Source organism: Megalobrama amblycephala, linkage group LG4 (genome assembly GCF_018812025.1).
Source record: "Megalobrama amblycephala isolate DHTTF-2021 linkage group LG4, ASM1881202v1, whole genome shotgun sequence".
NCBI lineage: Eukaryota > Metazoa > Chordata > Actinopteri > Cypriniformes > Xenocyprididae > Megalobrama > Megalobrama amblycephala.
The window spans coordinates 51,649,011-51,782,734 of NC_063047.1; the positions used below are offsets into that span (position 1 = coordinate 51,649,011).

General features: G+C 36.7%; 3 protein-coding genes and 1 long non-coding RNA gene across 10 annotated transcripts; 2 read left to right on the forward strand and 2 right to left on the reverse strand.

Annotated features, from left to right (window-relative positions):
- The first annotated feature begins 19,982 nt into the window (after positions 1-19,982).
- Positions 19,983-58,006, forward strand: gpsm1b (G protein signaling modulator 1b). The gene is given in 16 exon segments (XM_048189904.1): positions 19,983-20,185; positions 35,671-35,892; positions 36,010-36,145; positions 37,859-38,001; positions 40,711-40,834; positions 40,982-41,097; positions 41,564-41,719; positions 43,382-43,490; positions 43,571-43,685; positions 44,595-44,665; positions 44,914-45,078; positions 51,779-51,814; positions 51,816-51,899; positions 51,901-51,937; positions 52,423-52,628; positions 53,953-58,006. Coding segments are annotated over 16 exon segments (2,082 nt in total). The 5' UTR covers positions 19,983-20,021; the 3' UTR covers positions 54,151-58,006.
- Positions 58,007-64,168: 6,162 nt separating this feature from the next.
- LOC125267874 (sterile alpha motif domain-containing protein 3-like) lies at positions 64,169-110,200 on the reverse strand. Of its 7 annotated transcripts, XR_007184727.1 has the most exons (9): positions 110,063-110,200; positions 100,060-100,156; positions 85,769-85,960; positions 76,692-76,775; positions 74,209-76,139; positions 70,414-73,121; positions 68,531-69,544; positions 67,671-67,829; positions 64,169-64,951 (listed from the first exon to the last, which is right to left on the reverse strand). XR_007184727.1 is itself a non-coding variant. In XM_048189906.1 (5 exons), exons 3-5 carry the CDS (start codon positions 69,503-69,505, stop codon positions 64,944-64,946), a joined length of 1,137 nt encoding a protein of 378 aa, XP_048045863.1. In that variant the 5' UTR covers positions 69,506-69,544; positions 70,414-73,121; positions 74,209-75,332; the 3' UTR covers positions 64,169-64,943. The 7 variants fall into 6 exon arrangements, 2 of the variants coding, with proteins under 2 accessions (XP_048045863.1, XP_048045862.1); XR_007184726.1 differs by lacking the exons at positions 76,692-76,775; positions 85,769-85,960; positions 100,060-100,156; positions 110,063-110,200 and having other exon boundaries at positions 74,209-75,332; XM_048189906.1 differs by lacking the exons at positions 76,692-76,775; positions 85,769-85,960; positions 100,060-100,156; positions 110,063-110,200 and having other exon boundaries at positions 64,169-64,946; positions 74,209-75,332.
- A 5,801-nt stretch (positions 110,201-116,001) lies between these two features.
- LOC125267876 lies at positions 116,002-116,443 on the forward strand. The gene is made up of 2 exons (XR_007184728.1): positions 116,002-116,214; positions 116,346-116,443. It is a non-coding gene; the product is annotated as an uncharacterized LOC125267876 (long non-coding RNA).
- Positions 116,444-127,853: 11,410 nt separating this feature from the next.
- Positions 127,854-130,681, reverse strand: LOC125266190 (midasin-like). The gene has a single exon (XM_048186640.1). It carries the CDS (start codon positions 130,629-130,631, stop codon positions 127,854-127,856), a length of 2,778 nt encoding a protein of 925 aa, XP_048042597.1. The 5' UTR covers positions 130,632-130,681.
- Positions 130,682-133,724: the final 3,043 nt, after the last annotated feature.

A 133,724-nucleotide genomic window follows, 5' to 3' on the forward strand; every position in this document is an offset into this window, starting at 1 on the left:
AAACAAGTGCTTCAAGAGTTCATCGGGTATTGTATTGAGAGCAGTGCCTGCTTTGGCATTTCAAAATGTTTTAACGTCACTGGATTTATTTCCCCTGACATTTGAAAGACAAAACAAAAGAAAGAAGATTGTCCTATTAGAGGCGTTTGCCAACCCAGCTATCAGGGAACGTTCTGGCGAGTTATGAATGGACATTCTTCCAGTGATGTTCATAGAGTGTTTGTTTAAAGTTATCTGTAATAATCTTTAATAATGTTCTCAAAACGTGAGCATATAAAAATAGATTGACTGCAGAAAATGTTCCCCGTTTTTTGTTTCAGAAATTGGCACCTTGCTTTGCTAACAGTTGAGAAACCTGACTGGACAAAGGAGGAGCTGGGGATGGGGGAGGGTAATTAGCTCTTGAGCAATGCGATAAAGCTGCTGATAATACTAAATGGACCTTATATATATACGGATGCAGTGATAGGTGTCGTATTCCTATAGGTTAATGTGAATCAGCTGATGCGAGCTTGACCAATGTGGCCTGCCAGAACTAATGCTATACACGTGATTTGACTCATATGCATACACAGGCGTTCCACGCATGTGCAGTTCTAACCCAACACTTTGTATTCTGTCATGCTAGAGTTGTACAAATGAGGGTACTTTCTAACCTCTTCACACAATCTCTCATCTGGATAGGCCTCCCTCGTCGCTGTAGTTTGCATGCGTTCCAGTCTGTTCTGTTTATGACGTTTTTCTTTGACTACCTTGCGAATCGACACCCCAGGGCGCTGTTGCCACCTTGTGGTTAAACCAATTACTGCAAAAAAATTAAATGCGCGTGTGCGACCTGCAAGGTTACAGAAATCTGGCGGTGCGTGTACTGATGACGAAATTCGTGCACTGTACGCTGATGCTCGCATACACTAAAAACTGAAGTATACTTTGGGCTTTACAGTCAGTGTTTGTATACAGATAATTGGAAGCGAATGACACCGGAAGCACATTTAAGTTACAAATGGTGGCACTGCTCTTACCTGAAAAATAAGGTTGGAAACATGCTATAAAAAAGCACTAAAGCAGCCTACTTGTGTTTGTGCATGTTTAGATGTAAATCAGACCCACCTGACAAAACAGATCAGTGGTTCAGATGGACAGTTTGGAAATGTATTGCCTAAAAAAAAAAAAAAAAAAAAAAAAAAAATATATATATATATATATATATATATATATATATATATATATATATATATATATATATATATATATATATATGTGACTTGTTTATCTTGCAAGCATGTAACTTTAATCGCTCTAAATATTGGACTCACTGTCTGGAGGAATGAACCAGGGTCTCCACATGTATCCCAAAACACAATATTACTAGAAATATGATCCAAAGAAACACAACAACAAGAGATAAGCATTAAAAGAAAAGTAACAAGGACAGATGGTTCTGTTTTTTACTGGACAGTAAAAAAAAATGAAATAAAAAACTCAGTTGGCCATTTTAAACCTCCAAGCAGCTTACTGAAATCTCATTTTGTCTTGGGTTTTTCTTCTTGCTCTGTACAGTAATAAGCTGTGCCATCGTGATGTGACACAATACACAAGCCGTGGATTAACAGATACGACTGATGGGAAAACAGCCTGTTTTTCTTTTCTTTCTAGACATTGTGACAGAAAACAAACCCAGAACGCAAGTCAGGAATTCTTATCTAAAGGAAAATAAGGACATTTTCTGTGTGACAAATAGTTATAATATAAACGCATGGAGACACACACACACACATATATAATATAATATAATATAATATAATATAATATAATATAATATAATATAATCATTATAATATAACTGTTATAATTATACATATACACATACACACACACACACACACATACATATATATATATATATATATATATATATATATATATATATATATATATATATATATATATATATATATATATATATATATATATATATATATATATATATATATATATATATATATATATAATACAGAATTGGTTCAAAGTCAGAGTTGGAAACGTCACAAATTTTGTATGTTTGCAAATATAATATCCAAGGTACACATTTCTAGTAATTGTGTTCATTACTCAGTTAATTCTCATTGTATTTTCACAAAAAAGTTTTGGAATATCTTTCCTCTCACCAAATTTATCACAATAATAACACAATAAATAATTTAATAAGAAGGGGTAAATTGACATTGACATTGATGATTTTGTAAGTAATCCATAACAATTACAGTTTTAACAATATTTCAAGTGTAATTTATGAGATTTGTTGTATTTTGAATCCAATCTTTCTTTGTAAAAGGCATAAAGTTTATCATACTGATTTCAAAGTGAAGGATTCATTAGTTTGAATTGAACCAAACACTATAATAACATCTCAGTTGATCATTCAATATACTTTATTTTTGACAAAAACTACACATTTTCGGTAGTGACAGTAATGTGTTGGTAGTGACCACATCACGTTACACAATTTAAATTTCATACTAAAACATATTAAAATTGTAATGATTTGCATAACTGTACTAAAATTTTGTTTGTTTCCCCCAAATAAACCATTATGTGTTCCTTTTTTCACTACCGAAACAATGATGTTGTTTCGGTTGTGATTGTTTCGGTAGTGACAATTTTAGATTCTTTTGAGCCGCTCAAAGATGTTAATCAGCACATGGTTATCTAGCACAGTTCTGAACAGTTGTACATAAAAACTACATTTTATGGAATAACACCCAAAAAAGTTTGCTTAATTGCAGAAAAACGGTGTTTGGTAGTGACGTTCCTTAAGGTTACACACAGATTTTCAGACTTTTGAAGACATTTAACTCAAAATTATGGATCTATCTACTCTGAAAGAGAGGCTATGAGAGGGAGGAACACAGGAATATTGTTAAATAATGTTAAAATCAGTCTCAGCCAATGGACTCAAACACACACTGTTTCGGTAGTGACATGACACGGCAGGACACATTTTTTTTACATAAAGATTCATAATTTAAAAATAAAATATAAAAGAAAAATTTAATAACACCAAAAAAAAAAATATATATGTATTGAAAATGTTTTTGCAATTTTTTCCATTGTTGTTTAAAAAAAAAAAAAAAAAAAAAAAAAAAAATATATATATATATATATATATATATATATATTTTTTTTTTTTTTTTTTTATTTATTTTTTTTTTAAACAACAATGGAAAAAATTGCAAAAACATTTTCAATATCATTTTCACAAGTTGAAATTTAGGGGTTATGGTTCAGGACAGCCACCTCCCAATTGAAAATACCCAATAAATGATGATTTTATATATATATTAAGCTTACTGATATTTTAAATATTATTGTGGGAATGCAGTGTGCACCAATCATTGCCACTATGTATAAAGCACTATTGAAGATTTAAATTAAATGAAGGCATTATTTCTTGATAATGATCATCATTAAAAAAAACATATTACAAATCTCTGTGGGTCTGACAGCTCTTATAACTTGTGTTAAAAGTGTCAATAACACATCTTTATAGTGTCTGTGACATTCAATATAGAGTACAGATAATACATATTGTGGATATTTAAATACATTAAGCAGATATGTTACATTTCACTATGTCTGACATGTTTTTGTTGTTTCTCTTTGTAGGACAATAATATAAAAATCATCAAGGCATCAAATTTATGACATTTTCAATAATGTTAAAACTGCAGCATTAAACTAAACTCTAATCTTAAAGAGATTACTTCCTCAGCTTGTTTGTAACAGCGCAGATTAGATCAGTGTTTTTGTGTGAACGTGCGCAGAAGTTTCCAAAAGCAACTTTTCTTGAATGCGCAGATGTGGGAGGATGAGGAAATCTGTGAAGGGTTCACTTAAATTATTATCTATTTGAACTCAGTGCAGAAAGTTCAATGAAAATCCCTCAAAACATACTGTTCTGGTCTTTATTAGATGACAAAAGTCCAGGAAGACCTGCATTTTCACAGGCTCATTAAATAATGATCCCTTAAGCTCAAGCTGCTCACATATGCATGTTTGCCCTGCATTCGCAGCCTCGATTTTCTTAAATGCAGGGTATTAAAAGAACAAGTCTCTCCAAAATCCTGCTGTGCTAAAAGAACAGATGATTTGATTCCTCTTAAGATTCATTAAATAAAGAGACCTTTAAACCCCTGCTATCCTGTCGGCCACTCTGACTGATAGGCTACGAGAGCAGATTATCGTCAAACATATACAATAATTATTTCCTTATGATGGGGGGAGAGAGGGTGATTTGGGGTCGAGAGGTCAGTGTCACAAGATGCTGCGCGCTGAAACAATAGGACTGCCGGCACGCCACGCGCCACAACAGATTGAACCCTACTAGCGGGACCATGTTATTTCTCAGAGTGAAAGACAATCTCCTTACTAACACCCCCCCCCCCCACATCTCTCCAGAACATGAAGTGTGTCATTGTTGAGGCTCATGCGGACATAAACTGCATATGATGACTAATCTGTGTGTGTGTGAGAGAGAGGGACAGACTCCAGCCACAGAGAGATGACAAACAGACTCCAGCAACACATCCATTCAGGACACGAGAGAGGAACCAGTGAAGATGAAGAATGAAAACAGACTGAGAAATCAGAAAGCAGTAACGTCTGTCCACAGACACATGCTTTAAACACACACTAAATCACTGCATCGTCTGTGTTTAGTGTCTGAATCTGAAGTTTACAGATGTAACGTGACAGACGGTGAATGTGATTCACCATGTGTTGAGATTTACTGAAGAAAACCAGTAACCCAGTGTTACACTGTTACGCTGCTACATTCAAGAGACATTTTCATCTGATCCTTAAAAGTTACTTTCACTAGAGAAACATCAGTCATTTGTACAAATGAAAATTGTACAGTTTTTTTTACGATTGCTTACACACTAAAATTAAAAACAACACACAGTTACTGAAGCCTTACACTCAAGGAGCAAAACCTCAGCCCAGATCTGCACAACTATAAGCTCATTCTCAGCCTCACACTTTTTGCAAAACACTAAACACACTTCTCTACATCAGACACAGAAATCTAACATAATGTCACTTCTTTGCCTTTTCAAGACACTGCTGTCTAAAATACCACCCCTATAAACCAATTGATCAAACACTTAGGTGCTTACAGTTTTTTTCAGTCGCTAACAAGCATTGTTCAATACCGAAACCACATTTTCAAAACTCTTCACATAGTCAGTGAAACAGAAGTCAATGCAGACCAAACTGTGAACCATTTTTCATTGCTTTCAGACAAAATGCATTCAGTGAGCACACTTTTCAAAATTCAGGAACTCTTTTCCCATTCGTACTTCACAACATGCAAAATACTATGTATTTTCTGCACATTTTTCTAATGCTAACACACTGCATTCAAAATGATTCAAAACACATTCAAAACAGAATGATGGCAAATTCCAAGCATTTATGCAGTAATTATTTTAAAATATTCTCAATTTTATAGCCAAAAATTAAAAAACTAATCATATTTTTGATTACTGATTTGATGTTGATGAGAACTTGTGGCCAAAAGCAGGAGAGAGAGCAGACTAGAACCATCACTGTAATTCACTATAATGAACAACTACACATGTTGTTACAGTAATGTGTAGGATGTATTTTATTTATTCTTTTTTTATTATCATTGCAGCAATGGAGTTTTTTCCCTCTTTTTTCACCTTTTGGTTATAATTTTCAAGTACTATATTCATATAAAAAAGTGAAATTTTGATTACAGTTTTTTACAATCGCTAGGACACATTTCTTAATACTTAGGCCACTTTTTCAAAACTCTTCACACAGTTCTCCTAACCAACTTTCATCTTGGCACAGCAGTTACAGTTTTTTATGATTGCTTAAGCACAATTTTAAAAACAAGGCTCATTTTGTCACAACACTACACACAATTCACAGATTCACACACACAAGTAGCAGAAATCTTCAGATCTTTTGCAAAATGAAAAACGTCATTCAAAACATTACATTAATTTAACAAAACCCAACTTTGACACCGTATGGAGCACACGTGTTTCATACATTCTGATTCTGTTTGATTCATTTACACACTGCTGTGCTCAATCTTAAACACTTGTAACTTTTATACTTTTCTAATAATATAGTCTATGTTTGATTTTTTCAGAGATATTGTTACAGTGCACATGAATATATTAACAAAAAAACAAAAAACAAAAAAAAACACACAAGATCAGTACTGCATATTGATGAAAATATTTATTTATCACCACATTGTAAAACCATTCAATACATCAATGCCTTTCCAAAGGTTATATTTTGCACTGAAAATTAGAACATATTCTAAATATAATATATTACACGAACAAAAATATTTGTGGAGACAAAACACCTAAGCATCATCTCTTGGCCTAGATGGATCTGGCCATAGCGCTTCATCCACATCTCAGGCGATGTCCTTTCACGCAAGACAGCGAGGGAAGAATCTTCTTGAAAGGTGAATCCATTCTTGCACAGATCCTGCATCAGTTCGGTCAGATCTTCTCCATGGCTTGAATGAGGCATATCCTGACACAGGGCTGGAGATTGTAAACCTTCCATGCCAAAAAACAACAACAAAGAAACAAAAAACTCTTCAATGGGTTTGAAGGAAGGGACCGTATGGTGGGATGTATTGGAGTGAAAATTGTGGATGCTAATGAAACCAGTTTTTTGACCAGGGCAGATAGGTGGAAATTTACATTGTCCCATATGACAATGTATCTCATCTGCTCTGCATCCATTTGGTCTTCTGCTGTGACGATTTTGTGCAGTCTGTCTAAAATGTGAATATGTGGGCCGTGTTGTAAGAGCCTAAGTTGGCATGCAGGTGGAGGACCCCATTCTGCGTGATTGCAACATACATTGGGATGTTACCACCGCGTTGGCCCGGGACATTCAAAATGATTCAAAATTATGTTTCTCCCTCTCCCTCTTACTGCAACATTGCCTTTCATTTTGTTGAAGACTCATAAACTCACATTTTGCCTTTTTATAGTACTATAGCACCTGATTGTTGAGTTTACAGTTAAGCAGACCTGACGGCTATGTTTGATCAATTGGTTTATAGGGGTGATATTTTAGACAGCAGTGTCTTGAAATGGCAAAGAAGTGACATTATGTTAGATTTCTGTGTCTAATGTAGAGAAGTGTGTTTAGTGTTGTGCAAAACAATGTGTGTAGTGTTTTGCAAAAAGTGTGAGGCTGAGAATGTGCTTATAGTTGTGCAGATCTGGGCTAATGTTTTGCTCCTTGAGTGTAAGGTTTTAGTAACTGTGTGTTATTTTTAATTTTAGTGTGTAAGCAATCGTAAAAAACTGTAATTTCACTTTCAAAATGCACAAAATCTACCAAAACACTTCATTCAGGTCTCAAATCAACTCATTCTTCCAGAACACTAACATCAGGTATCATTATACAATGTTTTCTTTTGTAAAATTTCTTAACAAAACAAGAATAACACTGTCTATTGTTTATAATTCACTGCAGTTTGTTACATGAACCTTGTTTACATAACAGTACAAAATGATTCCTCTTTGAATGGATGATAATGAAACTGAAAAACGAATGCTTGTGTTGGTGTTCAGTTTCATCCAATTGCTTTGATAGTATTTGATTTTTTAGATTCAGCATATATTTCATTACAATATTACTGTAGAAATGTAGCAAATTGCTGTCTTATTCAGTTTTGTATTATGTTGTTGTTTTGAACATAAGTTTAACAGTTTTGAAAACAGTATGTAAGCATGTGCAAACTGGCCTGTACGTACAGAGAGTTTTGGCAGTTGTTGTGTCTGAGTGAGAAAAGAATTCATGAAATTTGAGAGATGTGGTCACTGAATGCATTTTGTGCCAAAGCAATGATAATTGATCCTCAGTTTAGCCCAAATAGACGTCTGTTGTGCTCACTGTGTGAAGAGTTTTGCAAAAGTGACCTAACTATTGAGAAATGTGTCCTCATTGGCCACAGAGCTATTGTGAACGTGGTAATGTAACATCACAATATATGTTGCAATCACACAGAACCGGCATCCACCAGCATGCCAACTTAGGCCCTTACAACACGGCCCACATATTCACATTTTAAACAGACTGCACAAAATCATCACAGCAGAAGACCAAATGGATATACTGTCCCTTCCTTAAACCCATTGAGGAGTTTTTTTTTTTTTTGGCATGGAAGGTTTACAATCTCCAGCCCTATGTGCTTCATTCAAGCCATGGAGAAAGCCTGACCTAATTGATGCAGGGCCTGAGCAAATATGGATTAGCCATTCAAGAAGATTCTTCCCTCGCTGTCTTGCGAGAGAGGACAACGTCTGTGATGTGGATGAAGCGCTATGGCCAGATCCAGCTAGGCCAGAGATGATGCTCAGGTGTTTTTTTTTATTTTTATTTTTTTTAATTTAAAATAATGCTTTTGTTTTGTCTCCGCAAATGTTTTTGTTCATGTAATATATTGTATTTAGAATATGTTCTGATTTTCAGTGCAAAATGTAACCTTTGGAAAGGCATGGGTGCATTGAATGGTTTTACAATGTGGTGAGAAATAAATATTTTCATCAATGTACAGTACTGATCTTGTGTGTTTTTGTTTGTTTGTTTGTTTGTTTGTGTTTGTATATATATATATATATATATATATGTGCATTACTCTAACAATATCTCTGAAAAAAATCAAACCCAGACTATATCATTAGAAAAGTATAAAAGTTGCAAGTGTTTAAGATTGAGCACAGCTGTGTGTAAATGAATCAAACAGAATCAGAATGTTTGAACCACGTGTGCTCCATACGGTGTCAAAGTTGGGTTTTGTTAAGTTACTGTAAAGTTTTGAATGAAGTGTTTCATTTTGCAAAAGAGCTGATGTGTTCTGCTATTGTGTGTGTGGATCTGTGAATTGTGTGTAGTGTTTTGACAAAATGAGCCTTGTTTTTAAAATTGTGCTTAAGCGATCGTAAAAAACTGTAAACATATCTTGACTCAAATAAAACCACATTGTAGGCTACCAGACAAATCCAAAATACAGGGAAAAATAAATATAAGGAATGTAAACATATAAATATAAAATGTAACGTGTCAAGATAGCAACAAATCAAAACCAAACATATGAATTGCTTAGAATTGTTTTTAGCTAGCATCATTTTTGCAAAGACAATAGTGTTAAACAGAGTGAGCCAAAAAATTACAACAAAATTTTTTTCTAAGAAGTTAGAAAATACCCTCATTTCTACAACTTCTGCATGAAAGACTACAAATATGTTTACATGGGTTGATTGCTCAAGAATGCACATGTGTTCATGCCTGTGTTCGCGTATGAGTCAAATTAAGTATACTTTGGGTTTAAGTCTGAATGAATAAAATGATGGTGTTAATGGGAAGACTAACTAAAAGTAAGTAAACAACGCATCCATTTAGGTACCCTTTATGTCACGTCAAAATCAATCTTGAAAAGATCTGTGGGTTTTTTAAATGAGCAATCAGCTCAGTGAAATTAAAGATCTTTGTCTGTGACAGTGTTTACCAAGCATGACTGATGATCCGAAAACAAGTTGATTATTAAAAAGAACAGCTGAACATCAATACACAAATAAAAAATATTAAAATTATTTTGGAATAAATGTAAAACTACTTAAAACACTAACTTGATGAAACTGTTTTGGGTTTTAGAAAACAATTGTTAATGTAAAATTACAAAATACAATTTTTGATGTAATGCAAAGTAATGTTCATTTAACCAGGAAAATGTGTAGGCATTATACTTTGTTTATTGTTTTTATATACATTAACACAATCAAGGTTAGTCTTGGGAGAAAAATAATGGTTTGTACAGATCCATTGCGCCCTCTAGTGGATAATACACACACACACACACACACACACACACACACACACACACACACACACACACACACACACACACACACACACACACACACACACACACACACAGGCCAGAACATAAACAGCCACACATTCAGCCGCACTGTCCAAACGTTCATAACGTACACAAAGATGTGTGTTGTTCTCCTGAATTCCTGCAGGAAAATCCCTGATCCGTGACAATTCAAAGAAAAAAGCCCACAGCCTCTGAACACCACAGACATTCTTCTGTCTGAAGCCAACATTATAAAGGGAATACATGTCAAATTCAAGCCCTGACAACAGCATACTGCATATGACATTAAAAAGCCTAGAAATCACAGCTGAGATACTGTAAATACAGTGAGATGATCTGCTGGACTCAATACCTGATACAACATCACAGTAATCTAGAAGTTAAGGTAATGTTTTATTGTAAAAAAGTTTTCATGTTTTATGGGGAATCTCCATAGACATAATGTTTTTTTAGACTGTTTTTTTAGAACTGTATATACTAACCATACACCTAAACCTACAGAAAAATGTCTGCATTTTTATATTTTCAAAACACTTTATTTAGTATGATTTACTCAGGAAGTGTCCTCATAAACCAAGTTTACTCTGTAATACCCATGTAATTATACACATTTGTGTCCTCATAAACCATATATACAAGAACACACACACACACACACACACACACACACACACACTGCATGATTTTTAAGCTTGTTTCCTAATGGGGACCTCAATTTATGGTTCTCTACAAACTGCCAACTGAACAGTTTTATCTTACAGTTTTTTTCAATTGCTAACAAGCGTTTAGCAATACTTAAAGTACTTTTTCTAAACTCTTAACACAGCAACACACCTTCATCACACAATTAGCCAAATAGTTAATTTTCTGCCCAAAACCACATTTTGTTATATAAACACAAACTCCACATTTCAAAACGCTAAAAACCTTTTTCAACACATACTATCTCTATCAAAACACAGCAAACCTGATTCAAAATCGAGTCATTCTGTCAAAACATAGCACTAGTTTTCTATTCAACATGAACATATAGTCAATCAAAGCGCAATGACTGTCAAAATATAACAGTTGATGGCATTACAAAAACTGCATTTACTTGTCATGTTTCAGTTCAAACTGGAGAAAATATGAAATCCATTGTTTTTATAATTCAGTTTCCTTTTACTACAGTAATAGTATAATGCATGCAAGCCATTCTACATTTTTGGTTGAGTGTTGAATGTGTGCATTCTTGGCAACAGAAGTGAGTCATTATTTTATAGAATGTGCGGTAGAAAAAGAGAAGAAGAAGAAAGTAACAGAATTGCTCAGGGCAGCTACTGGTCAGATGTGTCCCCTATGCAGGACTTCAGTTGGCCCCTTGGTTGAAATCTCTTTTTGGGGTTGGGTGTGTGGTGTTGATGTTGCCCTCATAGAGGGTGGGATGGTGTCCCATTGGTAGTTAGTGCCCTACGCAGACCACATATTCTGCATACATGGAACAGTGGTAGTGGAATCGTTGTAGTAAAAGCTTTACATGAAGCATTTACTGAAATTAAAACATGAAATTGCTGCCATTGATCAACAACAAATCCAACATACATGGCCTTTGGTTACTGTTGAAGCTTTTTTCCACCACAGAATAAAAAAGTATAAAAGGTAATTGTGACTTTTTATCTCACAATTCTATTTTTTTATTTATTTTTTTTATTTGCAATTGTGAATATACATCTGACTTTTTCCCCTCAGAATTGTGATATATATAAATTATAGAAATTGAGTTTAAAAAGTCAGAATTGTGAGATAAAAAGACATAATTAGGCCTACCTTTTTTATTTTCTATTCATGGCAGAAATAAGCTTTCATAGGTTCCACATGTAAGTGAAAAAAAACAGAGATGCACAGTCCAGCATTCTTCCTCCTCTCCCATTCCTCTTCTTCTCCCTTGTCCTGATCCAACTTCTCCTTTCCTCCTTCATCTATTATTCTCCCTTACCCAGATATTATTTTCTCTCTGCTCCTCTGTGTTGTTCTTCATCCACACTGAACAAATCCGATTCAAAGAGTCCTATTTTACTGTGTGTCCATGTAATGAAAATAACTTCAACACATGACTATGCTTCCAACTGAGATTGGAATCTGCTATTTCTCAATATTTCAATGATCTGCTAATTAAAAATGCTTATCAATTGTTTCAGTATTTGTCTTGTATATTTTTTTCAATACTTTTGAGCTGCTGTTGTTGCAGAATTAGAGGTTTTATCCTATATTTAAAGATTGGAACATTGGGTCTTCATTTCTGACTTGCTGTGTTTAAGCATTTGCAAATAAGATGAGAAAGATCCATGATTTTGGTATGAGGTAAGCTTATATGAAAAGAAAATTTAAGCATTTAAGAAATGTGTTAATTGATTGCATTTTGTGTGAAAACGACATGAATTGTGTTAATGGTATGGCCACAACAGACGGATGTTCTGCTAAATGTGTTTAAAGTTTTGAAAATGTGACTACAGATTGGACAAAAGTATGTTAGCAATTGAAAAAAACTGTAATCCAAATGAATTTTCACTTGTTCACACTAGAGGGCGCTTCATGATCAACTCTGTTCTAGTCAGATTATTTTAAATATAATTTTATTTATTTATTTAAAGTCCCCCTGTGGTGAAAAATCAAGTTTTTAATGTTGTTTATATATCAATGTGGTGTTTTTAATATGCTTTAAGACAAATCATGTGCAAATTCATGTCAGCACCACTGCTGAGTATTTTCTCCTTGAAACTGTAGTGATCTAGAGACATGCTGTGTCCCAATTCACCTACTTATACTACGTCCTAAAAGATGCATTTAAAAGTTTATGGCCAAATGGATCTTTATAAAAGTTCACATTGTTATTGCAGAAGAAATATAACACGGATAACATTAAATAAATATTTTTTTATCAGGTTAAACTGATTATTAGTCACTCAAACCTTTATCTAAATTCTAAACCATCACCGTCGGTCGCGAATATCCGCCATGTTTTGTAGTTTTTTAAACACTTTTTACTCATGTTTGTAGTTCTGAACTGAATCCTCCTCCAAAGCAATGGGTTGTGTGCAATATTAGCCTTTATAGTGTGCACGGATCCACACCTCGAAAAACTACCAGAAATAGTAGACCATTCAGGGACTTACTCTTTTCAACATACTATGCTTTGGGAAACATACTTTTTAGGATGGATAGCATGGACATTGGGACGCAGGGATAGTTTCAAAAACGTTAAATGAAATCGCTGGTGTTTCTTACCTCACAAACTACCTTGTGATCAAACATGTCAACGTGGCGGTGGACTTTAGCATATCCTTACCTATAACCGCTCTGAAGGGACTCGTGAAACATTAGCATCACATTATTAGCTGTTTGATAACGTAGTCAAGCAAAAGGCTAATCATATTAATTACCGTTATGTGTCCGATGTTGTAAAAAGCGATAGCACTGTGCAGCGTTTACCTCAGTAAGTTGACCGAGTGGATCTCTGAGCTTGTGCGAGTGAGTGGAGGCGTGGCTAATTTGCATATTCATGGTTCCATGTATATTAAATGAGGCAAAGGTGTAGAGTTACATTCAAGCTATTTTAAGGCATGAAGACATTTTTTTCACAGGATTTTCTTTTTTAAATATGTCAATTATTGATTACAGGGGGACTTTAAATACAATATCATTGATGTACTATTATTGTTTTCAATAATATTTTTAATTCGTTTTTATTTTTATATTTTAAATTTTTAGTTTGATTTTTGTTAGCCAATTTGCATGTTCACATTCATCATCCCAATTTCATTTCAATAGGCTTTATAGAATTAAACACTGCAAAAAAATGCTGTTCTTTTTTTTTTTTTTGTCTTGTTTCCAGTCCAAATATCTAAAAATTCTTAGATCAAGAAGCATTTTCTTGACAAGTAAAAATTATTTTCTTGTTTTTAGGAAAAATAAGTTAAAATTAAGCGAGTTTTTCCTTAAAACAAGCAAAATAATCTGCCAATGGGGTAAGCAAAATAATCTTAATCCAAACTGAATACAAGATTATATAGCTAATTTTTGGTTTGAAATAAGATTATTTTTGACTTATTTTTACTGAAAACAAGAAAATAATTTTTACTTGTCAAGAAAATGCTTCTTGATTTAAGAATTTTAAGATATTTTGACCAGAAACAAGACAAAAACTGCATTTTTTGGAGTGAAGGTGCCTTCAGTTGTTTGGTGCTAAATAAAAAAAAAAAGTTTTAACATTAAGAACTAAATTGTGATTTTGTATTTTTCACTCACATGAGATGAAGATGCGCTCATAGTAGTTTTCTATTCAAATGTTTTGATTGGGTGCAGGTCTCCCCTCTTAGTATTTTCGTTCTGTTGAAATTATATGTTGAAATTTTTTTTTTTTACTGGCGCAATCACGGTTTCTCAGCGGAAATAACGGAGGAATCAGTACCTGTACAGCAGAAAGAGCAGAAAATAAAGCCAGAAGGAAGACAAAGACAAATAATGTGACGACAGAGTAGTGATGACCAAGTTACTTCTTTCTCGTTGGACAGGTAAGGGAACTGATTATAGTGTAAACAACTCTCCAAAACTCACTAATATCAGTATATATACACACACACACCCAAAAAAATGTACCCCCCTGAAGGCCATTGTGTAATTCACACCCTGACTATAACTATATCTTTATCGTTATAGTTATCGTTATAGTTATCGTTCTTGGTGTGAACAGGCCTTTAGGGTTTAGCTGTTTTATGGTTAGTAGCAATAAATAAGGTACTTTGCAAGGCTGTAAGCAGAGTTTAAGAATCTGTTCAGGATTTTCAGGCACAAGCACCAAGTTTCCTTTCATTTTAAAACACAAATCAGCTCAAGGTCACATTAGCGCCTGTGGATCAGACATGAGGGCTTCCATGAATATGTGCTTCAGACATCAAAGAGCTAGTGTCCTCTCTCCATCTCATTTATCTGTTGACAGACCAAACGTTTGATGATTTATTTTTTTGATGAGGGTTGGAGGAAAGTGTCATGAATGAGGGTTTGTCAGTGTGTACACTAAACACAACAGATCTGCGTGACAATATCAGAGGCTGAGATCTCTTTTAGATCTCAGTTGGCTTTCCAAGATAGCGATGTCAAAAGTCAGCGATCTCAGTATGAACTCGATTAGATTTTTCTCAAATTCTCCCAAGTTTAAACGATCAGAGCAACTCTTTAAATTAGTGTCATATGAGAGCTATAATAGCTATCGACTCATTTTATGAGACATCTGATGCTTAAAAACACAAGAATAAATGTTCTCATTTACGTTCAGGTTGTTCTGAACATCTCATTATTTCTGTGGCATGCAAAATAAGAACTTTTGTAGAATCTTCAGCTCGTTTTACATTCAATAACTAGCTTGAGCTCAAAAACACCATTAAAATATCATAACATTAATGTGCATTATAGTCCAGGAGTTCTGAAGTCATATGCTCTGTCCAATCTCTATCTATCTCATTCCACATATTTGAATGCAAGAACCAGGTGCAGTCAAAGTTGGTGCAACACATTGACACACTATTTTATGAGATTTGACAGATGCACTGGATGTGAGGCTGATTATTAGTAAACAGTGACACCAGTTTGATTTGAGCAACAAAGTGTTCCTCTGGATGTGAGTAACAATCTGAGATTCCACTATGTACTAACATTTAAATGAATCATTTGATTCAATGCACTTATTGTGTACACTGTTGACCTTCCCTTATACCTTAACCCAGCCTTAAACCACCAAACCTGTCCTAACCATACCCATATCTATCTAAACAGCAGCACAAGTGTTTTGCAATACAACATCAACACAGTATGTAAATCGGGGGAATATTTTTCACACGGATGTGATAGAAGAACCATTTAAGAACATTTTGATAATCTAAAGAACCCTGGAAAGGTTCCATGGATTTTAAAGGTTCTTCATGGACCATCAATACCAATAAAGAACCTTTATTTGTAAGAGTGTAACAATTCAATTTCATTGATGTAAATACATAACACATAGAGGTCACTACAATGGACAGTTATTCCTCCAAACCAAGATGGTCAATGGCCAGTCAGAAATGCCAAGTTTCTCTGGAACATCCATCCATTCCTTCTATCCTAGGAGACTCTTGCAGGCAAAAAAAAAAAAAAAAAAAAAAAAAAAATGTTGTAGCATTAATCAATATCTAATAAGTCATATCACAGGTAAATTTTCCAAGTATTGATTTTAGATTGGGAGAAAATTCAGATTAAACATCATGCATCAATAATTTGCATTAACATCAAAAAGTAATCTGATTACGTAATGCACATTACTTGTTAGACCAAAAAGTAATTTGGATACGTAATGCATGTTACTTGTAATGCGTTACTTTACCTGTAACATCAAAAAGTAATCTTATTACATAATGCACATCACTTTTAATGCATTACTTTACTTGTTAAACCAAAAAGTTATTTGATTATGTAATGCACGTTGCTTGTAATGCATTACTTTACTCGTTAGATCAAAAAGTAATCTGATTACATAATCATGTTATTTGCAACGCATTACCTGTAACATCAAAAAGTAATCTGATTACGTTATGTACATTACTTGTAATGCACTACTTGTTAGACCAAAAAGTAATTTGGATACGTAATGCATGTTACTTGTAATGCATTACTTTACCTGTAACATCAAAAAGTAATCTAATTGCGTTATGCATGTTACTTGTAATGCATTGCTTTACTTGTAACGTCAAAAAGCAAACTAATTGCGTTATGCATGTTACTTGTAATGCATTACTTGTTAGACCAAAAAGTAATTTGAATACGTAATGCATGTTACTTGTAATGCGTTACTTTACCTGTAACATCAAAAAGTAATCTGATTATGTTATGTACATTACTTGTAATGCACTACTTGTTAGACCAAAACGTAATTTGGATACGTAATGCATGTTACTTGTAATGCGTTACTTTACCTGTAACATCAAAAAGTAATCTAATTGCGTTATGCATGTTACTTGTAATGCATTGCTTTACTTGTAACGTCAAAAAGTAAACTAATTGCGTTATGCATGTTACTTGTAATGCATTACTTGTTAGACCAAAAAGTAATTTGAATACGTAATGCATGTTACTTGTAATGCGTTACTTTACCTGTAACATCAAAAAGTAATCTGATTATGTTATGTACATTACTTGTAATGCACTACTTGTTAGACCAAAACGTAATTTGGATACGTAATGCATGTTACTTGTAATGCGTTACTTTACCTGTAACATCAAAAAGTAATCTGATTACATAATGCACATCACTTTTAATGCATTACTTTACTTGTTAAACCAAAAAGTTATTTGATTATGTAATGCACGTTGCTTGTAATGCATTACTTTACTCGTTAGATCAAAAAGTAATCTGATTACGTTATGTACATTACTTGTAATGCACTACTTGTTAGACCAAAAAGTAATTTGGATACATAATGCATGTTACTTGTAATGCATTACTTTACCTGTAACATCAAAAAGTAATCTGATTACATAATGCACATCACTTTTAATGCATTGCTTTACTTGTAACGTCAAAAAGTAAACTAATTGCGTTATGCATGTTACTTGTAATGCAGTACTTGTTAGACCAAAAAGTATTTTGAATACGTAATGCATGTTACTTGTAATGCGTTACTTTACCTGTAACATCAAAAAGTAATCTGATTATGTTATGTACATTACTTGTAATGCACTACTTGTTAGACCAAAACGTAATTTGGATACGTAATGCATGTTACTTGTAATGCGTTACTTTACCTGTAACATCAAAAAGTAATCTAATTGCGTTATGCATGTTACTTGTAATGCATTGCTTTACTCGTAACGTCAAAAAGCAAACTAATTGCGTTATGCATGTTACTTGTAATGCATTACTTGTTAGACCAAAAAGTAATTTGAATACGTAATGCATGTTACTTGTAATGTGTTACTTTACCTGTAACATCAAAAAGTAATCTGATTATGTTATGCACATTACTTTTAATGCATTACTTTACTCGTAACGCCAAAAAGTAATCTGATTACGTAATGCATGTTATGTTACTTGTAATGCGTTACCCCCAACACTGCTCATTTAGATGAGATTGAAAACACCTGATCGTGAGGTTTTCTCAGAGGAGAGCTATGTTAGAAATGTGTCCATCTTGAACATAATGAATGATCAGCTAATAAGGGTAAATCAACATACTCTGGTACTCTGGAGGGAGCATCTGAATTGGGTTTCCACAATTTTACCTCAACAGGTTGTAGAGATCTCTGATATCAGAACATCGGGACGTGATTCCATCAAAGATACACAAAAAGTTCAATTGCGTTTGCAATATTTCACATTTATATTTTTTAATGCAGTACTTGTTAGACCAAAAAATTATTTTGAATATGTAATGCATGTTACTTGTAATGCGTTACTTTACCTGTAACATCAAAAAGTAATCTGATTATGTTATGTACATTACTTGTAATGCACTACTTGTTAGACCAAAACGTAATTTGGATACGTAATGCATGTTACTTGTAATGCGTTACTTTACCTGTAACATCAAAAAGTAATCTAATTGCGTTATGCATGTTACTTGTAATACATTGCTTTACTCGTAACGTCAAAAAGCAAACTAATTGCGTTATGCATGTTACTTGTAATGCAGTACTTGTTAGACCAAAAAGTATTTTGAATACGTAATGCATGTTACTTGTAATGCGTTACTTTACCTGTAACATCAAAAAGTAATCTAATTGCGTTATGCATGTTACTTGTAATGCATTGCTTTACTTGTAACGTCAAAAAGTAAACTAATTGCGTTATGCATGTTACTTGTAATGCATTACTTGTTAGACCAAAAAGTAATTTGAATACGTAATGCATGTTACTTGTAATGCGTTACTTTACCTGTAACATCAAAAAGTAATCTGATTATGTTATGTACATTACTTGTAATGCACTACTTGTTAGACCAAAACATAATTTGGATACGTAATGCATGTTACTTGAAATGCGTTACTTTACCTGTAATATCAAAAAGTAATCTAATTGCGTTATGCATGTTACTTGTAATGCATTACTTTACTCGTAACATCAAAAAGTAATCTGATTATGTAATGCACATTACTTTTAATGCATTACTTTACTCGTAACGCCAAAAAGTAATCTGATTACATAATGCATGTTATGTTACTTGTAATGCGTTACCCCCAACACTGCTCATTTAGATGAGATTGAAAACACCTGATCGTGAGGTTTTCTCAGAGGAGAGCTATGTTAGAAATGTGTCCATCTTGAACATAATGAATGATCAGCTAATAAGGGTAAATCAACATACTCTGGTACTCTGGAGGGAGCATCTGAATTGGGTTTCCACAATTTTACCTCAACAGGTTGTAGAGATCTCTGATATCAGAACATGGGGACGTGATTCCATCAAAGATACGCGAAGTTCAACTTGTATAAAGTTCAATTGCGTTTGCAATATTTCACATTTATATATTTTTTTGTATATTTTATAGTTTTCACATGATTTTATGTAATTGCATTGATTAGTTTGTTAAATACACAGAATATTGCTGTGTTATTACTGTGCTATATTTAACACAGTGTCTCTTCAGTTTAAACCATAAACACATGCTGTCCACTGTAGAAGACATCTGGAAATCTTTTTGAAAAATATGTGTAAAAAAAATTACATTTCAATTCTTGTTTTTCATGCCCTGAGAGAGAAATAAAAACACGAATAAAAAAGAAAATCCTGACTGAGGTTATCATAACTCATACATGAAAGGTTTAAAGACACTGTTGCATGTACAAATATATAATTATGCAGGGGAATGTGAATGAGAAAAGATGGTAGGACATGTTTGCATGCAGTGTGTATGTAGCAATGAGGCACGTTCACATTCACACACATTCAGCTTCCTGCTCACCAGCGTCACTGAGAGGAGGGACTTGCCTTTTATGGTCTATTTGCACAATACCTCACTTCCTCGGCAGCTGCCATTGCTGTACACACACACACACATGCACACACACACACAGAGGACTGAAGTGCGTCTGCTCAGAGCCTCAGAGGAAGAGGGAAGCAGTGAGCAGCTGGAGTTTCTCTTCGGCTCCTACAGCTCACCAATGGCTCAATCGGCGGGCAGCGCGGACTCCGATCTGGCCAGCAAGAGGCTCCACTCGAGGTAGGAGCTGAGCACTGGGGGGACGGGGGTCTGGACTGCAGCAGACAGACAGAAAGAGCTGGTCTTAATGGGGGGAGGTGGAAGAAAATGATCAGCGGGAGGAGGAGAGGGTCTGCCGGCGAGTGAGGGAGGGAGGGAGGGCCTGTCTTGAGCTTGTAGACGTGGGCATGATTATCTTGGAGACGGTGCTGTCAGATCGGCTCTACTGGGAGTGAGAGGACACAGATTGAGAAGGCAAAGCCACCGTTTTGGCTCGCTGTGTGTTGTTGCACCTTCACAAACCACACACTTCAATGCACTGAGAAGTAAAAATGATTGTTCACTCAGAAATTGTTAGTAATTTCACAAATGATTACAAAGAAATGGCAAATAACGCATTGAATTAAACATGAAAATTTGAAGTAGAGAGACTGCAATTTTATTTTTGGTATCTATACATATTAAAAAATGATGTATTTACTGTGTTTATGATGTTTTGCAAACACTTGTGCTGCTGTTGAGGTGGATATGGGTACGGTTAGGACAGGTTTGGTGGGTTAAGGGGGTCAAAAGTGTAATTATAGATGTAATTACAGAAATTAATTACAGCTGTAATTGCATGCAGGTATTTTTAAATACAAGTACAATGTAAAACATGTATGTACACAATAAGTGCACCATATCAATTGATTAATATAAATGTTAGTACATAGTACTTTAAGACACTTAAAGTGCCCCTATTATGCTTTTTGGGATATTCCCTTTCTTGTAGTGTGTAATATAGCTTTTTGTGAATCTAAATGCAGATCAATGGAGTTTTTGTCTCTCAAAAGAAAGAAGCGATTCTGAACTGAAACGAGTCGTCAGTAATTCGAGTCTCACTTCCTGCTGAACCTATGTAGGATTGTAACACATTTGCATAATACCAGCCTATGGTCTTCAATGGCTGAAGAACGTCTGCTTTGCTCGACCCAATCACACCAAGACTGGGTCATCTGACCAATCAGAGCAGAGCAGGCTCTCAGAAAGGCGGGGTTTAGAGAAACCGAATCTTTCATCAAACCGTTTCAGACACTGTGAGAAAAGAGCTGATGCTACAATGATTATTATGAGAAAATGAAAGTGTTTTTTGACCTTGGATGCATGTAAGCCTGTCGTAGGAGACCTTCATAACCTTTAAAATAGCATAATAGGGGCACTTTAATATAAAGTGGGTCCAAAGTTTACATTCTGTGTCATAGATTAGACACACTCACGGCAGGAGAGCAATATTCAACTCACCGAGATATTTGCATGTTCAGCAGTTCAGTTTGCACCTCTGCCCTGATCTTTGCATACAGTTACGCGGCTCTGTGTTATGAAAGTCAAGAAAACATGAATGAACCACGGTTGTTTTTTTTCCCAAACAATGTTCTTAAACAGCTGACTTTGAACGATTTCAGCTCTGTTCAGCAATAATGCACTGGAGTTATGCAAGCCTTGATCATTCTCTCTCAAATGTTCTTGATTGGCATTGATGGTCCATGAAGAACCTTTAACATCCATGGAATCCTTCCATTGCTCTTTAGATTATTAAAGGGATAGTTCACCCAAAAATGAAAGTTTGATATTTATCTGCTTACCCCCAGCTCATCCAAGATGTAGGTGACTTTGTTTCTTCAGTAGAACACAAATGATGATTTTTAACTCCAACCGTTGCTGTCTGTCAGTCGAATAATGCGAGTGGATGGGAACTTCTGCTATAAGAGTAAATAAAACTTGCACAGACAAGTCAAATTAAAACCTGCGGCTCGTGACGACACATTGATGTCCTAAGACACGAAACGAATCGGTTTGTGCGAGAAACCGAACAGTATTTATATGATTTTTTACCTCTAAAACACCACTATGTCCAACTGTGTTCAGCACTCAGTTAGTAAGTTCTGATCGCGCTCTGACAACGACAGTGATGTCTTGCGCATATACTTCAATGAGAGCGAGACATTACTGTCGTTGGCAGCGGTTGGAGTTAAAAATCATAATTTGTGTTCTACTGAAGAAACAAAGTCACCTACATCTTGGATGCGCTGGGGGTAAGCAGATAAACATCAAATTTTCATTTTTGGGTGAACTATCCCTTTAAAATGTACTTCACACTAAGAAAGATTGAGTATTTTAAGAACTGCTCACTGAAAGATTCTTTGGGAAACCAAAAATGGTTCTTCGCTGGAAAAAACCCTTTTGGAACCTTTATTTTTAAAAGCATTCTATTTTGAAATCCATGAGTTCGGAAAAAGAAACATGTCACTGTTTCTGTTCCTGTCAGTGTTCAGGAAACTTTCTGATGAATATATTATGATGTTAATTGCTGACATGCATTAACAATATTGCATCATCATAAGGAATAAGAATCACTAATACCTTGAAGACGTCACACCGTGCGTTTGCAGATCATGAACGCCGGTTCAGAGTGACGCTGGATGTGTGTACGTCACATCTCATAGTGACTATAGACATCTCTCTCTCTCTCGGCGCAGAGCAGTGAGTCATCACTCAAGTTTGCTGGCTGAGCTTCATTCATTCATTACAGATGTCTGAGTATCACAGGAAACAGTCTCGGCAGCATGCACAGAATCCAGAATTCATAATGTGAAAGGAACTGACGTTTGGATTGACCTTCAACACTGAAACCTTTTATAAGCTAATACATTTTGACGTTTTTGTAATAAACTTGCTCGGAAGCTCACCTGGTACATCATCGTACTCACATTTGCTTTTGTAACACCATTGCTGCATTATTTTCAAACTCGATGACCCACAGGTGTAATTTTAGCTTTTCTATAATATCTCTCTCTGTATCTGCTTTAAAACTGAGTTTGAATCATTCACACTGACAGAAAGAAATGGCCTGCTTGAATTTGAGGTACAAAGCAATATTTATATCCACAGAGCTCAATGAGCGGAGCTGGAATCACTTCATTATGCAGTAATGATTTCTGAGTTCAGAACTCTGAATGGTTCAGTCCATGACAGGTTCAGCCACAGGAATGAATCTGTGGCTTTCTGTATTCTGTCCATCTAGAGAAAGAAATGTATTAGTGTTTCGAGTTGAGTTGATTTATGTGTTATAGTTCTTTTGATATCTAAACTGACTGACATAAAGACTGTCATTATTGTTTTTTTTAATCATTATTAAGAATCAGAAATGGAAAATTACAATACTTTGCTTACAACTATTGCATTTTTTTGGCAGATATAGCAGATATCATGAGTGGGCATTTTGTGGGGGTAATACACTAGATAGATAGATAGATAGATAGATAGATAGATAGATAGATAGATAGATAGATAATCACCATTTTGTATATTTCAACGAAGAAAAATCTAAGATAACGTCAGTAAATTATGGAGTGCCGCAAGGATCTGTGTTAGGCCCGCTGTTGTTTTCAATATCTAGGATGGATGGATGTTCTTAAATGATCAAGGTTTTCTAGCGTATTTCAACCGCTCATTTTAGTGGCGGTTAGAGCTAGATAAATGTATATTCATATTTACAAGTATTCATGAAGATACATTAAACTCCCTTTAATTCACACCTTGATAGCACTGAAATATTTCTGCCCGTTTTGACTGAAGCCGCCTCGTAAGTGTATAACACGCCATTACTTTCAGCCAATAAAAGAAAAATACTTCAATTTTCTGGTGTTTCTGAACACACAGCCCATCTCAGATTAATCTCAAAAAACAGATTAACACACTCTCTGTGCCTAAATTCTGATTGGGAGAGCAAGGCAAACATTTGCCCATGCCTAAATCCTGGTGTGCTGTGGTCCTTTTTGACCAGACATACCCCATAAATTTACTGTGAACAAAGTTTAAAATCTTTCCTTTAGCACTAAATGTGACGCAAACTTAAACTGCAGACTTATGACTACCATGTGGAAACTAGAAGTCTAAATCAGAATTTATTTTTATTTTCTTTAGTCCATTTTTTTTCCTGCGAGCTGGCCGACATGGCTTTGGGGAGGTATTTTACTTGGCCGGTATACTAGAGTTTGAATCCTTGGCTTTGTCCTTACTCTTTTTAACTCTTTTGCAGCTGAATGGAACAGGGTTAGTAGCACAGTGAGCATGAACCAATAGAGCGTCCCACTGATGAGCATGTGACACACTGTGATGATGTCATTGCTGACATGTGACGTCATTAGTCTGTGCTCAACAAACTCTCTTTTAACGATACATTCTTCCTCGTCTGTCAACGCTGTGTGTTCTTTTGTATACTGCACATTTTGGCATTTTGTATTCAATGCACGCTGAAATTTTGCACAGCAAACATACTTGTGCTTTTATATTCCATAGTAAACAACAGCTCAGGGTTGCTGGTTGGTGACTGTGTCAGTGAGTGCATAACCTTATTTCATTCAGGAGGTGAATGTGATCATGTCAGAGCACTCAGCTAATTACTAAATGCTCTACTTTAATCCTAGTTGTTCCAAATCTCATTAGCTGTAATTCTGGATTAACCAGCGAATAATCCACAAGACCATTAGAAAGAGCAGCTGCATAGAACAGTGTCTGATTAATCAAAGAAAGCAACCAAAGCAAATTTATCCCACACCTGTAGAATTCATCAAATATTTACATTCACAATATAGCCTGCTAAATCTTCCAACAACACTACATAAGCTCTGATATCTTCCAGTTTTCCCCCCCTGTAAGTGTGATGAAGGCTCACGTTTGATGTTGTTCGTACTGAGGTGTGGAGCGTTAAATATTCATGCAGGATCTCGGCCTTTAACTTAATTGAGAGACTGAGGTTGTGACACACTAGACGAATGTCTCACACACGCTTACGCTGCTGAGATCAAACGTGTGCATGTCAGGGAAATGATGGCATTTCCCTGACATGCACTGCATGACCTGCTTAGTGTGTGTGCCATACACCCAATATAAAGACTTCAAAGTCTGCAGGTGCTAATAAAGCAATATAATATCTTGCTCACATCATGAGTTCGAGCGCTGCTGTCTGTAGGCACCAAAGCTGCAAGGTAATCACAGACAGACAAAACCTGCTCGTTCAATAAACAAGCTAATTTCAAGGTACTTACATTTACATGTAAGTAAGTAAGACTCAGTGACTCATTTATGCATCTTATCTCATGAATCAGTGTTTTGAAACTAATCGGTTGAGCGAATGATTCAATGACTCATGCATGCAGCTTGTCTCATTCCTTAATGAATCCGTGTTTGAAACAAATCAGTTGAGCGAATGATTCAATGACTCATGCAAGCAGCTTGTCTCATTCTTTAATGAATCAGTGTTGTGAAACTAATCGGTTGAGCGAATGATTCAATGACTCATGAATGCAGCTTGTCTCATTCTTTAATGAATCAGTGTTTGAAACAAATTGGTTGAGTGAATGATTCGATGACTCATAAATGCAGCTTGTCTCATTCCTTAATGAATCCGTGTTTGAAACAAATCGGTTGAGCGAATGATTCAATGACTCATGAATGCAGCTTGTCTCATTCTTTAATGAATCAGTGTTGTGAAACTAATCGGTTGAGCGAATGATTCAATGACTCATGAATGCAGCTTGTCTCATTCTTTAATGAATCAGTGTTTGAAACAAATTGGTTGAGTGAATGATTCGATGACTCATAAATGCAGCTTGTCTCATTCCTTAATGAATCCGTGTTTGAAACAAATCGGTTGAGCGAATGATTCAATGACTCATGAATGCAGCTTGTCTCATTCTTTAATGAATCCGTGTTTGAAACAAATCGGTTGAGCGAATGATTCAATGACTCATGAATGCACTTGTCTCATTATTTAATGAATCAGTGTTGTGAAACTAATTGGTTGAGCGAATGATTCAATGACTCATGCAATGCAGCTTGTCTCATTCCTTAATGAATCCGTGTTTGAAACAAATCGTTTGAGTGAATGATTCAATGACTCATGCATGCAGCTTGTCTCATTCCTTAATGAATCCGTGTTTGAAACAAATTGGTTGAGCGAATGATTCAATGACTCGTGCATGCAGCTTGTCTCATTCTTTAATGAATCAGTGTTTGAAACAAATTGGTTGAGTGAATGATTCGATGACTCATGAACGCAGCTTGTCTCATTCCTTAATGAATCCGTGTTTGAAACAAATTGGTTGAGCGAATGATTCAATGACTCGTGCATGCAGCTTGTCTCATTCTTTAATGAATCAGTGTTTGAAACAAATTGGTTGAGTGAATGATTCGATGACTCATGAACGCAGCTTGTCTCATTCCTTAATGAATCCGTGTTTGAAACAAATCGGTTGAGCGAATGATTCAATGACTCATGAATGCAGCTTGTCTCATTCTTTAATGAATCAGTGTTGTGAAACTAATCGGTTGAGTGAATGATTCAATGACTCATGCATGCAGCTCGTCTCATTCTTTAATGAATCAGTGTTGTGAAACTAATTGGTTGAGCGAATGATTCAATGACTCATGAATGCAGCTTGTCTCATTCTTTAATGAATCAGTGTTGTGAAACTAATCGGTTGAGTGAATGATTCAATGACTCATGCATGCAGCTTGTCTCATTCTTTAATGAATCAGTGTTGTGAAACTAATCGGTTGAGTGAATGATTCGATGACTCATGCATGCAGCTCGTTTCTTTCCTTAATGAATCAGTGGGTCTCATTCTCTAAGCATGCATACACACAAATTTGTGTGTGAAATCTGTGTATGAACGTTTTAACGAACAAATCATGATCCATCAATACCTCTAAGTTTAACTCCTTGGACAACAAGACATAGTAAAACATCCTTTTCTGTCAGTTTTACAGCAGCAAAAGGAATACTGTTGTGTTTAATTGCTACTCATGAAATCCTGTCACTGCCACTGTAACGATGGACAAAACATGATGATAACTTGCAGCTCGGCAATTGAAAGCGGCTCATACTAGGGGTTGCACCGACTAATCGACTTTAATGCTCTGCCATCTGCCGACTGTATCTGATTTAGGATGAGCAGAAATCTGTGAGAAATATAACAACCTGATAAAAATAAACTTATGTAGGAGCAATAGGCTTGTGGGTAGCGCTGTCATATGCCATTGCTGTGCACAAGACAAAACAAGACAGTCTCAGTTCGAGGTCATTCACACAACACATTTTTGCTTTCAAAAATGTTAAACGCGGGCAGTGGAATAGGTTGGAAAACGTTGAACTGATCTCAACTTGAGCGGCGTGTTTTTAGAACACTGTGTCGCGCACGAGACCCTGCAAAAGATGCACGATGTGTCAGTCATATAGAGGTCTGTCTAGCGCATATTTACATAGAAAAACAATGGAAAAGTAGTGCATGGAAAAACGTGTTCTGTGTGAACGGCCCCTTATTTGTTCATTAAAGACATCATCAACGACTAGTCGACGTCGACTCGACTTTAATCACATAAATGTCGACTTTAAAAAATCTGTCTTTCTGCAGCAAACGCACACAATACAACCAAGAACATGGGAAACACATGGGTTCAAATGCACAGGGGCAAACAAGCATAACAAGATAACAAGTAACAAGACAAACCTGGGGAAGACTAATCAACAGGAAAAACTACAAAACTACAAACATGGCCACAAGAAAAGGACACTGAAATGAACACAGAAACAAGAGGAACATAAGAACACTACAACATAAAAGTCCATACAAAACCGGGATCATGACAACTGGATTATCTGTTGGCCAATAATCAGTATCAGCCGATAAAAGCAAATTTTCACACTATCGTCTATTGGCTGATAGACGATATATCTTGTCAATCAAAAGAGGGCAGGAAAATGCACTGAATTTGTGATTTGTGTAAAGAAAATGCTAAGAAACCAGTTTGATGTTCAATATTAATAGTAATTATATGAATTAATAACATTCAGAAAGTTAAGAAATATTAATTTAATAGTAATTCAGAATTTAGTTAATGTGTGTTAATATTAATTTGAGTAATGTGTTTGAAACAAGTAGATGAAATGTAGAGAATAAAGTTTTTATTTGCATTTCTTTCTAAATATAATAATTAAATAAATAAAAAGGCAAAACCTCCAAATTATTGGTATCGGTATCAGCAGATATCACCCTGAATAATCGGTATCAGTGGAGAAACTTAGTATCGGTGCATCTCTAGTACAAACAGTTCTGTTTGAATGATGTTCGACCAATCAGATTCAAGGACCGGAACTAACTGTTGTTTATATGTTTGATCTGTACTGAATTTGTATACCAGAGAGGAATGTGATGGATCATTTCTACTTTATCATCGGTTATTAGAGATATCCTGGTGATTTTGTATGCAGAGCTTTATGTTTGTGACATGTGAATTGGCTTTCAGAATAAAGCACAAGGTCAGAAATAATTCATAGACATCTATAATCAACATCAGATCAGTTTTATTCACCTAAAAAAACGAATAAAAACTTTATTAATTATACTATGTCATATATTGGTGCACTGACTGTGCATTTGTAGAGGTTTGAGCTCTTTGGGTCAGCAGGAACAGGATTAGCTGGCCGTGTCCTGCGCTCTAGGTGTCCTTCAGGAGAATTAGGGCAGCTTCCAACTCTCACGGGAGCAGTCAGTGTCTCGGCGTGTTCATGCTGGGTGCATTTCTTTGATCCTAATGGATATGTGGAGTTGAGAAGGAGTTGAAATTGGGAGTTTCAGAGAATCTTGTTGGTGCTTTTGGAGAGTCTAGTGTTCATGATGCTCAGTGGATTCAACTGAAGAAGACTGAGGACTCTCTGCTTGGTTATTAACCTGAGATTTAATTTGAAAGATGATGCTCTGGTCACAGAAAAAAACGCATGGAATGTGGTCAGTCCAGTTTTAATCAACAAAACCTTCATCACTGTGACTTTTAGGAGTTGTGGTTATCTGTTTTGTCAGGACTGTGAGTTTTGCAAATTGTGGATCATGTCGACTGAAGCGTTTCCTCTGAGCGGGGCTCAGATAGCCATGTGTCGCCTGGTTCATCGTGGCCCCAGACCACAGGCTACACTGAGACCCCTGAAACTGGAACTCGGGCTCTATGTTGAGAAGACGCGCACCAAACCAAAATGCAGGTACGCGTGGAAGCTTTCCCAGCTAACAGGGAACGTTCTCAGAACTTTCTAGCAAAGTTCTCTGAGTTATGAGCAAACGTCAGTTACTTTAATAGAACATTCGTTCAAAGTTATCTGGTCTATAATGTTCTCAAAACGTTACAAAAACATTATTTATACACCGTTTATGGAGCATTTTCAGTTGGACGTTCCTCTTAACATTTTTAAATGTTACTACTTGTTTCAGAACTTTCAAAAGTAACGTTCACATAATGTTTGCAGAATGATAAAATAGAATGTTCCATTAACGTTTACATAAAGACAAAAAGTTTTAAAACAAACAAACAGAAAAAAATGATATTTTGTAGACAACATTTAGAAATAATGTTTTCATAACTTAATGTAAACATAAAAAATATATATTTTTAGCTGGGTTTACAGATGTTCTTTTTATAATCCAGTTCAGACTAATGAGTTTATCAATCTGCACAAACTCTATAGAGATGTATATTATAATATATTATTAGTGTTCTTTGCTCTGTTTTGATATATCCTTTAGTGGGGTTTAAAAGACAACTAATATTCAGTAATATTTAAATACAATGAGACTATTGGTAGAAAACAAAATTTAAACTGAATTAGGCTGACTTTGCAACATTATCACTGTTATTGAACTGATTTGAAACAACACTGAACTAAATTAGGCTGAATAATGACACTATTAGATCTACTTTACAGCTGAGATTGAATTTGTTAAAGGAGACCTATTATGTCCCCTTTCACAAGATGTAATATAAGTCTCTGGTGTCTCCAGAATGTGTCAGTGAAGTTTCTGCTCAAAATACCCCACAGATCATTTATTATAGCTTGTCAAATTTGCCCCTATTTGGGTGTGAGCAAAAACACGCCATTTTTGTGTGTGTCCCTTTAAATGCAAATGAGCTGCTGCTCCGGCCCCCTTTCCAGAAGAGGGCGGAGCTTTAACAGCTCAACAACAACAAAGCTGGAGAATCTCTCGCAGCCAAAATGAGGATTGTCAGTAACGGTGTTCAGCCTTACATTGTTCAAACCGGAGTCGACACTGATGGAGAGACTCAGGAAGAAGTTACAACTTTTAGACATTTCTGAATGGTTAGTGGATAAATTGATGTAGTTGCTGTGGAGTTGATTCAACTCATCCACTAGCATGTGCCGTCATGTTCATCTTTTGTGCAAAACCCGTATGGACGCCCACTAGAGTACCTGTTTGCCAAACAGAATCATACACACCAGGATAACGTTTATGATTGCTATCAAATGCTGTGAATGGTCTAATATTGTTTTCCAAAATATCGTTCAGACAGAAACGCTCCTTTTTTAGCAATCGATCTTGTCAGGGTCAACTTTAGGCCATCCAAGTTAACGAGACTCTAAATAGTGTTCAGTGATCGTCCGTGCAGCCAACGACAGAACAGTTAGCATGCTTTGCTCAAACTTTTACCATGGCGTTAGAACTAGTACACCGTTTTCACTTATGAAAACAAAATGGTGGCGCCGTGGGTGAGTGAAATCTGAGCGTCTCGTTTTTTCACATGCTTGCAGAGAAAGGCTTGGTAGATGCACCAGGGACCCGATTATAGCACTTAAACACAGAAAAAGTCAGATTTTCAGAATATAATATAATAATTGATTAATTTTATGACATTAATATTGTTATTTTCCTGTTTATTACTGTGAAGCTGCTTTGAAACTATTTGTATGCTATAGGTGACTTGACTTGTCTATTACTGATGCTCAGAGATGTGAAGTATTAATGGCATGTCCTTGACAGGAGAGTTGTGCTGCTAATTTACTAAGATCAGATGCGGCACATCTAGAGACCAGAAGATCGCTGAAATGCGAGGGTGCAGAAATCTTTTCATGCCAGACAGCAAGAAACCATCTAGAAACCACTCATGTCATTTCAGAAAATGTAAAAATCTTGTGGTGTTTCTTGCCTCGAAACGTCTCCCAGTATAAAACAAAGCAGAGGTGGATGTGGGTCCATCTACGGTTCGGGCCAACATTCTTTCCAGGCCGCAGAACTGAATAAATCTCTCTCGGTCTAGAGCAGCCAAACCAACAGCATGACTGTTTCAGACATTAATGGAAAAGAAGCAAAACGAGGGAGCTGTTGTCAAAGCATGGCTAGATATAATTGCTTTCAGACCATCGAAGCTCCGAGAGCGTGATGGAAATATGTTTTACATTTAACTGTAATGAGAATGCAAGACTGATCGAAACAAAGCTGAATATCACAACATGTGCTCGGCCTGAATGTTCTGAAACTTGTATAGTGTGAGAGAATGCAGAACCAACCAAACAAAAAGGAAAACTGCCAAGGCCAACATATTCGAAAATTCAACTCATCGATATCCATGACTCAAACACATTTCAGACCACCAGATATAAATGTGTCTTAGGGGATTTACCACAGACATGACACCACCACCAGCAAAAGGAATTAACTGTGTTTGCTTTAAAACACATGCTCATTACAACCCGTTTAACAGATGCATCATTTTATGCAAAACAGCCTGAACTGTAACCGATTATCTAGCCCTCTAAATATGAAAAAATAAAAATAAAAATGTAAACCTTTAGCCTAGCTGCATTTTTCGAGGGGCAGGAAGTGTGTGCGTCAAATGTGCCAATCAAAATGTGACTTTACGAAACTGTCCTTAACTAAAATGTTGCTAAATCATTAGTCTGTGTGGATTAAACTCTGGATCATTTATCTTTGCTTTGGCACAAAATGCACTCATTGACGACATCTTTCAAATGACTTGAATTCTTTTCTCTGCAGCCAAAACTCTATGAACCTACAGGCCAATTTGCACATGGTTACATAAATTTAAATCCTAACATAATACAAAAATGAATAACTAAACCTAAAAATTGAAAGACTATAAAAATAATTAGATGCTGAACATCTGAAGCACAAGTCTTTCAGTTTCATCACCATCTATACACAAGCAGAAACTATCTCCCATGTGATATGTCATATGTTTTTTTCATGCAGTTAGTCAGTCTATAAACTGAACGGAAACCAGCCGGCATCATTAAAGTATGTGAATCTCACCCTTTGACCATCTGAAGTCCTGCAGAGATATTTTTAGTTCTTCCTGCTTGTACAACAACAGCTCCGTTCACTTCTGGCTGAACATATAATGCGTAATAAATAACCTGTTTATCAGAATTACTAAACATCACCTACTAAGCGCAAAGTCAGGCATTATGCCACTCCATTGTTCAGAATGCTCAGATTACAGACTGTTCTTAAGGTGTGTAAATCAAGCAGGTTCATTTGCTCTCTGAGGATGATCTACACCAGCTAAGCTCTTAATGAGACTGATACCCATAACTTTCACTAATGTTTTTTGAAGGTTATGAAAATGTTAGGACAAAACATTCTTAAAATAATGTTTATGGAATGTTGGAATGGAATGTTTGAAATACATTCTCGTCATGTTGAGAGAAAACATTCTTAAAATCTAAAAAACATGGGTGTTTTAAATGTTGAGAGAACATTCAAATGTAACATTCTCTTAAAGTTTTCAAAATGCTAGAATGCAATGCTGCTCTAAAGTTCACGTAATCAAGAAGAAACATCGTTAAAATAGAATCATGGGTGTTTTATATGTTGAGAGAACATTCAAATGTAACATTCTCTTAAAGTTTTCAAAATGCTAGAATGCAATGCTGCTCTAAAGTTCACGTAATCAAGAAGAAACATCGTTAAAATAGAATCATGGGTGTTTTATATGTTGAAAGAACAATTAAATGTGACATTCTCATAACATTTTCAAAAGTACAGTCTTGAAGCATTAAAAAGCATTCAGAAAATATAGCTGTGAGCAGCAATTATCAGGGTTCAAGTGCCTTTAAGTATGTGTGTAAAAAGGTATTATATTTTATTTAGCAAGCATGTAACCATCTCGATAGATGGAAAAGACCATTTACAGCCAATACAGGCAATTTACTAAGGAAAACATGGTTTTTAAAGCTAAAAAACAGTTATAGCACCACCTATGATCAGATCTCCATAAAAATTTGCATGCTTGTTTAGAATCTTCTGTCACATGTGCAATCACCTATTTTCATGAAGTTCTGAGTTTTCGTTTAGGCTTTCATATAGGCTTTCAAGTATATTTTGCCATGCCCATTTTCAGCAATTATCAGGGTTCAAGTGCTTTAAGGCCTTTAAGTACGAGCATAAAAAGGTATTATATTTTATTTAGCAAGCATGTAACCATCTCGATAGATGGAAAAGACTATTTACAGCCAATACAGGCAATTTACATGTTTTTTTAGCTTTAAAGTTTCTGAGTTTTCGTTTAGGCTTTCATATAGGCTTTTGAGTATATTTTGCCATGTCCATTTTCTAAAAGACCCTGTTATAGCTACACAAAGGCCAAAGTTCAACATTTTTTTGATAACTATTGACCTTGAGAGTCCCGCGAATTGTGCAGGAGTGGTTTTATCGAGTTTGAACCAAAAACCTTGGACTAGTTTACTAAAGTTAGTTTTTATAATAATCTCCAATATTTAACGAACAACTAAGGCAAAGTTGCTCAGAATGAGGAGTTCTACCATGTGGTACGAATGTCGTGGGCGTGTGCGAAAAATCACATGATACACAGTCTTTTACGCACGTGAAAAATGCGTAGGCGCCCCCCGGTGGCTGATTTCCTTTTGAATTTCTCATACAGACCCAGCAAGTTTTGTTCCGATCAGCCTCCGTTAACCTTGTCTGATAGCTGCTCAAACTTCAGTGGCCGATGGCGGATATGTTTTTCGAGATATGTCAATGTCATAGACAATCATGGTACCTTGTACAAAGACAATGCCAATTTTCAAGTCAATTGGACTAACGTTGAAGTAGTTATGGCCGTTTTCATGTTTTTTTTTGCTGTTATAGCACCACCAAGTGGCCAGTCGCCGCGTCCTTTTCATTCAGTTTACGGGTTATAGCCATTTTAGTAAAAGTGGCTCCACCCACTTCTAATGTTTTGGCGGGCGGCCCTTAGGGACCGTGAATTGAAATTGAAATTTTTTTTTTTTTTTTGATATTCATTGACAACCTGACTCCAGAGAATCTCACTGCACTGGTTTGGTTCTGATTGGGTCAAAAACCTAGGACTATTTTGCAAAAGTAGTTAAAAAAAAAAAAAAAAAAAAAAAAATTCTCCAAAACGAAAAGCAGGAGTTACAAGCCATTTCATACTTTTGAGCGCTGTAGCGCCCCCATCAGGCCGATTGGGGCGAGCCTTGGTGACATTGTAGATGGTGTGAGTACTAATAATTATAATGAACTACCTTGAATTGCACAGGAGTGGTTTTATCGCGGTTGAACCGAAAACCTAGGACTAGTTCACCAAAGTTAGTTTTTGAAATAATCTCCAATATTTAAGTTGCTTAGAATAAGAAGTTCTACCATGTGGTACAAATGTCGTGGGCGTGTGCGAAAAATCACATGATACACGATCTTTTACGCACGTGAAAAATGCATAGGCCCCCCCGGTGGCTTATTTCTTTCGAATTTCTCATACAGGTCGAGCAAGTCATTCATTGGTCAATGGCGGACATGTTTTTCGAGATACGTCAATATCCAGACAATCATTGTACCTCGGACAAAGACACTGCAAGCCAATTTTCAAGTCAATCAGACTAACGGTGAAGCAGTTATGGCCGTTTTCATGGTTTTTTTTGCTGTTATAGCGCCACCAAGTGGCCAGACACCATGTAATTTTTCATGCGACCACAGAATGAGCTCATGAGTTCACAGCATGTGTGCTGAGTTTGGTGAAAATATCTCATTCCGTTCACGAGTTATAGCCATTTTAGTAAAAGTGGCTCCACCCATTTCAAACGTTTTGGCAGACCTTAGGGATCGTGAATCGAAATTTCAACTTTTTTTTGATAATTATTGACAATCAGACTCCAGAGAATCTCACTGCACTGGTTTGGTTCTGATTGGGTCAAAAACGTAGGACTAGTTCGCTAAAGTAGGTTTTTCAAAAAGAGTTACAAGCCATTTCGTACTTTTGAGCGCTGTAGCGCCCCCGTCAGGCCGATCGGGGCGAGCCTTGGTGACATTGTAGATGGTGTGAGTACTACCAGCCCTCAAAGTTTCAAGTCTCGATGACTTACGGTTTGGTCTGTCTGATCACTTTTAGGGGAGAATGCTGATCCTTGGAAATTTTAACAATTACAATAGGGTTCCAGCGCTACACTCTTGACCCCATAATAACGTTTTTCATGACTAGTGAGAATGCTAGTAAAACATTTTTAGAACATATATGTTAGCTGGCTAGTCCAGTCCTATTATTGTGCAACATCTCAAACAATTCAATGTTCAGCTTGACTATATTATGCCATTTTTCCTGAGAAAGCCCATCAGTTTCATTAATCACACAAATGTGTTTTCCAGAATGGAAGCCTCTTGTCTGGAGCTGGCGCTGGAGGGGGAGAGACTGTGTAAAGCGGGAGATTTTAAAGGTGGCACAGCGTTCTTCGAAGCTGCTGTTCAGGTGGGAACAGAAGATCTCAAGACCCTCAGTGCCATCTACAGCCAGCTGGGCAACGGCTACTTCTACCTGAAGGAGTACGGCAAAGCGCTGGAGTACCATCGGCACGACCTCACTCTCGCTCGGTGAGGACTAACAGCTCACTGCCGCAGATTGATTGCAGTCAATTATCCTTTCAAATGTGAGTTCAGTTTCATGCAAATCTGTCTAAAGAAAACAAACTGAGTTGCATTTTAATCTAGGACGATCGGGGACCGGATCGGAGAAGGGAAAGCCAGTGGGAATCTGGGAAACACTCTGAAGGTTTTGGGCCGCTATGATGAAGCAGCTGTGTGCTGTCAGAGACACCTGGACATTTCTCAAGAACAAGGAGACAAGGTGAGAAAAACACCATCATTACATCTGACTCGAGATTGAGGAAGTGACTTCCAGTTTTGTGATTTTATTCATCAGACAGTTAATGCACAGACAGTCTGAGATTATGGAGAATGAAAACAGGGTTATTTCACTTTACTTTTATTTTATTTTTTTATTTATATGTTTTTACACTTGCTAAATTGAGAGACACATTGGATTTGATAATCAAATAACCTTCAAATATATATTTTGGAGGTTTATACTGTACTTGCTTTGGACCAAAGCAAACCAAGCAGATCTCGCTCCCATTGACTACCATAGTATTTTTTTGCAGCATTTGCAAGCCATTTTACCTCTTTAATATGATGCATCTCAAGAGAAATTGTTGACTTTAAAGTGTCTACAAACTTATAACAAAAGGTTCTATATGGAAACTTAAGGTGTTGCATCAGGTGCATCATATATAGAACCTTTCAGAGCTTCCAACATGGGATCATTTTATGGATTTAGTTTCAATTAATTCATTTTGTTTTAATTCATTTTTATTGTGATTTAAATTTTGAGAATTAAACAGCTAAACTTAATTTATCACTAAGAAAAAATTAAAGTATTATGCAATCATTTAAGATATTTCTCCTTAGAACCTTTTTGGCATAAAGCGTTCTTCTAGAACCACAGTTAATGTTTTTTTCCTAGGAGTGTCTCTTGGTTTCAGAGTCAGTGTGAAATTTCTTGTAAACACTGTCAGAAAGGTTGGTCTGTTGAATTAAAAAGGATGTGACAATTGTAACTGGTCTTCTTTGTTTGGTCACACCTGGCTCCTTCGTGGTAAAAAGTGACTGAAGGCTTAACATGTAATTTCTTTGTTTTTCAGGGAAACCAATTTAATATATTTGTGTTCAATAATATTTTTTTGATTATTATTTAACAGTTTGAAGGGATTTTAGGATACTATGCAATATTTATACAATTTTTATTAGCTATTTTTCTCCATTGAAAATAACACGTTTTTCTAATAACAAATAACACAAATTGTTTTCTAATATATTTTTGAGCTATTTTTCAATTACAGCAATATTTAATGTTAAAATAGAGACAAGGCATTTAAAATCCAATTTTTTAAGGTAGATTAGTGCCATCTGGTGGGAGTAAAAAAAGAAAAACTAATGTAATGCCATGGTGTAACCACTAGATGCCAATATACTTCTATGTAAAGTGGTTTTTAGATATAAATACTTATAAGTTGTGGATTTTAGACGTTCTCAAAGACTACGTTTTGTGAAGGTTTAGATTTTTGTTGTTGTTGTTTTTGAAATGTTGACTTGAAGTGTCAGTTTTTGCATTCATTTTACTAATCAAACCTGAACACAGATGATGGCATTTTATTACACACAACATCAAAATTCGATAAATGTTCAAATGTAACAAAAATTGTTAAATTATGAAATCTGATCTGATTTCAACCTCTTATTTTGAGTCTTTTGGCTCAGTTTTACCATATTGTTAAACCAGTTCATTATGCTCTCTCTGTATGTCTGTGTGTGTGTGTGTGTGTGTGAGTGTCTGTCTGTTTTTGTACTCTTGTGTAACCTCTTCCTTGCTGTTTGTTTGTTTTTTTACTGCTCTGTGGCTGAATTATTGATTTTATTTCACACATTTGCATCGTGAAGGAGATAAGTGGATTAAATTTTGACACTTGTACAAACGGCTGATGTCCTGAATGTGTTTCTGCAGGTTGGAGAGGCCAGGGCTCTGTATAACATCGGGAACGTGTTTCATGCCAAAGGGAAGCAGCAGCTGTGGGGCAGCGCTCAAGATCCCGGAGACCTTCCCTCCGACGTCAGAGACACGCTGCAGCGCGCCACGGCCTTCTACGAGTGAGTCCAACACTCAGATTGTTTACTGATGTATCCCAGCATCATTAAACCCAGCCCACAGAGACCCGTTTGCTCGACTGCTCATTATTAACAGCCACATTTAGCAGATCCAGAAGGTTAAACGGAACATAAATGAGACGCCGAGAGACCAGAGGTGTCAGACGGAGGAAAAACGACCTCAAACAGTCTCTCATTTACTCAGAAAACACGCAGAACAGGGAAATCTGTGCTTCTGAGCTCACAAATAATTAAGCCTAAATTTATTTGAGTTTCATATAAAAACATCTGTGTTTGGATCACACGATTTTAACATAAACTAATAAACGTCATGTGATGCATATTCTTCAGTCATGCATAAATGAAACAGGGCGGATTTCTGCTCTCAGAGAAATCACATCACATTTTATTGATTAAATAATCATGTTTTTTAAATGCTTTTATTCAAATCAGCATAAACCTGCAAAAATAATTACATTTTAGTTAAAAAGTATGAACTGATCTAAATGCAGCAAACTACTTTAATAAACCATATCAAATGATAAATATATAAAAAAATGTTTATTATGTAAAATGCATTCAGATTATTAGTCAAATCTGACCTGTTTCATTAATGCATGACTGACAAATATGCATCACTTAAAGTTCACTGTGTAATCCAAATGCATGGACATTTTATATGCAATTCAAATCTTTAAATATAAGCTTAAATATTTCTTTCAGCCGCCATGTCTGGAAATTTTTTTTTCCGTTTGTTTTTAAAAAGTTCTTGAATAAACTTCCTTGAATCAAAGTGACCAGCTACGAGATGAATCACAACATTCGGTACAAAACCATACGTCACGTTTTGAGTTTGTTTTTGTTCTGTTTTCATGCTTTTTCCCTGTCTTCAGTTTCTTAGTCAGTTTTCTAGTTTGTAAATTGTTTCAGTTCTCCTCATGTGCCAGTCTGTTTGTTGTTTGGTTACAGATTAATTAGTGTCCTCAGTTCAGGTGTGTCTTGTTAATTTAGTCTCGTTAACCCCTTGTTTGCTGTGTATTTAAGCCTCCAGTTTCAGTCCAATCTTTGTCCTGTATTGATTATGTTATGTGGTATGATTTCCTGGTGATTTGTCCTGTTCATAGTACTCCATTAAATGTTACTGAAGATATCTCCTTCGTCGTGCATTGAATACTACAACACCCACCGTGTCACCATATTTATATAAAATAATATTTATTGAGCAACAAAATTCAAAGGTACAAAAGCAGTGCTTTACAGGATGTGTTAAATATATCGCCTTAATATTAAATTATTAAATTTAACATAGCTCAATTTGATTTGCTCAACAAGTAATAGATTAATAAGACCAAAGATTGCCTGTTTTATGTACCAAAAATAAATTAGATCTCATGTTTAACCACTGTAAGAGACAGCGGCAAATACCCGAAGCACTGGCCGAGATGAATCTGTTCTCAGCGGGTACTCGAGCATTGAACGACCGCTGACGTCCTGGAGCTCACATCTCCGAAAACGTCTAAACAAATTGTAAAATAGGTGCTATGATTAAATATGAGTCGCATATTTCAGGTCTAAACAACTACATTCTCACCTTAAAAACTCTTAATACAGTTCGTGGCACAAAAAGTGTAGTATTTGTAAAAAATACAGTGGAATTGCTCGACCATGACAGTCGCTTATATATATACAGTACAGTCCAAAAGTTTGGAACCACTAAGATTTTTAATGTTTTTAAAAGAAGTTTCGTCTGCTCACCAAGGCTACATTTATTTAATTAAAAATACAGTAAAAAAACAGTAATATTGTGAAATATTATTACAATTTAAAATAACTGTTTTCTATTTGAATATATTTCACAAAGTAATTTATTCCTGTGATGCAAAGCTGAATTTTCAGCATCATTACTCCAGTCTTCAGTGTCACATGATCCTTCAGAAATCATTCTAATATGCTGATTTGCTGCTCAAGAAACATTTAATGTGTACAATTGTACAAAATATTTGTGTACAATATTTTTTTTCAGGATTATTTGATGAATAGAAAGTTCAAAAGAACAGTGTTTATCTGAAATCTAATCTTTTGTAACATTATAAATGTCTTTACTGCCACTTTTGATTGATTTAATGCATCCTTGCTGAATAAAAATATTCATTTCTTTAATTTCTTTTCAAAGAAATAAAAATAAAAATTCTTACTGACCCCAAACTTTTGAACGGTAGTGTATAATGCTACAGAAGCTTTGTATTTCAGATAAATGCTGTTCTTTTGAACTTTCTATTCATCAAGGAATCCTGAAAAAAAAAGTACACAACTGTTTTCAACATTGAAAATAATCATAAATGTTTCTTGAGCAGCAAATCAGCATATTAGAATGATTTCTGAAGGATCATGTGACACTGAAGACTGGAGTAACGATGCTGAAAATTCAGCTTTGCATCACAGGAATAAATTACTTTGTCAAATATATTTAAAAAGTACACAGTTATTTTAAATTGTAATAATATTTCACAATATTACTGTTTTTTACTGTATTTTTAATTAAATAAATGTAGCCTTGGTGAGCAGACGAAACTTCTTTTAAAAACATTAAAAATCTTAGTGGTTCCAAACTTTTGGACTGTACTGTACATGTCACAAAGATGTTATTGATAATAATAAATACTAACAAACTGCTAATTATTGATTGTTTCTGTCCTCCTAACTCTTTTTTAGGATGAATCTCTCTCTGGTGAAGGAGTTGGGAGACCGAGCTGCCCAGGGAAGAGCCTTCGGTAACCTTGGCAACACTCATTACCTGCTGGGTAATTTTGTTGAGGCCATTAAGTTCCACAGAGAGGTAAAACCCTCATGTCAACAAACAACTCGTTTCGCTTAAACTGTGCGATCTCATACGCTTGATTTGATTTCATCTGCATTTCTGCTTTGGAATTTCACAGGGATTTGCATTTCAAAGTAACACACAATCCGTCCTTGTTGTTTCCAGCGTCTTTCCATTGCAAAGGAATTTGGCGACAAGGCAGCCGAGCGGAGAGCATACAGTAACCTAGGCAACGCTCTCATTTTCCTGGGCCAGTTCAATGCAGCAACAGAGTATTACAGGTAATCATGACTACAGCGCCATCTAGAGGATGCAGGACGCCTGTGGGTGTTTTTTTTTTTAATTAAAGAAACAGAAATGATGCTGTACAAACATCTAGAGAAGATTTCACATGTAACAGGCAAGAGGAAAAACACTGATAATAATCATAAATGTTTCTTGAGCAGCAAATCATCATATTAGAATGATTTCTGAAGGATCATGTGACACTGAAGACTGGAGTAATGATGCTGAAAATTCACCTTTGATCACAGGAATAAATTACATTTTACTATATTTTCACATAGAAAATTGTTATTTTACATTGTAAAAATATTTCACATTTTTTTTCTGCAAATAAATGCAGCCTTGGTGAGCAGAAGAGACTCTTATGTCCCCAAACTTTTTATTCATATTCTTACATGGAACCCAATCCATATCTAGAGAGCAGAATATCAGCAACTAGCCTCGATTTTCTCTGCTCTCCAGGAAAACTCTTCAGCTCTCTCGACAACTGAAGGATCAGGTGATGGAAGCTCAAGCGTGTTACAGTCTGGGAAACACGTACACGCTGCTGCAGGAGTATGAGCGTGCCATCGACTATCACCTCAAACACCTGCTCATCGCTCAAGAGCTCAACGACAGGTGTGAACGCACACAAAACCACTCTCGTATCCGCTTTTCTACTGCGTACAACGTTCAGACATGACTGTCTGCATTTGCCCTCTAGTGGCCGTCGTTGTGAACTTTCATTATGATCACATGATCGATGTCTCTGTGTATCTAGCCTAGTATTTCCATGCAGTTGTATTATTCTACATTTTATAGTATCATTAAAGGGATAATTCACCCAAAAATGATTTGGGTGATTTACTCTCCGCCAAGCCGTCCTAGGTGTATATGACTGTCTTCTTTCAGACGAACACAATCCTGGCAATACCAAGATTTATAATGGTAGTAAAGGGGGACGTGTTTTGAAGCCTCTTTGAACTCAATATTGCCTCTTTGAACAAAAAAAATGATTTTTAAAGGTGCAATATGTAAGAATTTTGCAGTAAAATATCCAAAAACCACTAGGCCAGTGTTATATATTTTGTTCACTTGAGTACTTACAATATCCCAAATGTTTGCAACTATTTGTAAATCTTGAGAAAATTGCAATTTTACCCAAGGCTCCGGGACGTGTGAGGAGTCGCCTGTCATTGGCGTCATACCCGCGTTACCCTCGGTTTCCGCTTTTATTTTGTAGAAACCATGGAAACACCAAAGACGCTTTAATATTTACATGTTTTAATAGACAAGAGAACAACTGTTTTGATATATTTATAGACAGAAAACTAATTATTGTTATATAGCTCAACACGTTTAGTATTATTGTTTAAATCTAATTTTCTTAATTTTTTTTGCGAGTACCATGCTTTACCATGCCTCAGAGAAAAACACTATTTTGTGAAGTAGCTAACATAGCATAATCAGATGCAGCTTTATTTTTAGTAACAGTAATACTGCATTTTCTCCATCATACAATATGTTTTAAAATTAATTGCATGCCATTTATCAACACAATCATCCAGCATTTAATCTGATATTGTAAAATCGATCTATCTTACTGCAGTGTGTAACAGTGTCTCACAGCAGCCGCCGAGCGAACGCACAGAGTAACGTTATAACATCATTTTCAACACAGTCAAATGTATCTAATATGATAAACAGAGCTGCGTTACCTCATACTCATGACCGGAAAAGCAGAAGCAGCGCCGGCGACTGTGTCATAATAAAAGTCCCGCTGCTCGTGAGGCGTGTGTTGATCAATCGCTCCAGCTCCTCGTTCAGCTCCACAACACTCGCTCCTGCTCTGCTTCACACTACAGTAACATTAATGAACGCATTCCATGAACATGATTTCTTCCCGAGTCCTATCCCTATTCTTTTCCACCGTTTGTTGAGGTGAAAACCACATATCCCAAGATTCCGCTCACAAACTTTCCGTCATCAAGCTACGCCTTTGTTTTGAATAGACCTCCAGCGACCTCTAGCGGACAGAATTCTTACATACTGCACCTTTAATTTTCACCTCGCACACACTGATTTGATTGGAGTGCACTGGAATATGTCACATCCGGTCGGTGTGTCACATACAGTGTAGTCGCTTAATAAACGCATCCAAAGTGCAAATCGCATCCGCACCCCACACAGCCCCTGTGTGGCTCTCCACAAGAAACGAATGACTTCCGTTCCATCGGCCACCATTTTTCATGTGCAGTGGAAAGTCGGCTTGATCACTAACATGCTGTCTGTCTTCGGTAGGGTCGGGGAGGGCCGGGCCTGTTGGAGTCTGGGTAACGCTTACGTATCATTGGGAAACCACCGTCAAGCTCTGCACTACGCCCGGAGACACCTGGACATCTCCAGAGAGGTGAAGCCAGACTCTGACGTCCAGCAGCTTCTCTTGCTTCGCTCATGTGTAACTCAGACATTTGCTCTGCTTGCTCTCAGATCGGGGACAGAAACGGAGAGCTGACGGCCAGGATGAATGTGGAAGAGCTGATGGAGGCTCTCGGGGTGAAGGAGGGTGATCTCTCTCCATCTGAGTCGGAGTTTAAAGTCCAGGGTAAACACATCACTTATTCCACTACATGGTCTTTGTGCAATGGGAATCTGCTCATTGATTTTAAAAGAATACTTTAGTTTGAAATATACTAAAAAAGAGACACCTTCCACAACATATATGTGATTAAAATGCAATATAGTTTATGCAACAACTAGCCCGGCCTCCCCTATACGTTAAAAATTTCACCAGACTTGTCTAACTTAGTTCATGAAGTAGAAGTCTTTATTTAAGGTGGATTTGTAGTGTTAATGAGGTTGAGGTATGAGTTTATGTTAAGCCTCAATTTGTGAACCTTTTTTCCCTTGAAGATTAGTCTGGTGACATTGTCCATTGTACTGCGTCCTCCACATATTAACTTAATAAAGCCTGAACCTTGTCGGCGGTCCATCGGTTGTATTACTCCATTGTTGATTTGAATATCAAACAACTCTAGCCCCGTTTCCACTGCAGGAACTTTCCCCAGGAATGAAGTTCAGGGTAAAAATTTCCCTCTCAGAAAGTCCCTGCTCACGAGGTTGCACTTTTTCAAAGTTCAGGAACTGTCGGGGGTGGGACTTTCGGGCGCTGAACATGCTAATTAGTTGAGTTCACGCAGCCATTTTGATTGGTTGACTGCACGCAGGGACCAATTTTTACCCGAAACTTCATTTAGACCCTGGTTCCTGCAGGATAAAACACACTGAGTACCACCCCAAAGTCCCTAGTTCCTGGGGAAAGTTCCTGCGCTGGAAACGTGGCTTTAGTTTTCATTAGTCTGTAGCTGTATATATATACAAATAATCTCTTCTTTGTTTTTTGTGTCCTTTCCTAACAATGTTTGACAGCAAATCTGTGCTGAAGTAAATGTCTGTGATCTGTAAATTGATGTTTCATGATTAATAATAAACTTGTACTTGTTTTCTCCAACAGGAGCCAGACCCAAATTCAGCAAGAAGAACAGTATGGAGAGTGTCGACCTCTGGAAGTACAACTCTGAAAAGGTCACATGCTCAACATCTGATTGGGTGACCAAGACTTTGCCATGCAGGACATGTATAATATGAGTCAAAATCTTTTGTTAGTCTTTGAACAAAATGCCTGTCAAACAAACCCTAACCCTAGAATTTACATCAAAAATGTTGGAGCCACATCCATGTCCTACTCGGCAGAATCATGGTCACCCAGTTCAGAAACACACACGTGTTGTTTTGCCGTGACTGTACGTGCTCATGTGTGCTGTTGGCTGCAGAACGGAGATGCTCAGGATGTTGATGATGTTTCGAGGAGGTCAAGGAACCTGCTGTCTCAGACCAACAGAAGCAAAAGTTACGCAGACAGTCAGTCGTCAGATGAGAGACAGTGGCTCGACTCGCCTGTGGACACTGATGACATCACTGTTCATGTCACACCTCCAGTGAGTGATTATCCAGCCGTCCGTCCATTCGTCTATTTATCTGTCTGTCTGTTAGGGTTTGGTCCATCTATCTATAAGTTTGTCTGTTCTTCCGTCTATCAATCTATCATAGATATTGAAAACAACAGAGGACCTAACACAGATCCTTGTGGCACTCCATAATTTATCTTAGATTTTTATATATTATATATCGTTAAAGGATTAGTTCACTTTCAAATTAAATTTTCCTGATAATTTACTCACCCCCATGTCATCCAAGATGTTCACATCTTTCTTTCTTTAGTTGAAAAGAAATGAAGGTTTTTGATGAAAACATTCCAGGATTTTTCTCCTTATAGTGGACTTCACTGGAGCCCAAACGGTCAAAATTACAGTTTCAGTGCAGCTTTAAACGATACCAGACGAGGAATAAGAGTCTTATCTAGAGAAACCATTGCTCATTTTTGGGAAAAAAAAAAAAAAATATATATATATATATATATATATATATATATATATATATATATATATATATATATATATATATATATATATATATATATATATACGTTTTAACCATAAATGCTCATCTTGAACTAGCTCTCTTCTTCTTCTTCTTCTTCTTCTCTATTAGAATTCCAGCAGTGTAGATGCTGCTAAGTGTATTACTGCCCTCCACAGGTCAAAGTTTGAACTAAATTGTCATATACAATATGCTAGTGCAAATATATAACAATTAAAGATTAAAGGTGCCCTAGAATTAAAAATTGAATTTATCTTGGCATAGTTGAATAACAAGAGTTTAGTACATGGAAATGACATACAGTGAGTCTCAAACTCCATTGTTTCCTCCTCCTTATATAAATCTCATTTGTTTAAAAGACCTCCGAAGAACAGGCGAATCTCAACATAACACCGACTGTTACGTAACAGTCTGGATCATTATTATGTACGCCCCCAATATTTGCATATGCCAGCTCATGTTCAAGGCATTAGACAAGCCAGTATTAACGTCTGGATCTGTGCACAGCTGAATCATCAGACTAGGTAAGCAAGCAAAGACAACAGCGAAAAATGGCAGATGGAGCAATAATAACTGACATGATCCATGATATCATGATATTTTTAGTGATATTTGTAAATTGTCTTTCTAAATGTTTCGTTAGCATGTTGCTAATGTACTGTTAAATGTGGGTAAAATTACCATCGTTTATTACTATATTCATGGAGACAAGACTGTCGTTATTTTCACAACTTCATTCTTTATAAATCTCTCCAACAGTGTGTAATGTTAGCTTTAGCCACGGAGCACTATCAAACTCATTCAGCATCAAATGTAAACATCCAAATAAATACTGTACTTACGTGATTAGACATACTGCATGACGAACACTTAGATCCATTTTGAGGGTTATATTAGCTGTGTGAACTTTGTTTATGCTGGTTAAGGCAAGCGCGAGCTCCGGGGGGCGGGGAGCGCAATAATTTAAAGGGGACATGCACTGAATCAGCGCATTTATAATGATGCCCCAAAATAGGCAATTAAAAAAATGAATAAAAAAAAAAATCTATGGGGTATTTTGAGCTGAAACTTCACAGACACATTCAGGGGACACCTTAGACTTATATTACATCTTTTAAAAAGACGTTCTACGGCACCTTTAAAATATAACAGTTCAAACTTTGACCTGTGTAGGGCAGTAATACACTTAGCAGTGTCTACACTGCTGGAATTCAAATAGAGAAGAAGAAGAAGAAGAGAGCTAGTTCAACCATTTATGGTTAAAACGTATACAATTTTTATTTTTTTTTAGAAAATGACCGATGGTTTCTCTAGATAAGACTCTTATTCCTCGTCTGGTATCATTTAAAGCTCTTTGAAGCTGCACTGAAACTGTAATTTTGACCTTCAACCGTCTGGAGTCCACTGAAGTCCACTATAAGGAGAAAAATCCTGGAATGTTTTCATCAAAAACCTTAATTTCTTTTCAACTGAAGAAAGAAGGACATGAACATCTTGAATGACATGGGGGTGTGTAAATTATCAGGAAATTTTAATTTGAAAGTGAACTAATCCTTTAACTTTATCTATCTATCTATCTATCTATCTATCTATCTATCTATCTATCTATCTATCTATCTATCTATGTGTCTGTCTGTCTATCTGTCTAAGGTGCTTTGAAAGTTTCTTGCGTATCAGTGTTTCAATGAGACAAATACATTTTTGCTGACGGTCACAGTACAGAGTAAGTGTGCAGATGTGTCTGTCTACAGGGCTTTAATCGAATCTGTGTTTTAAAGTGCTTCACTAAAGGTTTCACTTGATAGCCGCGGCTCTCTGTGTTCCTCTGTCAATCAATACAGACCAGCTGCGCTGCTGCTAATGCATCTGTGTGCATGTGACTTCCCCAGAGGACGAAGAATATATGGAAATATGACCGTGTGCATCGCACTGAACGCTGCTGATACTTGTTTAGGACTATCAAGTTATATTGCATTGTGACATTATTTTCCCAAACTCCTGTTGCTGTAATGCAAAAAGTATTTATACATTACAAGAGCACTTGCTGTGTTGACAACAATAGATTTAGACTACTATTGAGATCTAATTAATTCAACCATTTACTGATTGATCCTTACTACAGCTTGCTCATATATTAATGCAATTTCTTTTCATCTCTCAACAACACAAAAGCAGTATTTGTGCAGAGGTTTCATGTCATTGATATATTCCTGCAGCTTTATCTCACGTCATTTAGCTAATTTCAGGGTCATTTGTGTGACATGCAGGTGTGCGAAAATAAACCCCAGTCCTTGACCTTCGACACCTGTGACACAGTTGGCGAGTGTTTTAGGGTTTATGCACGTGACCAAAGGCCATAACACTGGGGTCAGGGGTTTCTATGGAAACCGTGATAATGTTATTTGGACAAAGACCTTTCACGGTCCATTCACTCTCTCTCTCTCTCCGTATCTCACCCTCAGTGTAACTGAATTATTGAACTAAATGCATGAGCAGCTGAACAGAGACAGACTCGCAGTGAAGGGAAAGGTGTAGGAGAGACCGGACACTGAAGGATATCCTGGTGGAGAGAAGGATGACAAACATTCAGGCTGAAGAATGTGAGACTTTACTGTGCATGACTTTGTATTTGAATCTATTTGAATGCTTTTGTGTGTTTGAAGTGTATTTGAGGGTGTGTTAAAATAGGTTGTGTAATGACCCTAAATCCACCTCCTCCCCCCGACCGTCCCCATAATCACAGCCAAATTAATGAGTTGTTTTCCCACAGTGAGACACAAAGATGGACAGAAAGAGACAGATAAAGCTGTGATTTGGCTGTGGATTAATGTATCGCTACATAAGTATTCATAATTGTCTGTTATTTAGTATCACTCTCATAGTGATCGGCTGGATTTATATTGCGTTGTGCTTTCAGGACACAGTTTGATTTGCTTGACGAGTTTGTTAATCTTTATCATTATAGGCGAATGTCTGAAAATGCTTGACTGATATGGATACTGATACAGGAGTTGCTGTCATGTTGAAATGCTGTTGTTGAACAGGGGTGGGTCGCTCTTTTTACACCGTTATCGACTGTGTCTGTCCTCTAATAGATCTCTGATCACTGAAACGGGACATTAGCGTTTGTGCCACTTGTTTTTAAGGTGATACTCTAATGAAGAGGACTGAGATGTGTGTCGAAACGCAAAGGCTTCTGATCAGTATCGGATATATTGATTTGGTTTTGTGGGCATTACAGTTGTTTGGTTTCTGATTCTCCTGCTATGGAGTGTGTGTGTGTGTGTGTGTGTGTGTGTAGTTGGCCACTGAAAGGTCATTGTGATATACAGAGCCGTCGAGACTGAGATAAGAGCTCACATGAGCGTTCAGTAACGTCAGGACAGATTACAGCAGCACATGACCAGACCAAGACTCCAGGAACCCGCGGTTCATCCAGCTCTTATAATACGCCATTGTTACAATATTCTACAAATATGTTTGGGTGGTGAATCTCTCAAAATATGTCAAGAACATGTCATATTTCAGGCCTAAATAAATGTAAAAGATTAGGATCGTAAAGATTTTTTTACATATTTGTGACAAAAAATGTCACAATGCAAATCCCCTCATTACTGTTATGTGAAAAAATAAATGTATGTATGCACAGTACAGTCCAAAAGTTTGGAACCACTAAGATTTTTAATGTTTTTAAAAGAAGTTTCGTCTGCTCACCAAGGCTACATTTATTTAATTAAAAATACAGTAAAAAAACAGTAATATTGTGAAATATTATTACAATTTAAAATAACTGTTTTCTATTTGAATATATTTGACAAAGTAATTTATTCTGTGATGCAAAGCTGAATTTTCAGCATCATTACTCCAGTCTTCAGTGTCACATGATCCTTCAGAAATCATTCTAATATGCTGATCTGCTGCTCAAGAAACATTTATGATTATTTTCAATGTTGAAAACAGTTGTGTACTTTGTTTTTCAGGATTCCTTGATGAGTAGAAAGTTCAAAAGAACAGCATTTATCTGAAATACAAAGCTTCTGTAGCATTATACACTACCGTTCAAAAGTTTGGGGTCAGTAAGAATTTTTATTTTTATTTTTTTGAAAAGAAATTAAAGAAATTAATACTTTTATTCAGCAAGGATGCATTAAATCAATCAAAAGTGGCAGTAAAGACATTTATAATGTTACAAAAGATTAGATTTCAGATAAACACTGTTCTTTTGAACTTTCTACTCATCAAATAATCCTGAAAAAAAATATTGTACACAAATATTTTGTATAATTGTACACATTAAATGTTTCTTGAGCAGCAAATCATCATATTAGAATGATTTCTGAAGGATCATGTGACACTGAAGACTGGAGTAATGATGCTGAAAATTCAGCTTTGCATCACAGGAATAAATTACTTTGTGAAATATATTCAAATAGAAAACAGTTATTTTAAATTGTAATAATATTTCACAATATTACTGTTTTTTACTGTATTTTTAATTAAATAAATGTAGCCTTGGTGAGCAGACGAAACTTCTTTTAAAAACATTAAAAATCTTAGTGGTTCCAAACTTTTGGACTGTACTGTATATACCTGGAGAGGATTTTCCTGCACCTGAAAATGCTAGTTAATGTTATTGCATTTAACTAATATTTACTGAGTCTAAAAACTTCCTACATTTTTTTAAATACTTTTTGTAACACTTGTGATGTTCCCAGTTAAAAAATGACCGGTCCACAAAAAATTGCGTATAAATCTCTCGTTATGATACAGTACATCATCACCAAATATTGGATTCAATCTTTTTGTCAACTTGTTTTCTTTCAATTAGGACAGGTTTTGTATTTCTTTTTTGGAAATGATCGATCGTAGGCTTTATTTACCTGAGCTTATGTAACTCAGTTTTTAAGTGAAAAAAGTGTTATTTGTGGACATTTTTGTCAATTTTACATAAAATATGAAAAAATAAAATAAATAAAATGCACTATTTATCACACTAGTGTGCATTAATGTTTAACCAGGACTTTTGTTTTGAAATGCTTGTATTTTCTACAAAAGTCATACTTGTGGTGTTCAGTGTCAAAAATGACCGGTCTACAATTTTTTATTTTTTTAAATTTATTTATTTGTTTTTTTTTGCAGGACTGGGAACACCATAAGTGTTATAGGGGATACATGTATGTTATTATTTATCATACATGATAGTAACTTGAAATGTATATACAAATTTGAATTGTATTGTATTACATTAATCTTACAGTATACATTTTAAAAAAAAAGGACTAAGAATTTAAACATCTAAAATCTAAACACATTAAACTAGACGTTTGGTTTAAATATAATTAACTGTCATGAAAAGAATGTCACAATGCAAAAAGAAAAAAAAAGTTATAGCTAAAACAACTGCAAGTTTAATTCATTTTTTCTTTTTTTTTGTTTCTTTTTTTGGTGAGGGAGTGTGAAATATGTTTTTCCCTTATTTCCCCCACCTTTTACAAAAACATGAGGTTCACTCACATGCTACATTTGTATTGTAAGAGCACTGATAATAAAATGTTACATTATCTTTTAATAATGTAACAAAAAAAAAAAAAAAATAGGACTGTAAAGATTTGTTGCATTAAATAATAGTAAAATATTTACATAATGGGATTATTTATCATAGATGATAGTATCTTGACATTTATGGCAATTTAGAAAAAAAAAATGTATTACAGTAATTTTATAATATGCAGTAAAAATATTTAGTTACAACAAGTTAAACAGAAGTGAAATTAAAGAGACTTTTGGGGGTCTGAATATAATTAACTCTCATGAAAAAATATCGCAATGCAAAAAAAAATAAAAAATAAAAAAATAAATCTAAAACCTTTACTTTTTGCAAAATATAATTAAATTGTTTCTGTCTTTTAATTTTTTTGGGTGTAATATATTTATTGTTGTGTGCATGTGTTTTTTATTTTTTAATATCCATATGCTGTGTTTGGCTTGTACTAAAACGTGATTTAGGCTCTTTCCATTCATGTTGTAAAAGCGATGGATGAATGTAAAATAATAATTGTCACTTACTCTTTGTAATTGTGCACACCATGATTGTCCTCATATGTCTGATTAGTCAAGTATATGAGTAGCATCAGATGGTTTTGTAATCATAAGCGATCAGTTGTTTTACTCATGATGTTTTGACGTGTGTTTCTGCAGAAGCTGGGCCGTGACGCGTCAGATGAAGACTGCTTCTTTTGACCTGTTGAGTAAGTTTCAGAGCAGCCGTATGGATGACCAGCGCTGTCAGATGGACGAGCCGCCCAATGGAGAGGATGCAGGGAGGAGCGGACGAAAACACCCTGAACGACATGATCGGTCAGTCTCACCAGCTCTCTGACGCTCAAGATTGCCCCTATTTTGCTATTTTAAAGTTTCCAGTTTTTTGTTAAAGTTCTCCTACATTCATCCAAAGTCAAAAGCACTTTAATTTTCTCATAATATCCACTGCAGCATCAGCTCTTTTTTCACCGTGTCTGAAACGCTTCGATCAAGGATTCGGTCTCTCTAAACCCCGCCTTTCTGAGAGCTGCTCTGCTGTGATTGGTCAGAAACCAAAAGCTCATTATCATATCTGAATCTCAGCTCTTGATTCACAGTGATACGAACAGTAACGATGGTGTCGGTTTTACCGTATCAATCTCATCAAAGTGGATTTGCTTTGGCAGCAGAAAACATCTTCTCGACATGAACAACACGAACCAAACAGTGTTTGAGGGGCAAAGCAAATACATATTTTGCATCAGAATATTTTGATAATCAGTGTAAGATGATTTATCACGGGTTCTCTCTGTCGTTCTCAGACGCCAGTCTCCTCTCGTCTCCTCAAACTGAAGAGCTCTTCGATCTGATCGCCAGCTCTCAGAGTCGCCGTCTGGACGATCAGAGGGTGAGCGTCAGTAACCTGCCCGGACTCAGAATTACCCACAATAACCTGGGGCACCTGTGTGGAGAGGGCGACCCCGCGGAGCCCAGCGACGACTTCTTCAACATGCTCATCAAGTGCCAGGTGAGAGCCGAGCCGACTGAACGCGTCTGGTGTGACTTTAGTTTGGCTCTGAACCCACAGTGAACAGTGACATTATCACTGTAACTAAAACTAATTGTTAAAATAAAGCTGAAACCAAATATATATATTTGATTAAAAAAAAAAAAAAAAAATAGAAATGTTGCCTTGGCAAATAACTGACATAGAATAAGTTTAAACTGAAGTTGAAATAATAAAATTACTCAAACTAAAACTGGAGGAAAAAAATGAAAAGAAAAAAAAAGCTGAACAGAAATACTTAATACAAAACTTAATAAAAAATTACAAATGCACAAAACAAAATTATTGAATCTTAAACTAAAATTGCAATGAAAACTGAATATGTTAAATAAAAATATGAATGAATACTATAATAGTATATAATAAATAAAACAATAAAACACAAATATTATAACTAAAACTGAAAGAAAATAAAGCTAAACAGAAATACTTAAAAAAAAAAAAAACCCAATAAAAAAATACAAATGCTCAAAACAAAACGAGTAAAACTTAAACTGAAATTACAATAAAAATTGAAAATATCACAAAAAAAAAAAAATCACAAAAGGATTCAAATGTAAAAATAAAGCCAATTAAAAATATTAATAAATGCTACAATAATAATATACAAAATATAAAAATGACAAAAGTACATGACAAAATGACTAAAACTTAAATTAATTTGAAAACTTAAAATAGTATATAAATACTACAATATAACAATGACAAAAGCACATAACAAAACGACCACACCTTAAAATAATAGTAAAATGAAAATTGAAAAAGTAACTGAAATAAAATCGAACTACTAAAATGACTAAAACTGAAATAAAAATGAAGATAATTGAAATAAAAACACAAAAACTAATAAAAAAAGGCAAAATCACATTAAAAAATGGACTAAAACTAAAATGAAAATATAAAAAATCCAATTAAAAATATTAATAAATAATATATTATATAAATACAAAAAAGACAAAGCAAAATTACTTAAACCTAAATTAGAAATGCTGACTTGAAGTACTAAAATGACTAAAACAGAAATAAAACTAAACAGACATTTAAAAAAAGAAAAGAAAAATAAAATCACAAAAATTAAGTTGAAAACTAGCTTTTTTCATATTTTCATTTAAAAATATTAACACTAAAAATACAGACATCCTTTAGAAGAAAATCTAGGCAAAACAAAGTTCGTTTCGGTGATTCAAAACAGCACTGGAAAACTACGATGGTAAGTTAATGGCATCAGCGCTGGTCATTTTCTCTCCAGCTCTTTTATGCACCGTCTGTTTCTGTGTGTGTTCAGTCCTCCAGGATAGACGACCAGCGCTGCTCTCCTCCTGAAGGGGGTCCGCGCGCCCCCACCGTCCCCGACGAGGACTTCTTCAGCCTCATACAGAGGGTTCAGGCCAAACGGATGGACGAGCAGCGCGTGCATCTCCCGTCCGACGAACAGGATCCGGACGAGGCCGAGGGAGAGCCGGGAGACGCGGACTCTGGGTGAATGACCGGAGAAACGGACTCTTTCAGGAGATGAGAAGAAATGTGCACAAAGAGACGCATGAATAACACAAGTGCCATCTCAGTATACGGTGCAGGTTTACGCCTCCTGTGCTTTACAGCCAATGATCCATGATGAGAGAAACTGGGCGAATTCACTAAGAATCGGCTGCGTCTACTGATGCCGTCGTTTAGTTAGCACTCGATTAACAGAAGGAATTAACCCTTGAGATTTATTGAAAATCTAAACTCAAAAATCACCAGCCTAAATCTCTCCTCCTTGTGCTTTATCATCGAATTCATCTTGTTTTCTTTCAGTTATCACAGATTTTTGATTTCTTTTTGGAACTGATTGATCTTAGGCCTCATTAGCATTATCAAAAGTTGTGAATTTAACTTTGCAGAACTGGAATACGGCATAAAACATTTGCGAATAAAGCAGCATTTCCATCCCATGTGTTCAAGAGAACAAAATCATTACTTAAATATAAAATATCAGTACAGTAATCAATCTGGCTCTTTTTTCCTCCATCATAAATGAGACACAATAAACACTGTCATGTTCTCCAGTGTTCAGATGCTGGTGTTTGTGAGACGCTTCTGGAGGGAATTAAACCAAATCATTGTTGTGCATTGAGGGATTTATTCGGAAAATATGTCTCTAACATAGTTTATGCACGTCTTCTCATCGCCTAAAACAATGATCCGCCTCAATCGAGCGCATAGGTATTTTATGTGCATTTTTAGAATTTAGGTGCATCTCATCCAGTATTTGTTTGTTTTTTTAAAAATGCAAAATCCCAAAATTTGCATACAAAATAGGTATATGGAACTGAGCGGATGCACCTCAGTGTTTGAGATGAAAAAAGTTCACTTACTCTGATTCATGAAGCCTACGATCAGTCAGTTCCAAAAGGAAATACAAAACCTGTGCTTATTTACAGAAAACAAGTTGACAAAAAGATTGAATCCAGTATTTGGCAATAAAAGAGTATAATAATGAGAGGCCGCTCATTTTTGACCAAAGGGGGGAAAAACAACCCCCAGAAAGTACAAAAACAATTGTGGAAAGTTTGCCCACAAGAGCAAAGTCAGTAAGTTTTAGTCCAACACAATAATATTAACTAGTATTTTCATGGAAAATGAAATCCTCTCGGGGTTAAAATGACCGGATAAACAAATGCAACAAATGAACACAGTTTACACACCGCAGCTCTCGAAGTGCTAAAAAACTCTGAAACCGTCTCCATCTGATCATCAACAAACATCACACTAGTTACATATTAAACTCTACTTACCGTCTGCTTTCTGCAGCTAACAGGGAACGTTCTGGCAAGGTTCTCTCAAAACAAACGTTGAACAAACGTTCTTCCAGTAACATTAATAGAACATTCGTTCAAAGTTATCTAATATTCTCAAAACATTAACATTATTTACGCATTGTTCACGGAGTGTTTTTCCTGAAATGTTCTAGTTGGACATTCATCTAATGATTTTTAAATGTTGCTACTTGTTCGGAATGTTCAGCGAACATTCAAAAGTAACATTCACAAAATGTTTGAAGAATGATAAAATGGAATGTTCATGTTCATTTGGATGAAGGAAAGTTCCCGTAACGTTCACATAATAAAGAAAACTTACTTTTTGGAAATAATGTCATAACTTACGTTAGCAAAATGTTCTTTGAATATATATTTTGTTGGGAATTGCACAGTATTAAGCCCTGAATATACTGCTATATGCTCACAGTCGAACGCACAGCCTTACAAAGTATACTTCATTTGACACCTAAACATACACAGGCGTTTGACGCATACGCAGTTTTGAGCAATCTCTCGCCACAAGTTACATCCCATGCTGACATCTTTGTATTCTTTAATGCTAGAGTTGTACAAATTAGGGTTTCTAACCTCTTCCCACAATCGTTGTCGCTGTAGCTTGCATGTGTTCCCGTCTGTTCTGTTTATGCAGGCTTTCTTTGATTACCTTGTGAATCGACGCAACCTTGTGCATAAAGTAATTACTGCAAAAAAAATAAATAAATAAAATTAAATGCACATGTGCAACCGGTTACAAAAATCCTGTGTCATGAGAAATGGAGTCCCCCCAGAAATCAGGTCTCCTTTAGGACCCAGGCGGTAATGCCTGATCAAAAGTTGTTATCATGATGTCCTGATTAATTATAACCTATTTTAACAATGGGATCACTCGGGGTCCTAAAGGGTACTCTGATGACGAAATTTGCGTCTGTACGCTGACCCTTGCATACCCGTAAAAAGTGAAGTATGCTTTGGGCTTTAATTGTGACATGCTTTGTGAATCTGGTTGATTGTATATTAATCCTCATATTAGTGTATAAACAGACGGCGGGACAGCAGATAATGCCGTGATCCTTCAGTGAATTCGCCCTGTTGTTTCAGACCTCCAGAACAACCTCCTCATTGTCACGTGTTTCTCGTCCACTGCCTTAATTCGACCTGCAGACTCTGATTGTATTCTTTGATATTGTGTTTCCGCAGCACTCGAGCAGTATTGTTCTGGTTTGGTGTGTGTTATTGACAGTATTCCCAGTCTCTTTGACCTTCTTAATCGCAAGTGCATTTCGGTTCGGCTTTAAATGGCGTTTTCATTGAGCTGCTGACTGACATTAGGGCTGCTTACCTTCTTACCATCTCTCTCTTTGTCTCTTTTGAATTCGAGGATATTGTAACTCCACAGATGTATTTATTGAAAGTGTTGAGAAATAACTGTAAAAAAATGTGAAAAGAGTTTTTAAGTATTGTTAATTGTGGGAAAATTAAAGTATGTGAATGTTCATGTGCACAAAAGCTAATTTAAGGTCCCACTTTCGCGCTTCACTGTGGTTTGATTGAATCGACTGAAGCTGCTTTTACTTCCAAAACCAAACGAGTGATTAGTGAGTTTTCCGTAATTGGCTCAGAGTCTCTGAATTGACTTTAGTCGGTCAATATTTTAGCCATTTGCGGCAGATGATCAGCAGACTAATGTTTTAGAAGCACTAAAAGTCATTTTGAAGTATAAATCTACAGTATTTTGGAAGTAGAGCAATTTGAGCAAGTTTAATAGTTTTTTTTTTTCATGTCTTGTTTTGGAGGGAATTAAAATACTTCAAGTCAATTCACTGCCATCTTGTGGCAGGAATAAGCAAATGCCATAAAAATGTTAGATTTTTTTTTTTTTTTTACTGGAGAAAGTGTTATTCATTATGTATAATTTTTAAATATTTATGAAGTTTTAAGAATCTAAACAGCTGATTCATATTGATTAATATGTTTCTACAGATGTATGATGCTTGTAACTAAAACTAGCCCTCATTTCTAATACTCAAATGACTTGATCTTATGTGAGCAAATCAGTCAAATATTGGAAGTATGTACTAGATTCATAATGATCTGATGATGACATGATGATGTTAAATACAGAATAGTAAATTATTAAAAATATATATTTAATTTGTCATGGCTTAACAGAATATTTCCTAGTCCTGAATTATCGGTAGCACTTTATTTCACAGTCCTGCTATACATACTATGTACTTATTATTGCAATAACTGGGTAATAACTAGGTACTAACCCTGAACCTAACCTTAACCCATGTAGTTACCTTAGATTACTCAGTGCTTTCTTAGGTAAATACACTGTAAGTACACGTACTGTAAGATAAAGTGCATCCGAATGATTCCCTCCCTGTGTTATGATTTGCCTTCCATGTGCTGTAATGATGTGTGAATGGGTGTGAAAGCCACTGCCCCAATGTACATAACTGTTTTATATTTATTTTCTGTTCAATGGACATGGGAATGAATCCCTTGCTTTTAATAAAATGTTGATGAATTATATTAAGCACTCGTCTTTTTCAACTGAGAAATGTTGGTGTGGAAATACAGGACACGAGGCACTTCTCTCCTAAACACATTTTAAAAACCATCTTTAGTGTGATTACAATCCAAAGGTGAACATGCAAATGCCACAGGGAATAAAGGAACAATCATTAGTGTGTACCTAGTAGTCTAAGTGTATTTTAATATAAATACATATAGTTGTTAATACATATTATAATAACATGTCTAACACAGTAATTTGGGGACATCACTAACAATGTAAGAGAGTTCTGTAAGATATTTAATGTTTCTAAAAGAGTCTCTTCTGCTCATCAATGCTGCATTTATTTGATAAAAAATACTGTAAAAACAGTGAAATATTATTACAATTTAAAACAGGTGTTTTCTATGTGAATATATAGCAAACTGTAATTTATTCCTGTGATCAAAGCTGAATTTTCAGCATCATTACTCCAGTCTTCAGTGTCACATGATCCTTCAGAAATCATTCTGATATGATCCTACTTTTACATATAGCCTGCCTCTTTAGCACTTTTTTTAACACTCACCTTTGTGTCGTTCCAAACCCGTAAGATCATTCTGAACACAAATGAAGTTTTTTTTAATGAAATCCGAGAGGTTTCTGTACCTCTATAGAGATTCAACGCAACTGCCACTTTCAAGGTCCAGAAAAGTAGGAAAGACATCATTAAAGTACTCCATGTGACTCCAGTGGTTTAACCTCTGTTATTATTTTATGAAGTGTGCTTTGTTTGCGCAAAAAAAGAACATAATTTACCACTTTATTTACAAAAAATATTGATCTACAACGTGCATTCACAAGAGCATCGTGACACACGGGTTCTGTGTTCATGCGAGAGCTGACATTGCTGCGTGAACATGCTTTGGATAATATTATTTTGTAAATAAAGTGGTAAATTAAGTTTTTTTTGCGCAAACAAAACACACTTCATAAGGTTAAACCACTGGAGTCACATGGATTACTTTAATGATGTCTTTACTACCTTTTGGGGCTTGAAAGTGGTAGTTGCATTGAATCTCAGATTTCATTAAAAATATCTTCATTTGATTTCTGTAAATGAATGAAGGTCTTACAGGTTTGGAACGACAAATGAGTGAGCAATTAATGACAGAAATTTAATTTCTGGGTTAACTAACCATTTAAGACATTGTTGTGCCTTCTTGAGCATTACCATGCAGATTCTGCAAAGTGTACATTAGGTAAACTTATGACTGCAACTGTACATTGCAATTGTTTTGGTTAAAATATTAATTTAAGAGCTCAGTATTGAGTTTACAATTGACCTTTCACCGGAGTTTGATTGACAGGCGAACTGACCAGTCACAATGCAGATATCCTCCATTTTGCCTGACAAACCAAACCAGTTAACAGATTAATGTCAGTTTGTGCAGTTCTGATGTTCATTCATGTTAAATTCGTGCTATAACTAGAAGAGATGATCAGTTCACGTGCTGCTTGAACTGAGATGCTACACATTAAATTGCCACAAAACAGCATTTATTGTTTGAATTTCTTAAAAATGTGAAATTTGAAAGCTAAGAATATTTCATATCAAAAGTAACCTGCTCTGTCTTGTCTGTTGGTGCGTTGTCAGCAGAGATGTATAGTAACGAAATAGAACTACTTCATTACTGTACTTAAGTACTAAAAGGCGGTATCTGTACTTTACTAGAGTATTTTTTTTTCTCCTACTTCCACTTTTACTTCAGTGCATATTTTCGATGAGTTTAATACTTTTACTCCGATATTTTTTTATGTGCTGCATCGTTACTCGTTACAATTATAAAAATGTTGATGAAGCTGACGCATCAATGAGCGAATCAAGTGATTAAGAAGCTGCGCGTGCTCCCGTTCTGCCTTTTGATCAGCTAAAAAGATCAACCAAAGACGAACCAAAAAAACACTACCTTCCACCCCTTCAACTTCAAGTGATCGTGGCTGTGAGAGTGAGGAAGGAGACCAACCCTTGTCAGGGCGCATATACGAGCAGCGAGAGAGGGAGAGCGCGAGCGAGCGAGTCCCGGCCGCGCGCGCGCGCGCGCGCATTCACCGTCTTAAAACAACACGAGCGCTGTCTTGCTCTCAAATTGCTCTCCAAGTCTGGGTCTCTAGTACTTTATACATCTCTGGTTGTCAGTGTCCTCTTTGCTTTACAATGTATTTTTCACTGCTTGAGAACATGAAGTGTGGCACGAGAGCGGCATGGCTTGTCAGATGTAGCAAAAGTAACTAAGAGGGGAGGGTTTTTGCAAAAGGTCAATTGCAATTTCAAATAATTTTGGACTCGGCCGGACTCGACTCAGACTCGGATGTTAAGGACTCAGACTCAAATCCGACTCGGCCCTTTTTGGACTTGGACTTGGACTCAGACTTGATTAGTTAAGGACTTGGACTCGACTCGGACTCGACAAAGGTAGACTCGGACCCAACACTGACACAAAAGAGAGGGCACAGGCCTACAGAAAGAAATCATTTTCATTGTTATCAGATCTAGCCAGCATAGATGATTTTGTTCAGCATTTTTTAGGTGCATCCTAATATGAAAGCAGCGTGCTTCAAAGTGCCCTAAAGGGACGGGGCATTTGAAGTGTAGGACGGTTTAACCGAACATCTGAAGTAGATGTATATGTTATATCCTATTGCTTTTACTGTAAGTGGCAATAGTGCTTAATAATTATACGTTTATTTCATGTTTGATATATAGGCTGTCTTACATTAGTGTTGAAGTACAACTAATTAAACATGTTTTGAACATTTAAAGGCATTCTTTTTTACTTGAACAAATATAGCCTAGCCCTAAGAGCCCATGCACATTTTCTTTCTTCCTTGTTTTCTCGTGATCTCGCCTTATTTTTCTTCAGGCCTAAGCCATTCAACATTTTCTTCAACTTTAAATGACATGCAGAACAAGTAATTCTGAGCAAAAATGCTTACTTTCATGTATAGTTGATCTATTTAGACAAATAAGAGGTTACAAAAATTAACAATAAAAAGGTGATGGTAGAAATACTCAGGAGGAGAACAGCAAGTTCTCAACAGGGTTTGTCAGATCTGGTCCTCAAGGTCCATTTTCTGCAGAGTTTACTCCAGCCCTAATCAGTTGAGAACTCTTGGTGTAGAATTCACTGTTCTCCTCCTGAGCATCAGAAATTCATACATCTATTATAATTGTATTTTTGGTATTATAACCACTGCTCTAAACCATCAGCCATATAAACTGAAAGATGAAGGCTGTGATATTAATGTTGCCCACTAGAGGGAGCCAGGAATTAGGATTCCTAATAGGATTAGGAATCGTTTAAGTTATTAATTTCATTTCTTTCCCTTTGAATGGAAATAAATGCATTAATTGATCTAATTCATTTGTGTAACTATTGTGTACTGACAGTATAGTTTTATATAATTAATTTACTAAATTTGTGAAATACTAATCGCTATTATTTGATTGTGGAAAAATATTGACCTCATTGTTTGTGGTTCAGCTGCAGATTGGGAATCAGGCCAGAGCAGACTGCAGGTGAAATATCCAAGATTATTTTTAAAACATCAAATAATCTTTAATAATCATAATATTTTATTTCTGCATTTAAAACAACTGTTGTTGCTAGCTGTTAAGATTTTGAGATGTGTTATCTGTGAATCATTTATTTATCCTTATTTTTGTAAATTTTTTAAGTTTATTTTTATTAATGAATTGTTAATTTCGTAATGATTTATTTAACAGGCAGTGATTTCAGTTAATCTGAGAGTAGGCTATTGCTTTGAAAATAACAATAAAATAAAATCAATGGTGTGTTTTGGTGAGTTTTGACTCAACTCATTTAAGAGACACATTTCTATTGTGTTCAATGTCATGATATGTAGTATGATTTTTACTTTGCTTATTTTGAGTTTGATGAAATTGTTCTCTTACCTGTGAAAAAAAGATAACTCAGTGAAAATAGCAAATCCTAAATAATAAATTAATTAGGCTATACCTTTTATTAATGGCATTGCTATTATGTTGTGGGAAGTGGTTTATACTGAAGCTTCTGGTTCTGGAGTGAGGGAAGAAATATAAAACTAGACTGAAGACCAGATCTTAGATCGCCTACAAAAATCCAGCGCTTTACCAGAAGACCAACAACACACAGAACAGTTCTTCAGGTGAAGGAAAATCTTGCAAATGACAAAAGGAAAGTAATAAAAGTCAATTAATCTTTCCTATTTCTTTTTGTAATTAGAGAAATGTAAGTAGTGTAGTGGATCCACTTGAGTTTGATAGTCTATTATGATCACACTGTTTTCCTAAACCCAAGACATCAAAAGCTCAGAATGACACAATCCAGAATATTGCTTATAGATTATAATTACTGAATTTATTGGTCAGCTTGTTAATAATTGTGAAAATGAAATAAAATTGCAACTCTTGCACTAATCCTTAATCTTCAGGAGAAAGTGAATAAATTTTTTATTTTATTTTTTTATTATGCTTGTAAACAGTAGATGACATTAATGACATACAACTTTATATACAATACTCAATATGTATCAACAATATCTTCTATATTATCAGAACACATACTATAGCAAAGTAAAATAAAAAAGTTAACAATGATTGATAAGAAAGTTAAAGGAAAGGTAAGAAAAGTTATAAAAAACATGAGGGTAAGATATTAATTTATTGTGGCGGTGACTTACTTCGACGATGGTCTCACTGTGATTCGACATACCCCTTCTCTCATGTAAAAGTACTGTCTCCTTAGAAAAGACTCTCCTTTAGCATATTTTTTTCTTAAAATTTACATAATTTCAAATAACAAACAGGCATTAACATATTATCAATGATAGACATTAGCAATAAGATCAAGCAGCATACTGTAAAGCGATAATAATAACAAAAAACACAAACAAACAAGAAAAGTAAATTATAGATTTCATATTGCCAGTAATTTAGAGAGCTCTAAGGCACTTTAGTTGTTTTATAGGATTTAAATAAAATTTTAAAGTCATTTTTGAATGCCTCAAAACATGGAGAAACTCAACATCAACATTTGTGTAGGTAAAATTTGGCAACAATCAACACGTTATTACACAAAAAATTTATGTCTTTGTTGTCCAAAAAACACCAAATTTAACAATATGATAGTCAAAGGCAGGTATTACATTTTTGTCTCCAACCACTCATACAATCTGTCCCAAAAGGACTTAATCATACAATTATAAAAAAAGATGTTCCTGAGATTGTACACACAATCTCAAAATGTACACACATTTCTATTCAAATTACACCTTACTCTTAGAAATTTGTTACATGGATCAATGTGGTTAATTGTTTTGAAATGTGCTTCTTTCATTTTAGGTAACAAAGGAAAAGACAAGTATCTGGTTCTAACTTTGATAGTGTCAACTTTGGAAAACCTTGGAGATAGATTTTTTCTTTTATCAGGAAGAGTATAGCAGAAAAAAAAATGTTAATTAGATTTCTTAAAGCTACAGAAATAGCTTTGACAACTAAAGAATATTGTCTATATAAACAATCCATCCATCATCTTAACATATTACCATCTTCATTCATTATGTGGGAATCTATCTATCCATTAATCAGGCACACAACTGAAGTGCTTTCAATTCACTAATAGTCTCTGAAATTTGTTCCAGCAATATTTTGTTCCTTGATTGTCCATTATAACCATAAACTTTCAGAACAATCAGTGGAGTTCCTTCAATGGTCCGGGGCAGTTGTTTAAACAAAGACCTATGGCAACGCCACACTGTAAAAAATGATTTGTTGACACAACTTGACTTAGTCAAGTCATCTTGTTGCATTGACTTAGTTAAGTTTAGCCAACATTAGGTGTTAAGTTCACTCAACTTATATGTAGTTGTTGCAATAACTTGCAGTAAATTGAGCCAACATACTGTATCAATTAATGAGCACTTAGAATTTTTAGTTAAGTCAACTGAAAAACATATTGGTTGAACTTAATTTCTCATGTTTTCACAACCATGAACCAAGTCTAATTGACATAAAATAGTAATTTTTACTCAACATCATAACTTAACTATTTAAGTTTACTGGACTTCATTGCTTTGACAAGAAGTTCTAGATATCTATCTGGAACCAGATTTTTTATGAAATCAACACAACTGCAAAATCAAATCTCAGCATTTATTTTTAAACCGAGACATTGCATCAAAAACAGACAAAGAATTATCTTGCATAGATATAAAACACAAGAAAAACCCTCACACACAGCTCACACAAACATGTGCAAACTTCTATGCACAGACCCATCTTAGAGCCAAAATAGTACAAATAACTCTCCGTGTCATTATGAGACATTTTCATTGAACAAGTGTACATGAACAATTCACAATAAGCTGTGTAAAAAACTTCACATTAAACTGTTCAAAAACACTGTCTTCAATTCCCAATTGTAGAAACATGACAAGGAAATAGGAAGCAGGACAAGGTAACAACAGTCAGTTTGAAAAATTTCAAGAATACCAATGTTATACTTAAAACAAGAAGATCTAAAACAACAATGCTCTTAAACTTTAAAACAGTACAATGATTAAACAGTAAGAAGGAAGAAGGAAAAAAAGATTGTTTGTTTTCTGTCTTATCGCAGCAACTTGCTCTTCAAAGAGTGAACTCTTGCGGTGCAAGAATCTGACCCAACTCCAATAAACAGGCGCTGTATCACTTCAAAAGTGAATTTTAATTCCCTTGGGTAGTCAAGGTTCAACGCGTACACCAGGCCCATCAGGTTCAGAAAAGCATTCGGTATGTCACTCAGGTGACGCATTACCACTTCTTCTTCAATCACCAAGGCAACGTCATTGTAGAACGCTGGGAGAGGTTCCATCACATTTTCTACAACCACTAGGATTCCAATCACCACACCCTTGATCAGATCCTCTTCACGGTCACTGGGCTTTATAGAATGTAAACAAAACAAGGTACTATTACTTAAAAGCAATTACACAAATATAGTCCCCAGACCCTTGCAAATTAAAGGGTTGGTTCACTCAAAATTTCTGTCATTAATTATTCACCCTCATGTCGTTCCACACCTGTAAGACCTTCATTCATCTTTGAAACACAAATTAAGATATTTTTGATAAAATCCAATGGCTCAGTGAGGCCTGCACAGACAGCAAGACAATTAACACTTTCAAAAGACATTTACAACAGTTCATGTGAGTACATGTTCAACCTTAATTCGCAACAAGAATACTTTTTGTGCGCCAAAAAAAACAAAAACTTTATTCAACAACATCTAGCGATGGGCCTTTCAAAACACTGCTTCATGAAGCTTTGAGCTTTACGAATGTTTTGTTTTGAATCAGTGGTTCCGACCGTGTGTCAAACTGCCAAAGTCACATGAACTATTGAAATTTCGAAACGTTTCAAAACACTTATGACGTAATGACACCTCGTTTACTGAAATCACGTGACTTAGGCAGTTTGATACGCACTCTAAACCACTGATTTGAAACAAAACATTCGTAAAGCTTCGAAGCTTCATGAAGCAGTGTTGAAATCGCCCATACTAATATTGTTGAATAAAGTCATTATTTTTGGTTTTTTTTGACAAAAAAGTATTCAAGTTTTCGTCGCTTCATAACATTAAGGTTGAACCACTGTAGTCACTGAACTTTTTAAATATGTCTTTAGTATCTTTCTGGGCATCTGCACTGCAGAAAAAGCTTTTCTTACTGGTTTCTTTGTCTTGTTTCCATCCAAATTCTAAAAATTCTTAAATCAAGAAGCATTTTCTAGCAAGTAAAAACTTTTCTTGTTTTTAGAAAAAAAAAATAAATTAAGTGAGTTTTTCTTTAAAACAAGCAAAATAATCTTGATTTTCATTTGAAATAAATTTTTTTCTTAGCATTGGCATTTTTTGCTTGTTTTCAGGAAAAACCCTTATTTAATCTTGACTATTTTTTCCTGAAAACAAGACAATTTTTACTTGTCTAGAACAGTGTTTGCCAACCACGTTCCTGAAGGCATCACCTGCACATTTTGCATGTCTCCTCAATTAAACACACCTGATTAGGGTTATAAGATCATTAGTAGTGATTCAAATATCTAAAACGGGTGTGTCAGACAAAGGAGACATGCAAAATGTGCAGTTTTGGTGTGCCTCCAGGAATGTGGTTGGGAAACACTGGTCTAGAAAATACTTCTTGATTTAAGAATTTTTAGATATTTGGACTGGAAACAAGAAAAAAAATCAAGTAAGAAAAGCATTTTTTTTTTTTTTTTTTTTGCAGTGTGAAAGTGTTAATTGTGTTGCTGGCAATGCAGGCGTCACTGAGTCATCGGATTTTACAAAAAAAAAAATCATTTTGTGTTCTTAAATCAGGGGTCAACATGAGGGTGAGTAATTGATGACAGAATTTTTCTTTTTTGGGTGAATAACCTTTAAGAGATCTAATGTTCAATGTTCCCTTGTTTTGCCTTACATGTTTCAGCTTACCTCACATATCTTCATGAATTTTGAAGGAGTCCTCGCATGTACCATGGCAGGCCCAGCAATGCTGCTGTCCTCATCCGTTGGTTTGTTGTCTGTAAAATTGGATGGTTAAAGTACAACTTTTTTTGTTTATCCTTTCTCCCCCTCCCTCTGTTTTGATGCTTTTTAAAAAAATAAAAACACAAAAACATCATTTTAAATTTGCAATTTACACTTGTATAATTTTGTTAAATAAATCACCAGTGATGTGGTGCACACAGTTGTTTGTTACTTTTTGCCAGCACCAAAATAATAACATGCTCATACCACTTAAATCAGGGGTGTCTAATCCTGTCCCGGCGGGCCAATTATATTGCAGAGTCAACTCCAACTTGTTCAACACACCTCCTGGAAGTGTCGTAATCATGACACCTTGATTAGCTGGTTTAGGTGTGTTTAATTGGGGTTGAAGCAAAACTCTGCAGGATCTTGGCTCCCCAGAAGCAGGATTGGGCACCCCTGCCTTAAATTCATTGGGGTTGTAACAACACTTTAAAGGATTTAAGAGGATAAGTTACCAATGATAACTGTCATTTACTCACGATCATGCCACTCCAACACATGCAAAAATATTAATATTTTCATTCCATACAATGAAAATGAACAGTGGCTAGGCTGTTAAGCTCTATAAAGGATAAGTCAACACTATAAAAAATGCAGTAAAAGTAGTGGGTGAGTCATGTTGCCTATTTTAAAAGTTTTTTGAAGATAACTTTGTGTAATGAACTGATAATATCAGTTTTGATGTTACTATGGCATAATACAACAAAAACATCAACCTTCATTAGTTCTTATATCATGACATTTGATCAAAAGACTTACAAGAACCAATGAGTTTTGATATTTATATAGTAGCTAATACAATCAAACATTATTGTAAAGACTGAATTTTTTGTTTTGTTTTGTTTTGATCATACAAAGAGATTGTATGATTTCACAGACTTGGAATATGACACAAATTGTATAGGCCACTTTTCTGAAGTCATTGTATGAAAATATGTCACTATCACTAGTTTTATGATCCATAGAAGAAAAAAAAAAAGGTCATAGAGGTTTAGACAAACATGAAAGTGAGTAAATATTCACAATTGTCATTTGGGGGATATAAAGACTGCTTTAAAACAAATTGACTCACATCCTTATCAAGGCTCTCCAGTATTGAAGTCATTTCTGGAATGTCCTCATAACGCTTTGACCTGAATAACTGTATCAGCTTTGAGAGATGACCATCTAGGCCTTCAAAAAAGGACTTGCTCAGGTCCTTTGACACAAGCCTGGTGAATTCTTTGCTGATCTATAAAAACAAATACATTTAAAAATTTAACAAAGACAGAAGGGTCTCAGTGACAGTCTTTAACAGTACTAAATTAAAACAATGCAGGAAGTTAAAACATTTTCATTTCACTCAACTTGACTGAACTGGTCATATCATCTGAGGATATTAAAGGGTTAGTTCACCCAAAAATGAAAATTCTGTCATTAATTACTCACCCTCATGTCGTTCCACACCCGTAAGACCTTCGTTCATCTTCAGAACGCAAAATAAGATATTTTTGTTGAAATCCAATGGCTCCATGAGGCCTCCATAGCCAGCAATGACATTTCCTCTCTCAATATCTATTAATGTACAAAAAACATATTTAAATCAGTTCATGTGAGTACAGTGGATCAATATTAATATTATAAAGCGACAAGAATATTCTTGTGGCTTTATAATATTAATATTGAACCACTGTACTCACATGAACTGATTTAAATATGTTTTTTGTACATTAATGGATCAACAAAAATATCTCAATTTGCGTTTCAAAGATTAACGAAGGTCTTACAGGTGTAGAACGACATGAGGGTGAGTAATAAATGACATTATTTTCATTTTTGGGTGAACTAACCCTTTAAGTTTGCCCATACCTTCTAAAAGAACAGCACATCTTTAATAGCCCAAGATTTTCTGATCAATTTCAAAGCACACAGAAACAAATCAACACAGTTTACCTGTCTCTCCGTAAAAAGTGCAGGCCATCGGACTTTCATTTGTGACACTGGTGGCTCCTCCTCAACGACTTCTTGTCTTCTCAAAGAATATGTGCTACTCATAGCAGCATCAACAAAGGTGATGTCTGGAGTCCTCTTCTTCATCTCATCAGCTATTTGCTCTCTTTCTTTATCTAAATTTTCCTTGTCTTTGCCCTGAGGTAGATCTGGAAGAAAATTTGTTTCACAACGTCTAGGTTTCTTCACTTTGTTTCGCTTTCCTCTCGTCTCCCCAAGACCTCTCTTTTCAGAATTCACTTTCAATTCCTGACAACCTGCATCTCTCAGCTTTTGTCTGTAGTTTCCCATCTTAAACTTTAAACTAATTTTCCACCCATACCATCCAGATGTGGAGCTTGGCTCTTTAAGACAGGGGTGTTTTTCAATTAAGGCGGCCGCTACACTGTCAATCTCTTCATTCCCAGGGTAGGCTTTGTATGAGTATATGGTTTCTGCAAGTTTCTCAAGGATCTCAATCTTCATGTCCCTGGGAATTGACAGAAGTGTTCCATCCTTTCGAAATGCCTCATTACCATGTCTTAGCCTCAGCTCCACATCATATGTAAAAACTGGGATGGGAAAGGCAGTTGGCCATGGCTGCAAACGGGTGGCAGATGGCTCTGAATGGATGCTGGGTGAAGAAGTTGATGGAGATGATGATTCACTTAAAATTACAGTGTCTAAACTGGAGTCTGAGAGTGTATCTGGAAAGGTGGTGAAAAGGACCTTCAGTGTCACCTTGTCTTTGGGCAGATCAGCTAAATGTGTAAGGTTACAGAAATCATGGAAATCTTCATCTTCATATTGAAGGTCAAAAGGGTCTTTCAGCTGGAGCATGCTTTTAAGTTCAAGCTTGAGGCCATCAACAGAATCTGGAACAGGATCAAGTCTAACTTTTTGAATGTTCTGTGGGGAGATGATCACGCGAAACAGCATTTTGTTATAAGAATAGGAAATTCCAGGGTTTCTCTTCAACTGGGGAAAGAGTAAAAAGATGTGACTATATTGATTGATGATTACATTCTTTAAAGGTTTAGTTCACCCAAAAATGAAATTTCTGTCATTAATTATTCACTCTCGTTGTTCCACACCCGTAAGACCTTTGTTCATCTTCGGAACACAAATTAAGATATTTTTGATGAAATCCGAGGGTATCTGATCCACACATAGGCAGCAACGTCATTGCACCATTTGACATCCAGAAAGGTAGTTAAAAACATGGTTAAAATAGTTTGACTGCAGTGGTTCAACCTTAATGTTATGAAGCAACGAGAATACTTTTTGTGTGCAAAAACAAAACAAAAATAGCATACGTAGCGAACTCAATGCAGGCCTCCTTGTTTATGTCCAAACACCAACTCAGTAGCAGATGCTGAACATGTGAGCAGCACAACACATGCATGTGATGCTGACACAGGACCCAGCCAAGAATGAGCCGGCATTCGGTCATAAGCAAGGAAGCCTGCACTGAGTTCACTACATATGACAATGGTTCAAATTGTTGAATGAAATCTTTATTTTTGTTTTGTTTTTGCACACAAAAAGTATTCACGTTGCTTCATAACATTAAGGTTGAACCACTGCAGTCACACTGACTATTTTAACCATGTTTTTAACTACCTTTCTGGATGTCAAAAGGTGCAATGACGTTGCTGCCTATGTGTGGATCAGATACCTTCAAGTTTGATCAAAAATATCTTAATTTGTGTTCAGAAGACGAACCAAAGTCTTACGGGTGGGGATCAACATGAGGGTGAGTAATTAATGACAGAAATTTCATTTTTGGGTGAACTAACCCTTAAATGTGAACACCTAGAAAATCATGTGCATTTCAACAAACGTACCTTAGTGAAGCAAGAAGGTTTTTGGTGTGATGTATAGCTTTCCAGCTCTTACATATGGATAAAGTGGATGGTATCCATTAAGCTCCTGGGGTTCCACAACCTGCAGTTCAGAAGTGCAATTACTCGTCAGCTCATAACTTCGCAAATGCTCTATGTACCAGGCTTTGAAAGGTTTGAGGATGAATGACACTTTGTTGTTAACAATTATCATTTTAACAATCTCGCCAAAGTCAGGCAGTCCACTGGTGTGCCCTACAGACAAAAACATTCCCTCCGAGTACTTGGTACCATTAATGCATGCATGGGTTGAAAGAAATACAGTGTTTGTGTTTCCATATTTATGCTCAATGGCCTGCCTCACTGAACGTTCAAGTGTGTCAGGTGAAACGACAGCAACATGTCCTACTTCTAGATCAGGTTTGAAAACACTTGGCAAATCAAGGTAGTAAGCCAAAGCAAGCTGGTGCTTTTTGGCCTGAGTGAGCAAGACATTCTTGAAGTTTTTACCATCATGTACAACTCTCTTAAAGAAGTTGTGTTTCGCCTCAAAGCGAATAGTCCAAAAATCAGTCAGAGGCCCAAATCGACTAATCATTTCAGGATAATGTTCTAAAAAATGATGCTTCGGGAGAATGTGGAAATCTGGAAAACACTCTTTCAGCAAGCACCTGTGCTCTGAGATTTTGGACTCCAAGTAGCACAGTGTCTCATCAGTGAATTGTCCAGTAGCTAGGAGCTCAACAATATCTTTCAGATCTAGTATGATTTGCCAAATTTTGTCTCCTTCTGGTACTCTGTGACCCATCATCAATGGCAGTAGCCTTAACAGAGTCCAGTTTTCATGGCAGTTTCCACCAATTGAATGTTTTGACACAAATGTCTTTGAAATTTGTTGTGGTTTGTTAGTTTTATCAGTAAACTTGAAAGGAAAAGACTTGATGATGTCATTAAGGTCATCTAATGTGAAGTACCTTTTGGAAATAAGGGACTTTATGCAAAGACTTAACTCTGTTGGTACTATACCTTCAAACAGGTCATGCATAAAATCTGGAGGAAACCCTTGCACTGTCTGGAAATAATTAAGTTTATCAAGAACACAGTCTCTCTTTACTCCATCCAGAGAAACCAGTGAATTCGTCTTCAATTCCTCAAGGGTCTGTTTGTGAGTTTCAATCGTCCTGAGTGGAAACACCCCCTCTCTGACTTCATGCAAGTCAATATCCTTGCGACTAGCTAGGCAAAATCTGCAGAATTTATCAACATTGAAACTTTCTTGAAAGCCAGCTAGTGAGTGGGCCCCCAAGTTGTCCGCTGACACATACAACACAGAACCCTTGACACTTGTTCCCAATTTTTGAACATACAATCCGTCCTCTTCAAGGACTTGAATGTCCCTAATCAGTGGTTGAAAAATGGCATCATAGCCATAATTCTTTACATCATTGCTATTACACAGACAAGCCAGAAAAATTGACTGTACTGAAGACCTATACTGTGCTGGCAAGTTTGATATCACCCAATACACTGCACAGACCTTATGCTTTTTTTTTGATGTTCCCAGTGGGTTACATACCTCATAGTCATCTATATACATCCCAAGTGCAATGCTTAAACTCTCTGAGGAGAGCAAAGGATTGCCTTTGCAGTACAGTCCATCTCTGTATGTCTTAATCTGACCGGACTGGTCAGCAGTTTCCTGCAGGACTTTATCCAAAATGTCATCACGGTTCAACAACTCGGTCAAAACTTTCAAAATTGGAATATAAACAAACTTTTTTTGAGAGGACGATTCTAAAAAATATTCAACTGGCTCAATTACTTTGAAGTTGTCCTTGTAATAAGTGGTTCTTTTGTATTCGGTTGCAAACGGGCCACTCTTTGAAAGGGAAGTTAGGGGATTTGTTTTTTCGACTATCTCAGCTAAGGCAGCAGTCACTTCATTGGTTAATACACAATTGTGCTTAACCAATACACTTTCAATTATTCTTGGAGTGAACTCTTGCACAATTGAATAAACACTGCAAAGCTCATTTACAATTTCCTGTGTGGTGGCTTTTGAGACATGTAGAGTTGTTTGCATGCGAAGTAACAGTGATGCTACTTTGTGTTTAACCAAATCCTGTAGGTCTTGGACATCTATGTCACTATCTACTGTTGAGCAATCTAGGCTGAATGAATGGATTTGAGAGTCTGTACTGTCAGGGTTTGAATCATCAGGAATGCAAGTTTGATACAAGTCTGTTCGAAAATCTTTCAAAGTGCTGTGGTGATGTTTCTTACTTTTATGAGCATGGAAAGTGCTGTACACACTGGTCTGGAAACTACAGTCTTGAAAGGGGCACCTCACTGACTCTTTCTTTTTAATGTGTGTTTTAAGATGTGCAAAATACTGTGAAACACTGCAAGCCTCTGAATAATTACACAGGTCACAGCTCACATTTGAGGTTGCTTTAAGAAATTTTGAGGAGGCTTGAACACACTGACTATGGTCGCGAGTTAAATGCTTCTTCAGAGACAGTTCACTCCTAAATGTGCATACACAATCTTTATAGATGCATGGGAGTGGACAGTGACTTGCCTGATGGCAGTGTTTCAGCTTATAGTGTGTGATTAGGGTACGCTGGTTGGGCGAGGAAAATCTACAAATCTTGCAACACCACCTCATCGATATAGAGTTGTGCTTCCACTGTGCTTGCACTGTACTGATCCTGCAAATAAAAAAAAAAAATTCCAGCCAAGTACACATACACATTTTACACACAGAAATATTCACTGAACATCTACATCCCAAATACAATGAGCAAAAAAATATCAACACTTTATTTTTATGGCTGAGTGATACATTTAACATTATAGTGATGATGTTGCTGGCAATTTAAAATTGAGCAATGCTGTAAATTTAGCTTTTATTAGGTGAAATTTTTCTCTATAAATAACGTAATACTGAATTTCATGATTCTCTCTAACACAAAAGATATAACAGTTTAATCATGTGATTATTAAACTAAAAAAAGTTTCTGTTTTGACATTGCATTAATACAAGATCAGCACACAAGTTAGCTATACAGAAGACCGTTTGCACGTGCTCAAAAACATTTAGACTGTAACGTTAGGTAATTTGAAAGAATAACAACTGAGCATTTAAGAAACAGCACTTTTATAATATAACAACAAAGTAGAAGTAAATGTTGTTGCAAGCATGTATAATAAAAATGCATATTTCTCATACTAAACACAAATATGGACTGGCGGCGCTGCTTCAGATATTACTGGTCATTCGGTGTTTCTATATCCGTGTCCCAATTCAGTGGCTGCGTCATCCTGAGGTCGCATTTGAAGGCTGCATACGTCGTCCAGTCGGTCTCATTTAACGTTAGATTTAAAAGAAATAAAAAAAATTAAGTATTTTATACTTCACGAGGAACAACAGTCAATTTTATTACGGTTATTTTTCTTAAATGACTAGATGACGAATGCAGCCCTAAATGCGACCTCCGGAGGGCGCAGCCTCTGAAATGGGACACAATTTATGATAAAAGCTAACGATATTGAGATCCGATTAAGAACACACTAAAATGTCACTTATATGTACACTGATTTATCTATTTGTCAATATTAACTTAGCCTACAATAGTCATAGACAACTTCTCGTTCTGTTCATGTCTCGACAGCTCGGTATATAAAATTGTCTTAGTTCACAAAATGTGATTGCCTTAAATCAAAACGCGGACGGTGAGCGCTAACGAAACGAACCTAAATTAACATTAAATAAAGCAGAAATCAGTGTATACTTACTCATTTCAATATTTGCAGTCCATAAACTCCATCTGTACTCGTTCAAAAGCGGGCTCCTTCTTCATCTTTTCTTGCATGTTCAGCAACGTCTCGTGCAGAAAATGGCGGATGGCGCGTCTGTCTCAGATTCGGTAAAATAGTACGTCATCATGACGTTAAGATTCTGGCACATGCGCATTTGAAAGGACATTGACAGAACTTATGTTTTGTTGTTATATGAACACGTTATTTAAAGTTTTAAATTTCCCTTCAAGTTGAGGTTGGTATAACTCATCCTTTTGTGTAGTGAGACACTGCAAGTTGACATGACATGATTTTATTTGTCCACCTGACTAAAACCCAGAATCATTTTTTACAGTGCAGCAGATCTATTTGTTCCATGGCTAAACAAAATGGTATCCCCCCATTGGTTTCTCCAAAAAATTGAGTCTTCTGTACTGGAATGAGTCTCTTGCAAGAAAATGTACTGTGCCTGTTGCCTTTTGCAAAATACAAATATAGCCTTTCTCTTAATACTGTCTCTAAGCCCCCTGGTATTTAACGAAATAAAAGAAAACTTAGAACAAAATGTAAACATAGTAGCAGCAGTAGTATACTACAATTAGCTAGAACAAGCAAACACACCACAATAAATGTGTGACAATGGTCACAATGGTCCCTTGAAACATAACTTCACGTGTCTCATTCGTTCACATTAATGAAACTCATCGAATACTTCCAAAGCATTTTGCATTCTTATGGGAAAATATGTACATTTTCTATGAACCCAAAAGGCCCACGAAAATATTCCCTCTTCTTCTGATCTCTTGCCTTGCCTCTTGCCACAAACTTTTGACAACGTTTCATTTAAGAGCACAGAGAGATTCGTGATTACACACTACACAGAGCGCGATATCTGAGTGACTTGTAAATCACTTGTATTATGAATGTTCTCTCGCATTACAATAATGTGCTCTCGACTTTAGTAATTAAAATATGTCACAGAAACCTGCAGGTATGATCAATTTTATATCAAATTTTAGGTGTACTTAGTAACAGAATATGATTTTACAAGTAGCGAAGTAGATTACCTTCATTTGTACTTAATTACCAAAAAAACTACTTAATTACAGTAAAATGAGTAGCTGTAATTCGTTACATCCACCTCTGTTTACAGCTAAAATATACTACTGCTACAACTGATAATAATAATAATAATAATAATAATAAAGCTAAGGACATATTTTTTCCAATATTTTCCGACTTCTGTCTCTCCTCTTCCTTTCTCTGCCTCTTCAGAGCTTCCGTGAACATATTTTTTTCTTCCAACCTCTGCTTCTCATCTTCCTTGCTCTGCCTCTCCTGAACTTCCTTGTACATCTCATTTGTATAATGTTCTCCTCCATTCTCCATAACCATTGTTTCTATCTTATCCAGCAGTTCAATAACCTGTGATGGATTTTTATCTTTGTTATTGAAAACATGATACCTGTATTTACACTGTTTAACAAGCTCTTTAACCTCCCCGTTTTCAGCCAGAAACTCCTCTATAGGTATATCTAGCTGATCTCCTCTAGTGAACAGAATGATGGAGTAATTAGCAGCTTTTTCTCCAAAGTTCTCCTGAATCCATTTCATTGTTTTTTTCTCCTCGTCTGTGAATCTAATGTCCAGTCTGATGACCAGCAGAAATGCATGAGGACCAGGAACAGACATGTCGACACATTTCTCAATCTCATCCTTCAGCTGTTTTTCACTGATTTTTGTATCAAACATTCCTGGAGTGTCAATCACTGAGATGCTTCTACCTTCCACCTTCTTCTGATGTTTCTGGGATTTATTAGTCACAGATTCAAAAGACATTTTTTCTACAAACACCCTTTCTCTCAGGATGGTGTTTCCTGATGCACTCTTTCCAGCTCCAGTTTTACCAACCACTATTATCCTGAGATCTGACAAAATAAAAAGAGAATTTTTTTTGTTATTAACGTGTGTTTCAAATGCATGACCTTTGACTGCTTGAGTTCAGATTTCTTTGATACTTTCTTCTCTTATTTCATTACACCCTGTCACTTTCATTTACTGCCTTCGACTTTACAAGTAATGATTCAGTTTTTAAAGATATTTATACTGCGATTTTACAACTAATATCAAAGATATCTACAATAAAATATTGTCAAGTAATTTCTATGAATTTACATTAGAAAAAGATTGTGTACTAAATGTAATTGTAATTCAAGAATCTCTGATTAACTTTTTCTTGGTGAAATTGTAATATATGATATCTCTAAATGAATTCCAAGTGAAAAAAAATATATATATATATGATTTGAGATATCACTGCTTTACACAATTAGTTAGGACTATCATGTTGAGGGAGTAAGATTTGATGACTTCATCAGTTTTCCATAATTGATGCCACTTGTCTTTTTCAGTCATTAGATCAGTGAAATTGTCCTGTAAGCTGTTGATTATTTGATTGATCTCTTCAAATATGTTCTTACCCTTTAACTCTCTCTGTCCTGTGATGGTGCTGAGTAGCAGTATGATGATGACCGGCAGAACACACCAGCAGAACACGAGACACACTGTCAAGCAAAAAGACACAAAAACAAGCATTTGTGGTTAAAAAGTATATATAAAATATACATTTTTTTTAGAAAATGACCAATCGTTTCTTTAGATAAGACTCTTATTCCTCATCTGGGATCGCATAGAGCCCTTTGAAGCTGCACTGAAACTGAATTGTGTCCACTATATGGTGAAGAAACCTCTGCTCTCATCCAGAAACAATCTCCAGTATATTCAGTTGTCAGACAAGACTGGAACTTAAAACGGGACTGGCTTCTATTGTAAGATGAAACTAAAAAAAAAAGAGCTTTTTGGCAGCAAACCCACCAGATGGATTTGGTGCACACATGGATAAAAAGTGCTCCATCCCCACGGTTAAATATACTGCTGGATCTTTAATGTTGTGGGCCTATTTTTCTGCTGGAGGTCCTGGACATCTTGTTCAGATACATGGTATCATGGATTCTATCAAATACTAACAGATAAAAAATCAAAACCTGACTGCTTCTGCTAGAAATCCAATATCCAATGGGCCGTGGTTGGATCTTCCATCAAGACAATGATCCAAAACAAACATAAAAACCAACAGAAAAATGTGTCTCTGAGCACAAAATGAAGCTTCTGCCATGGCCGTCCCAGTGCCCTGACCTGAACCCTAAAGAGAATGAGTGGAGTGAACTGAAGAGAAGAAGCACCAACATGGAGCTGGAATCTGAAGGATCTGGAGAGATTCTGCTTGAAGGAATGATCTCTGATCTCTTGTCAGGTGTTCTCCAAACTCATCAGTGTAATATGTAACGATGTAGTGGTTATTAATCAATTTATGGGTAGATATATGAATATGATAGATCATAAATCTTTATGAGTTATGATGATACATATACCGACCCAAGGGGGAATTAAACATATATTGCGAATCAATTACAACGAATTGTAATTGATTACATATATGATTAGTTCAGGTTCAATAATTATTTAGAGAAACTACCAGCTCGTCCAGCAAACCGTTGCTTCTCATAGAATATTATGAACAGAGTTATTCTCTGGCCATGAGAACAACTTGCTATTATAGCATCAAAGCATAAAACGATCGAAAAACGTTAAAGTGACTTGGTCTTCAGTTGAAAGAACAAACAGAACAATCGAGCGTGAATAACGTTTTAATATATGTAAACTACGAATACAGAGGTTATACGTCTAAATATATATACAAGAATATACACACATATGTACAAGAGTGGAAGTAGAGAAGGAAAGAGAGAAGGCAAGTAGCAAACTTACAAACAGTCCTTGAAGCCAGCACGGAAATCAGTTTCATCATCTAAGATTGAGAAACGGCAGTATACTTGCATTGGTTGTGCGTGTCGAATTTCAGTTTAGCGCTGGTGCAGTTCATTGGCTTCTTCCATTCCGCGGGAAGGTTTGAACTGAGGACTTGAGAGTGAGTTTCGCTGGAAGATGGCGGTCCCGAAGATGAGCGCGATGGCAGCGCGTGGTCACCGGAGATGTCCGGGAGAGACGTGCACGAGGTGCTCGTGAGACAATCGGGAGAACGAAGGAGAAGGTGTGTGTTGTTGTTTTTATGGAAACCCAAGCTAACACACCTCCTGAATTGTAGCGGCCAATAGATGCGCAGCACTATTTGGCGGGCAAAGTTCCTTTGTTTGGTCTCCTAGCTGAATTTGCCTACTTAATGGCTATCAGATCGGATTTCGAGATGGAGTACGTTCTTCACAGTATCATTAAACACATAGAAAAATGCATTCGTCAGCTATGTGACATATCTCAGTGAATAGCTCGAGTCCGGAGCTTTACGGAGAGATCAAACTCGATACATCAGAAATGCATATAAAAGAAGTTATGGTTTACAGACAAAATTCTATCATTAAAATGCACACTAGCACAAATACACTCATTTAAACACTAGGAAACATGCATACGCTTCAAAATACAGGATGGGTATATGTTGGCATAGTTGTATTTTACATATACAGTCAAAAATATATGTTTGTGTGTTTCTGTATGTGTCTGTGTGTGTGTTTTTGTGTGTGTGGGTGTTGGAATGTGGATCTGGCCCGTAGTCCACATGAGGGGCCCCTTTGATGTCCTAAGAGCAAGGAAATTGGGCCTCCTGTGTTACCTCGGAGGGCAACAAAGGTGTCAAGTGGGCTCATCTTTGGCAGACTGTTCGGAGCCGAGATGAGGTTTTACAACCCAGTCCAGCATGCTAAAAGCGTTCTGAACATTCCAAAGTTTATTGATTATCCTGATACGTGTGCATATGCTACATCAGGCATTATAGGTGAAGACTCAGAGCTGTTATCTTGGCAAAAGGAGGTTGCAAAAAGTGTTGAATAAAAGGGTGCCAATAATTCTGAGCACAACTGTACATGTTTTTTTTGTATACTTCAGCGGCTGAGGAGAGTGTTGTGCTGTTTGATGATGCTTTGTCTTTTGCATCCTCAATATGTGTGGATTGGTTCAAGTTTTTGACACTTAATCACACACATTACTTGTGCATTGTTTGTTTGATGGAAGTGGAGTGGAGTAACTCCCCTTGACTGCAAGGATTTTAAGTGCTATGCTGAGTCCTGCTTCCCAGGATGCCTGTCTTTACGGTCCGGTCTGAGTTCTTTCTGGATGCCCCCTATGGAGACAAGTGCATTAGAAACTCGGTTTAGATAACAGACAGCTTGCCGGCCAGACTAGATTACTGAGGTAGGACCAGGTTGGCCTCCCTAGTGGCATTAGGGGCAGACTATGCTCCCCTGAGAAGTGACTGGCCGGGGCTCCCTTTGGCTCCCTGGCCACATTCCCTTAAAGGGACCCCTTCTGTTTGAAGTTGTTGGTTCCAAACCTTTGAGCGGCCTTGGTAGGGCTCTGGATATTTCTGGGGGCCTCTTTGAGGCTTATGGCTTGGGTGTTGGCCATAGGGAATGCTGTCACTGCCAGCCTAGCCTATTAGACCCGTAGGATGAGTGATTTTGACATTTCTGTTGAAATTGTCCATGTGTTTTTTGTCAGCCATTCTTTGGAATGTACTCCCCTCAGCATGGTGACATTGGTATTTCGTTCCCCATATGCGGTAAGACACAGTGCGAGTTCCCTTTCGAAAGGGAACGTCTCAGGTTACGCATGTTGTGTTGTGGTAAAAATGACAACAGGGTAGTGTCAGTAGCTCACTGAGTGCAGCCATTTGACGTCATCGACGTAGAATGCATTGTGCATCTAAACAAAATGGCGCCCCCATTGTCCAAATATGTCATGGATTTTTTAAATAATGTAAATCTTTAATGGGTTTTCTAGTACATATTTCAATAAGAGACATCATCATTTACAAATAAAAATTTCCTGATAATTATGAGTTCACCTACAGGACAACCGGCAGATTACACCTTTATTCAAGTGCAATGTGTATAACATAGGCTCCTGTCTGCTCGATTGCTCCTGTCTGCCTTGCTGCTCAGAGTGGTTTGCATCTGTAACTTCGTATATCTTTGTTTTGAATCTCTTACTTTTATTCATTGTTGCTTATATTATTATTACTTTATATATAATATTGCCTACCACATTAATCTGACGTCGCTAGCTTGTAATCTTTGAATCTAAATCGCTGTTACAATGCGTTTGCATCTCGCTAGCTTGTTAACTTGTCATCAGTCTCTTGCGCGCTCCTTTTTCAACGTGTTCATCAAACAGCTGTGGTAACTCGGATCAGTCTACAAACACGGTGAGTCATGTCATCCTCTCCCAGCATTGTCTCATGTTCCATTTGCCACATGTTCAGCATAGCTCTCTCTGTCAGCGACGAGGGATTTACATGTCATAAATGTAGGGAAATAGTCAGGCTGACAGAGAGAATCTCAGAATTAGAGACACGTATCCAAACTTTAATTGAGGATAGTAAGAATGCAAGTGCTTCAGATACTGATCTGGATGCGACTAGCTTAGTGAACTCTGTACATTGTTCGGTTCCGGCTGTAGAGCCCACGCAGCAGGGCACTTGGGTAACGGTGAGGCGGCCTAGCTGCGGAAAACACCACTTTTCCGTTCCAGTAAGAACATCAAACAGGTTCTTCCCACTCAGTGATGCCCCCACTGAGAATCCTGTTGAAAGTGCCCTAGTTATTGGTGATTCTATTACATGGAACGTGAAAATAGAGACACCAGCCACCATAGTCACATGTTTGCCGGGAGCCAGAGCACCTGACATCAAAGCAAATTTAAAAGTGCTGGCTAATGCTAATTGTAAATACTCTAAAATTATTATTCATGTCGGCACTAATGATGTTCAACTTCGCCAGTCGGAGATCACTAAAATTAACATTAAAGAGGTGTGTGAACTCGCAAGTACAATGTCAGGAGAAGTAATTTGCTCTGGTCCCCTTCCTGTTTGTCAGAGTGATGAGATAGTTAGCAGATTATCATCACTCAATGGCTGGCTGTCTAAGTGGTGTCCACAGAATAATATAGGTTTCATAGACAATTGGAAAAGTTTTTGGGGCAGACCTGACCTGTTGAAAAGAGATGGTATTCATCCCTCCCGGGATGGTGCTGCTCTTCTCTCTAGTAATATGGTACATAGTCTTAGAGCTGAAACATGACAAACTGGGGCCTAGGTCAGGAAAAAGCAGCAGACAGACTGGCTAAACTGACCGTCTGCTAGCTGCCTCTCGTTACAGAAGTCAGATAATTCCCAACACATAGAAACTCTTACATCTAGATATTATCACATAGAGACTGTGTCTGTACCCCGAATTAGTAAAAACAAAAAACTTCCAAACCCATTTAATGGTAAAAATTTAATTGATGTTCAAAAATAAAAAAAATAGAGATAATAATGATAAACAAATGATAAAGCTTGGGTTGTTAAATATTAGATCCCTTTCTTCAAAAGCACTTATTGTAAATGACATTATCACAGACAATAATCTAGATGTGCTGTGTTTGACAGAAACTTGGCTAAAACCGTACGATTACATTACTTTTAATGAGTCTAGTCCTCAAGGTTATGATTATCGTGATTGTGTTGCTGTAATTTATAGTAATATTTAAAGTATCAGCCAGAAGTCTTTCATATATAATTCCTTTGAAGTGATGGTGCTTTACGTAACATTATGTAAGTTGACATTTGTGCTGGCTACTGTATACAGGCCACCAGGACACCATACAGACTTTATCAAAGAATTTGCTGATTTTCTATCTGAGTTAGTACTGGCTGCAGATAAAGACCTTGTTGTTGGTGATTTTAATATCCATGTAGATAATAAAAAAGACACATTGGGATTGGCATTTACAGACATTCTAAACTCTATTGGAGTTAGACAACACGTGTCAGGACCCACTGATTGTCGTAATCATAATTTAGATCTAATATTGTCACATGGAATCAATATTGATGCCGTTGAAATTCTGCAGCAGAGTGACGACATCTCAGATCATTATCTAGTCTCATGTATACTACATTTAATCAAGGCGGCTAAACTGCCTCCCTGCCATAAATATGGTAGAACCATCACTTCTACCACTAAAGATCGCTTTATAAATAATCTTCCTGATCAGTTTCATCGCCTTAGCATACCAGACAGCTTAGAAGACCTCGATGTTGCAACAGAAACTATTGCCTCTGTCTTTTCCAGCACATTAGACTCAGTTGCTCCTTTGCGTTTAAAAAAGATTAAGGAAATGAATCCAATGCCATGGTACAACGAGCCCACTCAGGCCCTAAAGGTAGCAGCCAGAAAAATGGAGCGCAGCTGGAAGAAAACAAAACTAGAAGTATTTCGCATTTCGTGGAGAGAGAGAATGATTGAGTACAGAAAGGCCTTAAAAATTGCTAGATCTGCCTATTTTTCAAATCTTTTAGAAGAAAATAAACACAACCCTAGGTATTTATTTGATACAGTTGCTAAATTAACAAGAAATAAAGCTTCAACTTCTGATGTTTCCAAAGAGCACAGCAGTAATGACTTTATGAACTTCTTTACTTGCAAGATTGATAATATTAGAGAAAAAATTATAACCATGCAACCGTATACTACAGTATTGCGTCAGACAGTGCATTGTACTGTCCCTGAGGAAAAATTCATTTCATTTACTGCTTTAAGAGAGGAAGAATTGTCTAAACTTTTTAAATCATCAAAATCAACAGCATGTATGTTAGACCCCATACCAACTAAGCTATTGAAAGAGATGCTTCCAGAGATCATAGATCCTGTTCTTAATATCATTAATTCATCTTTATCACTAGGATACGTACCAAAAACTTTTAAGCTGGCTATTATTAAATAATAAATAACGTGTGTTCTGCACAACCTTTGTGTATGGCAAGGTTGCCTTCTGTCACCCACACTCTTCAACATATACTTAGAGCGCATCATGAGTGAGGCCCTAGAGAATCACTATGGCACAGTCAGCATTGGAGGAAGAATCATCACCAATCTCCGATTTGCAGACGACACTGATGGACTAGCTGGTAGTGAAGCTGAGCTGGCCATCTTAGTGAAGAACCTGGATGAAACATCTGCTAGGTTTGGCATGGAGATAAGTGCTGAAAAAAACAAAGCTGATGACAAATAGTGACAAGCAGATCACTACCAAGATCAAAGTTAGAGGAGAAGAACTGGAAACTGTGAGTCATTTCAAATATTTGGACTCTACCATCAGTGAAGAGGGGTCAAAACCAGAAGTTTTAGTGTGGACAGCGCAAACAACAGCAGCTATGTCAAAGCTGAAACCTGTATGGAGAGACAAAAATGTCTCTCTAAAAACAAAAATTAGTCTGCTGCGTGCACTTGTCTTCTTATATGCATGTAAGTCCTGGAACCTTACAGCAGAGTTGCAACGAAGAATCCAGTCACTTGAAATGAGATGCTATAGAACCATCCTTGGCATCTCTTACAAGGACCACATCACAAATGTAATAGTGAGAAACGTCATCAGGCGTAAAGCAGGCCAGTATGAGGACCTCCTTACTATAGTTAGGAAGAAAAAGCTGAAATGGTACGGACATGTTGTCAGAACCAATAACCTGTCCACAACAATCCTCCAAGGTAGTGTCCCAGGTGGCAGAAGACGAGGTAGGTAGACAGAGAAAGAAGTGGGCGGACAACATTACAGAATGGACCATGAAAAGCTTTGCAGAGACACAGGCACTAGCACATGACCAAGACAAATAGAGGGACCTGAACAGATGTTCAACAGCGCAGCGACCCAACGACCACACCAGGTCATGGGACTGATGATGATGATGATTATTAAACCTCTTATTAAAAAAACACAACTTGATCCTAGAGAATTAGTCAATTACAGGCCAATCTCAAATCTCACTTTTCTGTCAAAAATACTAGAAAAGGCAGTTTCATCACAGCTATGTTCCTTTTTAGAAAGAAATAGTATCTGTGAGGATTTCCAGTCAGGATTTAGACCATACCATAGTACTGAGACTGCTCTCGTTAGAGTTACTAATGATTTGCTCTTATCATCAGATCGTGGTTGTATCTCTCTATTAGTGTTACTGGATCTTAGTGCTGCATTTGACACTATCGATCACAATATTCTTTTAAATAGACTCGAAAATTATGTTGGCATTTGTGGAATTGCATTGTCATGGTTCAAATCATACTTATCTGACCGTTATCAGTTTGTAGTAGTAAACAAAGAGATGTCATATCAATCACAAGTTCAATATGGAGTACCGCAAGGCTCAGTACTAGGACAGTTGCTTTTCACTCTGTACATGCTACCCTTGGGAGATATCATTAGGAAGCATGGCGTTAGTTTTCACTGTTACTCTGATGATACTCAGTTCTATATTTCTTCGCACCCTGATGAAACTTACCAATTCACAAAATTAACGGAATGCATAGCTGATATAAAAAATTGGATGACCAGTAATTTCCTTCTCCTAAATTCAGAAAAAACAGAGATTCTAATTTTTGGACCAAAAACTTCTTCACGTAATAACCTAGAATACTGTCTAACACTTGATGGCTGCTTTAAGTCTTCGTCGTCAGCTAGGAACCTGGGTGTGCTCTTTGATACCAATCTTTCATTTGAAGGCCATGTTACTAGCATCTGTAAAATTGCATTCTTCCATCTTAAAAATATATCTAAACTATGACATATGCTCTCAATGAAGAATGCAGAACAGTTCGTTCATGCGTTCATGACCTCGAGGCTAGACTACTGTAACGCTCTACTGGGTGGTTGTTCTGCTCGCTTGATAAATAATGTACTCTTTACATCAGAAGAAGAATGGCATCTACGTTAATATTAGTCTTTCTGTTTATCCTGAGGTTTACCATAGTCAACCAGATCCGGGCCGTATCCAGGTGAAACCGAGGACCGGCACCTTGACAGGACTACAACGCACCCCTTAAGTATCAGCAGAGATCGAGTCAACTAGATCATCCACTGTGAAGGCCTCATCAACACGACAGCCAGTGCCACATTTCCTCAACAAACCGTCCATACCGGCGTGATGAATATGATCCTCAACTGGATGGAACCGAAATAAATACTTTCAATGTTGCAATCCTATCGGACTTATGATAGCAACCTGAATCGTAACAAAGCACTGTTTGCCAGAGGAGAACTGGCCCCCCGACTAAGCCTGGTTTCTCCCAAGTTTTTTTAAAAAATATATATACATTTGATGTCATAAACAGAATAGTGCTCATAAAGTCTGTACTAAACATTTTGTCTGTGCACCTGTAGAAATTGGCTAGATGAAGTACATAATTTGTGCTATTGTCACCCTTAATATATACCCTTTATATAGACTTATTAATATCTAAACTTGCATGTTAATTTTATTTTTTATTTTTTATTATTTTAGCATTTATTATTCACAGCAGTATGATGTTGCAGAGTTTTATAGGTTTGAATTTTATAGAGAAAAAAAAAAGAAGCCTGTAGCACAACTGTTCACTATTGACTATTGTGTTTTTAGGAAGGTGTCATGACAAAAAAAAAAAAAAAAAAAATGCGTTTTATTAAAAGTTCTTACCTGCTTTAGTTTTAGATTTGTCTGCTGTTGTCTGTTGTTTCTTCTGGCTCATTTCCCCACTTTCATCCTGTTTTTGTTCCTCCTGGCTCGTTTTCTTTCTTTGACGGACATTTTCTGATTCAAACACAGCATATGCTGCTTCTTTTTCCTGCAATGCTTGCTCTTGTTTCTCTTTCTCTTTCTCATTCTCACCTGTCAAGCAGTCCATATCATTAGCTGCAGCTCTTCATGATCATGATAAACAGCTAACAGTTAACATTTTCATAACTTTGGCTAACCTTCTATCAAGGTTCTCTCAATGTTATGAACAAACATTCTTCCAGTAACATTAATACAATGTTTGTTCAACGTTATCTGGTCTTTAATAATGTTTTCAAACACAAAAGCATCAAGCGGTTAGCACAAAAGCGTAATTTATTAAAGCAATAGCCATGGTTTACAGTGAATTTATAACAGCTAGGGGGCGTTGTTAGGCACGATACAGAGCCTTACAGTGCTTATAAATTCACTGTAAACCATGACTTCATGGGGTTATTGCTTTTATAAAATGGTTACCACACAATACAAATTAAAGCCAAAAAATATGTATAAATGCAACTTTTATGCAGTAAAATCACTAAAAGCCTTACTTCCACTTGAAAATCAACAGAAGTTACATTTATTATGCCATGAAATGGCGGCAAAGATTAGTTGCATCCCAAATTACACACTTACACTATATAGTATATACTTATGCACTATATACCCATTCATTTAGTGTATACATTTTATAAGGTTATTTTGTCATTAAACATCGGAGTCTGATCCCCCTCCCTCTCCGCAATGTAATTAAACCTGTGACAGTTGAGTGCATGAAGAGTCCAACATTCCACACTTTGTTTTTCACATTAATTTAGTGCATCATCCAGGTATTTAAAGGGGTGGTTCATTGCAATTTCACTTTTTTTAACTTTAGTTAGTGTGTAATGTTGCTGCTTGAGCATAAACAGTATCTGCAAAGTTACAGCACTGAAAGTTCAATGCAAATGGAGATATTGTCTTTTAAAGTTAAGGCAGTTTAATGGCTACAAAAATTACCGGCTTGGACTACAACAAGCTTCTTCCCGGGTTGGTGACATCACAAACCCTGCAATTAACATAAACACTGCCCACAAGAACATGAAACAAAGTGGGCAAGGCCATGTCGTGCAGCATGTGGAAGTGGTAGAGTTGTGTACACCGGACACGAGCGACGGGATGCATCAAAAGATAATAGAACCCATTATAATCTGTGATATTGTCTACACTGGATGCGGCACTGAAGACAGCTTCCAGAATCTACACTCAATGCTGGATTTGCACAAAGGCTTTTACTGAAAGAAGCAGTTCCCACTTTAAAAGCAGAAGCTGCTGTTTATGGGCTTCGAACTGTAAGTACGTTTTATTGTTTGTACATGTCTTTTAAATATATAATTCTGTTGCTATTTTTTGGTTGCATCAGTGACATAAACAAAGACCTAAGCATTTTTGCTTTGCTAGCCAGTTAGCTAAATTCTGTTGCATAATTCTCCAACAAACATCTATATTCATAGACAAACAGTTGTTCATGCTATAAATTAAACAATACCTTTACAAAAATGCTACTACTCAGTCATGTATTCAGCTACAGTAATCAGGATAAAACTGTATATTGAAAGCAAACAAACAGTGACAGAATATCTAAACACTTTGACACAAATACAAAATTAAATACCATTCATAAACATCCTTTAAAAGCTGCGATTGCAGAGTTTCTGCTTGACCCTCTCCATCTGGGTCTGATTCAGCTCAATTTGATACAGCAATATAGATGCCATTATTTACATTTCCACTGAAGCAACAAATGGTAAGGGGCGTGGCGTTTCCGGACGCTTCAGCGAATCACAATACACTGGGCCAGCTACCAACCTGCTAACCAATCTGAGCACATTGTGTATTTCGGAGCCGTTCAAATGACAGTGGAAACAGAGGTGGAGAATAAAGGTAAAATATATGAAAAATACAGCATTTTTAAAAAAAAACAAAGTATTAAGACATGTTAAACTGCGTCCCAAAAACACAATCAAGCCTAGAAAAAAAGACTAAACCACCCCTTTAAAGTGCTCTTTATCTGTGTGAATGCACTACTCGCACTATTTATACTTAAAAACGTCATAGAATAGTGCACAAGTATGTGAATTTGGACGCACATATTGTCTTTATAAGCAAGTCACACAGACTTTTATATTGAAACTTGTGAACATGGAACAGATGCAAATGACAAATGCCTTGACTATAGTGTTGTCAGTAGCTACGTTTCCATTACAGATTTGGGCAAAACTTTTGTGATCTTTTCTAAATATTGATAAAAAACTATTACGATATGACGGCGTTTCATTTTTCTCTCGTGATAAGTCATTTTCTAAAAGATACTTATTTCTGAGAGCTTTATTTGAGCATAATATTTGCCATGGCTTCTGTAAGCCCTTCTCCCTCAGTGGCGTCATTTCACCAAAAAGCCAGAGTATGGCAGACCCTGATGACGTCATCCAATCTTACTCCCTTGACGTGACAGTCCCACTTTCTTCACACAACTTTTTCCAGCACTTCAAAAGTCTGCTTATTATCCAATTTAAGTGTTATTTTAATATGGTTAACAAAAATCCTACAAACATTGTCCTTATTTGTAAAACTATAAGTAAATCAATCAAAAACCACAGCCAATCAGAACACAGTGTGGGCGGACTCTCACAGCATTTGCACGGCACCAGAGATCGCACTTGCAAGAAAATGGAAAAGTAGCCTACATAATCAAATTTACAAATTACACCATTTAAACATTACTAAAAAAAAAACATACTGAGCTACTATCTTTGTCATAGAATACACTTGTTTGTTCACAATTTGAACATTCTTGCATCTATTTGTTAATTTCAATATCTGAGGTGAATTATCCATTGTTGCTTTTACTATGGCTACAAAGCTGGGAGCACTAAATGATATTCAAACTCACATTACACGCATTTAACATTAAATAAAGCACATAAACATTACCTGAGATTATCATTGCCATACATTGTGTCGTTGTTCCAGCCGTGACTTTGCATAAAATAGAAACCGTTTTTAAATTAGAATCGTTGCGTGTCACCGTTGCGGCTGGTTAGGACAACCAGTAACTTAAACACCTCTGATTGGTCATTATTTTCAACAGAAATCCCTGTGTTTGGCTACAATACTCAACGCTGCAAAATCATATTGTGAATAGACACATTGGCAGCACCGCTGATCTTGCGTGACACAAATATTACAACAAAATCGCTTTAATTTGGGCCTACTTACTTTTCTGTTTTATTGTAAAAAATGTTACACATAGTAATATAACTCCGTTAATCTTACATGCAATGTTTCAAATGATATAAGTTGCATTGACTTCACCAGGCAGCCAGTGGAGCCAACCCTGCCATACCCAATTGACACCCCTGTTCTCCCTCTTATATGCTTCCCTGGGTGCTTCTCAATACTCCAATGGATGCTTTCTTATTTCTTCACTGCTCCAGCCTGTGACCTGGAAACCTTTTTTCTTTCTTTTTTTTTTTAAATTCCATAAATGCACCACCAGAAGGTGAGGAAGGAGGAGTTTATATTCACAGTTTATTAGGAGTTGATATTTGCGAAATTCATGTTCCATTAAGTGTAATTTAAATTCGCAATTACAATTTGCACAACTTAAAGGGTAATGGAAATGCGGCTAGTGTCAGCAGGGCATGGGAAAACCCATTGAATGTTAGGACAGGATTTCAGCGGACATTCAAACTGATTTTTTATTATGAACGTAGGACTGACCTGAAGGAAAATGCTAAATCTGAATGCAGGTGACAAACTTAGTCACTCGATCTCTCTCTCACTATACTTTTCTACATAATACAGTAAGCTTCAAAGAACAATATCAATTGAGAACAAACAGTTTACATTGCTAAGGGTGTTGTGCAGTGAAACACAGAACCTTTGGGTGAAGCGGTCATAGCCGTGTTTTATCAAAGATTGTCTTTATTATACAGGGTATGCATTGACGTCACTTTCCCACCGTAACACGCCTCCTCAGCTGGACTGACTGGCAAAAGAGCTGCTGTGTGACTGGATATAATTGGGGAAACCGTGAAAACGCGAGTAAGACAAACGATTAAACTAAAGGTTGGGCTAGTGGGACATACATGATTTTGACAACTTCTTTAAGTTAGGTTTGTAGAAAGCCTTTCTTTAAAGTACATTTTGTTTTGTATAAATTGTATCTTAATTTTAATCAACGTTTCATCAACCAATCTTACTCATGCCGTTCACTTTTCATAATCAACATAGGTGAAATTAAAAAATTATATTTTACATTAATATATAGAAATACATAGAATAATAGAACGCCGGCACGTTCTGATGGATTCTTTCCTTATGACATTGGAAACAACTTAAAGGATTAGTTCACTTTTAAATAAACTTTTCCTGATAATTTACTCACCCCCATGTTATCCAAGATGTTCATGTCTTTCTTTCGTCAGTCGAAAAGAAATTAAGGTTTTTGATGATAACATTCCAGGATTTTTGTCCTTATAGTGGACTTCAATGGCCTCCAAACGGTTGAAGGTCAAAATTACAGTTTCAGTGCAGCTTCAAAGAGCTTTAAACGATCCCAGACGAGGAATAAGAGTCTTATCTAGAGAAACGATCAGTCATTTTCGGAAAAAAACAAAAAAAACAAAACATCTGTATATGCTTTATAAACACAAATGATCGCCTTGAACGTACTTACGTTTATGCTGTATGTCCTACCCTTCCCTATTCAACTTACGGAAAAAAAACTAAACTGGCACCAAGTTCGTTCTGTAAGTAGAATAGGAAAGGTTTTTCTTTACAAAAAAAGGTTACATGTCACTGCTCTGCTTTATTAATTAATCCAGTGTGAAACCCGAACACCGCCACACAAATGTGGCTCTTTGTTAATAACTGTCCTACTCTAGGATTTAACACAGAGTAACAACTCAATACCAGTTACAAAAGACACTTTAACAGTCTGTCACAGGCAATTCAAGTTGCATTTTTTAATTAATTTCTTAAAGGGGTTGTTCAGTGTTTTTTTTCTAGGCTTGATTGTGTTTTTGGGGCACAGTTTAACATGTCTTAATGCTTTGTTTTTTGAAAACGCTGTATTTTTCATATATTTTACCTTTATTCTAGACCTCTGCTCAAATTGAGCCCGAATCAGACCCAGATGAAGAGGGTCAAGCAGAACCTCTGCAATCGCGGCTTTTAAAGGACATTTATGAATGGTATTTTTTTTTTTTTATTTGTGTCAAAGTGTTTAGATGCTGTCACTGCTGTTTGTTAGCTTTCAATATCCAGTTTTATCCTGATTAAAGCTTTACTGTAGCTGAATACATGACTGAGTAGTAGCATTTTTGTAAAGGTACCATTTAATTTATAGCAGAAAAAGTTTGTTGGTGTTTGTTGGAGAATTATGCAACAGAATTTAGCTAACTGGCTAGCGAAGCAAAAACGCGTTGGTCTTTGTTTTACGTCATTGATGCAACCAAAAATAGCAACAAAACTATACGTTTAAAAGACATGTACAAACAATAAAACGTACTTACAGTTCAAAGCCCATAAACAGCAGCTTCTGCTTTTAAAGTGGGAACTGCTTCATCTTTCAGTAAAAGCCTTTGTGCAAATCCAGCATTGAACTCTTGTAGATTCTGGAAGCTGTCTTCTGCGCCACATCCAGTGTAGAAAATATCACAGATTATTATGGGTTCTATATCTTTTGACGCATCGCGTCAGTCGTGTCCGGTGTACATAACTCTTCCGCTTCCATTATGCTGTGCCACATGGCCTCGCCCACTTTGTTGCTTGTTCCTGGGGGCAGGGTTTATGATGTCACCAACCTGGGAAGAAGCTCGTTGTAGTCCAAACTGGTCGTTTTTGTAGGCATTAACCTGCCTTAACTTTACAAGACAATATCACCATTTGCATTGAACTTTGAGCGTCGTAATTTTGCAGATACTGTTTATGCTCAAGCAGCAACATTACATGCTAACTAAAGTTAAAAAAGTGAAATCGCAATAAACCACCCCTTTAAATTATCCTTTGACTATGTTCTGGCCCGCCATCTAGTGGTGATTTTTTTTGGCCCAATGCCAAACTTACTTGCTGACCCCTGACCTAGAGCTTCTAATATGAATCTATCTGTTTTATAAGTTATTAATTTGTATGTGCCAACATACAGTTTATATATTTTTTTATTCATTAGCTATATTTGAAACTTGCAACCTTTAGTTTCAATCACAGTCTATGTTTATGTTATCAAATGCTTTAATGATAGGTGTAATGGATTTAATTTTTTTGTAACTGTAACACATTGTCAAAAATAAAGATTGAAGACCATTATTGGTATTTTTATTTTAATACTATAATAACACTGCATATTTTTAACTAAGACGGTCATTTTTTATCATAAACAGTGGTAAAATATCGAAGCATCCTAAATTCTTCTAATGAATTGCAGTTTGACCATTTAAGATTGATTAAATCCCTAATCCACTACACAGTAGAAGGAAAATCCATAGAAAATGAAAAAATTTAGACTATACTGGTCATTTTCTGCCAGGAATTTCCTTCACTCCTAAAACACAACACAAATGAAATGCCTAATTCACTGTCATCAGCACGCATGGTATCTTCCTCTGTTTTTCATTGGGTTCAGCTGGCTTTGCAGTCGGTTGACGTTTTAAAAAACAACGAATATACATTTTTGGGGAGCCATTTAGCATAGGCTATATAGTAAATTTAATTTGCGAACTGCCAAAACGCAGATTCATAATGCGACAACTTAGTAACTTAGGGGTTAGTGTTTAATTGGATTTATTATAGGAACAAAGTAATGTTTTAAAATGTTAAAGAATAACATGTAATAAACTAACATGTATATCTATTTTGGGGTTGAGAATATACTTTACTTTTTAAAAATCTTTAGTAACATCTTTTAGCCGATAGTTAGGGTTAGGCAAACTTCACCCATGGTTAAAATGTACAGTTCCCTTTCGAAAGGGAACTTCTACTCTGCGTTTGCAAAACGCTTTGGGGAATGTCACGTGACTCGGTGTCTGAAAGCCAACTATCCAATAACTCCAATGCTCATTGGCCGGTGACAGCCTATGACGTCATACGGCGTGACCCGGAAGGGCGCGCCTGGGGAAGCAGTCATTATCTCATCGTCTTTCGGGACTGTCTGTGTCTTGCCACTGTTGTTATTTACTTCGAGTTTTCTGTAAGTACAATCTCTAATATGTCTGAGGACAAGGAGAAACGCTCTAGGAAGTGTGTAGATCCATGCCCGAGATTCTTGACTCCGGAAGATCTGCACACCCTATGCGTGCACTGTCTGGGGGAAGAACACGCACAGGCAGTGCTTGAGGGCGCTGCCTGTGAGAGTTGTGAGCGTTTTCCTATGAGAACGCTCCGTTCCCGCCTGGCCCTCTTCTCAAGGGAAGAGGCGTCAACATCTGTGCCTGGTGGGTCCGGCCCTGCTCGTGCCAAGGCAGAGCGGCAGCTGCACTCATGGGGCTCGCAGATGGAGCTCGCCGCGAAGATTGAGAAGGGTGTTACAGTCTCTCGACCTCAGGCGGCGGCTGGCGGGGATGAGCTCCTGGATGATGATGATGATAATGTCTTATCACTGACATCATCGGATCCGGGAGCGAGTGTTCTTCTGGTTGCTAGCCCCCGTGAGCAGGAGATGGCAGTGGAGGAGGAAGAAGTTGCGACTTCTTCTTTCTCCAAGCCTCCCTGCCCAGCATATGCTGAGTTACTGGAGGTTGTGGAATGCGCCGCCGGCAGGCTGCAGCTGCCCTTTCACGGCAGGTGAGACGAACGGTTTCTTTCTGACCATAACCCGGTAACCCCAGTGAGCCTTCCATTCCATCCAGATCTTCACGTGGAGATCAAGAAGGCATGGAAGAACCCATACTCGGCCAGGATTCATCCACATCAGCGGGGGAGTTTCGCTGATGTGGAGGGATTGGGCCAGTATGTGTCGCTGCCGCCTATTGACGAGACGTTTGCTAACTATCTTGTCACAGGCAGTGCACCGACACTGAGAGCTCCGGTTTTGCCGTCCAGACCCCTTAAGATTACATCTCGTCTGAACGACAGAGCATATGCTGCTGCAGGTCAGGCTGGCGGGGCTTTGCACACTATGGCGGTGTTGCAAGCCTACCAGGCTAATTTGCTGAAGGACCTGGATCAGGGGCAGGGTTTGTCCCCAGATGCGGTGGCTGAGCTGTGCCACCACAGATCTCGCTCTCCAGGCCACCAAGCAGACGATTGGGAGATCGATGGCGGCCATGGTGGCCACAGAGAGGCATCTGTGGCTGAACATGGCGGACATCGGGGAGAAGGGCTCTCTCCTCGATGCCCTGGTTTCACCAACTGAACTTTTCGGTGGCTCCGTTGAAACAGTTGTCGGAAAGTTCAGGGAGGCAAAGGCGCGCTCAGCAGCATATAAGAACTGCATACCGCTCAGGTCCGATCCTGGGCCCAGACAGCCAGGAGGCCCTGAGAGTGATATAATTAATCTGGTGCAACTTCACAACCAACAAGGTGCATGGAATGGTAAATATGTAATATAGGAAAGAAAACCAGCAGCACTTGTGGCACGGGGGGTCAAAAATATAAACCAAAAAACTGTGAAGCTGGAGCTAAGTATCAACTTTATTTTGCCAGGAGGCCCTGGCACATCTCGAATCGAGGTTCAGAGGCAGGGCCAGAGATCTAGTGTCACCGCTCGAGCGCCTCCTCCACCTTGGAGTAGGTCGCAGAAGCGGCGAGACACAAGGAAAAGGAAGGTGGATTTAAGGGAAGTGATCGATCACCGGCGCCAGCAACGCCGCTGATCGATCCCCTCTCTTGGCGAAGGTAATTTTACATCTGCCTTCGCCCTTTTTCCTTGGCCTCCCAGGCATTTTTAATCACTGTGCATGTTCAGGATGACACCTTTGAGCAGTCAGGCTGACAGCCGGGCTTCTGGCTTGATAGTGAAAGGGTTCTTTGGGCTTTTAGAGCCATGGATTTCATCCTTCCCATTCAAACACGTGAAGGAGGAGTCTTTGGTTTTCGAGCCACGGGAAGGTAAGACGAGGTCTGATTTAATTTTTTAAATGTTTGACCTTGTTTTATTCCTGTATAATTTTCCTGAACATGTAACAGTAAAATGTAAACTAGAAGGGGTTCTTGAGTATTGAGATTGACTGAGCAGGCCACAAAATGGCTGCCGCTTAGTTTTTTCTCTATATATGAGTAGCTTCTCAGCTATTTTTCAGTGTAGTCTGAGTTGGCACTCATTACTTCAGTTTATGTGTCTACGGCGATCCTAACCGGCCGCCTGACATTTATCTTTGAGCTTCGCTTTATTTCTCTCATCATGAGATTTGGAAGTGAAGATCAGGCTTTGTTATGGTGCCTGTTGTAGTAAATAGGCCTATAGCTTACACTGTGTTCCAAATTATTATGCAAGTGACATATCAGTAAGATTTCAGTACAATAAACATTCAGATTTTAGTTTTTCTAAGAAAATGTTAGTTTGTTTATTTATCCATGTCTTTTTAGATAACTGGTATCAATCTCAGACAAAATAATTTGCCAGATCTATGAAAACCCTACTTAGAGGTTGTTCCACATTATTAAGTCACAGTTCTCATGCAATATGGGGAGGAAGAAAGATCTTTCTGAAGATGAAAAGCATGAAATGGTCCAATGTTGTGCAAAAGGCATGAAAACAACCAACATTGTGTGAAACTGAATGGAGATTATCGAATTATCATAAGATTTGTGAGTGATATAGAGCACAGCAGAACTCGGTCAGATAAAGGTTGATAAAGGTTTATTAAGGAAAGTTCCTGTCAAAAAAAAAAGAACTGTATTAAAAGGGCAGCTATAAAAAAGCCAGTGTTGAGCAGCAAAAAGGTATTTGAAGCTGCTGGTGTCTCTGGAGTCTCAAGAAGCTCTCCATGCAGGCTGGCAGTTGTGCGTAAAGATGCATTTCAGCCACTCCAAACCAAACCTCACAAAGAGAAACATTTACAGTGGGTGTAGAAATACATTTTCAAACAGTTTTATTGCTGTGGTGTTTTTTGCAGCATAGGATAGTGCATAGTGCATTGTATTTCAGAAGGCACTATCCTCCTTTTTATACCATAGCTGAAAATGGCCAGTTATGAACTCCACATATCTTGAAAAAGTCATTTTAATGCCCTCAGAGACCCTAAAGGGACCTTACATCTCACTTCCCAATAATCCAGCCCAAATCATCACCCACCAGCTCCTTGCTGACGTCGCAGTCTTGTTGGAACGTGGTGGATTCACCAACCATCCAGAAATCCATCTGTTTAGACCATCCATTGAAGTACAGCATTAGCCAGTGAATAAAATTATTTAAAAATTAGTCTTCATGTATTTCTAAACCCACTGTAAACATTTCTCTTTGTGAGCTTTGGTTTAGAGTGGCTAAAATATATCTTTATGCACAACTGCCAGCCTGCATGGAGAGCTTCTTGAGACTCCAGAGACACCAGAAGCTTCAAATACCTGTTTGCTGCTCAATACTGGCTTTTTTTTTATAGCTGCCCTTTTAATACAATTAATTTTTTTGACAAGAACTTTAATCAATAAGCCTTTATCTGACCGAGTTCTGCTGTGCTCTATATCAATCAAAAATCTTATGATAATTTGATAATCTCCATTCAGTTTCACACAATATTAGTTGTTTTCATGCCTTTTGCACAACATTGCACCATTTCATGCTTTTCATCTTCAAAAAGATCTTTCTTCCTCCCCATATTGCATGAGAACTGTGACTTGCTTAATAATGTGGAACGACCTCTAAGTTGGGTTTTCATAGATCTGGCAAATTATTTTGTCTGAGACTGATACCAGTTATCTAAAAAGACATGGATAAATAAACAAACAAACATTTTCTTAGAAAAACTAAAATCTGAATGTTTATTGTACTGAAATCTTACTGATATGTCACTTGCATAATAATTTGGAATGCAGTGTAAATGGCCAGGCTAGAGCTAGGTGATGTGTGGTATAAATTAATTAATCCCATATGTATTTACTATCCTTTTCAGGATGTGTAGTTCCTAGTTCTGGTTTCCTCCCGAGGGAGTTGTTTAGGCCGTATACCCAATTATCCCCTTGCTTGTGTAGGTGCAAATGTGAGTTTAACAGCTAGGTTGTAGACTGTTTTTGACTCCCTGATGCTGTTTCTCAGGTGGTAGGCCCTTATCTTTGCGTAGATAAGTTATGCAGGTATGTGCTAGGCCCCACTTTCTAGAACTTTCATGCTAAAGGAAATGATTTCTTCTGAGCCACTTGATGTTTGTATTATCAAGTTTGAGTTGACGTTGCTAGTTTTTTAGCCCCTGTCCTCGAGGGCTTAGAACAGATTAAGAATCTGTACAGAGAATGTTTTTTTTTTCCTTTTAAAACAGCATGTATATCAAAGTTTGTGTTACTTTGAGTTCTAGACTTTTGCCCTACATTGGTATGTGAGCTTACTATGCTGCCATTTTGCTAGACCATGTTGGCTTTGTTTGGTTCCCTTTAGTCACATGTTTAGGGTACATTGCCTGTTGGAATGTGTAGCCTAGCGCAGGTCGCAGTTAGCATCCCATAGTTGTTGGCAGGATGCCTGGGAAACCATGCCACCATCGGCCACGCCCCATCGCTATCGGATAGGCCCTAACAGGCCTGTTCACGATGTTTGGCGGTGTTTTTCATGTATTCCATCTTGGAAACTTCTAATACATGACCTTTGGGTGGTATGGTTATGGTAGCCACTTACTGATGCCATGTGTTTACTAAGGTAGGCCTACTTCGGCCTCCGGTGTAACATTTGGAGTTCAGTCATGTACTCCTCTTGCTATGAGAGTAACAAGGTGTTTTTTACCGAGTATTCCGAGTGGCTGGCCCCTCAGGTTGATTATGGTAGTGAAACCTTACTAAGGTTTGGTTTAACCTACATCTGCCTCCCTGAGTCTGATTCTACTCTAGTTGAGCTAAGAGCCACCTAGCGCGTAGGGTGGATCTTTTGTGCTCCTAGAAACGGCCATGAGACTTACGCCGTGTGTCTTAAAGGTTGCTAGGCCCTATGGGCCGCCTTTTTGAACACAATGGTGTATGTTGATGTGTATTTCTTTTTGAGAATTATCTGTATACACTTTCATTGGCCAGAGGCCCACGTGATAAATCCAACAGCCTGTTTGTCTGGTTGTTTATCATCCTTGGGGCCTAGACACTACCACAAGCTGATGCCACGTGTTTATTGAGGTTATAGGCCCCTCCAGGCCTTCCTTAATACATGTTGGCGTACGCTGTACTCCTCTTGCTTTAAAGAGTAAAAGGTGCTTTTACTGAGTACACTGCTCGTTGGATTGTGTTAGGTGGATTGTCATGTGGGCACATTGCAGCCTCTTATGCTGCCATTGAAACCATCTGTCTACCCTAGATACTATCATGCTGTAGGCCTTTTTTCGGCCTCCATGAGTGTGTGCCCATTGCATGGTCTACCTGTTAGGTGAGCTTTGTACTTCCCTTTTAGAGTTATGTTGGTAACAGTGCTTAGCTCCCTAAGCTGATCATGGTGGTAGACCTTAATCAGGCCTCCTCCTAAGATTCAACCTCAGGCTGGTTTGTGCTTCCCTGTATTAGTGTTGTTCTAAGCGCACAGCCTCCACAGTGTGTTAATTAAGCCCTGAGTAGATCCTAGGATGAGTGGACTATACTCCCTCAATATGAGGGTTCATAGCACTCAGCTGAGTTCTGCTCTCCAGGATGCCCGTCTCTATGTGTGGGTTTGAGTCTGTTTCTGCCTATTTGCAGTCACTCTTACTTACTATCTTCTATGAATAATGCGTTTTTAGAGGCTCTGTATTCAGACAGGGTTGGCCAAGACTAAGTTTGTCTCATGACAGACCAGGTCGGCCTCCCTGGTGGCACTGGGGGTGACTTTGTTCCCCTCTAGTGACTGGCTGAGGTTCCTTTCGGTTCCAGGCCACATTCCCTTAAAGGGACCACTTTCTCTTCGGAAAAGTTGGTTCCAGACGCCTTAGCAGCTTCTGTAGGCCCTCTAAGGAAGGCCTTCTTGAGTTCAGCTTGGGCTGTTGGCAAAAGGGAATGCTGTCACTGACTGCCTGGTGTGACCCGAGGGGGAGTTGCCAAGCAGCTCTCTGACTGCTCTGGAGCCTTTGTCTCAGCCATATTTCTTGGCAGGCACTCTCTTCAAGCATGGTGGTGTGGGTTCCCCAAAGCATTTTGCAAACGCAGAGTAGAAGTTCCCTTTCGAAAGGGAACGTCTCAGGTTACGTATGTAACCATGGTTCCCGGAGAACAGGGAATGGGACTCTGCGTTTCCTTGCCATGCTTCGGGCTGCCTGCTGAACAGTCCCTCAAGACGATGGATAATGACTGCTTCCCCAAGCGCGCCTTTTATACTTCCGGGTTGTGCTGTATGACGTCATAGGCTGTCACCGGCCAATGACCATTGGAGTTATTGGATAGTTGGCTTTCAGACACCGAGTCATGTGAAGTTCCCCAAAGCGTTTTGCAAACGAAGAGTCTTGTTCCCTGTTCTCAGGGAACCATGGTTACATACGTAACCTGAGACGTTTTCTTAATATTAGAAGAACTTTTTTCAAGGTTAGTATGATGTTCCTGAAATGTTCTTTCAACTTAATTTTTATTAACAACTCAAAATTATAGGAACAGTAACATTCCAGTAATATAAAAATGTCCAGTTTGCTTAATGTGGATATGACGTCATTTAAAGGTTAGTATGATGTTCCTGAAACATTCAAACACCTGCTGTTAACAAGCAGAATCACTGAAGGAAAGAAAAACAACAAGAACAGAAACTACAACTGACTTTCAGCCACCACCAGATGAAATTAACTGAAGATAAAAGAAGACATTAAATCTCTCAAGATCTCAGCAGAGGATGATTAAACAACTTCACAAACAGCATTACCAGCTTCACTTATTACTAACCAGGCTTTATTTCTGTCATGGTTACTATCTGTCAAATTTACTGTTATGGTGATCAATGTTTGCTTTAGTTTGGCTTTTGACCCCCTTGATTTTTTTATACATCAGTTTTTACAAAAAACAAACAAAAAAATAAACAAAAAATAGATCAAAAGAACTGCCTGAGCAAAATGTGGCTCAAAAATTCATGATGCAATGTATTGACTCACAGTTAAACGAAGGAGGAGAAAACTGCAAGGATTCCCTCCGATGACGACGCATTTTTACTGCCTCTTAGTAGTGATGTACTGTTAGACTCTTCAAAACCTACAGAGAAAGGGTGACAAAAATCAAGATGAGCAAAAATCTGGATAAAACAGCTCAAGTAGCTTTTATAAACGTGCCTTAGAAAAAAATAAAAACATTACTGGTGTGCATCTTGAGACAAAAAAATTACACTGAAATATTTTAAGATCTGACAGTGCAAGTTACTTTCTGTTAAAACAGTTCAAACACATATTTTCGTCTAGAACTAGACTTGAGCCTAGTCTGTGAATCCAGGGTTAAGAGTGTTAATTTAACACTGTGGTATTTAATGTGATGGATTGTGCTTCATCTGTCATCGGTTATTCAATTACTAACTAAACTAATTATGAACTAAATTATCAAAACAAAATGTTCAATAGAATAGTTGATTTAGTATTTTACATTAATGACACTTTAAAAAATAATAATTATATGAAAACTCATTTCTGTAAAAGTTTATCCAGGTGTTTTATCCAGTAGGGGCCATCTTAACCCTCTTTTAATATTTTACATGTTGTGCTATAACAACTAAATTAGCAAATTATTTATTATTATTTCCTATTTATTATTATTTCCTATAATAATACATTGGCTGATGTATCATTATCCTGCACATGCTAAACTTGTAGCTAAATATGTTACAGTTTAAAGGTAAATCCACATTGTTAAGGGGGCCATTTTCTCCCATCATACCCTATTAAAGCGGAACTCAGTAAGATTTGCGAGGCTACCCATACAGGTTCCTTCAGTGAATCACACTGTTGTAAATACTCCAAGTGCAGCTCTGGACTACAATGACTACAACACTCACCAGCGCATAGTTTTCCAAATACAGTACAAGAAATCTCGATGGAGGTGAGCATTTTGTCACTCTCGCGTGAACGTGAACATGAGGCGAGATTGTGTCGGGTCGGCGAAGCTCAACTTGCAAGTGCTGTATTCTGGCGTAGACGTGCCAGAGGGGGTTAGTGCACGCCTCAAACACACCACTACAAGTCAATTAACCATCGTAAGGACTTTGAAAACTATTTATGAAGGTAAAAAAAAGTTACTTAGTTCTGCTTTAATATGAAATCTAACATAAACCAAATCAAAGAGCACATGCATGGACACTGTGTGCCCTGTTTAGGTTATTCTGCGTATGGCAAGCACATGATAATGGCGTCCAGGGCTTGACATTAAAGGTGCCCTAGAACTTCTTTTTAAAAGATGTAATATTGGTCTAAGGTAGTGTTTCTCAACGGGGGCGGTACCGCCCCCCAGGGGGCGTTGAGAGAACAACGGGGGGCGTTGGAAGCAAGATTTTTAAAAGGGGGGCGTTCAGGTGTTCTTGGGGGGCGTTCACGAGTTTACACCAAAGATCCAGGCAAGACAAGATTAAACATGTAATTACTTGCAAAAGAATTGCCTACAACATTCTAAAATCTGCCAGTTTAACGCAACATGTAAGCTAGGCTATGCATCGTATCTTTTGCAACGATTATTTTTTCCAGTCATGGACCAGCGCTCAAGCGCTGGCAAGAATTCACGTGCACAAAAATGTGTTTCGCGCTGACAACAATCCGGTGGTGGCTTGAATCCAGCGCTGAACCAGCGGAGGAATGGAAAGTTGACAAGCCATTAAAAAAGTATTGACTTAAGAACCACTTATATTTTCAAATATTTTAAATAAATCATGTTCCCATTCACTCCAGTGACGAATTTTAAAATGAATGAAACTAAATTCTATTTAAAACTTTTACATTTTTAATGCCTAATGCCAAAATGTTTTCTTTGTTCACAAAGTAGTTTACTGGGCATTATTGTTAACTCGCAAGACTGTAAGGAGAAAATGACAATTTGATGGATAATTAATTTAAATATATTCTGTTGGCTAATTTCGCCCTCACATCTGAGCGCAAAACGCTGCTTGGATAATTTAGTTAAAAATAATTAATAATACAATAATAATTTAATCTAATTGTTCATATGTGTTTATTCTTGTTAGAAGATTTTTTATTTTACTGATTATGGACACAAATTAATCATGACAAACCAAATAAATTTGAATTGAATTAATTATACCATTGCTGATAACAAGCTGATACCAAGGTATTTAAGCCTATAATTATAACATAATTTTTCATGAAAAATCATGATTGTATTGACTCGAAAGTAAGATTAATGTAAGCAGCTTCTTGCAATACTCTCCTAAATGCGTAATAAAACCTAAGTGCACACCATAGACTGCAAAAAAGTGCGCACATTAGCGCTGAAATGACCGTACAGCCCATACTCTGAGTGGCATGGAAGAGAGTCGGAAGTTGATTTGTTGCCCCTACGAGTTTATAATAGCATATTTTAACTAGGCTATATTTTCAAATGGATAAAAAAAACCTGTCAAATTGTTTTTAAATGCTGGCTTTATTAAACTATGTTTTAAAGATGTCAATAAACAGTCTCATATGTCTATTTATTTTTAATATAGGCCTACTATATTTATTAATTTATTGTTCTATTTTATTTAGCATTTTTACATTTAACATGAATAATCAAACATTTAACATAAAACAAGTATTACACAACCATTTTAAATGTCTACTCATTTGTCCTTTTTTAAATCTTTTATTAATTTACATTTTTATGTTTTAATTAAAGTGATTTATGCTATTCCTTATTCTTTCGGTTTATAAGGTGTCACAATCTTGCGTTCCTATTCTTCCATTCATAATATGCGCGTTAGGGTGATGGAAACCATTTATTGGCATACTGATGGTGTGTAGTGACCATTTGTGCATAAAACACCATGGTATTATGCATTAGGCCCAACAAAGTCTGACAAACAGCCCTCGACATAGAAATCAGATGTTTAAACTCGTATTTTGCGCGCGAGCGCGTTCATGTGGAGACTGCCAGTGTATGGGCATATACGCGTTTAACCAGTATTTCATCAGTTCTTCTGCGTCTCCTCACAGCATTTTAATAAAACGATATCCAACAACACAAATAGCTCTCTCTTTAGTCACAAGTTCCCTTCATAATGCAAAGCATGCGACGCGCACACTTAAGTTTCAGAAAACATCTTCATTGACGTTTATATGTCTATAATTTATGTAATTATATAATTCATTTATATCACAGGTTTTCAAACCCTGTGTCACGAGATTAAAAAATAAATAAACAAAATATATTTGACTTAATTGGTTAACAAAGCGAAAGAAAAAACTGTGCCCAATAGTAGCCTATATATACTGCTGAGTTTGATTCATTTTTGCGAGGCACGGTGCTCCACAAACAAGTTCAAGGAAAGGAAACTGACATGGCAAAAAGCGCATCCTGTTTTCTTTATTTTGCAAAAGCACAATGTTCTGTTTTTAGTGTGAGTGTATAAAAGTAAAATTCGCAGTATCGAATAATGTCTTACTCATATCTGTAAATTACGGAGTAAGCCTATTTAAGTTGTTTCTGCTGGTATAAGGAAACAGTTGAAGTGATCGCGCCGGCGCCTCGCGTGCGCACTCAACTTATTCATTGCAAACTTGACATCGCAGACTGTTCATTATCAAAATAAAATACCGTCAGCCAAAAACATATAAAAATTACACTGCTCATTTTACATAGCCTACTCCATAGTATCCTATCTGTGCCGTTCAGCGTGACCACCGCTGAAACTGGTCCTGCCAAACACATTTTTGCTCATGTGAAGAGGATGATTTTTTTTGTTGATATTGAAACGGGAGTGAAGTACAAATCCTATTTGACATAATAAATAAAAGTACAGCATCCACATACATTGCTAATATGGAAACATTTGAATTCGTGCCGAACGAGAGGCTGCTTGAGAACACCGGTTTTTACTTTCAGTTTCGCCTCAAATTAATTCGTTTGGGCTTGTTTATAGCTACTTATAAATACTTATTCTTGTTCTGTATAAGTATATTATATAGGCTATTTTATGTATATTATATATTTTAGTATTCTTATGCTTGGTTTGACTTGGTTTGGTCGCGTCAATTAAAGAATGTCGTTCTTTAAAAAAAAAAAAAATGACAGCCACTGCTTTATATGTTGCGTATGTGTCGGAAAACACAAAACACGGCATGGACCACTTTTGGTCTTATGAGAGGGGGATCCCCCAAATGAGGTGCTGGATCAAATTTCGGAGGTTTCGGCTTGTCCCGGCACAACTTAAGGTCTGCCTGCCACTGTTCAGTCAAATCAAATCTGTTATTTGGCTTTCAGTGACATGCTTTTTAATTATGAAAGCTGCAGTCCATAACTTTTGGAGCTCTAGCGGTAAATAAACTAAACTGCAGGCGTCTTGGTACTGCAGTATACTGTACTCCGCAGCGGTGCCGACTCGAACCAGTCTAATAGTCCCAATATAAACTCTTATTAGGTGTGAAGTAGTGATTCAGGATAAGACAAAAACACAGTTTGGAAAATGGATTCATGATGTTAGCTACTCACCGATTATATAAATTTGGTAGCCTACATTTTAAATAGGCTACAAAAAAGTTACGGATTTAATATTACTAATAATAATAATAAGAAGAAGAAAACAGATGTGAATTATACATACACATTATTATTATTAATACAGAATAATTATCAGCATACTTTCAATAAAGACATTTATCCTTTTTGTGTTTGTGTGTGTTTGGGGGGCGGTAAAGGACCTGGATAATGGATAGGGGGCGATGGCCCAAAAAAGGTTGAGAACCACTGGTCTAAGGTGTCCCCTGAATGTGTCTGTGAAGTTTCAGCTCAAAATACCCCATAGATTTTTTTAATTCATTTTTTTAACTGCCTATTTTGGGGCATCATTAACTATGCACCGATATATAGGTTCCGGCCCCTTTAATTCTTGTGGTCCCCCGCCCCGGCGCTCGCACTTGCCTTGAACAGCATAAACACAGTTTACACAGCTAATATAACCCTCAAAATGGATCTTTACAAGATGTTCGTCATGCATGCTGCATGCATACATCGGATCATGTGAGTATTGTATTTATTTGGATGTTTACATTTGATTCTGAATGAGTTTGATAGTGCTCCGTGGCTAAAGCTAACATTACACACTGTTGGAGAGATTTATAAAGAATGAAGTTGTGTTTATGCATTATACAGACTGCAAGTGTTTAAAAATGGAAATAGCAACGGCTCTTGTCTCCGTGAATACAGTAATAAATGATGATAACTTTAACCACATTTAACAGTACATTAGCAACATGCTAATGAAACATTTAGAAAGACAATTTACGAATATCACTAAAAATATCATGTTATCATGTCAGTTATTATCGCTCCATCTGCCATTTTTCATTATTGTTCTTGCTTACTTACCTAGTCTGATGATTCAGCTGTGCACAGATCCAGACGTTAATACTGGCTGCCCTTGTCTAATGCCTTGAACATGAGGCATATGCAAATATTGGGGGCGTACATTTTAATGATCCCAACTGTTACTTAACAGTCGGTGTTATGTTGAGATTCGCCTGTTCTTCAGAGGTCTTTTAAACAAATTAGATTTATATAAGAAGGAGGAAACAATGGAGTTTGAGACTCACTGTATGTCATTTCCATGTACTGAACTCTTGTTATTCAACTATGCTACGGTAAATTAAATTTTCCATTCGATGGCACATTTAATTGGGCTGCTGAATGCATGGACGTAATATAATGACACATATCCAGTTTTTACCCACCTGTTTACGTGAGCCCGATCACACGAAAATGCGTATCAATAATACGAGTGTGCAATGTCGTGGAATGTATTTTGGTGTGCAAATGGTACGCAGTTTTTGCGTGCATGTGATACGCACTTTATGGCGTATTATACGCACGAAACAACCCAACCCCCACCCCCATCCTCCCCAAGCCTGTGTCATATACAAAGAGATCTGATCGCGCACGCGAGAGAGCGCTTCTGTTTTGTGTGTCATCCAGCCATAGACTGTAAAAAAATATGGACGTAGTGTCCGTGACGTCACCCATAGAGGTCTGAATAGCAGTTTTGATGCGCAAATGAGGCCGCGGCCATCTTAGCTGCACGTGACCGCACGTCACTCACGGATAACTGAAAATGGGCAAAGAGGCGGGACGAAGTTGGAGCCCATGCGACTTGTTGCTGAAACCACGCCCGCCCTAGCTATCTATCTTAGATACTATCTAAAATATTAATAAAGATAGCAATATCATTAGAAAGTACTAAAGGATTACTGTCAATCTACGGTGATTTTTTTACGATAACGTTATAGATGCTCCAACACTAGTAGGCTAATTAATTTGTGTGGGGTGTGCAAATAACACAAATCAAATGGGATTTCATACCTTTATAATGAAATAGAGATCGCGAGATGAATCCAATCCGTGGCACTTGGGTAAAATATATATATATATATATATATATGTGTACCAGATGTATATCTCTCAAACTAATGAGCACGTATCCAAAGTATAATTTTTCAAAATAGTGCAGCAGTTTTAGTTATATCCAAGCAGTGCTGTCGGAGTTGTATATCCTCCTGGTATTGTCATTGTAGTAAATCTCAGGAACAAAACTTTTAGCCAATGCCACGACGATCCAACAACGTGTGTTCCGCATGCGAGCACATGTACACAGACTGACATCTGTCTCGAGTATGCAGCAAGCCATATATTGTATAAAATAATACAGAAAAAAGCACAAATACGAGTGAGATGCCAAATTCAGCGGCTGAAATGAGCTGCTGAGGTAACATGACGGCTCACAGACAGCAGCAGCATACCTGTCACTCAAGTGACCACGCCCTTATTTATGCAGAAGTTTAAGGCTTAATATAATTTAAACGGATGAGCTATAAAAAAATTCACCCCCCTCAGAGTTGTCATGAAGGGCAAATTCGCAGTATAGACCAAAACCACAATATGAACCAGACTGTAAACATGTTTTTTTCTGCTGTAAACTTGGCTAATTTAACATGATGGTCAATGAGATTCTGCTCACTTCTGCAGCCTGTCCCTAGCGGCCAGTCGATGAATTGCAGTTTAATTCACTTCCGTATTGGCTTCACGAGAAACAGGGGGAGGTTGCCGCTTGCATCCAGCGCGATTCTGCCTATCCCCCCTTCACTAACTTCAAGTTAATCGATAAAGAATTGTGAATAAATTTTAATTTTGTGATACGAGCTTGGCTTCCTTTGATTAGGCCCAGAGCCATTAGGCCATAGCTGTAGGCTGAAATAAGTGGCTAGTGGGAGTGGCTGTCCCCTGGTGAAAAAAAAGTATGCTAAGTATACTTGCAGCCAGACTAATTATCAGTATACTTCAAGAGTGTTAATGATTAGTTAACCTGAGTGTGCCATTTTGAAGCACAAATTTTGTACGTAGTATATTTTAGTTGTAATCAAGTTCTATTAAAGCATAGCTTTAAGTATATTTAGTGTACTTTTATGTTAAATTGGAACAACTTCCAAGTATACTTACACTTTAAGTATATGCCTGTGTAGACTAATTACATGCTTGACTAGTGATATTAAAGTGTACTTTATTTGTGTTATAAGTATACTTTGTGTTATAATATACTTTATTTATATAAAGTATACTTTATCTGTGTTGTAGCCAAGTAGACTTTATTTGTGATTTGAGTACATTACAAATTAATTATGAGTGTCTTCCGAACACACAATCAATATACTATGAATATATTATTTTACAGGTAATAGTATATACTGTATGCTCAGTACCATTGGCTCATTCCACATACTAAAAATTATACACTTTGTAATCAAAAACAATACACTTTATTACTTACAAAGCTATACTTTGTACAATATAGTAGTCAACATTTGAAGTGGATCAAAACCTTTAATCAAAGTTGTCCCAAAACCTTCTTCTTATGACAACTTTGCTGAACTTAATTGATTCACTTCAAATGTTTACTGTACTTTAAATTACATAATCTCACACAATACAGTATTATAATTGTGCTACTATATAAGTACAGTTTAACAAATTACTTAGGTGACATTTTCCCAAAGTTGAATGCATTTGTTTTCAAGGCCATTAAAATAAAAATGTGACAACATCACTAATGAAGAGACATATTTCATCAACAAATCCAGTGTTTTTTATTTAAACTTATAAACCTATACACAAATACAAATTATACATTATATTCCATTTTCTGATGAGCTTCTCATTATTGTTTCTGATGGCCGCTTACACAGAGGCAGTTGACTGCAGAAACTCGTGAAGAACAGCATCTGTTAACAGAATATACCAAAGATATAACTTTTTATTCACGTTTACAATAGTCTGTCTGAATCCTACATTGAACCAATACTATTGTTGAACAGTAAATGAGGATTAGCAGCAGGGAACTGTATCAGTATGGCATGTCGATATGAATTAATATCGTACAGAATACGGGCTGATTTGACCAATCTTACAAACATCTGCCATATACCACCACACATAAACTCAAAAAGGAGATATCAAGCAAAACCTCATCCTCCGTTTGTTAAAACAAAACTAAACATCGAAAGTTTTTCGTTTGTGAGATTGAGAAGAATAATTTAGTGATCGGAAATAACTGGTAGACTACATCTTACCTCCAAATAGCAGCACTTTTCTCCGGTTCTTTCAGGATCGCGTAGGCCATTAAATTCCTAGCCGGTTGTCGTCGCCATCTGTCAGTCTGCGATGTCACTTGATTGAACTGGTCAGAATTCCCAAGATTGAGCGATGTATTGCGCTTTCAGTGTTTTATTGAATAAATAAAGCATTGCGACAATATAATTCACCTGCAAGCCTCCTGTGAGTGAGCAAGGGGGGATTCAGACGAGTACCGTACAGTGACATCCGCAGCTATGATTGGCTGAAGGCAGTGAGCAACAAAATCTGATTGGTCACAGACCAATTTGAATAGACATTTGAATTCCGATAAACCACTCAACTCATATTTTCTTGCATGTACGTGCGCTGCTGGTGTGTTTAATATAGATGTGTGTAGGAGTGTAACATGATTCTTTTCTGCCTGTGTAAACTTATTAAACATATTTACACATATTTGCAAATTATAGGGTACACTGCATATGATTAAAAATGGGCTTTTAACACACCAGACATGCATTTTAACACTTTCTGAAAGAAATATGCACAAATAATGAAATTTATTCCAAGCATGATTAAGTAAATTTTAAAATTATACTCAAATTTACCTTTAAATACACTACAACTATTTTACTAACACTATTCTGAGCATACAGTTTAAAATATACTTTCAAAGTAACATCACTTTTCATATGTTCAAATAAATACACAGAACGTTAATTTTAAGTATATTTTTCTAAAATATATTTTTAGAAATTATACTGGATTACAATTATTTTAAAGTATGTTAAAAGTTGTATTGTGAAAATAGGTAAAAGTATGATGCTAATATACTTTTTTGTACATTTAAAGATGGTACACTTTTTTGTTAGTATATTTGCAATGTACTATTGAAAAGGGAATATATTTTAAATACAATAAAGTATACTTTTTTTCACCAGAGTCTTTCCCGCCACAGCTGGAGAGTGTTAATGTCAAGCACTGATGGTGTCTAATATGAGTTCTAGTCGACCGATTTTATAAAATGGCGGCGGCGTTTAGTGCACATGGTGATCTGTATGAGAAAAATCTGTCAACCGATGTGACGCTCAGACAAAAATCAATTTCTGGCTATGCCACTGCTGGAGTGTAAAATTATCTTCAAAATAGAGCAAATGTGAAATTTTGGACAAATATTACAATATTTCAAAGATGCTTATTCTTCCAAACTAAGTCTATTTAAAACTGTAGCTCAATAGAGGTGTTTTACAGCATGGCGATAAGTAGCTACACTTAACTTGCACAAAACTTTAACTTAAAACCAATTGTGTAACACAAAAAAAGAGAATATTAGGTCATTTAATTTACACTAACCTTATTCTGATGCCAGTGTCTCATATGGTTTGGTTTTGTCAGAGTCTCTCCGTCTTTGTCAAGAAACAGAAACTAGAATCGTATACTCTCACACACTTCCCCTTTCTACTCAGTTTCCGGTAACCGCGTTCAGCGCACACACATAGCCTAGGCCTACATGAGAACAGATTATTACTATGTTTTATGGCTGTCAGTTGATTAAAACAATGAATCATGTTCTCTGCGTTAACATCTTGAACCTGCTGAATTGTTCTTATAAATACATTTTCTCTCCTACTGTGCATTCTTGCTCTGTTAGTTAAATAGGTAGAGGAGGGACAGGCTGAGAGACACTCGAGTAATTGTGCACAGAAAGACAAGACTAACCTGGCAGTTGTTCCTAAAATTAAAGGTGCAATATGTAATATTTTCTGTCCACTAGAGGTCGCTAGAGGCCTATTCAAAACAAAGGCGTAGCTTGATGACGCCAAGTTTGAGCGTGGAATCTTGGGACATGTGGTCTCCCTCAACAGACGGTGGCATAGAATAGGGATAGGACTCAGGAAGAAATCATGTTCATGGATGCAATTATTAACGTTACTGTAGTGTGAAGCAGAGCAGGAGCGAGTGTTGTGGAGCTGAACGAGGAGCTGGAGCGATTGATCAACACACGCCTCACGAGCAGCGGGACTTTTAATATGACACAGCCGCCGGCGCCACTTCCGCTTTTCCGGTTATGAGTATGAGGTAACGCAGCTCTGTTTATCATATTAGATACATTTGAGTGTGTTGAAAATGATGTTATAACGTTACTCTGTGCGTTCGCTCGGCGGCTGCTGTGAGACACTGTTACACACTGCAGTAAGATAGATCGATTTTACAATATCATATTAAATGCTGGATGGCTTGTGTTGATAAATGGCATGCAATTAATTTTAAAACGTATTGTATGATGGAGAAAATGCTGTATTACTGTTACTAAAAATAAAGCTGCATCTGATTATGCTATGTTAGCTACTTCACAAAATAGTGTTTTCTCTGAGGCATGGTAAAGCATGGTACTCGCAAAACATCAAGAAAATTAGATTTAAACAATAAGACTAAACGTGTTGAGCTATATAACAATAATTAGTTTTCTGTCTATAAATATATCAAAACAGTTATTCCCTTGTCTATTAAAACATGTAAATATTAAAGCGTCTTTGGTGTTTTCATGGTTTCTACAAAATAAAACCGGAAACCGAAGGTAACGCGGGTATGACGAAATTGACAGGCGACTCCTCACACGTCCCGGAGCCTTGGTTAAAATTGCAATTTTCTCACGATTTACAAATAGTTAGAAACATTTGGGATATTGTAAGTACTCAAGTGAACAAAATATATAACACTGGCCTAGAGGATATTTTACTGCAAAAATATTACATATTGCACCTTTAAATTAATAAGAACATGAATTAGGCACATTTCTATGCAATTTCATATGCTGCATAAAAGTGAGGATTGTACTGCTCTCGTGGTTACAGAACTGACAGATAACAGGATGAAATAAATCTGCAAAAATCAGGGCTTCACAAGCTAATAGAGGAATGTCAGCAATTTAAAGGCAGGAACACACCAGTTTTTGTTAGTTGGCCGACTAAGTTTTCTCAGTGTGTTCCACACTGTCGGCTGAAGTTGGTACTCGTCGGCTTTTTTTCGGCCAATTCAACATGTTGAATTGTCGTCTGAGCTCGTCGGTCTGTCGGACCAGCTGATCATTCTGATTGGCTGTTCAGCTACTGCCACCTGCTGGTACAGGAAGGTATTTCTTCTTACGCAGGCGCAGAACGGGCGTGCTACTTGGCCGTCGGCTGCTGAGCGTCATTTTGGTGTGTCAGGGCAACTTTAGACCCAGACGTTGCCAATGTAAGCCAACCCCACAGTCTGCTTTTGTCGCCACTAGTTTGTCGGCATCGGCTTGGTGTGTTCCTGCCTTAATGTGTGTGTGCAACTTTCCAGTGTAAACTAATGTAGCACCCCCTACCCTTAACCTTCAATAGGGTGGAGCACAGCACCGGTGCTGACAGTGTGTCTCCCAGCTATATTAATATAACTCCTACCCTATTTGATTTCTGCAACCCAGATTAAATATATTTATACTCTTATAGTAATATTCCTATACAGCATAGAAATTAAACCAACAGAGAACACAATCTACACAAAAGGTTAGTATGAAGAAGTTAAAATTTGATTTATTTTTACACAAAAATGGGGGAAAAAAATAAAGACTGCATGGAATGAAATATCAGAATGTCCATAGGCTCCGCTTCTGTCTTCATCTTCAGGCAGGATCAGCCATCTCTGCATCCCCAGGATCTGGACTAAGGACAGAGTCTCCGCCAAAGATCTTTTCTTTACATCTAAACATGAATCATTGTGGCTCACTACCATCTGTTCATATTTTATGGAATAAATACCATGTAAACTTTCACCTGTCTTCAGAGTATTTATGGTACCAGGAATTTAATGCCATGTCATTCTTTCATAATTATAGGTCTGGCCAATCACTGCCTGACACCAGGAATAATTAAGAACTATGTACATTCTTCATTCAAACTACTGGTGGTGGCGTCATTCATATGCTTCTACAAATTTAATCGCTTTAAAATATATGGGAATATACTGCAAAATATAATGCGATTTAACATAATACATTTCCATATAGGAAACTAGTGCTTATATTCAATATATAAATGTAACATTTTACAACTTAACATAATAAAATTACAAAACATTGACAAAAAAAGTTGAATAAAAAAAGGTTAACAATGTTTTTTTGGTTTATAAAACAACCTGATTAATTTTCAGTTCCATAAATTCCATATTTTATGTAAAGAACTTTGAATTACCTTGAAAATTATTGTTGAAATGTGCTATACAAAATAAACTTGCCTTGCCAAATAAAAAACTCATATTTTCATATCATACCATACGGTAAAAAAAAAATGTATTTTATCTGGCCAAAATATATTTTAAATATATGGTAAATATATGTTACAAATAGTGAAGTTCAATGAAATATATTTTTGAAACTGAAAATATATTTTGTTTCAACCTTCATATACTTAAAATATATTTAAACATGTATTTCAGGGGCAAGAAAATACATTTATATTTAAAAATATATTTCAGGGCGCAAGAAAATACATTTCCAATCTTTCAGTCAACAATGCAAATGTGGGTGGAAGAAAGCCTTGTGATCAAAACTATCCATTAAATGTTTGAAGAATTTTAAACACTTACAGAAAAAAAACAACAACATGAATTTCCCCATATTTTCCACATTGACCACTTTTGTTCACATATGATCTTCCCAAAAAATACAGAGTGATCATGGCACTTGATCCCCAGCCATTTTGGAAACACCCTCACAAATGTGTGTTTTAGTCTATTAATTTATTTATCATTTGTAATTTATTGTCAGTGTAATATAGTGTTTAAATCCACATAAAATACAAATAAATAGATGAATAAAATCGCTAGATGTACGATGTTAACTGTGACGTAATTTGAATGGGAAACCACTAGCAGCGCTCACGGACTTTGAGTATTGCGCATGCGCGTTTATCTGTAACGGTCGTCAGTCAACCGGGAGTTCTCGGAGTAAAAGGTAAGAGCTATAACTTTATTTTTAGTCGTCATTTTTCACATATGTAATGTTAATTGCTACGTTGAATGTATAATGTTTTGTATTCTCAAGGTTTTTTTTTAAACTTTATTCGTCAATTTAATGCCCATTTTCAGATTTCCATTTTAACGTTAGTTGTTTTTAATTTGGACACTAGTGAAAACTAACGTATCCTATATGATGTCTATGGTGGAGCCTGTAACGTAAGTTTTTTTGCTAAATTTAAATGTTTTGCTAAACTTGTTAATTAGGCACATGTTATTTGCTCGTTATTAGAGTTCAGGCATATGCTGGTTTGGCATTAATTTTCATTCGCTCAAATTTTCTATTATTATTATTATTATTATTATAGCCCTATGTTACTATAATATAATTTTTGTTCACTTTCTGCTGAATGACAAGCTGTTTTCGATGAACCAGTTGAGCCAGTGATTCAATAAATCGCTTGTAACAAAATATACTTATTTGTCATCACCTACAGGTTTACATATGTCATTCATTACTGTATGTACTTTTTATTTTCAGTAGCAGAAGCGGAGGCAGTGGCTACGTTTACATTGCAAGAGTGAATGAAAACGAGTGAGTTAATTCGGACAGCCGTTGTGTGTGCATCGACTGTACACTCGTTACTGCGGTACAATGTGAGATTGAATGAGTGCACTCAATAACGTCCACTATGGTTTCGGACACCATTACAAATGACTGTCCCCTCAAATAATGCCCTATTTGAGGTTATAGGGGGCGATTTCGGATTCAGCCCTTGATTACAGAGGAGAATTCAGATAGAGCGGTTTCTGCACGGAGCGCCGTGATGAGTTTAACGTTCTCCACATGGATATATCAGATATAAACACGCTCGCTCCGGTCTATGTTTTTTTATGGACCTATTTCATATATTCTAGTGCTCTAGTCTAAACATGAACCAGCAGCGTGTATGCGCACATATTTCATCACGTCTTCTTCAAATGAAATGTAACGTTATGCAAAGGACACTGAACTGTAGGCTACATCTGATCACGACCGCGATGACACGATGGGTTATTCTGCTTCACAGAAGACGATGTAAGTTAATAAATAGACTGACAATTCAAAGAAGAATGGTCAAAAATGTAACTGCTTTATTCTTTCTGTGTTAAACTGACGTGTGTCATTTGTTCAGAGACTGTAGTGCTCTAATATGCTGAAAATATCCTTAGACAGTTTAAATGTTCTTCCACGTCTCGTTTTGGCAATTTGTTGTTATTTAGTGTTAGATTTTACTTAAGGTGCCCTCAACTCTTTTTTTTTATTCTATCTCCATGGTCATATTTTAACATTCATGTGTCTGTAATGAGTGTGTTGCAGGTCAGTGTTTTATTGGTTGTTGTCTCCCCGCAGGAATCGTTTTGTGGGGCTTTGTAAACCTGTATTAACTCTAGTGTGGAATTTTTCTACAATATTCACTCATCATGACAGTAAAACAGGGCAATAGTCAATCTTCTGCAGTATTTCCTCTCAATCAGTAGAAAATGTGGTTAACTCATGGTCATGCATAGGGGGAAAAAATACCGTCATATACCGTGAAACCGATGTAATTTTGAAAAATACCGTGATATAAATTTTTGGTCATACCGCCCAGCACTAACATGCACCAATTTTCATCAAACCGAATGAATTGAATCTGACTGCAGATCTGTTTACATGTACTCTAAACATTGTAATCTGATTTAAATATCTGTTTACATGTGTTTTATATACATTCTGATTAAATGTAGGCTATAATATTGTAACCAATGAAAATTAAGCGCAGCTTTACTTAAAGCACTGACAAGCACTCAAACAACCTGTTTACACTAAATACTATTATTCTCATTTGTTTCACTAGCCATGTATGGCCACAAAAGAAATAATGGAATAAATGTAGACAGTTATATACCGTTATCAGCATTTTATGTTGAAATTAGTCTCTGAGAGAATATGCTCCGTTAATACAGCATCAGACAGCTCTGTCACTTTTTACTTTCACTTTCTGTAGTGGACACTGACCGAGGTTGAGACTTTTTCACCGGCATAACTCTTGCGCAAAGTTTGCACGTTGCTTCTTGTGTGACATTCATTGGCTCCCATTCTTGTTTTAAAACAGAAAAAAAAAATCCAATATTATGACGAAGGAACACATATGGCACTGCCTGTTGGCATACATCTTTACAACTAAAGACGTGAACGTGAACTTACACATCTCCGTAATGCGTGTCAACATTGCACTGCGCATGTGCTTCAGAGACTTTTGAATACAATTGAGAAAGTAGTCGGATTCAAGCGTTTACATGGTAATTTTTTGCTGTTGGATCGGATTAGAAAAGGAATAGACCACCCCTTCCAATCCGATCGAAATTTCATTCGGATCGAGCTCAATCGGATCGATTAAGGTGTTTACATGAAAGTTTTTCAATCCGATTGAGCCATCAATTACAATTGTATTATTTGGGTGCATGTAAACGTAGCCAGTTTGTGCAACAGCAACAAGGTGAGAATGATGAGACACTTTAAGAAGTAGAATATTTTTTGTTAATTGTTTAATTATTTTATTTGTGTAATTTATGAATTGATATGTTCTCTGCACTTGTGTTAATATCTGTTTCTGTCTGTCTGGAACAGGTGCGGGTCCAAACCCATCTGTCAAGACGCTTGTCCACTTGCTGTCCGCCCCACCAGCCCAACGATTGTGCTGGAGAGCCTCTGACCACAAGTCACAGGTACAGGATAATGTTCATAGTCAAGTCATCTTCATTTCTGTTGCACTTTATACAAAACAGCTGCACAGTAATGATGGTTGACTTTCTACAACCTTCTCCCATCTCCTGACTAGTGTTGTCACGGTACCAAAATTCCAGTAGTCGGTACCGATACCATGAAAATTTTACGGTTCTCGGTACCAATTTCGGTACCACAGCAAAATCTATTGGAACTATTTTACTATTTTATGTAGCCTATTTTAAAAACATTAAATATGATTTGGAGCGTGTGTGTATGTTTGTGTGTGTATATATAGGTGACCTCAATTAAATAAATTTTGAAATATAAATAAATAATCAATCAAACATCCATTTTGTACTGTTGAAAAAACCAGCATATGTTGGTAAGGTAGGTTTTGAAGCTGGTATGCTGGTTTGAGCTGGTTTATGCTGGTCCTATGCTGGTCCAGGACCAGCTTAGGACTAACATGGACCAGCAGGACCAGTTTAGGACCAGCACTTGACTAGCATAAACCAGCTCAAAACAGCATACCAGCTTCAAAACCTACCTTACCAGCATATGTTGTTTTTTTCAACAGTACAAAATGGATGTTTGAGCATTTATTTATTTATTTTTATATTCCAAAATTTATTTCATTGAGGTAGCATATATACACACACAAACAAATCAAAAAAGTTATATGTGTTTGAATATTGTAATATTGTAATTTTTTGAACATTGTAAAGTATGTTCCTTGCTGATTTTTATTCAAATTTTCACGTGTTATAGACAACAAATAAAAGTTTTTCAAATGTGACATGTGAATGTATTTTCTTGGGTTGAAGTATATGTAGGGCAAAATATATTTTTAAATGCTTTTGTAAAATATATTTTGAAAATATATTTTTTTTAAAATATACAAAAAATGGCCAAAAAATATTTTTTAAGAAAATATATTTATGTAAATATATTTGAAAATATATTTTTTTTCCGTATAGATTAAAAGATATGTGAGGCTTCTGTAACAAATAATAGTAGGGTGCACAGGTTTCATGTTTACCCCTTGTATTTAGATAATTAGAGAGTTTTAGGGCACAAGGAAACACTACAGTACATGTGCATGTAGCATGTTAAGCTAACCACAACATGGCTTACTCTGAGTCTGCACTGTTACCCGCTAAAATGTCACGGTTCCTACACATGATAACACATGATGTCTACATAAATAATGAACGCATGTCAAAATGAAAAACGCAGATACTTACAAGACCAAAAGCAGGAAAGAATTTGCTTTAACATTTGCTGTTGCTTGCTTTCCAACAGTTGTAAAATGGTGGAAATGTATCGCGAGATCTGGCAACAGTGATCGAGAGCCAACTTTCAAGTCTCGCCCTGCCAGTGGTCATGTCTCAGTAGATCCACAGTTGCCATCTAGCGATTGAGAATTGTAATTGTAAATTTTTTATTTAACTTAAAGGGGACTTATTATTCAAAATTCACTTTTGCATGGTCTTTGGACATAAATGTGTGTTGGCAGTGTGTGTACACAACCACCCTATAGTGATAAAAATCCACCCACTCCTTTTTTAATCCTCCTAAATCATAAGCAGTGTCTCAGAACAAGCCGTTTCCAGATCCCTGGCAGTGTGACGTCACAAAAGCCACATGCCCCGCCCACGAATGTTTACAGACACTGATGTTTTAACATAGAACTACCCTGAGCAAGTTCACAGCGAGTCCGCCATTGCTGCACTGACGAGAATCTCCCGAGCGTTTTAGGTGTTCTGTAGCTGAATGAATTAATCCACATAGCTCTCTTAGTTCTGTCTAAATTCGTTTATGTCTGTGCGAATCATTTCACACCAGACTGCTTTGTGAACAAATGTCAATACAAAGGGACAATACAAAACAGAAACTGTGCTAAAAACGTGTTATTCAAGGAGGATATACAAGTAAAAACTGTTTGTGATCCAGCTTACAGTCTCCAGAGTGATACTGGATAAGGCAGTAATGAAGGTGAGGACACTTCATTACAGTTCATATGAGTTGATTTACGGGTATAAAGTTTATTAGCACCACCCGAAAGACATAAGGTCTTTATATATTCGTTTACTGTTAGTTGTAATGAGTGTTTCTGTGTTCTTCGCTATGTTGGTGATGATAATACAAGGGAAAGAGAACAAGAAGACAATATAAGTTATAGCCGTAATTGAACTAAACTATACCTGTTCTATCTCCATGCAGCACATATTGGTAGTTTCTGACATTATAGTGCGTCCTGACTGAATCCTGTCACCAGAGAATGGAGAATGAGCTCATGAAGCTCGGTCCTCTTAGGCCAATCGCAGCAGCTCATTTGCATTTAAAGGGACCACACTGAAACGGCTCGTTTTTGCTTAACCACTAAAAGTGCAATTTTAACATGCTATAACAAATTATCTGTGAGGTATTTTGAGCTAAAACTTTGAATACACACTCTGGGGACATCAGAGACTTATTTTACATCTTGTAAAATGGGGCATAATAGGTCCCCTTTAAAATTAAAGACAGTCATGTGTGTGGGATATATCTCGTAGGATTGTGTGACAGCAAAAATATGCTGTTTCAAATGTATAATTGCATTTGATGGTCTACATCATGAATCCCACAGGCTTTGTGGCAAAAAATTACTTAACACTATTCTGGTTACACTCATTGCTGGTCTGAATCAGGGCTATAGCCAAGCCGTAAAAATTAGACTATAGATTGCCTCAATTTCGCCAGGTGGACCAAAAGCAGACTGCACATAACCTATCCAATTCAGAGCTAAATCGTGGCTACATATAGACCATGTCATCAAATGCCACTTACATCTTGTAGAAAACATTGACATTGCGAACACGATGGGATATCAACCATCTCATGCACTTCCAGTCCAAAATCTACAATAAATCAGGATTGATTATATGCGGGCTACAAATAGCTGGTCTGTTTGTGACGTTTGTGACAATAAAAACATTCGCGATCCTCTTTAGTACGAGGTGGGCTAGATTTGGAACGTAAAGCTTGGTTCTGAAGAGGAACAGACTGTGACTTCTCCGGATGTACAGTTGCAAAGACACTTTTGTGTGTTAAAACAAATTCATCAGCTAATACGGCTACGTGCAACAACGAAGTTACTTTCTGTTCATTAAGATAAATCACAACACGCTTGGGCAAGCAATTCTTAAAATCTTCAAGCAGTACGAGCTCTCTTAACTCGTTAACTCGTAACTGTGTGTTTGTTGTTGTCTTGGAGTTTGTTGTGTGTGTTATTTATGTTCTGCAGAGCAGGAACCTGCTGAAAACCAGTTTTATACTGAGTCAGGCCGTATTGTTTTTAATCCTTTCCTGTTTAAAAATATAAATAAAAATAAATAAAAAATTACTTACCTTACTAGCTGTGCACCACTTATCAAACAGAATCCCTTTCTCCCTTGCAAATTCCACGAAAGTCTGGGTAGAATTTTTCTTGTGTCCTCTAAACTTCTGCCTATATGCCTCTGGAACTAACTCATAGGCGCAAAGAATAGCAGACTTCATAGAATACTTTAAACTGTCGTCTAGAGACAACGTAGAGCATACCTCCTGAGCTTTACCTATCAACTTGCATTGCAATAATAGAGATCAGGGGCCGTATTCACAAAACATTTTATCTTACCACTAAGAGTTAGTATAAAGGATTTAGGATAAATAGAAGTAAAAGTTCTTAGCTTAGAGTTTTCTCTTAAAACCTATTCACAAAGCTGCTGAGACAAACTTTCACTAAGAAATAGACTGAAGTCTTAAGCTAAGTGTCACGATTTAATCATAAGCTGCATTCACGTCACCTCGTATTTACCAGAATCTTGAAATGACAACACGTGACGTTATATTCGGAGCTGTTCACGTCCTTTTGGTCCTTGGACTGGGAATTATGCGTTTCCATGGCACCAATATCAACGCCTAATAAATCAATCTACAGCGGTCAGGTGGTACAGCGGCCACGTGGTACATCTGGGAGCTTTCAGAAAACTCCCAGCTTACAAGCTGTAATTACAAGGTCTACGAGGACGTGAATGCTTTTTACAAGCTAGAATCTCGTAACTACAGGAATTACGAGGCCACGTGAACGCACCTATAGAAATATTGTTGAATGAGGTGTCATGTTTCCAGATTAAAATAAAGGTTTTAAAATACAAATGTTGCCCTATTCAAATAAATATTTTTTTAATAAAAATGTTGCTACAGTCAAAATAAAATGTTGCCATATTGTTGCCCTAAAGGTTTTAAAATAGGCTAATTATGTCACTAATTAAACCAGTTAATTGTCCACCACTTGGATGTTTGCATCTCAAGAAAATGCAGAATTTAAGCAACAAATTCTATTTTATGAACAAAGTTTGGGAGAAACACATTCAAACAATCTATCTAATCAGCTTGAGAGGAGGAATATATACACAGATGAGAGCCGACTCGCTTATAGTTACTTCGACAGTTTTCTGTTTCCCTCCGCCAACCTGCTCCTCACTCTCGGCTGGGGATTAGTGATCGACCGATATTGATTTTTTATAACCGATACCGATTATTTGCATGTTTATGTACCCGATAACCGATATGCAGAACCGATATTTATTTACTGTTATACTTCTGTTTTTGACAATTATTACAACACAAATGAGCTGAACAAACCATTTTATTTATAACAATCACTCCCTCCTTGCATACAAAAAAAAAACTTTATATTTATACACAAATAAATAGAGGGGTCTGAGTCCAAAAAATTAAAGTGCAATTAACTAAATAATGGTTATGTAGTAAATCAAATGATTATATAATCTAGGGTGTTTAAACGAGATAATCTTGTCAAAAATTTCATGCAGTGGCCGTGCTTGAGGCTTCCTGATCATCAACCCATTCAGGTGCTGAGCAATATGAACGAACTTTTTTTTCCGAGACTATATAAAGTTAAACAGCACTTGTCAGTTGGCATTTTATGATCTAAATTTAATCTAACGTTAAATCATGAAATGCCAACTGACAAAGTGCTGTTTGACTATAACTTAATCAACCGCGATCGCGCATGGAGATAATAAATAATTAATTTCCACAAAGCGGTAGGCTATATTTATATGTGTATTAGCGAAATAATTGTTATGTAGTAAATGATAATATAATCTAGGGTGTTTAAACAAGATAATCTTGTCAAAAGTTTCATTCAGTGGCCGTGCTTAAGCCTCCTGATCATCCGTCAGTTGCTAAGCAATATGAACGAACTTTTTCTTCTAGACTAATGGTGAGCAAATACAACAGATTCAAAATTAAATTCAGCGCTTTTATTTTCAACATGCACTCATTCATGTCTGTTTTATTTAATTCATGTAAAGTTACGTCTTTATTGGGGCAGGACATGACGAATTACACTACATGACTCAATGAGTTCGTCTCAATTGTTTAGAAACAGGCTGCATAAATTAACTATATCAGGAATTTATGTCTCAGATCTCATTTGTGCATATCTGTTATGTTAAATAAAGTAGATTAATTAGAGCAAACCAAGTAGAACATATACTTTACCTGTGCACTGAGTTGTTGTTGCCTGATCTCCTCAGACGCCCGGGCTGCAATGGCGGAAATCTCAAAACGGCCACATGATGGCGCCGTAAAATCGGCGAATCCGATATTACAAAACCGATACCCGATTATGGAAAAAAATATCGGTAAACAGATATATCGGTCGATCACTACTGGGGATATGGGGATAACTTTGGGTTTGGGCTAAATTCCAAGCTTGGAGCCATCGATCCCCTTGGACAGCACACCAAATACGCTTATTATATATATATATATATATATATATTTTTTTACTCTATTCAATTGTTTGTAAGTGTGAACTCATAAAAACCATTGCCACAGGTAATCAGACAATATTTATTTATTTGTTAATTTTTTTTTTTTTGGGGTCTCATCGTAGATTCAAATATATAAATCAAAATGTATTGCATTTATGAAGAAAAAGTTCAGCAACTAAGGCTCTATCGCTATTTCCTCAATGGTGTACAGTGTCTTTGGGTGGATTAGTACTGTTTGTGATTTGGTCTTAGTGATTTAGGAGTCCTCTTGACTACTCCTAACGTTTCACGGATTAGGAGCTAGTTTTAGCACTAAAATGCTTTGTGAAAAATTTAGGACTCCTAAAATTAGAACTGACACGCCCATTATTTTTAAGAGTTTCTCCTAAATCGGCAAGTTTGGAGCTTAGCCTTAAGATGTATTTGTGAATACGGCCCCAGACCTCTTTAGGCCAACAAAGAGAAATAGAGATGCGCTGAAATAGGAATCTACTTCTGATTCTCGAAATTGAGGTACCAATGCAATGTGCTTACTTATGTCAAATGTAACTTGTGATGGATCAGTCTGCGGGGAGTCATCAGAGACCTGGATCCGACTGCGCAGCTGACCCGGCAGCAACCTTCATTGCTTCCAGATCAAGCTGTTGCAGCTTCACCTGCTTGTCAGCCTCAATCTCGAAGCCTGTGTATCTCCAAATGCAGATTTAGCTCAGCCTGACGTGCATCGGCTTACTCTTGTGCTTCATATTGCAAATGAGCCAAGCAGACTTTCAGTTGCGCCCTGTCTGTTGAATCAACAGAACTTGGAGAAAACGGATCAAATGGTGGCAAACTGGCCTTAGCATTGGCAATCCCCTCCACCTCAGCATCAGCTCAACGGCTCTGTTGTGTGTCTCTCTTAAGACCCTGTTTACTAACAATAATCTTAAAGTGGTCAGCTATCAGCAATAAATCTTGCTTCCTGCACAAAGTAATCTGCTCTAATGATGTCTTAGTAACAAAATTCTACAACTTCTGACCAAAAAAGAGGGGCAATTATAATAGATGTATGAATTTCTGATGCTCAGGAGGAGAACAGCAAGCTCTAAACAGGGTTTGTCAGCTCTGGTCCTCAAGGTCCAGATAAACTGAAAGATGAAGGCTGTGATATTAATGTTGCCCACTAGAGGGAGCCTAGTTTAAGTTATTTGTTATTTGTCATATTTAAGTTATTACTTTAGTTTCTATCCCTTTGAATGGAAATAAATGCATTGATTGATCGTATTCATTTGTGTAACTTGTGAACTGACAGTATAGTTTTATATAATTAATTCATTTACTTATAAATTTGTGAAATACTAATTGCTTATATTTGATGGAAAGATATTTACATCACCGTTTGTGGTCCAGCTGCAGGTTGGGAATCATTTTAAATGACTGTTGTTGCTAGCTGCTGAGGCAGCTATATGAGATGTTATCTGTGAATCATTTATGCTTATTTTTGTAATTTTTTAAAGTCTATTTTTATTTATATATTTATTTTTAATTTTGTAAAGTTTTATTTAACAGGCGGTAATTTCAGTTAATCTGAGAGTAAGCTATTGCTTTGAAAATAACAATAAAATCAAATCAATGGTGTGTTTTGGTGAGTTTTGACTCGTTAACTCATTTAAGTGCCACATTTCTATTGTGTTTTGTTTTTATTTTGTGTGCAATGTCATGATATATAGTATGATTTCTACTTTGCTTATTTTGAGTTTGATGAGTCGACTTCCAAAAGAGTCGATTCCTCAACTCTGAATAGCCCCAGAGTCGGGGTCGACTCCAGCACAGGAATCGACTCTCGGTGTTGACTCTGTTGCTGTGTCCAGAATCACTCACTTGTTTACTGATTCTCGAATCCATAGCCTACATAATGCATGTCTATGGTTAAGTGCACTAAGCAACGAGTGAACGAAAAGAAGCAAGGAATTCGGACACTGATGAATTGCGTCAGAGAACTGTCGCAGAAACTTTGTCACATACATTTATGTAGCTTACTTTAGAAAGAGATAACAGTCATAGTGACTTTAGTTTGTAATAGGGGTGTCGCAATATACCGGTATTGACGATAACCGTGATATTCAAAGCATGAAATATCGATATCGTGTTAATTTAGGGTGTGACGATTATAGCCGGTATTGGCGATAACCACGATATTTAAAATGAATAGGATGCTTATGATATCATGACATGTAAATACTCCAGTGCCAGTACCTGGTTGAGCTCTCAGGTGGCAGTATAGCACCTTAACGCTGACACCTGTCAAACAAGAAGAAGACGCAGCACGCGCAGCTATTCCGAGCGGGAGAGTGAGAGGCTCTGTTCACACACCCGAAAAAAGTAAATAAGCTCGACAGTATGGGAGTTTTTCGGCTCCTTAGACAGCCCAATCCGCAGGATTTGCCTAGCTACAGCCAGTGCGAAGGGTGGCAACACCATCAACCTCTTACCCACCTCCGTGTCCATCACCCTGCAGATTACTCCATTTTACAGAGAGTAAGTTGCGATTATTTTACTAGTCATGGAATGGGAAATGTTATATTAACCTGTTAACAGCGATTTTCTGTGTTCACGTATTTAAATAAAGGGTGATTATTTTAAGTACCGCGTTTTCTTTATTCGTCTTACTCAGTGTGATGTAACGTTAGATATGCATGCAGTTATTTGCCCTCAAAATTCAAGATACACGGGCATTTTTTGCCCCAACAATGTTTTGTCATTATATCATATTATAAGATGTAACGTTAGTTGTTTTACAATATCACACGAGCAAAAGTGCTGTTTTCCCCAAATCAGCACAAATGCAATGTTCCTTCAGCTTGTTTAATGAACAATGTGAGTTACATTTTAGACACAGTATTGTTAATATTGTTTTTTTTCCCCCTTTATTTCGACAACGAAAATGTTTTTGTTATACTGACTGAATCCGCATTTAGAACGAATGAATCCAAGCTTCGTTCCTGAATGAATCAGTCATTTGAACAAATTGGTTGACTTACTCACTCATTAAGATAGTGACTTGCTGCCACCTACTGGCAGTTTAGTTTAGTTCATATTTAAGGGACATTAAAAAGTTAAAATTAGAAAAATTAATTTAAATATTTAAATATTAAATTAAATGTTATGTAGACGAATTGTAAATGCTGTGTAAATATATTAATGTCACGTCTCATTCTGTGTCACCTCTGTATTACAAAGATGGATTTTGTTGATAATGATTTAATTTGATTGGAAACAGCCATAAATGTATAGGCTACTATGCTAGTATTAATTTTTATTTCTTCAGGTCTTAAAAAACCTTAAATTTGACTTTAAAAAATGTGCAGCAACCCTGAAAGAGAAAAACTAAATAAACAAAGTAAAAATTATTTAGACTGATAAATTCCCCCCCCTCAAGGATTCTATAAATATCGTGATATATCGATACCGTGATATTTTTTGGCCACAATAATCCATGGTGTGAAAAATCCAATATCGTGACAGCCCTAGTTTGTAATTATACATACCTCCGTGTCAGCTTTAGTAGGCTTATTGATGGTAGCTAAGCTTATATTATTGCAATAAATATAGATTCGATTTCCATAGTTAACCGTGTTCATTAAACTAACCAAACATAAAAATAATAAAAAAAACTCACATCAACAATAAACACATACACATTAATAAGTGTACATTGTATGCATTTTTTATGTATTGTATTAGTTTTAGTATCTTTAACTCTCGTGTCCAAGCACTTAACGCCATCCCCCGACCATTATAATGAGATGAATTCATTAAAGAATCCCTGCTTCCTCGTTTATTTAATTCTGACATAATATTCGACCACAGATGTTTTTCATGACTTTTTCATGAATTCCTGGCCCTGGTGCATCTCTAATTTTGAGGCTCCTTTTGTCCCGTTGTTTCTGTTTTAACTATTCCTGTTGTTTTGTTCCTGATTAATAAACTTACAGCCAGTGGTGGAAAGAGTACTTAAAATTTGTACTTAAGTACAAGTACTGTTACATTGTTGAAATAATAGTAACTAATAATAATAATAGCTACTTTCAACAAAGCACTTTTTTAACCTTATTGATAAAGTACATGAATTAGTGGTCACAATACTGGCATTTTTATCTTCAATACAATTACCTTGAAAATGATCAATATTCAATATGTTTTTAAATACCATGGGGAAAAACACCACATACTGTATACTGCTATCTAGATATTTTAATATCTAATTGTTTTGTCCATCCATTTTGTAAAGGCAATCATTATTTTCAAGCTTCAAAATCACAAGACTCGTAACAGTAATCAATGTGAATGGAGCGGTTTAATTCAAGTCTTCTGAAGAGACATGTCTGCTTTATAAGTTTTATATGGTTAAATAAAGGGCAATAAAAAAATTAGATTATGAACAGAAATTAATTTAGGTTTTGTTTACATATTTAATCAAAAAATCATATTTAAACAATGATCAATTAACATTACAATTATCTCACTTAAACATTTGTTCGCTCTGTCTCTTTACAATAGGGTAACTTTGTTGCGATACCTCACATGCAGCACAAGCAAGCTTGATTTCAAACTGATTTGAATTTACAAAAAAAGACAAGTTAACAGTCAGTTTTAAAAAAACAAATAAAAAAAAACAAAAAAAAAAACAAATTACCTCACTTCAGTTGAGGTATTCAAAATATAACAACACTGAATTTTTATGTGCCGTGTATCTTATAAGGGTTAGTTCCTAGGACCTCTCATTAACATGTAGCCCAGTTCTATTTTCCACCACAGATTTAGATTGTACATTTCTGAGACCGGCTGCCCCACTTACCATGAATAAATGCCTGCTGAATCCATGCACTTCATTTTAATATATCCTACTCACTTTACGATTTAAAATACAGAAAAACAAAAATATATTTGTTGCAGAATGCTGAACACATTTATTATTTATTATTAATTCAGTGTATATAGAGAGGTCTATGTTTGGATGAATATTTTGGTGGGGCTCTGCACCCAACAGATGAGCCGCGGCTAAAATCAAACATACTTTTTCTCTAGAATTGTCTCTCTTGGATTTAATGTTGCCGGAAGCTATCAACCATCAAACTTCCAAGGCTGACTGTTAAAATAAACCTAAAAATTGTAAAGAAATTAAGCATCCAATATCTTTTTATATAATAACTCTGTGTACAAATTATAGATGGCATTTTCAAACTTACTTTAGTCAGCCAGCTCTAGTTACTTTTATTATTTAAGTGCTTTTTTAGTTAGAGATAGTTCACTCAAAAATAGTGAACTTTTTGAGACATTTGTAATTAAAATACACCACAGAAACCTGTGGGTATGATATATAATGTATATATATATATATATATATATCAAATTTTAGGAGTACTCAGTAACGGAACATGATTTTAGTAGAAGCAAAGTAGATTACCTTAATTTGTACTTAAATACAAGTAAAATTACAGATGTAAAAATGTAAAAAAAAAACTACTTAATTACAGTAAAGTGAGTAGTTGTAATTTGTTACATCCACCTCTGTTTACAGCTAAACTATATACTACTGCTACTATACTGCTACTACTACTGCTACTACTATGCTACTACTACTGCTACTAAAAATAACATGTTTAAAAACATGCTCCTTAGCTCCCTCGGGCACGTTTTCATCTTTTTCCGACTTCTCCTCAGCTCCCTCGGGCACGTTTTCATCTTTTTCCGACTTCTCCGCAGCTCCCTCGGGCACGTTTTCATCTTTTTCCGACTTCTCCTCAGCTCCCTCGTGCACGTTTTCATCTTTTTCCGACTTCTCCTCAGCTCCCTCGTGCACGTTTTCATCTTTTTCTGACTTCTCCGCAGCTCCCTCGTGCACGTTTTCATCTTTTTCTGACTTCTCCTCAGCTCCCTCGTGCACGTTTTCATCTTTTTCTGACTTCTCCGCAGCTCCCTCGTGCACGTTTTCATCTTTTTCCGATTTCTCCTCAGCTCCCTCGTGCACGTTTTCATCTTTTTCCGATTTCTCCGCTGCTCCCTCGTGCACGTTTTCACCTTTTTCTGATTTCTCCGCAGCTCCCTCGTGCACGTTTTCACCTTTTTCCGATTTATCCGCAGCTCCCTCGTGCACGTTTTCATCTTTTTCCGACTTCTCCGCAGCTCCCTCGTGCACGTTTTCATCTTTTTCCGATTTCTCCGCAGCTCCCTCGGGCACGTTTTCATCTTTTTCTGACTTCTCCGCAGCTCCCTCGTGCACGTTTTCATCTTTTTCCGACTTCTCCGCAGCTCCCTCGTGCACGTTTTCATCTTTTTCCGATTTCTCCGCAGCTCCCTCGGGCACGTTTTCATCTTTTTCTGACTTCTCCGCAGCTCCCTCGTGCACGTTTTCATCTTTTTCCGATTTCTCCTCAGCTCCCTCGTGCACGTTTTCATCTTTTTCCGATTTCTCCGCTGCTCCCTCGTGCACGTTTTCACCTTTTTCTGATTTCTCCGCAGCTCCCTCGTGCACGTTTTCACCTTTTTCCGATTTCTCTGCAGCTCCCTCGTGCACGTTTTCATCTTTTTCCGATTTCTCTGCAGCTCCCTCGTGCACGTTTTCACCTTTTTCCGATTTATCCAAAGCTCCCTCGTGCACGTTTTCATCTTTTTCCGACTTCTCCGCAGCTCCCTCGTGCACGTTTTCATCTTTTTCCGATTTCTCCGCAGCTCCCTCGGGCACGTTTTCATCTTTTTCTGACTTCTCCGCAGCTCCCTCGTGCACGTTTTCATCTTTTTCCGATTTCTCCGCAGCTCCCTCGTGCACGTTTTCATCTTTTTCTGACTTCTCCGCAGCTCCCTCGTGCACGTTTTCATCTTTTTCCGATTTCTCCGCAGCTCCCTCGGGCACGTTTTCATCTTTTTCTGACTTCTCCTCAGCTCCCTTGTGCACGTTTTCATCTTTTTCCGATTTCTCCGCAGCTCCCTCGTGCACGTTTTCATCTTTTTCCGACTTCTCCTCAGCTCCTTCGTGCACGTTTTCATCTTTTTCCGATTTCTCCGCTGCTCCCTTGGGCACATTTTCATCTTTTTCTGACTTCTCCGCAGCTCCCTCGTGCACGTTTTCATCTTTTTCCGATTTCTCCGCAGCTCCCTCGGGCACGTTTTCATCTTTTTCTGACTTCTCCTCAGCTCCCTTGTGCACGTTTTCATCTTTTTCCGATTTCTCCGCAGCTCCCTCGTGCACGTTTTCATCTTTTTCCGACTTCTCCTCAGCTCCTTCGTGCACGTTTTCATCTTTTTCCGATTTCTCCGCTGCTCCCTCGGGCATGTTTTCATCTTTTTCTGACTTCTCCGCAGCTCCCTCGTGCACGTTTTCATCTTTTTCCGATTTCTCCGCAGCTCCCTCGGGCACGTTTTCATCTTTTTCTGACTTCTCCTCAGCTCCCTTGTGCACGTTTTCATCTTTTTCCGACTTCTCCTCAGCTCCTTCATGCACGTTTTCACCTTTTTCTGATTTCTCCGCAGCTCCCTCGGGCATGTTTTCATCTTTTTCTGACTCCTCCTCAGCTCCCTCGTGCACGTTTTCATCTTTTTCCGACTCCTCCGAAGCTCCCTCGGGCACGTTTTCATCTTTTTCAGACTTCTCTGCAGCTCCCTCGTGCATGTTTTCATCTTCTTCCGACCTCTCCGGAGCTTCCATCTTCATTTTTTTCTGTCTGTTTCTATCCGGTTTTTCCTTGTACATCTTATATGTATAATGTCCATTCTCCATAACCATTGTTTCTATCTTATCCAGCAGTTCATAAACCTGTGATGGATTTTTATCTTTGTTATTGAAAACATGATACCTGGATTTACACTGTTTAACAAGCTCTTTAACCTCCCTGCTTTCATTCATAAACTCCTCTATAGGTTTATCTATCTGATCTCCTCTAGTGAACAGAATGATGGAGTAATTAGCAGCTTTTTCTCCAAAGTTCTCCTGAATCCATTTCATTGTTTTATTCTCCTCGTCTGTGAATCTCATGTCCAGTCTGATAACCAGCAGAAATGCATGAGGACCAGGAACAGATATTTCGACACATTTCTCAATCTCATCCTTCAGCTGTGCTTCATTGATTTTTGTACCAAACATTCCTGGAGTGTCAATCACTGAGATGCTTCCACCTTCAACCTTCCTCTGATGTTTCTGGCATGTATTAGTCACAGATTCAGAAGAAAGTTTTTCTTCAAACACCTTTTCTCCCAGGATGGTGTTTCCTGATGCACTCTTTCCAGCTCCAGTTTTACCAACCACTATTATCCTGAGATCTGACTTGACTGGAAAAGATAAAAAGAGAAATGGTCCTGTTATTAACATGTGTTTCAAATGCATGTCCTTTGACTGATTGTGTTCAGATTTATTTGAGACTCTCTTCTCTTATTTCATTACACTGTCACTTTCATTTACTGTCCTCGACTTTACAAGTCATGATTCAGTTTTGGAAGATATTAATACTGTGATTTTACAACTGATGTCAAAGATATCTACAATTAAATTTTGTCAAGTAATTTCTATGAATTTACATTAGAAAATGATTGTGTACTAAGTATAATGGTAATTCAAGAAAGTCTGATTAACTTCTTAGTGAAATTAGATATCTCTAAATGAATTCCAAGTAAAATGTGTGTGTGTGTGTGTATAGCCTATATATCAGTGGTGTGCAAAACTGTCCATAATTTATTTATTTGCCAAACAACGGTAATTTTCTTTAAATCTGCCAGTTACGGAGACTTCCAGGTATAAGATCATCTACAGCAGCTTTTGCGCCTTCACGCTTTTGTTATGGAGCATCATTGTCCCGCGTTCTCATTGGTTTGCTTGTCTATGGCGTTTTTCATAAGCAGGATAAGCTGTGATCGAATCGCTTGCCCAAGAGGGAAAATGAGCTGCTGCCAGATCTCGATCACCGAAAATCACATTGTACTTGATACAAATCTAACTAGACTTAGCCAAGGGAGGGAGGGGGGTTATGATGTTGCGGGAGCTTTGAATATGGGAGCTCGCGAATCATATCGTGGTGGTACGCGAGATGACTCACTTCTCATTCTGTTCCCACTATCCATGGGTTTCAAAGACGTCACTTCCGCTATGCCCGCCGCCATATTTGTGTCCGGTCACAGCTGCGCGCTCTGTTTAAGTCTATGGTGACAGCAGCTACAACTACCAGAGGAAGACCAACAAAACACTCTCAGAAGGTTCACAACAAATTTACAATATGTCTGGGATATGTGGTGATGTTAGCCGTTTCAACAGTCGTCAGAACTACAATTTTATTTGATCCCAAAGGAGTTAGATCGGCGGAATTATTGGCTTCATTCAGAAGGGACCACACCACTGGCAGCCAAACAGCAACGCACAACATTAATAACTGCTGGGACTGTCATTTACATAACTTTATAACGAGAACCCTATTGGGTAACACTTTACTTGAAGGGGTGTGCATAAGACTGACACGACACCTTCATAATCATGACATGACACGTGTCATGAATATGAAGGAGGTTTTATGAATGTTTATGACAACTGTCATTAAGTGTCATTCGCTCAATTATGTCATTTTTAATGCAAAGATGACATTGTTTGAGATGTCCGAGTTATGACAACTTGACATAAACCAATACATCGTAACCTGTCAGTGTCTTTGTCATGACAACTTGACATTATTTAGCTTTATGGGTTAACATTACATTAAACTGTCATGAGGTTGGTTTTGACATGAGGCCATTATAATAGTGTCATAAATATGTATCTTGAGCTCAAGTACAGTGGTACAAATTGAACTTGTCATTAAAATGTCATTAAGTGACAATACTCTGACAAATAATTTTATAACAGCGTCATGACTATTTTTCATTTCATGTTTTTTTGTTTTTGTTTTTTGTTTTTTTAAGTTTCCTCCAACAGAAGGTCAGATAATAGACAATTTCAAATTTCGTAAAAAAGATGACACTGTTATAAAATAATGGTAACACTTTATTTTAGGGTCTTTTAACTAGTTGCTTATTACTATTAGCATTCATATGGCTAAAATATTGGCTATTTATTAGTACTTATAAAGCACATATTAATGCCTTATTCTGCATGACCTTATTCTACATTCTTAATCCTACCCAATACCTAAACCTAACAATTAACTATAATAAGCAGTAAATTAAGAGTTTATTGAGGGAAAAGTCATAGTTAATCATTTATATATGTGTTCCCTATACTGAAGTGTTAGCAAAATAATGTAATGTAATGTTCACCCATAAAGCTAAGTAGTTTTTTAAGTTTGATAATTAATCTGCTATGTCATGTTTATGACAGGTTATGATGTTTTGCTAATGTCAAGTTGTCATGACAAAGACACTGACAGGTTACGATGTATTGGTTTATGTCAAGTTGTCGTAACAAAGACATCTCAAACAATGTCATCTTTGCATTAAAAATGACATAATTGAGCGAATGACACTTAATGACAGTTGTCATAAACATGCATAAAACCTCCTTCATATTCATGACACGTGTCATGTCAAGATTATGAAGGTGTCATGTCAGTCTTATGCACACCCCTTCAAGTAAAGTGTTACCGATAAAACTTGTAATATTAATTTTATTAAGTATAAATATCTGATTATTCTCATAAAGGATGTGTTTAGTTGGTAAATAACCCACAGAGCTGATGATCATATAGCTTCAGCGCGAGCGCTCAAAAAGTAAGGCAAAACATTAATATGATTGGGACTGTCTTCTTATAAATTATATTATAGTAATCGTATATATTTGTAACATAACGTTGTGAATTATTTGGGCTTATTTGCTGTGTTCCATGACGTTACTTCAAGTTATGCGGGATTTTGTGCAAATACTAGTTGTAGTATTATTTTCATTTTGTATAAATATCTGAATTATTTTATATAGGATGTGTTCCATTGAGTTAATTAACTTTCAGTTTATGAGTTTTTATTCTCTTCAGCTTCAGCGTGCGCAGCTCAAACAGCAATTAAGTCATTAAAATGTTTACAGTAATATTACAATTTTCATTTTTTTTTTTTTTTTTAAATGAAGGCATTATTTTTAATAACTAGCTCTTATAGTTTTCATATTATATTCAGCAACACATGGTTTGATTAATAAGGATCAAGAACAATAACAGATTTTTTTCTCAAATCATCTCATTTTGATAATTTGAGCTGCACGCGCTGAATGAACATCCGTAAAATGAAGCACTTTGCTAGAAGGTTAATTAACTCAAAGGAACACATCCTATATAGGGTAATTCATATATATTTATACAAGATAGACATAAAATTACAACTTATATTTGCACAAAATCATGCACGCATGTAGGCTACTTGTAAGCTAATGCAGTCAGCTCGTGTCATGAATTTGTTCATCCTGTAATAACACGCCGAAACACAGCAACTAATTCACAATATTTTAATA

Excerpts from the sequence above, each read along its gene's own strand:
- LOC125267874 (XM_048189905.1), bottom strand. The coding sequence starts at position 69,505 with ATGCTGTTTCGCGTGATCATCTCCCCACAGAACATTCAAAAAGTTAGA. Across the intron at positions 67,830-68,530 it reads CACTTTTTACGGAGAGACAG|ATCAGCAAAGAATTCACCAG; the intron begins GTAAACTGTGTT and ends TTGTTTTTATAG. Across the intron at positions 64,952-67,670 it reads TGGAGAGCCTTGATAAGGAT|CCCAGTGACCGTGAAGAGGA; the intron begins GTGAGTCAATTT and ends CATTCTATAAAG.
- LOC125266190 (XM_048186640.1), bottom strand. The coding sequence starts at position 130,631 with ATGCATTTGAAACACATGTTAATAACAGGACCATTTCTCTTTTTATCT.